Genomic DNA, 139,245 nt, shown 5'->3' on the forward strand with positions numbered 1-139,245 from the left:
AGTCTCGTAAGCGAAGTGGATAACTGTGGTAAATCTGGAGCTAATACATGCATTGAGTTTGAGTTCGACTGGGGCGGTACACCTGTCAAGGTGTAACGCAGGTGTCCTAGGGTGACCTCAACGAGGATGGTATCTTTGAACGACTTGCGCCTAAGTCAGGCGAGCGAGAGAGTGCAGGGTCGCGACAGAAGCGTCGCAGCGGTGTCGAGAGCGGCAGAGCCAAAAAAATGATAAAGTACAAAGACGATGCTAATGAGCGAGCCGTTGTCTCGACTAATATGTAGTAGGCCCTCGATCGAGCGTCTGGCTTGAGCACTTTTTGGGCTAGCAGAACGGTCGCATTGTTATGTATACATGCAATAAGTTTAAGTTTGACTGGGGCGTACCATCTGACAAGGTGTAACGCAGGTGTCCTAAGGTGAGCTCAGCGAGGTTGGAAACCTCTGGTAGAGCAAAGAAGCGCGCCAGTCTGCCTGAGGGGGCCGAGCGCAGCAGTCGCAGCTATTTGGTTGTCCTGCCAGTAGTGATATGCTTGTCTCAAAGAGATAGTTTGATTGGGGCGGTACATCTGTCAAGGTGTAACGCAGGTGTCCTAAGGTGAGCTCAGCGAGGATGGAAACCTCGGGTAGAGCAAAGGAGCGCACCAGGCTACCTGAGGGGGCCGAGCGCAGCTGTCGCAGCTATTTGGTTGTCCTGCCAGTAGTGATATGCTTGTCTCAAAGAGTGAGTTTGACTGGGGCGTTACATCTGTCAAGGTGTAACGCAGGTGTCCTAAGGTGACCTCAACGAGGATGGTATCTTTGAACGACTTGCGCCTAAGTCAAGCGAGCGAGAGAGTGCAGCGTCGCGACAGAAGCGTCGCATTGGTGTCGAGAGCGGCAGAGCCATAAAAATGTTATAGTACAAAGACGATGCTAATGAGAGAGCCGTTTTGTCGACTAATATGTAGGAGGCGCTCGATCGAGCGTCTCGCTTGAGCACTTTTTGGGCTAGCAGAACGGTCGCATTGTTATGTATACATGCAATAAGTTTAAGTTTGACTGGGGCGGTACATCTGTCAAGGTGTAACGCAGGTGTCCTAAGGTGAGCTCAGCGAGAATGGAAACCTCGGGTACAGCAAAAGAGCGCGCCAGGCTGCCTGAGGGGCGATACATGCATTGAGTTTGAATTTGACTGGGGCGGTACATCTGTCAAGGTGTAATGCAGGTGTCCTAAGGTGAGCTCAGCTAGGATGGAAACCTCGGATAGAGCAAAGAGAAGTGCCACGCTGCCTGAGGGGGCCGAGCGCAGCAGTCGCAGCTATTTGGTTGTCCTGCCAGTAGTGATATGCTTGTCTCAAAGAGTGAGTTTGACTGGGGCGGTACATCTGTCAAGGTGTATTGCAGGTATCCTAAAGTGAGCTCAGCGAGGATGGAAACATCTGGTAGAGCAAAGGAGCGCACCAGGCTGCCTGAGGGGGCCGAGCGCAGCTGTCGCAGCTATTTGGTTGTCCTGCCAGTTTGTGATATGCTTGTCTCAAAGAGTGAGTTTGACTGGGGCGGTACATCTGTCAAGGTGTAACGCAGGTGTCCTAAGGTGAGCTCAGCGAGGATGGAAACCTCGGGTAGAGCAAAGGAGCGCGCCAGGTTGCCTGAGGGGGCCGAGCGCAGCTGTCGCAGCTATTTGGTTGTCCTGCCAGTAGTGATATGCTTGTCTCAAAGATTGAGTTTGACTGGGGCGGTACATCTGTCAAGGTGTAACGCAGGTGTCCTAAGGTGACCTCAACGAGGAGAGTGCAGCGTCGCGACAGAAGCGTCGCATCGGGGTCGAGAGCGGCAGAGCCAAAAATTGTTAAAGTACAAAGACGATGCTAATGAACGAGCCGTTGTCTCGACTAATATGTAGGAGGCGCTCGATCGAGCGTCTGGCTTGAGCAATTATTGGGCTAGTAGTACCGTCGCATTGTTATGTATACATGCAATAAGTTTAAGTTTGACTGGGGCCGTACATCTGTCAAGGTGTAACGCAGGTGTCCTATGGTGAGCTCAGCGAGGATGGAAACCTCTGGTAGAGCAAAGGAGTGCGCCAGGCTGCCTGAGGGGGCCGAGCGCAGCTGTCGCCGGAAGTGGAGCAATACATGCATTGAATTTGAGTTTGACTGGGGCGGTACATATGTCAAGGTGTAATGCAGGTGTCCTAAGGTGAGCTCAGCGAGGATGGAAACCTCGGATAGAGCAGAAAGAAGCGCCACGCTGCCTGAGGGGTCGAGCGCAGCTGTTGCAGCTAAATGGTTGTCCTGCCAGTAGTGATATGCTTGTCTCAAAGAGTGAGTTTGACTATGGCGGTACATCTGTCAAGGTGTAACGCAGGTGTCCTAAGGTGAGCTCAGCGAGGATGGAAACCTCGGGTAGAGCAAAGGAGTGCGCCAGGCTGCCTGAGGAGGCCGAGTGCAGCTGTCGCAGCTATTTGGTTGTCCCGCCAGTAGTGATATGCTTGTCTCAAAGAGTGAGTTTGACTGGGGCGGTACATCTGTCAAGGTGTAACGCAGGTGAGCTCTTTTTAAATCAGCCTTGGTTTATTAAGTCTCGTAAGCGAAGTGGATTAATCTGGTAAATCTATCGCTAATACATGCATTGAGTTTGAGTTTGACTGGGGCGGTACACCTGTCAAGTTGTAACGCAAGTGTACTAAGGTGAGCTCAGCGAGGATTGAAGCCATGAAATTGCAAGTACGAGTACTCTTAAAGCGAAACTGCAAATGGCTCTTTAAATCAGCCTTGGTTTATTAAGTCTCGTAAGCGAAGTGGATAACTGTGGTAAATCTGGATCTAATACATGCATTGAGTTTGAGTTCGACTGGGGCGGTACATCTGTCAAGGTGTAACGCAGATGTCCTAAGGTGACCTCAACGAGGATGGTATCTTTGAACGACTTGCGCCTAAGTCAGGCGAGCGAGAGAGTGCAGCGTCGCGACAGAAGCGTCGCATCGGTGTCGAGAGCGGCAGAGCCAAAAAAATGTTAAAGTACATATAATTGTAAATGTTAAAGTACAAAGCTAATGAGCGAGCCGTTGTCTCGACTAATATGTAGGAGGCGCTCGATCGAGCGTCTGGCTTGAGCACTTTTTGGGCTAGCAGAACGGTCGCATTGTTATGTATACATGCAATAAGTTTAAGTTTGACTGGGGCGGTACATCTGTCAAGGTGTAACGCAGGTGTCCTGAGGTGATCTCAGCGAGTATGGAAACCTCGGGTAGAGCAAAGGAGTGCGCCAGGCTGCCTGAGGGGGCCGAGCGCAGCTGTCGCCGGAAATGAAGCGATACATGCATTGAGTTTGAGTTTGACTGGGGCGGTACATCTGTCAAGGTGTAACGCAGGTGTCCTAAGGTGAGCTCAGCGAGGATGGAAACCTCGGGTAGAGCAAAGGAGTGCGCCAGGCTGCCTGAGGGGGCCGAGCGCAGCTGTCGCAGCTATTTGGTTGTCCCGCCAGTAGTGATATGCTTGTCTCAAAGAGTGAGTTTGACTGGGGCGGTACATCTGTCAAGGTGTAACGCAGGTGTCCTAAGGTGAGCTCAGCGAGGATGGAAGCCATGAAATTGCAAGTACGAGTACTCTTAAAACTGCAAATGGCAATTTAAATCAGCCTTGGTTTATTAAGTCTCGTAAGCGAAGTGGATAACTGTGGTAAATCTGGAGCTAATACATGCATTGAGTTTGAGTTTGACTGGGGCGGTACATCTGTCAAGGTGTAACGCAGGTGTCCTAAGGTGAGCTCAGCGAGGATGGAAACCTCGGGTAGAGCAAAGGAGCGCGGCAGGCTGCCTGAGGGGGCCGAGCACAGCTGTCGCAGCTATTTGGTTGTCCTGCCAGTACTGATATGCTTGTCTCAAAGAGTGAGTTTGACTGGGGCGGTACATCTGTCAAGGTGTAACGCAGGTGTCCTAAGGGGAGCTCAGCGAGGATGGAAACCTCGGGTAGAGCAAAGGAGCGAGCCAGGCTGCCTGAGGGGGCCGAGCACAGCTGTCACAGCCGTTGTCTCGATTAATATGTAAGAGGCGCTCGATCGAGCGAGGATGATATGCTTTTGTCTCAAAGAGTGAGTTTGACTGGGGCGGTACATCTGTCAAGGTGTAACGCAGGTGTCCTAAGGTGACCTCAACAAGGATGGTATCTTTGAACGACTTGCGCCTAAGTCAGGCGAGCGAGAGAGTGCAGCGTCGCGACAGAAGCGTCGCATTGGTGTCGAGAGCGGCAGAGCCAAAAAAATGTTGAAGTACAAAGACGATGCTAATGAGCGAGCCGTTGTCTCGACTAATATGTAAGAGGCGCTCGATCGAGCGTCTGGTTTGAGCACTTTTTGTGCTAGCAGAACGGTCGCATTGTTATGTATACATGCAATGAGTTTAAGTTTGACTGGGGCGGTACATCTGACAAGGTGTAACGCAGGTGTCCTAAGGTGAGCTCAGCGAGGTTGGAAACCTCGGGTAGAGAAAGGAGCACACCAGGCTGCCTGAGGGGGCCGAGCGCAGCTGTCGCAGCTATTTGGTTGTCCTGCCAGTAGTGATATGCTTGTCTCAAAGAGTGAGTTTGACTGGGGCGGTACATCTGTCAAGGTGTAACGCAGGTGTCCTAAGGTGAGCTCTTTTTAAATCAGCCTTGGTTTATTAAGTCTCGTAAGCGAAGTGGATAACTGTGGTAAATTTAGCGCTAATACATGCATTGAGTTTGAGTTTGACTGGGGCGGTACACCTGTGAAGTTGTAACGCAGGTGTCCTAAGGTGAGCTCAGCGAGGATGAAAACCTCGGGTAGAGCAAAGGAGTGCGCCAGGCTGCCTGAGGGGGCCGAGCGCAGCTGTCGCAGCTATTTGGTTGTCCCGCCAGTAGTGATATGCTTGTCTCAAAGAGTGAGTTTGACTGGGGCGGTACATCTGTCAAGGTGTAACGCAGGTGTCCTAAGGTGAGCTCAGCGAGGATGGAAGCCATGAAATTGCAAGTACGAGTACTCTTAAAGCAAAACTGCAAATGGCAATTTAAATCAGCCTTGGTTTATTAAGTCTCGTAAGCGAAGTGGATAACTGTGGTAAATCTGGATCTAATACATGCATTGAGTTTGAGTTCGACTGGGGCGGTACATCTGTCAAGGTGTAACGCAGGTGTCCTAAGGTGAGCTCAGCGAGAATGGAAACCTCGGGTAGAGCAAAAGATCGCGCCAGGCTCCCTGAGGGGCGATACATGCATTGAGTTTGAATTTGACTGGGGCGGTACATCTGTCAAGGTGTAATGCAGGTGTCCTAAGGTGAGCTCAGCTAGGATGGAAACCTCGGATAGAGCAAAGAGAAGTGCCACGCTGCCTGAGGGGGCCGAGCGCAGCAGTCGCAGCTATTTGGTTGTCCTGCCAGTAGTGATATGCTTGTCTCAAAGAGTGAGTTTGACTGGGGCGGTACATCTGTCAAGGTGTAACGCAGGTGTCCTAAGGTGAGCTCAGCGAGGATGGAAACATCGGGTAGAGCAAAGGAGCGCACCAGGCTGCCTGAGGGGGCCGAGCGCAGCTGTCGCAGCTATTTGGTTGTCCTGCCAGTAGTGATATGCTTGTCTCAAAGAGTGAGTTTGACTGGGGCTCTACATCTGTCAAGGTGTAACGCAGGTGTCCTAAGGTGAGCTCAGCGAGGATGGAAACCTCGGGTAGAGCAAAGGAGCGCGCCAGGTTGCCTGAGGGGGCCGAGCGCAGCTGTCGCAGCTATTTGGTTGTCCTGCCAGTAGTGATATGCTTGTCTCAAAGAGTGAGTTTGACTGGGGCGGTACATCTGTCAAGGTGTAACGCAGGTGTCCTAAGGTGACCTCAACGAGGATGGTATCTTTGAACGACTTGCGCCTAAGTCAGGCGAGCGAGAGAGTGCAGCGTCGCGACAGAAGCGTCGCATCGGGGTCGAGAGCGGCAGAGCCAAAAAGTGTTAAAGTACAAAGACGATGCTAATGAACGAGCCGTTGTCTCGACTAATATGTAGGAGGCGCTCGATCGAGCGTCTGGCTTGAGCACTTATTGGGCTAGTAGTACCGTCGCATTGTTATGTATACATGCAATAAGTTTAAGTTTGACTGGGGCGGTACATCTGTCAAGGTGTAACGCAGGTGTCCTATGGTGAGCTCAGCGAGGATGGAAACCTCGGGTAGAGCAAAGGAGTGCGCCAGGCTGCCTGAGGGGGCCGAGCGCAGCTGTCGCCGGAAGTGGAGCGATACATGCATTGAATTTGTGTTTGACTGTGGCGGTACATATGTCAAGGTGTAATGCAGGTGTCCTAAGGTGAGCTCAGCGAGGATGGAAACCTCGGATAGAGCAAAAAGAAGCGCCACGCTGCCTGAGGGGGCCGAGCGCAGCTGTCGCAGCTAAATGGTTGTCCTGCCAGTAGTGATATGCTTGTCTCAAAGAGTGAGTTTGACTATGGCGGTACATCTGTCAAGGTGTAACGCAGGTGTCCTAAGGTGAGCTCAGCGAGGATGGAAACCTCGGGTAGAGCAAAGGAGTGCGCCAGGCTGCCTGAGGAGACCGAGTGCAGCTGTCGCAGCTATTTGGTTGTCTCGCCAGTAGTGATATGCTTGTCTCAAAGAGTGAGTTTGACTGGGGCGGTACATCTGTCAAGGTGTAACGCAGGTGTCCTAGGGGGAGCTCAGCGAGGATGGAAACCTCGGGTAGAGCAAAGGAGCGAGCCAGGCTGCCTGAGGGGGCCGAGCACAGCTGTCACAGCCGTTGTCTCGACTAATATGTAAGAGGCGCTCGATCGAGCGTCTGGCTTGATCACTTTTTGGGCTAGCAGAACGGTCGCATTGTTATGTATACATGCAATAAGTTTAAGTTTGACTGGGGCGGTACATCTGTCAAGGTGTAACGCAGGTGTCCTGAGGTGATCTCAGCGAGGATGGAAACCTCGGGTAGAGCAAAGGAGTGCGCCAGGCTGCCTGAGGGGGCCGAGCGCAGCTGTCGCCGGAAATGGAGCGATACATGCATTGAGTTTGAGTTTGACTGGGGCGGTACATCTGTCAAGGTGTAACGCAGGTGTCCTAAGGTGAGCTCAGCGAGGATGGAAACCTCGGGTAGAGCAAAGGAGTGCGCCAGGCTGCCAGAGGGGGCCGAGCGCAGTTGTCGCAGCTATTTGGTTGTCCCGCCAGTAGTGATATGCTTGTCTCAAAGAGTGAGTTTGACTGGGGCGGTACATCTGTCAAGGTGTAACGCAGGTGTCCTAAGGTGAGCTCAGCGAGGATGGAAGCCATGAAATTGCAAGTACGAGTACTCTTAAAACTGCAAATGGCAATTTAAATCAGCCTTGGTTTATTAAGTCTCGTAAGCGAAGTGGATAACTGTGGTAAATCTGGAGCTAATACATGCTTTGAGTTTGAGTTTGACTGGGGCGGTACATCTGTCAAGGTGTAACGCAGGTGTCCTAAGGTGAGCTCAGCGAGGATGGAAACCTCGGGTAGAGCAAAGGAGCGCGGCAGGCTGCCTGAGGGGGCCGAGCACAGCTGTCGCAGCTATTTGGTTGTCCTGCCAGTACTGATATGCTTGTCTCAAAGAGTGAGTTTGACTGGGGCGGTACATCTGTCAAGGTGTAACGCAGGTGTCCTAAGGGGAGCTCAGCGAGGATGGAAACCTCGGGTAGAGCAAAGGAGCGAGCCAGGCTGCCTGAGGGGGCCGAGCACAGCTGTCACAGCCGTTGTCTCGACTAATATGTAAGAGGCGCTCGATCGAGCGAGGATGATATGCTTTTGTCTCAAAGAGTGAGTTTGACTGGGGCGGTACATCTGTCAAGGTGTAACGCAGGTGTCCTAAGGTGACCTCAACAAGGATGGTATCTTTGAACGACTTGCGCCTAAGTCAGGCGAGCAAGAGAGTGCAGCGTCGCGACAGAAGCGTCGCATTGGTGTCGAGAGCGGCAGAGCCAAAAAAATGATAAAGTACAAAGACGATGCTAATGAGCGAGCCGTTGTCTCGACTAATATGTAGTAGGCCCTCGATCGAGCGTCTGGCTTGAGCACTTTTTGGGCTAGCAGAACGGTCGCATTGTTATGTATACATGCAATAAGTTTAAGTTTGACTGGGGCGTTACATCTGACAAGGTGTAACGCAGGTGTCCTAAGGTGAGCTCAGCGAGGTTGGAAACCTCTGGTAGAGCAAAGAAGCGCGCCAGTCTGCCTGAGGGGGCCGAGCGCAGCAGTCGCAGCTATTTGGTTGTCCTGCCAGTAGTGATATGCTTGTCTCAAAGAGATAGTTTGATTGGGGCGGTACATCTGTCAAGGTGTAACGCAGGTGTCCTAAGGTGAGCTCAGCGAGGATGGAAACCTCGGGTAGAGCAAAGGAGCGCACCAGGCTACCTGAGGGGGCCGAGCGCAGCTGTCGCAGCTATTTGGTTGTCCTGCCAGTAGTGATATGCTTGTCTCAAAGAGTGAGTTTGACTGGGGCGGTACATCTGTCAAGGTGTAACGCAGGTGTCCTAAGGTGACCTCAACGAGGATGGTATCTTTGAACGACTTGCGCCTAAGTCAAGCGAGCGAGAGAGTGCAGCGTCGCGACAGAAGCGTCGCATTGGTGTCGAGAGCGGCAGAGCCATAAAAATGTTATAGTACAAAGACGATGCTAATGAGAGAGCCGTTTTGTCGACTAATATGTAGGAGGCGCTCGATCGAGCGTCTCGCTTGAGCACTTTTTGGGCTAGCAGAACGGTCGCATTGTTATGTATACATGCAATAAGTTTAAGTTTGACTGGGGCGGTACATCTGTCAAGGTGTAACGCAGGTGTCCTAAGGTGAGCTCAGCGAGAATGGAAACCTCGGGTAGAGCAAAAGAGCGCGCCAGGCTGCCTGAGGGGCGATACATGCATTGAGTTTGAATTTGACTGGGGCGGTACATCTGTCAAGGTGTAATGCAGGTGTCCTAAGGTGAGCTCAGCTAGGATGGAAACCTCGGATAGAGCAAAGAGAAGTGCCACGCTGCCTGAGGGGGCCGAGCGCAGCAGTCGCAGCTATTTGGTTGTCCTGCCAGTAGTGATATGCTTGTCTCAAAGAGTGAGTTTGACTGGGGCGGTACATCTGTCAAGGTGTATTGCAGGTATCCTAAGGTGAGCTCAGCGAGGATGGAAACATCTGGTAGAGCAAAGGAGCGCACCAGGCTGCCTGAGGGGGCCGAGCGCAGCTGTCGCAGCTATTTGGTTGTCCTGCCAGTAGTGATATGCTTGTCTCAAAGAGTGAGTTTGACTGGGGCGGTACATCTGTCAAGGTGTAACGCAGGTGTCCTAAGGTGAGCTCAGCGAGGATGGAAACCTCGGGTAGAGCAAAGGAGCGCGCCAGGTTGCCTGAGGGGGCCGAGCGCAGCTGTCGCAGCTATTTGGTTGTCCTGCCAGTAGTGATATGCTTGTCTCAAAGATTGAGTTTGACTGGGGCGGTACATCTGTCAAGGTGTAACGCAGGTGTCCTAAGGTGACCTCAACGAGGATGGTATCTTTGAACGACTTGCGCCTAAGTCAGGCGAGCGAGAGAGTGCAGCGTCGCGACAGAAGCGTCGCATCGGGGTCGAGAGCGGCAGAGCCAAAAATTGTTAAAGTACAAAGACGATGCTAATGAACGAGCCGTTGTCTCGACTAATATGTAGGAGGCGCTCGATCGAGCGTCTGGCTTGAGCAATTATTGGGCTAGTAGTACCGTCGCATTGTTATGTATACATGCAATAAGTTTAAGTTTGACTGGGGCCGTACATCTGTCAAGGTGTAACGCAGGTGTCCTATGGTGAGCTCAGCGAGGATGGAAACCTCTGGTAGAGCAAAGGAGTGCGCCAGGCTGCCTGAGGGGGCCGAGCGCAGCTGTCGCCGGAAGTGGAGCAATACATGCATTGAATTTGAGTTTGACTGGGGCGGTACATATGTCAAGGTGTAATGCAGGTGTCCTAAGGTGAGCTCAGCGAGGATGGAAACCTCGGATAGAGCAGAAAGAAGCGCCACGCTGCCTGAGGGGGCCGAGCGCAGCTGTTGCAGCTAAATGGTTGTCCTGCCAGTAGTGATATGCTTGTCTCAAAGAGTGAGTTTGACTATGGCGGTACATCTGTCAAGGTGTAACGCAGGTGTCCGAAGGTGAGCTCAGCGAGGATGGAAACCTCGGGTAGAGCAAAGGAGTGCGCCAGGCTGCCTGAGGAGGCCGAGTGCAGCTGTCGCAGCTATTTGGTTGTCCCGCCAGTAGTGATATGCTTGTCTCAAAGAGTGAGTTTGACTGGGGCGGTACATCTGTCAAGGTGTAACGCAGGTGTCCTCAGGTGAGCTCTTTTTAAATCAGCCTTGGTTTATTAAGTCTCGTAAGCGAAGTGGATTAATTTGGTAAATCTATCGCTAATACATGCATTGAGTTTGAGTTTGACTGGGGCGGTACACCTGTCAAGTTGTAACGCAAGTGTACTAAGGTGAGCTCAGCGAGGATGGAAGCCATGAAATTGCAAGTACGAGTACTCTTAAAGCGAAACTGCAAATGGCTCTTTAAATCAGCCTTGGTTTATTAAGTCTCGTAAGCGAAGTGGATAACTGTGGTAAATCTGGATCTAATACATGCATTGAGTTTGAGTTCGACTGGGGCGGTACATCTGTCAAGGTGTAACGCAGATGTCCTAAGGTGACCTCAACGAGGATGGTATCTTTGAACGACTTGCGCCTAAGTCAGGCGAGCGAGAGAGTGCAGCGTCGCGACAGAAGCGTCGCATCGGTGTCGAGAGCGGCAGAGCCAAAAAAATGTTAAAGTACATATAATTGTAAATGTTAAAGTACAAAGCTAATGAGCGAGCCGTTGTCTCGACTAATATGTAGGAGGCTCTCGATCGAGCGTCTGGCTTGAGCACTTTTTGGGCTAGCAGAACGGTCGCATTGTTATGTATACATGCAATAAGTTTAAGTTTGACTGGGGCGGTACATCTGTCAAGGTGTAACGCAGGTGTCCTGAGGTGATCTCAGCGAGTATGGAAACCTCGGGTAGAGCAAAGGAGCGCGCCAGGCTGCCTGAGGGGGCCGAGCGCAGCTGTCGCCGGAAATGAAGCGATACATGCATTGAGTTTGAGTTTAACTGGGGCGGTACATCTGTCAAGGTGTAACGCAGGTGTCCTAAGGTGAGCTCAGCGAGGATGGAAACCTCGGGTAGAGCAAAGGAGTGCGCCAGGCTGCCTGAGGGGGCCGAGCGCAGCTGTCGCAGCTATTTGGTTGTCCCGCCAGTAGTGATATGCTTGTCTCAAAGAGTGAGTTTGACTGGGGCGGTACATCTGTCAAGGTGTAACGCAGGTGTCCTAAGGTGAGCTCAGCGAGGATGGAAGCCATGAAATTGCAAGTACGAGTACTCTTAAAACTGCAAATGGCAATTTAAATCAGCCTTGGTTTATTAAGTCTCGTAAGCGAAGTGGATAACTGTGGTAAATCTGGAGCTAATACATGCATTGAGTTTGAGTTTGACTGGGGCGGTACATCTGTCAAGGTGTAACGCAGGTGTCCTAAGGTGAGCTCAGCGAGGATGGAAACCTCGGGTAGAGCAAAGGAGCGCGGCAGGCTGCCTGAGGGGGCCGAGCACAGCTGTCGCAGCTATTTGGTTGTCCTGCCAGTACTGATATGCTTGTCTCAAAGAGTGAGTTTGACTGGGGCGGTACATCTGTCAAGGTGTAACGCAGGTGTCCTAAGGGGAGCTCAGCGAGGATGGAAACCTCGGGTAGAGCAAAGGAGCGAGCCAGGCTGCCTGAGGGGGCCGAGCACAGCTGTCACAGCCGTTGTCTCGACTAATATGTAAGAGGCGCTCGATCGAGCGAGGATGATATGCTTTTGTCTCAAAGAGTGAGTTTGACTGGGGCGGTACATCTGTCAAGGTGTAACGCAGGTGTCCTAAGGTGACCTCAACAAGGATGGTATCTTTGAACGACTTGCGCCTAAGTCAGGCGAGCGAGAGAGTGCAGCGTCGCGACAGAAGCGTCGCATTGGTGTCGAGAGCGGCAGAGCCAAAAAAATGTTGAAGTACAAAGACGATGCTAATGAGCGAGCCGTTGTCTCGACTAATATGTAAGAGGCGCTCGATCGAGCGTCTGGTTTGAGCACTTTTTGTGCTAGCAGAACGGTCGCATTGTTATGTATACATGCAATGAGTTTAAGTTTGACTGGGGCGGTACATCTGACAAGGTGTAACGCAGGTGTCCTAAGGTGAGCTCAGCGAGGTTGGAAACCTCGGGTAGAGAAAGGAGCACACCAGGCTGCCTGAGGGGGCCGAGCGCAGCTGTCGCAGCTATTTGGTTGTCCTGCCAGTAGTGATATGCTTGTCTCAAAGAGTGAGTTTGACTGGGGCGGTACATCTGTCAAGGTGTAACGCAGGTGTCCTAAGGTGAGCTCTTTTTAAATCAGCCTTGGTTTATTAAGTCTCGTAAGCGAAGTGGATAACTGTGGTAAATTTAGCGCTAATACATGCATTGAGTTTGAGTTTGACTGGGGCGGTACACCTGTGAAGTTGTAACGCAGGTGTCCTAAGGTGAGCTCAGCGAGGATGAAAACCTCGGGTAGAGCAAAGGAGTGCGCCAGGCTGCCTGAGGGGGCCGAGCGCAGCTGTCGCAGCTATTTGGTTGTCCCGCCAGTAGTGATATGCTTGTCTCAAAGAGTGAGTTTGACTGGGGCGGTACATCTGTCAAGGTGTAACGCAGGTGTCCTAGGGTGAGCTCAGCGAGGATGGAAGCCATGAAATTGCAAGTACGAGTACTCTTAAAGCAAAACTGCAAATGGCAATTTAAATCAGCCTTGGTTTATTAAGTCTCGTAAGCGAAGTGGATAACTGTGGTAAATCTGGATCTAATACATGCATTGAGTTTGAGTTCGACTGGGGCGGTACATCTGTCAAGGTGTAACGCAGGTGTCCTAAGGTGAGCTCAGCGAGAATGGAAACCTCGGGTAGAGCAAAAGAGCGCGCCAGGCTCCCTGAGGGGCGATACATGCATTGAGTTTGAATTTTACTGGGGCGGTACATCTGTCAAGGTGTAATGCAGGTGTCCTAAGGTGAGCTCAGCTAGGATGGAAACCTCGGATAGAGCAAAGAGAAGTGCCACGCTGCCTGAGGGGGCCGAGCGCAGCAGTCGCAGCTATTTGGTTGTCCTGCCAGTAGTGATATGCTTGTCTCAAAGAGTGAGTTTGACTGGGGCGGTACATCTGTCAAGGTGTAACGCAGGTGTCCTAAGGTGAGCTCAGCGAGGATGGAAACATCGGGTAGAGCAAAGGAGCGCACCAGGCTGCCTGAGGGGGCCGAGCGCAGCTGTCGCAGCTATTTGGTTGTCCTGCCAGTAGTGATATGCTTGTCTCAAAGAGTGAGTTTGACTGGGGCTGTACATCTGTCAAGGTGTAACGCAGGTGTCCTAAGGTGAGCTCAGCGAGGATGGAAACCTCGGGTAGAGCAAAGGAGCGCGCCAGGTTGCCTGAGGGGGCCGAGCGCAGCTGTCGCAGCTATTTGGTTGTCCTGCCAGTAGTGATATGCTTGTCTCAAAGAGTGAGTTTGACTGGGGCGGTACATCTGTCAAGGTGTAACGCAGGTGTCCTAAGGTGACCTCAACGAGGATGGTATCTTTGAACGACTTGCGCCTAAGTCAGGCGAGCGAGAGTGTGCAGCGTCGCGACAGAAGCGTCGCATCGGGGTCGAGAGCGGCAGAGCCAAAAAGTGTTAAAGTACAAAGACGATGCTAATGAACGAGCCGTTGTCTCGACTAATATGTAGGAGGCGCTCGATCGAGCGTCTGGCTTGAGCACTTATTGGGCTAGTAGTACCGTCGCATTGTTATGTATACATGCAATAAGTTTAAGTTTGACTGGGGCGGTACATCTGTCAAGGTGTAACGCAGGTGTCCTATGGTGAGCTCAGCGAGGATGGAAACCTCGGGTAGAGCAAAGGAGTGCGCCAGGCTGCCTGAGGGGGCCGAGCGCAGCTGTCGCCGGAAGTGGAGCGATACATGCATTGAATTTGAGTTTGACTGTGGCGGTACATATGTCAAGGTGTAATGCAGGTGTCCTAAGGTGAGCTCAGCGAGGATGGAAACCTCGGATAGAGCAAAAAGAAGCGCCACGCTGCCTGAGGGGGCCGAGCGCAGCTGTCGCAGCTAAATGGTTGTCCTGCCAGTAGTGATATGCTTGTCTCAAAGAGTGAGTTTGACTATGGCGGTACATCTGTCAAGGTGTAACGCAGGTGTCCTAAGGTGAGCTCAGCGAGGATGGAAACCTCGGGTTGAGCAAAGGTGTGCGCCAGGCTGCCTGAGGAGACCGAGTGCAGCTGTCGCAGCTATTTGGTTGTCTCGCCAGTAGTGATATGCTTGTCTCAAAGAGTGAGTTTGACTGGGGCGGTACATCTGTCAAGGTGTAACGCAGGTGTCCTAGGGGGAGCTCAGCGAGGATGGAAACCTCGGGTAGAGCAAAGGAGCGAGCCAGGCTGCCTGAGGGGGCCGAGCACAGCTGTCACAGCCGTTGTCTCGACTAATATGTAAGAGGCGCTCGATCGAGCGTCTGGCTTGATCACTTTTTGGGCTAGCAGAACGGTCGCATTGTTATGTATACATGCAATAAGTTTAAGTTTGACTGGGGCGGTACATCTGTCAAGGTGTAACGCAGGTGTCCTGAGGTGATCTCAGCGAGGATGGAAACCTCGGGTAGAGCAAAGGAGTGCGCCAGGCTGCCTGAGGGGGCCGAGCGCAGCTGTCGCCGGAAATGGAGCGATACATGCATTGAGTTTGAGTTTGACTGGGGCGGTACATCTGTCAAGGTGTAACGCAGGTGTCCTAAGGTGAGCTCAGCGAGGATGGAAACCTCGGGTAGAGCAAAGGAGTGCGCCAGGCTGCCAGAGGGGGCCGAGCGCAGTTGTCGCAGCTATTTGGTTGTCCCGCCAGTAGTGATATGCTTGTCTCAAAGAGTGAGTTTGACTGGGGCGGTACATCTGTCAAGGTGTAACGCAGGTGTCCTAAGGTGAGCTCAGCGAGGATGGAAGCCATGAAATTGCAAGTACGAGTACTCTTAAAACTGCAAATGGCAATTTAAATCAGCCTTGGTTTATTAAGTCTCGTAAGCGAAGTGGATAACTGTGGTAAATCTGGAGCTAATACATGCATTGAGTTTGAGTTTGACTGGGGCGGTACATCTGTCAAGGTGTAACGCAGGTGTCCTAAGGTGAGCTCAGCGAGGATGGAAACCTCGGGTAGAGCAAAGGAGCGCGGCAGGCTGCCTGAGGGGGCCGAGCACAGCTGTCGCAGCTATTTGGTTGTCCTGCCAGTACTGATATGCTTGTCTCAAAGAGTGAGTTTGACTGGGGCGGTACATCTGTCAAGGTGTAACGCAGGTGTCCTAAGGGGAGCTCAGCGAGGATGGAAACCTCGGGTAGAGCAAAGGAGCGAGCCAGGCTGCCTGAGGGGGCCGAGCACAGCTGTCACAGCCGTTGTCTCGACTAATATGTAAGAGGCGCTCGATCGAGCGAGGATGATATGCTTTTGTCTCAAAGAGTGAGTTTGACTGGGGCGGTACATCTGTCAAGGTGTAACGCAGGTGTCCTAAGGTGACCTCAACAAGGATGGTATCTTTGAACGACTTGCGCCTAAGTCAGGCGAGCAAGAGAGTGCAGCGTCGCGACAGAAGCGTCGCATTGGTGTCGAGAGCGGCAGAGCCAAAAAAATGATAAAGTACAAAGACGATGCTAATGAGCCAGCCGTTGTCTCGACTAATATGTAGTAGGCCCTCGATCGAGCGTCTGGCTTGAGCACTTTTTGGGCTAGCAGAACGGTCGCATTGTTATGTATACATGCAATAAGTTTAAGTTTGACTGGGGCGTTACATCTGACAAGGTGTAACGCAGGTGTCCTAAGGTGAGCTCAGCGAGGTTGGAAACCTCTGGTAGAGCAAAGAAGCGCGCCAGTCTGCCTGAGGGGGCCGAGCGCAGCAGTCGCAGCTATTTGGTTGTCCTGCCAGTAGTGATATGCTTGTCTCAAAGAGATAGTTTGATTGGGGCGGTACATCTGTCAAGGTGTAACGCAGGTGTCCTAAGGTGAGCTCAGCGAGGATGGAAACCTCGGGTAGAGCAAAGGAGCGCACCAGGCTACCTGAGGGGGCCGAGCGCAGATGTCGCAGCTATTTGGTTGTCCTGCCAGTTGTGATATGCTTGTCTCAAAGAGTGAGTTTGACTGGGGCGGTACATCTGTCAAGGTGTAACGCAGGTGTCCTAAGGTGACCTCAACGAGGATGGTATCTTTGAACGACTTGCGCCTAAGTCAAGCGAGCGAGAGAGTGCAGCGTCGCGACAGAAGCGTCGCATTGGTGTCGAGAGCGGCAGAGCCATAAAAATGTTATAGTACAAAGACGATGCTAATGAGAGAGCCGTTTTGTCGACTAATATGTAGGAGGCGCTCGATCGAGCGTCTCGCTTGAGCAATTTTTGGGCTAGCAGAACGGTCGCATTGTTATGTATACATGCAATAAGTTTAAGTTTGACTGGGGCGGTACATCTGTCAAGGTGTAACGCAGGTGTCCTAAGGTGAGCTCAGCGAGAATGGAAACCTCGGGTAGAGCAAAAGAGCGCGCCTGGCTGCCTGAGGGGCGATACATGCATTGAGTTTGAATTTGACTGGGGCGGTACATCTGTCAAGGTGTAATGCAGGTGTCCTAAGGTGAGCTCAGCTAGGATGGAAACCTCGGATAGAGCAAAGAGAAGTGCCACGCTGCCTGAGGGGGCCGAGCGCAGCAGTCGCAGCTATTTGGTTGTCCTGCCAGTAGTGATATGCTTGTCTCAAAGAGTGAGTTTGACTGGGGCGGTACATCTGTCAAGGTGTATTGCAGGTATCCTAAGGTGAGCTCAGCGAGGATGGAAACATCTGGTAGAGCAAAGGAGCGCACCAGGCTGCCTGAGGGGGCCGAGCGCAGCTGTCGCAGCTATTTGGTTGTCCTGCCAGTAGTGATATGCTTGTCTCAAAGAGTGAGTTTGACTGGGGCGGTACATCTGTCAATGTGTAACGCAGGTGTCCTAAGGTGAGCTCAGCGAGGATGGAAACCTCGGGTAGAGCAAAGGAGCGCGCCAGGTTGCCTGAGGGGGCCGAGCGCAGCTGTCGCAGCTATTTGGTTGTCCTGCCAGTAGTGATATGCTTGTCTCAAAGATTGAGTTTGACTGGGGCGGTACATCTGTCAAGGTGTAACGCAGGTGTCCTAAGGTGACCTCAACGAGGATGGTATCTTTGAACGACTTGCGCCTAAGTCAGGCGAGCGAGAGAGTGCAGCGTCGCGACAGAAGCGTCGCATCGGGGTCGAGAGCGGCAGAGCCAAAAATTGTTAAAGTACAAAGACGATGCTAATGAACGAGCCGTTGTCTCGACTAATATGTAGGAGGCGCTCGATCGAGCGTCTGGCTTGAGCAATTATTGGGCTAGTAGTACCGTCGCATTGTTATGTATACATGCAATAAGTTTAAGTTTGACTGGGGCCGTACATCTGTCAAGGTGTAACGCAGGTGTCCTATGGTGAGCTCAGCGAGGATGGAAACCTCTGGTAGAGCAAAGGAGTGCGCCAGGCTGCCTGAGGGGGCCGAGCGCAGCTGTCGCCGGAAGTGGAGCAATACATGCATTGAATTTGAGTTTGACTGGGGCGGTACATATGTCAAGGTGTAATGCAGGTGTCCTAAGGTGAGCTCAGCGAGGATGGAAACCTCGGATAGAGCAGAAAGAAGCGCCACGCTGCCTGAGGGGGCCGAGCGCAGCTGTTGCAGCTAAATGGTTGTCCTGCCAGTAGTGATATGCTTGTCTCAAAGAGTGAGTTTGACTATGGCGGTACATCTGTCAAGGTGTAACGCAGGTGTCCGAAGGTGAGCTCAGCGAGGATGGAAACCTCGGGTAGAGCAAAGGAGTGCGCCAGGCTGCCTGAGGAGGCCGAGTGCAGCTGTCGCAGCTATTTGGTTGTCCCGCCAGTAGTGATATGCTTGTCTCAAAGAGTGAGTTTGACTGGGGCGGTACATCTGTCAAGGTGTAACGCAGGTGTCCTCAGGTGAGCTCTTTTTAAATCAGCCTTGGTTTATTAAGTCTCGTAAGCGAAGTGGATTAATCTGGTAAATCTATCGCTAATACATGCATTGAGTTTGAGTTTGACTGGGGCGGTACACCTGTCAAGTTGTAACGCAAGTGTACTAAGGTGAGCTCAGCGAGGATGGAAGCCATGAAATTGCAAGTACGAGTACTCTTAAAGCGAAACTGCAAATGGCTCTTTAAATCAGCCTTGGTTTATTAAGTCTCGTAAGCGAAGTGGATAACTGTGGTAAATCTGGATCTAATACATGCATTGAGTTTGAGTTCGACTGGGGCGGTACATCTGTCAAGGTGTAACGCAGATGTCCTAAGGTGACCTCAACGAGGATGGTATCTTTGAACGACTTGCGCCTAAGTCAGGCGAGCGAGAGAGTGCAGCGTCGCGACAGAAGCGTCGCATCGGTGTCGAGAGCGGCAGAGCCAAAAAAATGTTAAAGTACATATAATTGTAAATGTTAAAGTACAAAGCTAATGAGCGAGCCGTTGTCTCGACTAATATGTAGGAGGCGCTCGATCGAGCGTCTGGCTTGAGCACTTTTTGGGCTAGCAGAACGGTCGCATTGTTATGTATACATGCAATAAGTTTAGGTTTGACTGGGGCGGTACATCTGTCAAGGTGTAACGCAGGTGTCCTGAGGTGATCTCAGCGAGTATGGAAACCTCGGGTAGAGCAAAGGAGTGCGCCAGGCTGCCTGAGGGGGCCGAGCGCAGCTGTCGCCGGAAATGAAGCGATACATGCATTGAGTTTGAGTTTGACTGGGGCGGTACATCTGTCAAGGTGTAACGCAGGTGTCCTAAGGTGAGCTCAGCGAGGATGGAAACCTCGGGTAGAGCAAAGGAGTGCGCCAGGCTGCCTGAGGGGGCCGAGCGCAGCTGTCGCAGCTATTTGGTTGTCCCGCCAGTAGTGATATGCTTGTCTCAAAGAGTGAGTTTGACTGGGGCGGTACATCTGTCAAGGTGTAACGCAGGTGTCCTAAGGTGAGCTCAGCGAGGATGGAAGCCATGAAATTGCAAGTACGAGTACTCTTAAAACTGCAAATGGCAATTTAAATCAGCCTTGGTTTATTAAGTCTCGTAAGCGAAGTGGATAACTGTGGTAAATCTGGAGCTAATACATGCATTGAGTTTGAGTTTGACTGGGGCGGTACATCTGTCAAGGTGTAACGCAGGTGTCCTAAGGTGAGCTCAGCGAGGATGGAAACCTCGGGTAGAGCAAAGGAGCGCGGCAGGCTGCCTGAGGGGGCCGAGCACAGCTGTCGCAGCTATTTGGTTGTCCTGCCAGTACTGATATGCTTGTCTCAAAGAGTGAGTTTGACTGGGGCGGTACATCTGTCAAGGTGTAACGCAGGTGTCCTAAGGGGAGCTCAGCGAGGATGGAAACCTCGGGTAGAGCAAAGGAGCGAGCCAGGCTGCCTGAGGGGGCCGAGCACAGCTGTCACAGCCGTTGTCTCGACTAATATGTAAGAGGCGCTCGATCGAGCGAGGATGATATGCTTTTGTCTCAAAGAGTGAGTTTGACTGGGGCGGTACATCTGTCAAGGTGTAACGCAGGTGTCCTAAGGTGACCTCAACAAGGATGGTATCTTTGAACGACTTGCGCCTAAGTCAGGCGAGCGAGAGAGTGCAGCGTCGCGACAGAAGCGTCGCATTGGTGTCGAGAGCGGCAGAGCCAAAAAAATGTTGAAGTACAAAGACGATGCTAATGAGCGAGCCGTTGTCTCGACTAATATGTAAGAGGCGCTCGATCGAGCGTCTGGTTTGAGCACTTTTTGGGCTAGCAGAACGGTCGCATTGTTATGTATACATGCAATGAGTTTAAGTTTGACTGGGGCGGTACATCTGACAAGGTGTAACGCAGGTGTCCTAAGGTGAGCTCAGCGAGGTTGGAAACCTCGGGTAGAGAAAGGAGCGCACCAGGCTGCCTGAGGGGGCCGAGCGCAGCTGTCGCAGCTATTTGGTTGTCCTGCCAGTAGTGATATGCTTGTCTCAAAGAGTGAGTTTGACTGGGGCGGTACATCTGTCAAGGTGTAACGCAGGTGTCCTAAGGTGAGCTCAGCGAGGATGGAAACCTCGGGTAGAGCAAAGGAGCGCGGCAGGCTGCCTGAGGGGGCCGAGCACAGCTGTCGCAGCTATTTGGTTGTCCTGCCAGTACTGATATGCTTGTCTCAAAGAGTGAGTTTGACTGGGGCGGTACATCTGTCAAGGTGTAACGCAGGTGTCCTAAGGGGAGCTCAGCGAGGATGGAAACCTCGGGTAGAGCAAAGGAGCGCGCCAGGCTGCCTGAGGGGGCCGAGCACAGCTGTTGCAGCTATTTGGTTGTCCTGCCAGTGGTGATATGCTTGTCTCACAGAGTGAGTTTGACTGGGGCGGTACATCTGACAAGGTGTAACGCAGGTGTCCTAAGGTGAGCTCAGCGAGGTTGGAAACCTCGGGTAGAGCAAAGGAGCGCACCAGGCTGCCTGAGGGGGCCGGGCGCAGCTGTCGCAGCTATTTGGTTGTCCTGCCAGTAGTGATATGCTTGTTTCAAAGAGTGAGTTTGACTGGGGCGGTACATCTGTCAAGGTGTAACGCAGGTGTCCTAAAGTGAGCTCAGCGAGGATGGAAATCTCGGGTAGAGCAAAGGAGCGCGCCAGGCTGCCTGAGGGGGCCGAGCGCAGCTGTTGCAGCTATTTGGTTGTCCTGCCAGTAGGGATATGATTGTCTCAAAGAGTGAGTTTGACTGGGGCGGTACATCTGTCAAGGTGTAACGCAGGTGTCCTAAGGTGAGCTCAGCGAGGATGAAAACCTCGGGTAGAGCAAAGGAGCGCGCTAGACTGCCTGAGGGGGCCGAGCACAGCTGTCGCAGCTATTTGGTTGTCCTGCCAGTAGTGGTATGCTTGTCTCAAAGAGTGAGTTTGACTGGGGCGGTACATCTGTCAAGGTGTAACGCAGGTGTCCTAAGGTGAGCTCAGCGAGGATGGAAACCGCGGGTAGAGCAAAGGAGCGCGGCAGGCTGCCTGAGGGGGCCGAGCACAGCTGTCGCAGCTATTTGGTTGTCCTGCCAGTACTGATATGCTTGTCTCAAAGAGTGAGTTTGACTGGGGCGGTACATCTGTCAAGGTGTAACGCAGGTGTCCTAAGGTGAGCTCTTTTTAAATCAGCCTTGGTTTATTAAGTCTCGTAAGCGAAGTGAATAACTGTGGTAAATCTAGCGCTAATACATGCATTGAGATTGAGTTTGACTGGGGCGGTACACCTGTAAAGTTGTAACGCAGGTGTCCTAAGGTGAGCTCAGCGAGGATGGAAGCCATGCAATTGCAAGTACGAGTAACTCTTAAAGCGAAACTGCAAATGACTCAAATCAGCCTTGGTTTATTAAGTCTCGTAAGCGAAGTGGATAACTGTGGTAAATCTGGAGCTAATACATGCATTGAGTTTGACTGGGGCGGTACACCTGTCAAGTTGTAATGCAGGTGTCCTAAGGTGACTTCAACGAGGATGGTATCTTTGAACGACTTGCGCCTAAGTCAGGCCAGCGAGAGAGTGCAGCGTCGCGACAGAAGCGTCGCATCGGTGTCGAGATCGGCAGAGCCAAAAAATTTTAAAGTACAAAGACGATGCTAATGAGCGAGCCGTTGTCTCGACTAATATGTAGGAGGCGCTCGATCGAGCGTCTGACTTGAGCACTTTTTGGGCTAGCAGAACGGTCGCATTGTTATGTATACATGCAATAAGTTTAAGTTTGACTGGGGCGGTACATCTGACAAGGTGTAACGCAGGTGTCCTAAGGTGAGCTCAGCGAGGATGGTATCTTTGAACGACTTGCGCCTAAGTCAGGCCAGCGAGAGAGTGCAGCGTCGCGACAGAAGCGTCGCATCGGTGTCTAGAGCGGCAGAGCCAAAAAATGTTAAAGTACAAAGACGATGCTAATGAGCAACTGTTGTCTCGACTAATATGTAGGAGGCGCTCGATCGAGCGTCTGGCTTGAGCACTTTTTGGGCTAGCAGAACGGTCGCATTGTTATGTATACATGCAATAAGTTTAAGTTTGAATGGGGCGGTACATCTGACAAAGTGTAACGCAGGTGTCCTAAGGTGAGCTCAGCGAGGTTGGAAACCTCGGGTAGAGCAAAGGAGCGCGCCAGGCTGCTTGAGGGGGCCGAACGCAGCTGTCACCGGAAGTGGAGCGATACATGCATTGAGTTTGCGTTTGACTGGGGCGGTACATCTGTCAAGGTGTAACGCAGGTGTCCTAAGGTGAGCTCAGCGAGGATGGAAACCTCGGGTAGAGCAAAGGAGCGCGGCAGGCTGCCTGAGGGGGCCGAGCACAGCTGTCGCAGCTATTTGGTTGTCCTGCCAGTAGTGATATGCTTGTCTCAAAGAGTGAGTTTGACTGGGGCGGTACATCTGTCAAGGTGTAACGCAGGTGTCCTAAGGTGAGCTCAGCGAGGATGGAAACCTCGGGTAGAGCAAAGGAGCGCGGCAGGCTGCCTGAGGGGGCCGAGCACAGCTGTTGCAGCTATTTGGTTGTCCTGCCAGTGGTGATATGCTTGTCTCACAGAGTGAGTTTGACTGGGGCGGTACATCTGACAAGGTGTAACGCAGGTGTCCTAAGGTGAGCTCAGCGAGGATGGAAACCTCGGATAGAGCAAAGGAGCGCACCAGGCTGCCTGAGGGGGCCGGGCGCAGCTGTCGCAGCTATTTGGTTGTCCTGCCAGTGGTGATATGCTTGTCTCAAAGAGTGAGTTTGACTGGGGCGGTACATCTGTCAAGGTGTAACGCAGGTGTCTTATTGTGAGCTCAGCGAGGATGGAAATCTCGGGTAGAGCAAAAGAGCGCGCCAGGCTGCCTGAGGGGGCCGAGCGCAGCTGTCGCAGCTATTTGGTTGTCCTGCCAGTAGTGATATGCTTGTCTCAAAGAGTGAGTTTGACTGGGGCGATACATCTGTCAAGGTGTAACGCAGGTGTCCTAAGGTGAGCTCTTTTTAAATCAGCCTTGGTTTATTAAGTCTCGTAAGCGAAGTGAATAACTGTGGTAAATCTAGCGCTAATACATGCATTGAGATTGAGTTTGACTGGGGCGGTACACCTGTAAAGTTGTAACGCAGGTGTCCTAAGGTGAGCTCAGCGAGGATGGAAGCCATGCAATTGCAAGTACGAGTAACTCTTAAAGCGAAACTGCAAATGACTCAAATCAGCCTTGGTTTATTAAGTCTCGTAAGCGAAGTGGATAACTGTGGTAAATCTGGAGCTAATACATGCATTGAGTTTGACTGGGGCGGTACACCTGTCAAGTTGTAATGCAGCTGTCCTAAGGTGACTTCAACGAGGATGGTATCTTTGAACGACTTGCGCCTAAGTCAGGCCAGCGAGAGAGTGCAGCGTCGCGACAGAAGCGTCGCATCGGTGTCGAGATCGGCAGAGCCAAAAAATGTTAAAGTACAAAGACGATGCTAATGAGCGAGCCGTTGTCTCGACTAATATGTAGGAGGCGCTCGATCGAGCGTCTGGCTTGAGCACTTTTTAGGCTAGCAGAACGGTCGCATTGTTATGTATACATGCAATAAGTTTAAGTTTGACTTGGGCGGTACATCTGACAAGGTGTAACGCAGGTGTCCTAAGGTGAGCTCAGCGAGGATGGTATCTTTGAACGACTTGCGCCTAAGTCAGGCCAGCGAGAGAGTGCAGCGTCGCGACAGAAGCGTCGCATCGGTGTCGAGAGCGGCAGAGCCAAAAAATGTTAAAGTACAAAGACGATGCTAATGAGCAACTGTTGTCTCGACTAATATGTAGGAGGCGCTCGATCGAGCGTCTGGCTTGAGCACTTTTTGGGCTAGCAGAACGGTCGCATTGTTATGTATACATGCAATAAGTTTAAGTTTGACTGGGGCGGTACATCTGACAAAGTGTAACGCAGGTGTCCTAAGGTGAGCTCAGCGAGGTTGGAAACCTCGGGTAGAGCAAAGGAGCGCGCCAGGCTGCTTGAGGGGGCCGAACGCAGCTGTCACCGGAAGTGGAGCGATACATGCATTGAGTTTGCGTTTGACTGGGGCGGTACATCTGTCAAGGTGTAACGCAGGTGTCCTAAGGTGAGCTCAGCGAGGATGGAAACCTCGGGTAGAGCAAAGGAGCGCGGCAGGCTGCCTGAGGGGGCCGAGCACAGCTGTCGCAGCTATTTGGTTGTCCTGCCAGTAGTGATATGCTTGTCTCAAAGAGTGAGTTTGACTGGGGCGGTACATCTGTCAAGGTGTAACGCAGGTGTCCTAAGGTGAGCTCAGCGAGGATGGAAACCTCGGGTAGAGCAAAGGAGCGCGGCAGGCTGCCTGAGGGGGCCGAGCACAGCTGTTGCAGCTATTTGGTTGTCCTGCCAGTGGTGATATGCTTGTCTCACAGAGTGAGTTTGACTGGGGCGGTACATCTGACATGGTGTAACGCAGGTGTCCTAAGGTGAGCTCAGCGAGGATGGAAACCTCGGATAGAGCAAAGGAGCGCACCAGGCTGCCTGAGGGGGCCGGGCGCAGCTGTCGCAGCTATTTGGTTGTCCTGCCAGTGGTGATATGCTTGTCTCAAAGAGTGAGTTTGACTGGGGCGGTACATCTGTCAAGGTGTAACGCAGGTGTCTTAATGTGAGCTCAGCGAGGATGGAAATCTCGGGTAGAGCAAAAGAGCGCGCCAGGCTGCCTGAGGGGGCCGAGCGCAGCTGTCGCAGCTATTTGGTTGTCCTGCCAATAGTGATATGCTTGTCTCAAAGAGTGAGTTTGACTGGGGCGGTACATCTGTCAAGGTGTAACGCAGGTGTCCTAAGGTGAGCTCTTTTTAAATCAGCCTTGGTTTATTAAGTCTCGTAAGCGAAGTGAATAACTGTGGTAAATCTAGCGCTAATACATGCATTGAGATTGAGTTTGACTGGGGCGGTACACCTGTAAAGTTGTAACGCAGGTGTCCTAAGGTGAGCTCAGCGAGGATGGAAGCCATGCAATTGCAAGTACGAGTAACTCTTAAAGCGAAACTGCAAATGACTCAAATCAGCCTTGGTTTATTAAGTCTCGTAAGCGAAGTGGATAACTGTGGTAAATCTGGAGCTAATACATGCATTGAGTTTGGTTGGGGCGGTACACCTGTCAAGTTGTAATGCAGGTGTCCTAAGGTGAGCTCAGCGAGGATGTAAACCTCGGGTAGAGCAAAGAGAAGCGCCACGCTGCCTGAGGGGGCCCAGCGCAGCTGTAGCCGCGAAGTGGAGCGATACATGCATTGAGTTTGAGTTTGACTGGGGCGGTACATATGTCAAGGTGTAATGCAGGTGTCCTAAGGTGAGCTCAGCGAGGACGGAAACCTCGCGTAGAGCAAAAGGGCAAAAACTCACTTGATTTGGATTTTCAGTATGAATACAGACCGCGAAAACGTGGCCTATCGATCCCTTTGAGTTTGCGTGTTTCAAGCAAGGGGTGTCAGAAAAGTTACCACAGGGATAACTGGCTTGTGGCAGCCAAGCGTTCATAGCGACGTTGCTTTTTGATCCTTTGATGTCGACTTGCGCCTAAGTCGTGGCGAGCAGCCTGCGCGAAGGCGAGGTGCTAAATCATTTGCAGACGACCTAGTTAAAGATCGGGGTGTCGTACCCACTAGAGCAGTTTCTCACTGCGATGTGTTGAAAATCATCCTACAGATCTACGATTTTTCCTTTTGGGACTTGCTTTTTTTTCGACTCGCCCAACCGTGGTGTCGGACTTGTCTTTTTTTTTCCACGCCAGACTTGTCCTATTTTTTTTTTACCGAACCGGGTGGGGCACGTCGGCGGCGTCTTCGTGGTGTCGGACTTATCTTCACCACGCCGAGCGGGGCCGACGTGTCATTTCGCAATCCGAAAGGAGGGAGCGGCCGCCACCCATTGGCTAGCGCCCCGATTTGAAATCTTCCACGTGATTGGCCGTTACTCATTCATACGGGGCGGTACATCTGTCAAGGTGTAACGCAGGTGTCCTAAGGTGAGCTCAGCGAGGATGGAAACCTCGGGTAGAGCATAGGAGTGCGCCAGGCTGCCTGAGGAAGCCGAGCGCAGCTCTCGCAGCTATTTGGTTGTCCTGCCAGTAGTGATATGCTTGTCTCAAATAGTGAGTTTGACTGGGGCGGTACATCTGTCAAGGTGTAACGCAGGTGTCCTCAGGTGAGCTCAGCGAGGATGGAAACCTCGGGTAGAGCAAAGGAGCGCGGCAGGCTGCCTGAGGGGGCCGAGCACAGCTGTCGCAGCTATTTGGTTGTCCTGCCAGTTCTGATATGCTTGTCTCAAAGAGTGAGTTTGACTGGGGCGGTACATCTGTCAAGGTGTAACGCAGGTGTCCTAAGGGGAGCTCAGCGAGGATGGAAACCTCGGGTAGAGCAAAGGAGTGGGCCAGGCTGCCTGAGGGGGCCGAGCACAGCTGTTGCAGCTATTTGGTTGTCCTGCCAGTGGTGATATGCTTGTCTCACAGAGTGAGTTTGACTGGGGCGGTACATCTGACAAGGTGTAACGCAGGTGTCCTAAGGTGAGCTCAGCGAGGTTGGAAACCTCGGGTAAAGCAAAGGAGCGCACCAGGCTGCCTGAGGGGGCCGGGCGCAGCTGTCGCAGCTATTTGGTTGTCCTGCCAGTAGTGATATGCTTGTCTCAAAAAGTGAGTTTGACTGGGGCGGTACATCTGTCAAGGTGTAACGCAGGTGTCCTAAGGTGAGCTCAGCGTGAATGGAAATCTCGGGTAGAGCAAAGGAGCGCGCCAGGCTGCTTGAGGGGGCCGAACGCAGCTGTCGCCGGAAGTGGAGCAATACATGCATTGAGTTTGAGTTTGACTGGGGCGGTAAATCTGTCAAGGTGTAACGCAGGTGTCCTAAGGTGAGCTCAGCGAGGATGGAAACCTCGGGTAGAGCAAAGGAGCGAAGCAGGCTGCCTGAGGGGGCCGAGCATAGCTGTCGCAGCTATTTGGTTGTCCTGCCAGTACTGATATGCTTGTCTCAAAGAGTGAGTTTGACTGGGGCGGTACATCTGTCAAGGTGTAACGCAGGTGTCCTAAGGGGAGCTCAGCGAGGATGGAAACCTCGGGTAGAGCAAAGGAGCGCGCCAGGCTGCCTGAGGGGGCCGAGCACAGCTGTTGCAGCTATTTGGTTGTCCTGCCAGTGGTGATATGCTTGTCTCACATAGTGAGTTTGACTGGGGCGGTACATCTGACAAGGTGTACCGCAGGTGTCCTAAGGTGAGCTCAGCGAGGATGGAAATCTCGGGCAGAGCAAAGGAGCGCGCCAGGCTGCCTGAGGGGGCCGAGCACAGCTGTCGCAGCTATTTGGTTGTCCTGCCAGTAGTGATATGCTTGTCTCAAAGAGTGAGTTTGACTGGGGCGGTACATCTGTCAAGGTGTAACGCAGGTGTCCTAAGGGGAGCTCAGCGAGGATGGAAACCTCGGGTAGAGCAAAGGAGCGCGCCAGGCTGCCTGAGGGGGCCGAGCACAGCTGTTGCAGCTATTTGGTTGTCCTGCCAGTGGTGATATGCTTGTCTCACATAGTGAGTTTGACTGGGGCGGTACATCTGACAAGGTGTACCGCAGGTGTCCTAAGGTGAGCTCAGCGAGGATGGAAATCTCGGGCAGAGCAAAGGAGCGCGGCAGGCTGCCTGAGGGGGCCGAGCACAGCTGTCGCAGCTATTTGGTTGTCCTGCCAGTAGTGATATGCTTGTCTCAAAGAGTGAGTTTGACTGGGGCGGTACATCTGTCAAGGTGTAACGCAGGTGTCCTAAGGTGAGCTCAGCGAGGATGGAAACCTCGGGTAGAGCAAAGGAGCGCGGCAGGCTGCCTGAGGGGGCCGAGCACAGCTGTTGCAGCTATTTGGTTGTCCTGCCAGTGGTGATATGCTTGTCTCACAGAGTGAGTTTGACTGGGGCGGTACATCTGACATGGTGTAACGCAGGTGTCCTAAGGTGAGCTCAGCGAGGATGGAAACCTCGGATAGAGCAAAGGAGCGCACCAGGCTGCCTGAGGGGGCCGGGCGCAGCTGTCGCAGCTATTTGGTTGTCCTGCCAGTGGTGATATGCTTGTCTCAAAGAGTGAGTTTGACTGGGGCGGTACATCTGTCAAGGTGTAACGCAGGTGTCTTAATGTGAGCTCAGCGAGGATGGAAATCTCGGGTAGAGCAAAAGAGCGCGCCAGGCTGCCTGAGGGGGCCGAGCGCAGCTGTCGCAGCTATTTGGTTGTCCTGCCAATAGTGATATGCTTGTCTCAAAGAGTGAGTTTGACTGGGGCGGTACATCTGTCAAGGTGTAACGCAGGTGTCCTAAGGTGAGCTCTTTTTAAATCAGCCTTGGTTTATTAAGTCTCGTAAGCGAAGTGAATAACTGTGGTAAATCTAGCGCTAATACATGCATTGAGATTGAGTTTGACTGGGGCGGTACACCTGTAAAGTTGTAACGCAGGTGTCCTAAGGTGAGCTCAGCGAGGATGGAAGCCATGCAATTGCAAGTACGAGTAACTCTTAAAGCGAAACTGCAAATGACTCAAATCAGCCTTGGTTTATTAAGTCTCGTAAGCGAAGTGGATAACTGTGGTAAATCTGGAGCTAATACATGCATTGAGTTTGGTTGGGGCGGTACACCTGTCAAGTTGTAATGCAGGTGTCCTAAGGTGAGCTCAGCGAGGATGTAAACCTCGGGTAGAGCAAAGAGAAGCGCCACGCTGCCTGAGGGGGCCCAGCGCAGCTGTAGCCGCGAAGTGGAGCGATACATGCATTGAGTTTGAGTTTGACTGGGGCGGTACATATGTCAAGGTGTAATGCAGGTGTCCTAAGGTGAGCTCAGCGAGGACGGAAACCTCGCGTAGAGCAAAAGGGCAAAAACTCACTTGATTTGGATTTTCAGTATGAATACAGACCGCGAAAACGTGGCCTATCGATCCCTTTGAGTTTGCGTGTTTCAAGCAAGGGGTGTCAGAAAAGTTACCACAGGGATAACTGGCTTGTGGCAGCCAAGCGTTCATAGCGACGTTGCTTTTTGATCCTTTGATGTCGACTTGCGCCTAAGTCGTGGCGAGCAGCCTGCGCGAAGGCGAGGTGCTAAATCATTTGCAGACGACCTAGTTAAAGATCGGGGTGTCGTACCCACTAGAGCAGTTTCTCACTGCGATGTGTTGAAAATCATCCTACAGATCTACGATTTTTCCTTTTGGGACTTGCTTTTTTTTCGACTCGCCCAACCGTGGTGTCGGACTTGTCTTTTTTTTTCCACGCCAGACTTGTCCTATTTTTTTTTTACCGAACCGGGTGGGGCACGTCGGCGGCGTCTTCGTGGTGTCGGACTTATCTTCACCACGCCGAGCGGGGCCGACGTGTCATTTCGCAATCCGAAAGGAGGGAGCGGCCGCCACCAATTGGCTAGCGCCCCGATTTGAAATCTTCCACGTGATTGGCCGTTACTCATTCATACGGGGCGGTACATCTGTCAAGGTGTAACGCAGGTGTCCTAAGGTGAGCTCAGCGAGGATGGAAACCTCGGGTAGAGCATAGGAGTGCGCCAGGCTGCCTGAGGAAGCCGAGCGCAGCTCTCGCAGCTATTTGGTTGTCCTGCCAGTAGTGATATGCTTGTCTCAAATAGTGAGTTTGACTGGGGCGGTACATCTGTCAAGGTGTAACGCAGGTGTCCTCAGGTGAGCTCAGCGAGGATGGAAACCTCGGGTAGAGCAAAGGAGCGCGGCAGGCTGCCTGAGGGGGCCGAGCACAGCTGTCGCAGCTATTTGGTTGTCCTGCCAGTTCTGATATGCTTGTCTCAAAGAGTGAGTTTGACTGGGGCGGTACATCTGTCAAGGTGTAACGCAGGTGTCCTAAGGGGAGCTCAGCGAGGATGGAAACCTCGGGTAGAGCAAAGGAGTGGGCCAGGCTGCCTGAGGGGGCCGAGCACAGCTGTTGCAGCTATTTGGTTGTCCTGCCAGTGGTGATATGCTTGTCTCACAGAGTGAGTTTGACTGGGGCGGTACATCTGACAAGGTGTAACGCAGGTGTCCTAAGGTGAGCTCAGCGAGGTTGGAAACCTCGGGTAAAGCAAAGGAGCGCACCAGGCTGCCTGAGGGGGCCGGGCGCAGCTGTCGCAGCTATTTGGTTGTCCTGCCAGTAGTGATATGCTTGTCTCAAAAAGTGAGTTTGACTGGGGCGGTACATCTGTCAAGGTGTAACGCAGGTGTCCTAAGGTGAGCTCAGCGTGAATGGAAATCTCGGGTAGAGCAAAGGAGCGCGCCAGGCTGCTTGAGGGGGCCGAACGCAGCTGTCGCCGGAAGTGGAGCAATACATGCATTGAGTTTGAGTTTGACTGGGGCGGTAAATCTGTCAAGGTGTAACGCAGGTGTCCTAAGGTGAGCTCAGCGAGGATGGAAACCTCGGGTAGAGCAAAGGAGCGAAGCAGGCTGCCTGAGGGGGCCGAGCATAGCTGTCGCAGCTATTTGGTTGTCCTGCCAGTACTGATATGCTTGTCTCAAAGAGTGAGTTTGACTGGGGCGGTACATCTGTCAAGGTGTAACGCAGGTGTCCTAAGGGGAGCTCAGCGAGGATGGAAACCTCGGGTAGAGCAAAGGAGCGCGCCAGGCTGCCTGAGGGGGCCGAGCACAGCTGTTGCAGCTATTTGGTTGTCCTGCCAGTGGTGATATGCTTGTCTCACATAGTGAGTTTGACTGGGGCGGTACATCTGACAAGGTGTACCGCAGGTGTCCTAAGGTGAGCTCAGCGAGGATGGAAATCTCGGGCAGAGCAAAGGAGCGCGCCAGGCTGCCTGAGGGGGCCGAGCGCAGCTGTCTCAGCTATTTGGTTGTCCTGCCAGTAGTGATATGCTTGTCTCAAAGAGTGAGTTTGACTGGGGCGGTACATCTGTCAAGGTGTAACGCAGGTGTCCTAAGGTGAGCTCAGCGAGGATGGAAACCTCGGGTAGAGCAAAGGAGCGCGCCAGACTGCCTGAGGGGGCCGAGCACAGCTGTCGCAGCTATTTGGTTGTCCTGCCAGTAGTGATATGCTTGTCTCAAAGAGTGAGTTTGACTGGGGCGGTACATCTGTCAAGGTGTAACGCAGGTGTCCTAAGGTGACTTCAACGAGGATGGTATCTTTGAACGACTTGCGCCTAAGTCAGGCCAGCGAGTGAGTGCAGCGTCGCGACAGATGCGTCGCATCGATGTCGAGAGCGGCAGAGCCAAAAAATGTTAAAGTACAAAGACGATGCTAATGAGCGAGCCGTTGTCTCGACTAATATGTAGGAGGCGCTCGATCGAGCGTCTGGCTTGAGCACTTTTTGGGCTAGCAGAACGGTCGCATTGTTATGTATACATGCAATAAGTTTAAGTTTGACTGGGGCGGAACATCTGACAAAGTGTAACGCAGGTGTCCTAAGGTGAGCTCAGCGAGGTTGGAAACCTCGGGTAGAGCAAAGGAGCGCGCCAGGCTGCTTGAGGGGGCCGAACGCAGCTGTCGCCGGAAGTGGAGCGATACATGCATTGAGTTTGAGTTTGACTGGGACGGTACATCTGTCAAGGTGTAACGCAGAAGTCCTAAGGTGAGCTCAGCGAGGATGGAAACCTCGGGTAGAGCATAGGAGCGCGCCAGGCTGCCTGAGGAAGCCGAATGCAGCTGTCGCAGCTATTTGGTTGTCCTGCCAGTAGTGATATGCTTGTCTCAAAGAGTGAGTTTGACTGGGGCGGTACATCTGTCAAGGTGTAACGCAGGTGTCCTAAGGTGAGCTCAGCGAGGATGGAAACCTCGGGTAGAGCAAAGGAGCGCGCCAGGCTGCTTGAGGGGGCCGAACGCAGCTGTCGCAGCTATTTGGTTGTCCTGCCAGTAGTGATATGCTTGTCTCAAAGAGTGAGTTTGACTGGGGCGGTACATCTGTCAAGGTGTAACGCAGGTGTCCTAAGGTGAGCTCTTTTTAAATCAGCCTTGGTTTATTAAGTCTCGTAAGCGAAGTGGATAACTGTGGTAAATTCAGCGCTAATACATGCATTGAGATTGAGTTTGACTGGGGCGGTACACCTGTAAAGTTGTAACGCAGGTGTCCTAAGGTGAGCTCAGCGAGGATGGAAGCCATGCAATTGCAAGTACGAGTAACTCTTAAAGCGAAACTGCAAATGACTCAAATCAGCCTTGGTTTATTAAGTCTCGTAAGCGAAGTGGATAACTGTGGTAAATCTGGAGCTAATACATGCATTGAGTTTGACTGGGGCGGTACACCTGTCAAGTTGTAATGCAGGTGTCCTAAGGTGAGCTCAGCGAGGATGGAAACCTGGGGTAGAGCAAAGGAGCGCACCAGGCTGCCTGAGGGGGCCGAGCGCAGCTGTCGCAGCTATTTGGTTGTCCTGCCAGTAGTGATATGCTTGTCTCAAAGAGTGAATTTGACTGGGGCGGTACATCTGTCAAGGTGTAACGCAGGTGTCATAAGGTGAGCTCAGCGAGGATGGAAACCTCGGGTAGAGCAAAGGAGCGCGCCAGGCTGCCTGAGGGGGCCGACCGCAGCTGTCGCAGCTATTTGGTTGACCTGCCAGTAGTGATATGCTTGTCTCAAAGAGTGAGTTTGACTGGGGCGGTACATCTGTCAAGGTGTAACGCAGGTGTCCTAAGGTGAGCTCAGCGAGGATGGAAACCTCGGGTAGAGCAAAGGAGCGCGCCAGGCTGCTTGAGGGGGCCGAACGCAGCTGTCGCAGCTATTTGGTTGTCCTGCCAGTAGTGATATGCTTGTCTCAAAGAGTGAGTTTGACTGGGGCGGTACATCTGTCAAGGTGTAACGCAGGTGTCCTAAGGTGAGCTCTTTTTAAATCAGCCTTGGTTTATTAAGTCTCGTAAGCGAAGTGGATAACTGTGGTAAATTCAGCGCTAATACATGCATTGAGATTGAGTTTGACTGGGGCGGTACACCTGTAAAGTTGTAACGCAGGTGTCCTAAGGTGAGCTCAGCGAGGATGGAAGCCATGCAATTGCAAGTACGAGTAACTCTTAAAGCGAAACTGCAAATGACTCAAATCAGCCTTGGTTTATTAAGTCTCGTAAGCGAAGTGGATAACTGTGGTAAATCTGGAGCTAATACATGCATTGAGTTTGACTGGGGCGGTACACCTGTCAAGTTGTAATGCAGGTGTCCTAAGGTGAGCTCAGCGAGGATGGAAACCTGGGGTAGAGCAAAGGAGCGCACCAGGCTGCCTGAGGGGGCCGAGCGCAGCTGTCGCAGCTATTTGGTTGTCCTGCCAGTAGTGATATGCTTGTCTCAAAGAGTGAGTTTGACTGGGGCGGTACATCTGTCAAGGTGTAACGCAGGTGTCATAAGGTGAGCTCAGCGAGGATGGAAACCTTGGGTAGAGCAAAGGAGCGCGCCAGGCTGCCTGAGGGGGCCGACCGCAGCTGTCGCAGCTATTTGGTTGACCTGCCAGTAGTGATATGCTTGTCTCAAAGAGTGAGTTTGACTGGGGCGGTACATCTGTCAAGGTGTAACGCAGGTGTCCTAAGATGACCTCAACGAGGATGGAAACTTCGGGTAGAGCATAGGAGCGCGCCAGGCTGCCTGAGGAAGCCGAGCGCAGCTGTCGCAGCTATTTGGTTGTCCTGCCAGTACTGATATGCTTGTCTCAAAGAGTGAGTTTGACTTGGGCGGTACATCTGTCAAGGTGTAACGCAGGTGTCCTAAGGGGAGCTCAGCGAGGATGGAAACCTCGGGTAGAGCAAAGGAGCGCGCCAGGCTGCCTGAGGGGGCCGAGCACAGCTGTTGCAGCTATTTCGTTGTCCTGCCAGTGGTGATATGCTTGTCTCACAGAGTGAGTTTGACTGGGGCGGTACATCTGACAAGGTGTAACGCAGGTGTCCTAAGGTGACCTCAACGAGGATGGAAACCTCGGGTAGAGCATAGGAGCGCGCCAGGCTGCCTGAGGAAGCCGAGCGCAGCTGTCGCAGCTATTTGGTTGTCCTGCCAGTACTGATATGCTTGTCTCAAAGAGTGAGTTTGACTGGGGCGGTACATCTGTCAAGGTGTAACGCAGGTGTCCTAAGGTGAGCTCAGCGAGGATGGAAACCTCGGGTAGAGCAAAGGAGCGCGCCAGACTGCCTGAGGGGGCCGAGCACAGCTGTCGCAGCTATTTGGTTGTCCTGCCAGTAGTGATATGCTTGTCTCAAAGAGTGAGTTTGACTGGGGCGGTACATCTGTCAAGGTGTAACGCAGGTGTCATAAGGTGAGCTCAGCGAGGATGGAAACCTTGGGTAGAGCAAAGGAGCGCGCCAGGCTGCCTGAGGGGGCCGACCGCAGCTGTCGCAGCTATTTGGTTGACCTGCCAGTAGTGATATGCTTGTCTCAAAGAGTGAGTTTGACTGGGGCGGTACATCTGTCAAGGTGTAACGCAGGTGTCCTAAGATGACCTCAACGAGGATGGAAACTTCGGGTAGAGCATAGGAGCGCGCCAGGCTGCCTGAGGAAGCCGAGCGCAGCTGTCGCAGCTATTTGGTTGTCCTGCCAGTACTGATATGCTTGTCTCAAAGAGTGAGTTTGACTTGGGCGGTACATCTGTCAAGGTGTAACGCAGGTGTCCTAAGGGGAGCTCAGCGAGGATGGAAACCTCGGGTAGAGCAAAGGAGCGCGCCAGGCTGCCTGAGGGGGCCGAGCACAGCTGTTGCAGCTATTTCGTTGTCCTGCCAGTGGTGATATGCTTGTCTCACAGAGTGAGTTTGACTGGGGCGGTACATCTGACAAGGTGTAACGCAGGTGTCCTAAGGTTACCTCAACGAGGATGGAAACCTCGGGTAGAGCATAGGAGCGCGCCAGGCTGCCTGAGGAAGCCGAGCGCAGCTGTCGCAGCTATTTGGTTGTCCTGCCAGTACTGATATGCTTGTCTCAAAGAGTGAGTTTGACTGGGGCGGTACATCTGTCAAGGTGTAACGCAGGTGTCCTAAGGTGAGCTCAGCGAGGATGGAAACCTCGGGTAGAGCAAAGGAGCGCGCCAGACTGCCTGAGGGGGCCGAGCACAGCTGTCGCAGCTATTTGGTTGTCCTGCCAGTAGTGATATGCTTGTCTCAAAGAGTGAGTTTGACTGGGGCGGTACATCTGTCAAGGTGTAACGCAGGTGTCCTAAGGTGACTTCAACGAGGATGGTATCTTTGAACGACTTGCGCCTAAGTCAGGCCAGCGAGAGAGTGCAGCGTCGCGACAGAAGCGTCGCATCGGTGTCGAGAGCGGCAGAGCCAAAAAATGTTAAAGTACAAAGACGATGCTAATGAGCGAGCCGTTGTCTCGACTAATATGTAGGAGGCGCTCGATCGAGCGTCTGGCTTGAGCACTTTTTGGGCTAGCAGAACGGTCGCATTGTTATGTATACATGCAATAAGTTTAAGTTTGACTGGGGCGGTATATCTGACAAAGTGTAACGCAGGTGTCCTAAGGTGAGCTCAGCGAGGTTGGAAACCTCGGGTAGAGCAAAGGAGCGCGCCAGGCTGCTTGAGGGGGCCGAACGCAGCTGTCGCCGGAAGTGGAGCGATACATGCATTGAGTTTGCGTTTGACTGGGGCGGTACATCTGTCAAGGTGTAACGCAGGTGTCCTAAAGTGAGCTCAGCGAGGATGGAAACCTCGGGTAGAGCAAAGGAGCGCGCCAGGCTGCCTGAGGGGGCCGAGCACAGCTGTCGCAGCTATTTTGTTGTCCTGCCAGTAGTGATATGCTTGTCTCAAAGAGTGAGTTTGACTGGGGCGGTACATCTGTCAAGGTGTAACGCAGGTGTCCTAAGGTGACCTCAACGAGGATGGTATCTTTGAACGACTTGCGCCTAAGTCAGGCCAGCGAGAGAGTGCAGCGTCGCGACAGAAGCGTCGCATCGGTGTCGAGAGCGGCAGAGCCAAAAAAATGTTTAAGTACAAAGACGATGCTAATGAGCAAGTAGTGATATGCTTGTCTCAAAGAGTGAGTTTGACTGGGGCGGTACATCTGTCAAGGTGTAACGCAGGTGTCCTAAGATGACCTCAACGAGGATGGTATCTTTGAACGACTTGCGCCTAAGTCAGGCGAGCGAGAGAGTGCAGTGTCGCGACAGAAGCGTCGCATCGGTGTCGAGAGCGGCAGAGCCAAAAAAATGTTAAAGTACAAAGACGATGCTAATGAGCGAGCCGTTGTCTCGACTAATATGTAGTAGGCGCTCGATCGAGCGTCTGGCTTGAGCACTTTTTGGGCTAGCAGAACGGTCGCATTGTTATGTATACATGCAATAAGTTTAAGTTTGACTGGGGCGGTACATCTGTCAAGGTGTAACGCAGGTGTCCTAAGGTGAGCTCAGCGAGGATGGAAACCTCGGGTAGAGCAAAGGAGTGCGCCAGGCTGCCTGAGGGGGCCGAGCGCAGCTGTCGCAGCTATTTGGTTGTCCTGCCAGTAGTGATATGCTTGTCTCAAAGAGTGAGTTTGACTGGGGCGGTACATCTGTCAAGGTGTAACGCAGGTGTCCTAAGGTGAGCTCTTTTTAAATCAGCCTTGGTTTATTAAGTCTCGTAAGCGAAGTGGATAACTGTGGTAAATTCAGCGCTAATACATGCATTGAGATTGAGTTTGACTGGGGCGGTACACCTGTAAAGTTGTAACGCAGGTGTCCTAAGGTGAGCTCAGCGAGGATGGAAGCCATGCAATTGCAAGTACGAGTAACTCTTAAAGCGAAACTGCAAATGACTCAAATCAGCCTTGGTTTATTAAGTCTCGTAAGCGAAATGGATAACTGTGGTATATCTGGAGCTAATACATGCATTGAGTTTGACTGGGGCGGTACACCTGTTAAGTTGTAATGCAGGTGTCCTAAGGTGAGCTCAGCGAGGATGGAAACCAGGGGTAGATCAAAGGAGCGCACCAGGCTGCCTGAGGGGGCCGAGCGCAGCTGTCGCAGCTATTTGGTTGTCCTGCCAGTAGTGATATGCTTGTCTCAAAGAGTGAGTTTGACTGGGGCGGTACATCTGTCAAGGTGTAACGCAGGTGTCATAAGGTGAGCTCAGCGAGGATGGAAACCTCGGGTAGAGCAAAGGAGCGCGCCAGGCTGCCTGAGGGGGCCGACCGCAGCTGTCGCAGCTATTTGGTTGACCTGCCAGTAGTGATATGCTTGTCTCAAAGAGTGAGTTTGACTGGGGCGGTACATCTGTCAAGGTGTAACGCAGGTGTCCTAAGATGACCTCAACGAGGATGGAAACCTCGGGTAGAGCATAGGAGCGCGCCAGGCTGCCTGAGGAAGCCGAGCGCAGCTGTCGCAGCTATTTGGTTGTCCTGCCAGTACTGATATGCTTGTCTCAAAGAGTGAGTTTGACTGGGGCGGTACATCTGTCAAGGTGTAACGCAGGTGTCCTAAGGAGAGCTCAGCGAGGATGGAAACCTCGGGTAGAGCAAAGGAGCGCGCCAGGCTGCCTGAGGGGGCCGAGCACAGCTATTGCAGCTATTTCGTTGTCCTGCCAGTGGTGATATGCTTGTCTCACAGAGTGAGTTTGACTGGGGCGGTACATCTGACAAGGTGTAACGCAGGTGTCCTAAGGTGACCTCAACGAGGATGGAAACCTCGGGTAGAGCATAGGAGCGCGCCAGGCTGCCTGAGGAAGCCGAGCGCAGCTGTCGAAGCTATTTGGTTGTCCTGCCAGTGGTGATATGCTTGTCTCACATAGTGAGTTTGACTGGGGCGGTACATCTGACAAGGTGTAACGCAGGTGTCCTAAGGTGACCTCAACGAGGATGGAAACCTCGGGTAGAGCAAAGGAGCGCACCCGGCTGCCTGAGGGGGCCGGGCGCAGCTGTCGCAGCTATTTGGTTGTCCTGCCAGTAGTGATATGCTTGTCTCAAAGAGTGAGTTTGACTGGGGCGCTACATCTGTCAAGGTGTAACGCAGGTGTCCTAAGGTGAGCTCAGCGAGGATGGAAATCTCGGGTAGAGCAAAGGAGCGCGGCAGGCTGCCTGAGGGGGCCGAGCACAGCTGTCGCAGCTATTTGGTTGTCCTGCCAGTACTGATATGCTTGTCTCAAAGAGTGAGTTTGACTGGGGCGGTACATCTGTCAAGGTGTAACGCAGGTGTCCTAAGGGGAGCTCAGCGAGGATGGAAACCTCGGGTAGAGCAAAGGAGCGCGCCAGGCTGCCTGAGGGGGCCGAGCACAGCTGTTGCAGCTATTTTGTTGTCCTGCCAGTGGTGATATGCTTGTCTCACAGAGTGAGTTTGACTGGGGCGGTACATCTGACAAGGTGTAACGCAGGTGTCCTAAGGTGAGCTCAGCGAGGTTGGAAACCTCGGGTAGAGCAAATGAGCGCACCAGGCTGCCTGAGGGGGCCGGGTGCTGCTATCGCAGCTATTTGGTTGTCCTGCCAGTAGTGATATGCTTGTCTCAAAGAGTGAGTTTGACTGGGGCGGTACATCTGTCAAGGTGTAACGCAGGTGTCCTAAGGTGAGCTCAGCGAGGATGGAAATCTCGGGTAGAGCAAAGGAGCGCGCCAGACTGCCTGAGGGGGCCGAGCACAGCTGTCGCAGCTATTTGGTTGTCCTGCCAGTAGTGATATGCTTGTCTCAAAGAGTGAGTTTGACTGGGGCGGTACATCTGTCAAGGTGTAACGCAGGTGTCTTAATGTGAGCTCAGCGAGGATGGAAATCTCGGGTAGAGCAAAGGAGCGCGCCAGGCTGCCTGAGGGGGCCGAGCGCAGCTGTCGCAGCTATTTGGTTGTCCTGCCAGTAGTGATATGCTTGTCTCAAAGAGTGAGTTTGACTGGGGCGGTACATCTGTCAAGGTGTAACGCAGGTGTCCTAAGGTGAGCTCTTTTTAAATCAGCCTTGGTTTATTAAGTCTCGTAAGCGAAGTGAATAACTGTGGTAAATCTAGCGCTAATACATGCATTGAGATTGAGTTTGACTGGGGCGGTACACCTGTAAAGTTGTAAAGCAGGTGTCCTAAGGTGAGCTCAGCGAGGATGGAAGCCATGCAATTGCAAGTACGAGTAACTCTTAAAGCGAAACTGCAAATGACTCAAATCAGCCTTGGTTTATTAAGTCTCGTAAGCGAAGTGGATAACTGTGGTAAATCTGGAGCTAATACATGCATTGAGTTTGACTGGGGCGGTACACCTGTCAAGTTGTAATGCAGGTGTCCTAAGGTGAGCTCAGCGAGGATGGAAACCTCGGGTAGAGCAAAGAAGCGCGCCAGGCTGCCTGAGGGGGCCCAGCGCAGCTGTCGCCGGAAGTGGAGCAATACATGCATTGAATTTGAGTTTGACTGGGGTGGTACATATGTCAAGGTGTAATGCAGGTGTCCTAAGGTGAGCTCAGCGAGCATGGAAACCTCGGGTAGAGCAAAGAGAAGCGCCACGCTGCCTGAGGGGGCCGAGCGCAGCTGTAGCCGCGAAGTGGAGCGATACATGCATTGAGTTTGAGTTTGACTGGGGCGGTACATATGTCAAGGTGTAATGCAGGTGTCCTAAGGGGAGCTCAGCGAGGATGGAAACCTCGGGTAGAGCAAAGAGAAGCGCCACGCTGCCTGAGGGGGCCGAGCGCAGCTGTAGCCGCGAAGTGGAGCGATACATGCATTGAGTTTGAGTTTGACTGGGGCGGTACATATGTCAAGGTGTAATGCAGGTGTCCTAAGGTGAGCTCAGCGAGGACGGAAACCTCGCGTAGAGCAAAAGGGCAAAAACTCACTTGATTTGGATTTTCAGTATGAATACAGACCGCGAAAGCGTGGCCTATCGATCCCTTTGAGTTTGCGTGTTTCAAGCAAGGGGTGTCAGAAAAGTTACCACAGGGATAACTGGCTTGTGGCAGCCAAGCGTTCATAGCGACGTTGCTTTTTGATCCTTCGATGTCGACTTGCGCCTAAGTCGTGGCGAGCAGCCTGCGCGAAGGCGAGGTGCTAAATCATTAGCAGACGACCTAGTTAAAGATCGGGGTGTCGTACCCACTAGAGCAGTTTCTCACTGCGATGTGTTGAAAATCATCCTACAGATCTACGATTTTTCCTTTTGGGACTTGCTTTTTTTTCGACTCGCCCAACCGTGGTGTCGGACTTGTCTTTTTTTTTCCACGCCAGACTTGTCCTATTTTTTTTTTAACCGAACCGGGTGGGGCACGTCGGCGGCGTCATCGTGGTGTCGGACTTATCTTCACCACGCCGAGCGGGGCCGACGTGTCATTTCGCAATCCGAAAGGAGGGAGCGGCCGCCACCCATTGGCTAGCGCCCCGATTTGAAATCTTCCACGTGATTGGCCGTTACTCATTCATACGGGGCGGTACATCTGTCAAGGTGTAACGCAGGTGTCCTAAGGTGAGCTCAGCGAGGTTGGAAACCTCGGGTATAGCAAAGGAGCGCGGCAGGCTGCCTGAGGGGGCCGAGCACAGCTGTCGCAGCTATTTGGTTGTCCTGCCAGTTCTGATATGCTTGTCTCACAGAGTGAGTTTGACTGGGGCGGTACATCTGACAAGATGTAACGCAGGTGTCCTAAGGTGAGCTCAGCGAGGTTGGAAACCTCGGGTAGAGCAAAGGAGCGCACTAGGCTGCCTGAGGGGGCCGGGCGCAGCTGTCGCAGCTATTTGGTTGTCCTGCCAGTAGTGATATGCTTGTCTCAAAGAGTGAGTTTGACTGGGGCGGTACATCTGTCAAGGTGTAACGCAGGTGTCCTAAGGGGAGCTCAGCGAGGATGGAAACCTCGGGTAGAGCAAAGGAGTGGGCCAGGCTGCCTGAGGGGGCCGAGCACAGCTGTTGCAGCTATTTGGTTGTCCTGCCAGTGGTGATATGCTTGTCTCACAGAGTGAGTTTGACTGGGGCGGTACATCTGACAAGGTGTAACGCAGGTGTCCTAAGGTGAGCTCAGCGAGGTTGGAAACCTCGGGTAGAGCAAAGGAGCGCACCAGGCTGCCTGAGGGGGCCGGGCGCAGCTGTCGCAGCTATTTGGTTGTCCTGCCAGTAGTGATATGCTTGTCTCAAAGAGTGAGTTTGACTGGGGCGGTACATCTGTCAAGGTGTAACGCAGGTGTCCTAAGGTGAGCTCAGCGAGGATGGAAATTTCTGGTAGAGCAAAGGAGCGCGCCAGGCTGCCTGAGGGGCCGAGCGCAGCTGTCGCAGCTATTTGGTTGTCCTGCCAGTAGTGATATGCTTGTCTCAAAGAGTGAGTTTGACTGGGGCGGTACATCTGTCAAGGTGTAACGCAGGTGTTCTAAAGTGAGCTCAGCGAGGATGGAAACCTCGGGTAGAGCAAAGGAGCGCGCCAGGCTGCCTGAGGGGCCCGAGCACAGCTGTCGCAGCTATTTGGTTGTCCTGCCAGTAGTGATATGCTTGTCTCAAAGAGTGAGTTTGACTGGGGCGGTACATCTGTCAAGGTGTAACGCAGGTGTCCTAAGGTGACCTCAACGAGGATGGTATCTTTGAACGACTTGCGCCTAAGTCAGGCCAGCGAGAGAGTGCAGCGTCGCGACAGAAGCGTCGTATCGGTGTCGAGAGCGGCAGAGCCAAAAAAATGTTTAAGTACAAAGACGATGCTAATGAGCAAGTAGTGATATGCTTGTCTCAAAGAGTGAGTTTGACTGGGGCGGTACATCTGTCAAGGTGTAACGCAGGTGTCCTAAGATGACCTCAACGAGGATGGTATCTTTGAACGACTTGCGCCTAAGTCAGGCGAGCGAGAGAGTGCAGTGTCGCGACAGAAGCGTCGCATCGGTGTCGAGAGCGCAGAGCCAAAAAAATGTTAAAGTACAAAGACGATGCTAATGAGCGAGCCGTTGTCTCGACTAATATGTAGTAGGCGCTCGATCGAGCGTCTGGCTTGAGCACTTTTTGGGCTAGCAGAACGGTCGCATTGTTATGTATACATGCAATAAGTTTAAGTTTGACTGGGGCGGTACATCTGTCAAGGTGTAACGCAGGTGTCCTAAGGTGAGCTCAGCGAGGATGGAAACCTCGGGTAGAGCAAAGGAGTGCGCCAGGCTGCCTGAGGGGGCCGAGCGCAGCTGTCGCAGCTATTTGGTTGTCCTGCCAGTAGTGATATGCTTGTCTCAAAGAGTGAGTTTGACTGGGGCGGTACATCTGTCAAGGTGTAACACAGGTGTCCTAAGGTGAGCTCTTTTTAAATCAGCCTTGGTTTATTAAGTCTCGTAAGCGAAGTGGATAACTGTGGTAAATTCAGCGCTAATACATGCATTGAGATTGAGTTTGACTGGGGCGGTACACCTGTAAAGTTGTAACGCAGGTGTCCTAAGGTGAGCTCAGCGAGGATGGAAGCCATGCAATTGCAAGTACGAGTAACTCTTAAAGCGAAACTGCAAATGACTCAAATCAGCCTTGGTTTATTAAGTCTCGTAAGCGAAGTGGATAACTGTGGTAAATCTGGAGCTAATACATGCATTGAGTTTGACTGGGGCGGTACACCTGTCAAGTTGTAATGCAGGTGTCCTAAGGTGAGCTCAGCGAGGATGGAAACCTGGGGTAGAGCAAAGGAGCGCACCAGGCTGCCTGAGGGGGCCGAGCGCAGCTGCCGCAGCTATTCGGTTGTCCTGCCAGTAGTGATATGCTTGTCTCAAAGAGTGAGTTTGACTGGGGCGGTACATCTGTCAAGGTGTAACGCAGGTGTCATAAGGTGAGCTCAGCGAGGATGGAAACCTCGGGTAGAGCAAAGGAGCGCGCCAGGCTGCATGAGGGGGCCGACCGCAGCTGTCGCAGCTATTTGGTTGACCTGCCAGTAGTGATATGCTTGTCTCAAAGAGTGAGTTTGACTGGGGCGGTACATCTGTCAAGGTGTAACGCAGGTGTCCTAAGATGACCTCAACGAGGATGGAAACCTCGGGTAGAGCATAGGAGCGCGCCAGGCTGCTGAGGAAGCCGAGCGCAGCTGTCGCAGCTATTTGGTTGTCCTGCCAGTACTGATATGCTTGTCTCAAAGAGTGAGTTTGACTGGGGCGGTACATCTGTCAAGGTGTACCGCAGGTGTCCTAAGGGGAGCTCAGCGAGGATGGAAACCTCGGGTAGAGCAAAGGAGCGCGCCAGGCTGCCTGAGGGGGCCGAGCACAACTGTTGCAGCTATTTCGTTGTCCTGCCAGTGGTGATATGCTTGTCTCACAGAGTGAGTTTGACTGGGGTGGTACATCTGACAAGGTGTAACGCAGGTGTCCTAAGGTGACCTCAACGAGGATGGAAACCTCGGGTAGAGCATAGGAGCGCGCCAGGCTGCCTGAGGAAGCCGAGCGCAGCTGTCGCAGCTATTTGGTTGTCCTGCCAGTACTGATATGCTTGTCTCAAAGAGTGAGTTTGACTGGGGCGGTACATCTGTCAAGGTGTAACGCAGGTGTCCTAAGGTGAGCTCAGCGAGGATGGAAACCTCGGGTAGAGCAAAGGAGCGCGCCAGACTGCCTGAGGGGGCCGAGCACAGCTGTCGCAGCTATTTGGTTGTCCTGTCAGTAGTGATATGCTTGTCTCAAAGAGTGAGTTTGACTGGGGCGGTACATCTGTCAAGGTGTAACGCAGGTGTCCTAAGGTGACTTCAACGAGGATGGTATCTTTGAACGACTTGCGCCTAAGTCAGGCCAGCGAGAGAGTGCAGCGTCGCGACAGAAGCGTCGCATCGGTGTCGAGAGCGGCAGAGTCAAAAAATGTTAAAGTACAAAGACGATGCTAATGAGCGAGCCGTTGTCTCGACTAATATGTAGGAGGCGCTAGATCGAGCGTCTGGCTTGAGCACTTTTTGGGCTAGCAGAACGGTCGCATTGTTATGTATACATGCAATAAGTTTAAGTTTGACTGGGGCGGTACATCTGACAAAGTGTAACGCAGGTGTCCTAAGGTGAGCTCAGCGAGGTTGGAAACCTCGGGTAGAGCAAAGGAGCGCGCCAGGCTGCTTGAGGGGGCCGAACGCAGCTGTCGCCGGAAGTGGAGCGATACATGCATTGAGTTTGAGTTTGACTGGGGCGGTACCTCTGTCAAGGTGTAACGCAGGTGTCCTAAGGTGAGCTCAGCGAGGATGGAAACCTCGGGTAGAGCAAAGGAGCGCGGCAGGCTGCCTGAGGGGGCCGAGCACAGCTGTCGCAGCTATTTGGTTGTCCTGCCAGTACTGATATGCTTGTCTCACAGAGTGAGTTTGACTGGGGCGGTACATCTGTCAAGGTGTAACGCAGGTGTCCTAAGGGGAGCTCAGCGAGGATGGAAACCTCGGGTAGAGCAAAGGAGCGCGCCAGGCTGCCTGAGGGGGCCGAGCACAGCTGTTGCAGCTATTTGGTTGTCCTGCCAGTGGTGATATGCTTGTCTCACAGAGTGAGTTTGACTGGGGCGGTACATCTGACAAGGTGTAACGCAGGTGTCCTAAGTTGAGCTCAGCGAGGTTGGAAACCTCGGGTAGAGCAAAGGAGCGCACCAGGCTGCCTGAGGGGGCCGGGCGCAGCTGTCGCAGCTATTTGGTTGTCCTGCCAGTAGTGATATGCTTGTCTCAAAGAGTGAGTTTGACTGGGGCGGTACATCTGTCAAGGTGTAACGCAGGTGTCCTAAGGTGAGGTCAGCGAGGATGGAAATCTCGGGTAGAGCAAAGGAGCGCGCCAGACTGCCTGAGGGGGCCGAGCACAGCTGTCGCAGCTATTTGGTTGTCCTGCCAGTAGTGATATGCTTGTCTCAAAGAGTGAGTTTGACTGGGGCGGTACATCTGTCAAGGTGTAACGCAGGTGTCCTAAGGTGAGCTCTTTTTAAATCAGCCTTGGTTTATTAAGTCTCGTAAGCGAAGTGGATAACTGTGGTAAATTTAGCGCTAATACATGCATTGAGTTTGAGTTTGACTGGGGCGGTACATCTGTCAAGGTGTAACGCAGGTGTCCTAAGGTGAGCTCAGCGAGGATGGAAACCTCGGGTAGAGCAAAGGAGCGCGCCAGGCTGCCTGGGGGGGCCGTGCGCATCTGTCGCAGCTATTTGGTTGTCCTGCCAGTACTGATATGCTTGTCTCAAAGAGTGAGTTTGACTGGGGCGGTACATCTGTCAAGGTGTAACGCAGGTGTCCTAAGGTGAGCTCTTTTTAAATCAGCCTTGGTTTATTAAGTCTCGTAAGCGAAGTGGATAACTGTGGTAAATCTAGCGCTAATACATGCATTGAGATTGAGTTTGACTGGGGCGGTACACCTGTAAAGTTGTAACGCAGGTGTCCTAAGGTGAGCTCAGCGAGGATCGAAGCCATGCAATTGCAAGTACGAGTAACTCTTAAAGCGAAACTGCAAATGCCTCAAATCAGCCTTGGTTTATTAAGTCTCGTAAGCGAAGTGGATAACTGTGGTAAATCTGGAGCTAATACATGCATTGAGTTTGACTGGGGCGGTACACCTGTCAAGTTGTAATGCAGGTGTCCTAAGGTGAGCTCAGCAAGGATGGAAACCTCGGGTAGAGCAAAGAAGCGCGCCAGGCTGCCTGAGGGGGCCCAGCGCAGCTGTCGCCGGAAGTTGAGCAATACATGCATTGAATTTGAGTTTGACTGGGGCGGTACATATGTCAAGGTGTAATGCAGGTGTCCTAAGGTGAGCTCAGCGAGGATGGAAACCTCGGGTAGAGCAAAGAGAAGCGCCACGCTGCCTGAGGGGGCCGAGCGCAGCTGTAGCCGCGAAGTGGAGCGATACATGCATTGAGTTTGAGTTTGACTGAGGACGGTACATATGTCAAGGTGTAATGCAGGTGTCCTAAGGTGAGCTCAGCGAGGTTGGAAACCTCGGGTAGAGCAAAGGAGCGCGCCAGACTGCCTGAGGGGGCCGAGCACAGCTGTCGCATCTATTTGGTTGTCCTGCCAGTAGTGATATGCTTGTCTCAAAGAGTGAGTTTGACTGGGGCGGTACATCTGTCAAGGTGTAACGCAGGTGTCCTAGAGGTTGGAAACCTCGGGTAGAGCAAAGGAGCGCACTAGGCTGCCTGAGGGGGCCGGGCGCAGCTGTCGCAGCTATTTGGTTGTCCTGCCAGTAGTGATATGCTTGTCTCAAAGAGTGAGTTTGACTGGGGCGGTACATCTGTCAAGGTGTAACGCAGGTGTCCTAAGGTGAGCTCAGCGAGGATGGAAATCTCGGGTAGAGCAAAGGAGCGCGCCAGGCTGCCTGAGGGGGCCGAGCGCAGCTGTCGCAGCTATTTGGTTGTCCTGCCAGTACTGATATGCTTGTCTCAAAGAGTGAGTTTGACTGGGGCGGTATATCTGTCAAGGTGTAACGCAGGTGTCCTAAGGTGAGCTCAGCGAGGATGGAAACCTCGGGTAGAGCAAAGGAGCGCGCCAGACTGCCTGAGGGGGCCGAGCACAGCTGTCGCAGCTATTTGGTTGTCCTGCCAGTAGTGATATGCTTGTCTCAAAGAGTGAGTTTGACTGGGGCAGTACATCTGTCAAGGTGTAACGCAGGTGTCCTAAGGTGAGCTCAGCGAGGGTGGAAACCTCGGGTAGAGCATAGGAGCGCGCCAGCGCAGCTGTCGCAGCTATTTGGTTGTCCTGCCAGTAGTGATATGCTTGTCTCAAAGAGTGAGTTTGACTGGGGCGGTACATCTGTCAAGGTGTAACGCAGATGTCCTAAGGTGAGCTCAGCGAGGATGAAAACCTCGGGTAGAGCAAAGGAGCGCGGCAGGCTGCCTGAGGGGGCCGAGCACAGCTGTCGCAGCTATTTTGTTGTCCTGCCAGTACTGATATGCTTGTCTCAAAGAGTGAGTTTGACTGGGGCGGTACATCTGTCAAGGTGTAACGCAGGTGTCCTAAGGGGAGCTCAGCGAGGATGGAAACCTCGGGTAGAGCAAAGGAGCGCGCCAGGCTGCCTGAAGGGGCCGAGCACAGCTGTTGCAGCTATTTGGTTGTCCTGCCAGTGGTGATGTGCTTGTCTCACAGAGTGAGTTTGACTGGGGCGGTAAATCTGACAAGGTGTAACGCAGGTGTCCTAAGGTGAGCTCAGCGAGGATGGTATCTTTGAACGACTTGCGCCTAAGTCAGGCCAGCGACAGAAGCGTCGCATCGGTGTCGAGAGCGGCAGAGCCAAAAAATGTTAAAGTACAAAGACGATGCTAATGAGCGAGCCGTTGTCTCGACTAATATGTAGGAGGCGCTCGATCGAGCGTCTGGCTTGAGCACTTTTTGGGCTAGCAGAACGGTCGCATTGTTATGTATACATGCAATAAGTTTAAGTTTGACTGGGGCGGTACATCTGACAAAGTTTAACGCAGGTGTCCTAAGGTGAGCTCAGCGAGGTTGGAAACCTCGGGTAGAGCAAAGGAGCGCGCCAGGCTGCTTGAGGGGGCCGAACGCAGCTGTCGCCGGAAGTGGAGCGATACATGCATTGAGTTTGAGTTTGACTGGGGCGGTACATCTGTCAAGGTGTAACGCAGGTGTCCTAAGGTGAGCTCAGCGAGGATGGAAACCTCGGGTAGAGCATAGGAGCGCGCCAGGCTGCCTGAGGAAGCCGAGCGCAGCTGTCGCAGCTATTTGGTTGTCCTGCCAGTAGTGATATGCTTGTCTCAAAGAACATCTGTCAAGGTGTAACGCAGGTGTCCTAAGGTGAGCTCAGCGAGGATGGAAACGTCGGGTAGAGCAAAGGAGCGCGGCAGGCTGCCTGAGGGGGCCGAGCACAGCTGTCGCAGCTGTTTGGTTGTCCTGCCAGTACCGATATGCTGGTCTCAAAGAGTGAGTTTGACTGGGGCGGTACATCTGTCAAGGTGTAACGCAGGTGTCCTAAGGGGAGCTCAGCGAGGATGGAAACCTCGGGTAGAGCAAAGGAGCGCGCCAGGCTGCCTGAGGGGGCCGAGCACAGCTGTTGCAGCTATTTGGTTGTCCTGCCAGTGGTGATATGCTTGTCTCACAGAGTGAGTTTGACTGGGGCGGTACATCTGACAAGGTGTAACGCAGGTGTCCTAAGGTGAGCTCAGCGAGGTTGGAAACCTCGGGTAGAGCAAAGGAGCGCACCAGGCTGCCTGTGGGGGCCGGGCGCAGCTGTCGAAGCTATTTGGTTGTCCTGCCATTAGTGATATGCTTGTCTCAAAGAGTGAGTTTGACTGGGGCGCTACATCTGTCAAGGTGTAACGCAGGTGTCCTAAGGTGAGCTCAGCGAGGATGGAAATCTCGGGTAGAGCAAAGGAGCGCGCCAGGCTGCCTGAGGGGGCCGAGCGCAGATGTCGCAGCTATTTGGTTGTCCTGCCAGTAGTGATATGCTTGTCTCAAAGAGTGAGTTTGACTGGGGCGGTACATCTGTCAAGGTGTAACGCAGGTGTCCTAAGGTGAGCTCAGCGAGAATGGAAACCTCGGGTAGAGCAAAGGAGCGCGCCAGACTGCCTGAGGGGGCCGAGCACAGCTGTCGCAGCTATTTGGTTGTCCTGCCAGTAGTGATATGCTTGTCTCAAAGAGTGAGTTTGACTGGGGCGGTACATCTGTCAAGGTGTAACGCAGGTGTCCTAAGGTGACTTCAACGAGGATGGTATCTTTGAACGACTTGCGCCTAAGTCAGGCCAGCGAGAGAGTGCAGTGTCGCGACAGAAGCGTCGCATCGGTGTCGAGAGCGGCAGAGTCAAAAAATGTTAAAGTACAAAGACGATGCTATTGAGCGAGCCGTTGTCTCGACTAATATGTAGGAGGCGCTCGATCGAGCGTCTGGCTTGAGCACTTTTTGGGCTAGCAGAACGGTCGCATTGTTATGTATACATGCAATAAGTTTAAGTTTGACTGGGGCGGTACATCTGACAAAGTGTAACGCAGGTGTCCTAAGGTGAGCTCAGCGAGGTTGGAAACCTCGGGTAGAGCAAAGGAGCGCGCCAGGCTGCTTGAGGAGGCCGAACGCAGCTGTCGCCGGAAGTGGAGCGATACATGCATTGAGTTTGAGTTTGACTGGGGCGGTACATCTGTCAAGGTGTAACGCAGGTGTCCTAAGGTGAGCTCAGCGAGGATGGAAATCTCGGGTAGAGCAAAGGAGCGCGCCAGGCTGCCTGAGGGGGCCGAGCTCAGCTGTCGCAGCTATTTGGTTGTCCTGCCAGTAGTGATATGCTTGTCTCAAAGAGTGAGTTTGACTGGGGCGGTACATCTGTCAAGTTGTAACGCAGGTGTCCTAAGGTGAGCTCTTTTTAAATCAGCCTTGGTTTATTAAGTCTCGTAAGCGAAGTGAATAACTGTGGTAAATCTAGCGCTAATATATGCATTGAGATTGAGTTTGACTGGGGCGGTACACCTGTAAAGTTGTAACGCAGGTGTCCTAAGGTGAGCTCAGCGAGGATGGAAGCCATGCAATTGCAAGTACGAGTAACTCTTGAAGCGAAACTGCAAATGACTCAAATCAGCCTTGGTTTATTAAGTCTCGTAAGCGAAGTGGATAACTGTGGTAAATCTGGAGCTAATACATGCATTGAGTTTGACTGGGGCGGTACACCTGTCAAGTTGTAATGCAGGTGTCCTAAGGTGAGCTCAGCGAGGATGGAAACCTCGGGTAGAGCAAAGAAGCGCGCGAGGCTGCCTGAGGGGGCCCAGCGCAGCTGTCGCCGGAAGTGGAGCAATACATGCATTGAATTTGAGTTTGACTGGGGTGGTACATATGTCAAGGTGTAATGCAGGTGTCCTAAGGTGAGCTCAGCGAGGATGGAAACCTCGGGTAGAGCAAAGAGAAGCGCCACGCTGCCTGAGGGGGCCGAATGCAGCTGTAGCCGCGAAGTGGAGCGATACATGCATTGAGTTTGAGTTTGACTGGGGCGGTACATATGTCAAGGTGTAATGCAGGTGTCCTAAGGTGAGCTCAGCGAGGATGGAAACCTCGGGTAGAGCAAAGGAGTGCGCCAGGCTGCCTGAGGGGGCCGAGCGCAGCTGTCGCAGCTATTTGGTTGTCCTGCCAGTAGTGATATGCTTGTCTCAAAGAGTGAGTTTGACTGGGGCGGTACATCTGTCAAGGTGTAACGCAGGTGTCCTAAGGTGAGCTCTTTTTAAATCAGCCTTGGTTTATTAAGTCTCGTAAGCGAAGTGGATAACTGTGGTAAATTCAGCGCTAATACATGCATTGAGATTGAGTTTGACTGGGGCGGTACACCTGTAAAGTTGTAACGCAGGTGTCCTAAGGTGAGCTCAGCGAGGATGGAAGCCATGCAATTGCAAGTACGAGTAACTCTTAAAGCGAAACTGTAAATGACTCAAATAAGCCTTGGTTTATTAAGTCTCGTAAGCGAAGTGGATAACTGTGGTAAATCTGGAGCTAATACATGCATTGAGTTTGACTGGGGCGGTACACCTGTCAAGTTGTAATGCAGGTGTCCTAAGGTGAGCTCAGCGAGGATGGAAACCTCGGGTAGAGCAAAGGAGCGCACCAGGCTGCCTGAGGGGGCCGAGCTCAGCTGTCGCAGCTATTTGGTTGTCCTGCCAGTAGTGATATGCTTGTCTCAAAGAGTGAGTTTGACTGGGGCGGTACATCTGTCAAGGTGTAACGCAGGTGTCATAAGGTGAGCTCAGCGAGGATGGAAACCTCGGGTAGAGCAAAGGAGCGCGCCAGGCTGCCTGAGGGGGCCGACCGCAGCTGTCGCAGCTATTTGGTTGACCTGCCAGTAGTGATATGCTTGTCTCAAAGAGTGAGTTTGACTGGGGCGGTACATCTGTCAAGGTGTAACGCAGGTGTCCTAAGATGACCTCAACGAGGATGGAAACCTCGGGTAGAGCATAGGAGCGCGCCAGGCTGCCTGAGGAAGCCGAGCGCAGCTGTCGCAGCTATTTGGTTGTCCTGCCAGTACTGATATGCTTGTCTCAAAGAGTGAGTTTGACTGGGGCGGTACATCTGTCAAGGTGTAACGCAGGTGTCCTAAGGGGAGCTCAGCGAGGATGGAAACCTCGGGTAGAGCAAAGGAGCGCGCCAGGCTGCCTGAGGGGGCCGAGCACAGCTGTTGCAGCTATTTCGATGTCCTGCCAGTGGTGATATGCTTGACTCACAGAGTGAGTTTGACTGGGGCGGTACATCTGACAAGGTGTAACGCAGGTGTCCTAAGGTGACCTCAACGAGGATGGAAACATCGGGTAGAGCATAGGAGCGCGCCCGGCTGCCTGAGGAAGCCGAGCGCAGCTGTCGCAGCTATTTGGTTGTCCTGCCAGTACTGATATGCTTGTCTCAAAGAGTGAGTTTGACTGGGGCGGTACATCTGTCAAGGTGTAACGCAGGTGTCCTAAGGTGAGCTCAGCGAGGATGGAAACCTCGGGTAGAGCAAAGGAGCGCGCCAGACTGCCTGAGGGGGCCGAGCACAGCTGTCGCAGCTATTTGGTTGTCCTGCCAGTAGTGATATGCTTGTCTCAAAGAGTGAGTTTGACTGGGGCGGTACATCTGTCAAGGTGTAACGCAGGTGTCCTAAGGTGACTTCAACGAGGATGGTATCTTTGAACGACTTGCGCCTAAGTCAGGCCAGCGAGAGAGTGCAGCGTCGCGACAGAAGCGTCGCATCGGTGTCGAGAGCGGCAGAGCCAAAAAATGTTAAAGTACAAAGACGATGCTAATGAGCGAGCCGTTGTCTCGACTAATATGTAGGAGGCGCTCGATCGAGCGTCTGGCTTGAGCACTTTTTGGGCTAGCAGAACGGTCGCATTGTTATGTATACATGCAATAAGTTTAAGTTTGACTGGGGCGGTACATCTGACAAAGTGTAACGCAGGTGTCCTAAGGTGAGCTCAGCGAGGTTGGAAACCTCGGGTAGAGCAAAGGAGCGCGCCAGGCTGCTTGAGGGGGCCGAACGCAGCTGTCGCCGGAAGTGGAGCGATACATGCACTGAGTTTGAGTTTGACTGGGGCGGTACATCTGTCAAGGTGTAACGCAGGTGTCGTAAGGTGAGCTCAGCGAGGATGGAAACCTCGGGTAGAGCATAGGAGCGCGCCAGGCTGCCTGAGGAAGCCGAACGCAGCTGTCGCAGCTATTTGGTTGTCCTGCCAGTAGTGATATGCTTGTCTCACAGAGTGAGTTTGACTGGGGCGGTACATCTGTCAAGGTGTAACGCAGGTGTCCTAAGGGGAGCTCAGCGAGGATGGAAACCTCGGGTAGAGCAAAGGAGCGCGCCAGGCTGCCTGAGGGGGCCGAGCACAGCTGTTGCAGCTATTTGGTTGTCCTGCCAGTGGTGATATGCTTGTCTCACAGAGTGAGTTTGACTGGGGCGGTACATCTGACAAGGTGTAACGCAGGTGTCCTAAGGTGAGCTCAGCGAGGTTGGAAACCTCGGGTAGAGCAAAGGAGCGCACCAGGCTGCCTGAGGGGGCCGGGCGCAGCTGTCGCAGCTATTTGGTTGTCCTGCCAGTAGTGATATGCTTGTCTCAAAGAGTGAGTTAGACTGGGGCGGTACATCTGTCAAGGTGTAACGCAGGTGTCCTAAGGTGAGCTCAGCAAGGATGGAAATCTCGGGTAGAGCAAAAGAGCGCGCCAGACTGCCTGAGGGGGCCGAGCACAGCTGTCGCAGCTATTTGGTTGTCCTGCCAGTAGTGATATGCTTGTCTCAAAGAGTGAGTTTGACTGGGGCGGTACATCTGTCAAGGTGTAACGCAGGTGTCCTAAGGTGACTTCAACGAGGATGGTATCTTTGAACGACTTGCGCCTAAGTCAGGCCAGCGAGAGAGTGCAGCGTCGCGACAGAAGCGTCGCATCGGTGTCGAGATCGGCAGAGCCAAAAAATGTTAAAGTACAAAGACGATGCTAATGAGCGAGCCGTTGTCTCGACTAATATGTAGGAGGCGCTCGATCGAGCGTCTGGCTTGAGCACTTTTTGGGCTAGCAGAACGGTCGCATTGTTATGTATACATGCAATAAGTTTAAGTTTGACTGGGGCGGTACATCTGACAAAGTGTAACGCAGGTGTCCTAAGGTGAGCTCAGCGAGGTTGGAAACCTCGGGTAGAGCAAAGGAGCGCGCCAGGCTGCTTGAGGGGGCCGAACGCAGCTGTCGCCGGAAGTGGAGCGATACATGCACTGAGTTTGAGTTTGACTGGGGCGGTACATCTGTCAAGGTGTAACGCAGGTGTCGTAAGGTGAGCTCAGCGAGGATGGAAACCTCGGGTAGAGCATAGGAGCGCGCCAGGCTGCCTGAGGAAGCCGAACGCAGCTGTCGCAGCTATTTGGTTGTCCTGCCAGTAGTGATATGCTTGTCTCACAGAGTGAGTTTGACTGGGGCGGTACATCTGTCAAGGTGTAACGCAGGTGTCCTAAGGGGAGCTCAGCGAGGATGGAAACCTCGGGTAGAGCAAAGGAGCGCGCCAGGCTGCCTGAGGGGGCCGAGCACAGCTGTTGCAGCTATTTGGTTGTCCTGCCAGTGGTGATATGCTTGTCTCACAGAGTGAGTTTGACTGGGGCGGTACATCTGACAAGGTGTAACGCAGGTGTCCTAAGGTGAGCTCAGCGAGGTTGGAAACCTCGGGTAGAGCAAAGGAGCGCACCAGGCTGCCTGAGGGGGCCGGGCGCAGCTGTCGCAGCTATTTGGTTGTCCTGCCAGTAGTGATATGCTTGTCTCAAAGAGTGAGTTAGACTGGGGCGGTACATCTGTCAAGGTGTAACGCAGGTGTCCTAAGGTGAGCTCAGCAAGGATGGAAATCTCGGGTAGAGCAAAAGAGCGCGCCAGACTGCCTGAGGGGGCCGAGCACAGCTGTCGCAGCTATTTGGTTGTCCTGCCAGTAGTGATATGCTTGTCTCAAAGAGTGAGTTTGACTGGGGCGGTACATCTGTCAAGGTGTAACGCAGGTGTCCTAAGGTGACTTCAACGAGGATGGTATCTTTGAACGACTTGCGCCTAAGTCAGGCCAGCGAGAGAGTGCAGCGTCGCGACAGAAGCGTCGCATCGGTGTCGAGATCGGCAGAGCCAAAAAATGTTAAAGTACAAAGACGATGCTAATGAGCGAGCCGTTGTCTCGACTAATATGTAGGAGGCGCTCGATCGAGCGTCTGGCTTGAGCACTTTTTGGGCTAGCAGAACGGTCGCATTGTTATGTATACATGCAATAAGTTTAAGTTTGACTGGGGCGGTACATCTGACAAAGTGTAACGCAGGTGTCCTAAGGTGAGCTCAGCGAGGTTGGAAACCTCGGGTAGAGCAAAGGAGCGCGCCAGGCTGCTTGAGAGGGCCGAACGCAGCTGTCGCCGGAAGTGGAGCGATACATGCATTGAGTTTGAGTTTGACTGGGGCGGTACATCTGTCAAGGTGTAACGCAGGTGTCCTAAGGTGAGCTCAGCGAGGATGGAAACCTCGGGTAGAGCATAGGAGCGCGCCAGGCTGCCTGAGGGGGCCGGGCGCAGCTGTCGCAGCTATTTGGTTGTCCTGCCAGTAGTGATATGCTTGTCTCAAAGAGTGAGTTTGACTGGGGCGGTACATCTGTCAAGGTGTAACGCAGGTGTCCTAAGGTGACTTCAACGAGGATGATATCTTTGAACGACTTGCGCCTAAGTCAGGCCAGCGAGAGAGTGCAGCGTCGCGACAGAAGCGTCGCATCGGTGTCGAGATCGGCAGAGCCAAAAAATGTTAAAGTACAAAGACGATGCTAATGAGCGAGCCGTTGTCTCGACTAATATGTAGGAGGCGCTCGATCGAGCGTCTGGCTTGAGCACTTTTTGGGCTAGCAGAACGGTCGCATTGTTATGTATACATGCAATAAGTTTAAGTTTGACTGTGGCGGTACATCTGACAAAGTGTAACGCAGGTGTCCTAAGGTGAGCTCAGCGAGGTTAGAAACCTCGGGTAGAGCAAAGGAGCGCGCCAGGCTGCTTGAGGGGGCCGAACGCAGCTGTCGCCGGAAGTGGAGCGATACATGCATTGAGTTTGAGTTTGACTGGGGCGGTACATCTGTCAAGGTGTAACGCAGGTGTCCTAAGGTGAGCTCAGCGAGGATGGAAACCTCGGGTAGAGCATAGGAGCGCGCCAGGCTGCCTGAGGGGGCCGGGCGCAGCTGTCGCAGCTATTTGGTTGTCCTGCCAGTAGTGATATGCTTGTCTCAAAGAGTGAGTTTGACTGGGGCGGTACATCTGTCAAGGTGTAACGCAGGTGTCCTAAGGTGAGCTCAGCGAGGATGGAAATCTCGGGTAGAGCAAAGGAGCGCGCCAGACTTCCTGAGGGGGCCGGGCGCAGCTGTCGCAGCTATTTGGTTGTCCTGCCAGTAGTGATATGCTTGTCTCAAAGAGTGAGTTTGACTGGGGCGGTACATCTGACAAGGTGTAACGCAGGTGTCCTAAGGTGAGCTCAGCGAGGATGGTATCTTTGAACGACTTGCGCCTAAGTCAGGCCAGCGAGAGAGTGCAGCGTCGCGACAGAAGCGTCGCATCGGTGTCGAGAGCGGCAGAGCCAAAAAATGTTAAAGTACAAAGACGATGCTAATGAGCGAGCCGTTGTCTCGACTAATATGTAGGAGGCGCTCGATTGAGCGTCTGGCTTGAGCACTTTTTGGGCTAGCAGAACGGTCGCATTGTTATGTATACATGCAATAAGTTTAAGTTTGACTGGGGCGGTACATCTGACAAAGTGTAACGCAGGTGTCCTAAGGTGAGTAGTGATATGCTTGTCTCAAAGAGTGAGTTTGACTGGGGCGGTACATCTGTCAAGGTGTAACGCAGGTGTCCTAAGGTGACTTCAACGAGGATGGTATCTTTGAACGACTTGCGCCTAAGTCAGGCCAGCGAGAGAGTGCAGCGTCGCGACAGAAGCGTCGCATCGGTGTCGAGATCGGCAGAGCCAAAAAATGTTAAAGTACAAAGACGATGCTAATGAGCGAGCCGTTGTCTCGACTAATATGTAGGAGGCGCTCGATCGAGCGTCTGGCTTGAGCACTTTTTGGGCTAGCAGAACGGTCGCATTGTTATGTATACATGCAATAAGTTTAAGTTTGACTGGGGCGGTACATCTGACAAAGTGTAACGCAGGTGTCCTAAGGTGAGCTCAGCGAGGTTGGAAACCTCGGGTAGAGCAAAGGAGCGCGCCAGGCTGCTTGAGGGGACCGAACGCAGCTGTCGCCGGAAGTGGAGCGATACATGCATTGAGTTTGAGTTTGACTGGGGCGGTACATCTGTCAAGGTGTAACGCAGGTGTCCTAAGATGAGCTCAGCGAGGATGGAAACCTCGGGTAGAGCATAGGAGCGCGCCAGGCTGCCTGAGGGGGCCGGGCGCAGCTGTCGCAGCTATTTGGTTGTCCTGCCAGTAGTGATATGCTTGTCTCAAAGAGTGAGTTTGACTGGGGCGGTACATCTGTCAAGGTGTAACGCAGGTGTCCTAAGGTGAGCTCAGCGAGGATGGAAATCTCGGGTAGAGCAAAGGAGCGCGCCAGACTGCCTGAGGGGGTCGGGCGCAGCTGTCGCAGCTATTTGGTTGTCCTGCCAGTAGTGATATGCTTGTCTCAAAGAGTGAGTTTGACTGGGGCGGTACATCTGACAAGGTGTAACGCAGGTGTCCTAAGGTGAGCTCAGCGAGGATGGTATCTTTGAACGACTTGCGCCTAAGTCAGGCCAGCGAGAGAGTGCAGCGTCGCGACAGAAGCGTCGCATCGGTGTCGAGATCGGCTAAGCCAAAAAATGTTAAAGTACAAAGACGATGCTAATGAGCGAGCCGTTGTCTCGACTAATATGTAGGAGGCGCTCGATCGAGCGTCTGGCTTGAGCACTTTTTGGGCTAGCAGAACGGTCGCATTGTTATGTATACATGCAATAAGTTTAAGTTTGACTGGGGCGGTACATCTGACAAAGTGTAACGCAGGTGTCCTAAGGTGAGCTCAGCGAGGTTGGAAACCTTGGGTAGAGCAAAGGAGCGCGCCAGGCTGCTTGAGGGGGCCGAACGCAGCTGTCGCCGGAAGTGGAGCGATACATGCATTGAGTTTGAGTTTGACTGGGGCGGTACATCTGTCAAGGTGTAACGCAGGTGTCCTAAGGTGAGCTCAGCGAGAATGGAAATCTCGGGTAGAGCAAAGGAGCGCGCCAGACTGCCTGAGGGGGCCGAGCACAGCTGTCGCAGCTATTTGGTTGTCCTGCCAGTACTGATATGCTTGTCTCAAAGAGTGAGTTTGACTGGGGCGGTACATCTGTCAAGGTGTAACGCAGGTGTCCTAAGGGGAGCTCAGCGAGGATGGAAACCTCGGGTAGAGCAAAGGAGCGCGCCAGGCTGCCTGAGGGGGCCGAGCACAGCTGTTGCAGCTATTTGGTTGTCCTGCCAGTGGTGATATGCTTGTCTCACAGAGTGAGTTTGACTGGGGCGGTACATCTGACAAGGTGTAACGCAGGTGTCCTAAGGTGAGCTCAGCGAGGATGGTATCTTTGAACGACTTGCGCCTAAGTCAGGCCAGCGAGAGAGTGCAGCGTCGCGACAGAAGCGTCACATCGGTGTCGAGAGCGGCAGAGCCAAAAAATGTTAAAGTACAAAGACGATGCTAATGAGCAACTGTTGTCTCGACTAATATGTAGGAGGCGCTCGATCGAGCGTCTGGCTTGAGCACTTTTTGGGCTAGCAGAACGGTCGCATTGTTATGTATACATGCAATAAGTTTAAGTTTGACTGGGGCGGTACATCTGACAAAGTGTAACGCAGGTGTCCTAAGGTGAGCTCAGCGAGGTTGGAAACCTCGGGTAGAGCAAAGGAGCGCGCCAGGCTGCTTGAGGGGGCCGAACGCAGCTGTCGCCGGAAGTGGAGCGATACATGCATTGAGTTTGAGTTTGACTGGGGCGGTACATCTGTCAAGGTGTAACGCAGGTGTCCTAAGGTGAGCTCAGCGAGGATGGAAACCTCGGGTAGAGCAAAGGAGCGCGGCAGGCTGCCTGAGGGGGCCGAGCACAGCTGTCGCAGCTATTTGGTTGTCCTGCCAGTAGTGATATGCTTGTCTCAAAGAGTGAGTTTGACTGGGGCGGTACATCTGTCAAGGTGTAACGCAGGTGTCCTAAGGTGAGCTCAGCGAGGATGGAAACTTCGGGTAGAGCAAAGGAGCGCGGCAGGCTGCCTGAGGGGGCCGAGCACAGCTGTCGCAGCTATTTGGTTGTCCTGCCAGTACTGATATGCTTGTCTCAAAGATTGAGTTTGACTGGGGCGGTACATCTGTCAAGGTGTAACGCAGGTGTCCTAAGGGGAGCTCAGCGAGGATGGAAACCTCGGGTAGAGCAAAGGAGCGCGCCAGGCTGCTTGACGGGGCCGAACGCAGCTGTCGCCGGAAGTTGAGCGATACATGCATTGAGTTTGAGTTTGACTGGGGCGGTACATCTGTCAAGGTGTAACGCAGGTGTCCTAAGGTGAGCTCAGCGAGGATGGAAACCTCGGGTAGAGCATAGGAGCGCGCCAGGCTGCCTGAGGAAGCCGAACGCAGCTGTCGCAGCTATTTGGTTGTCCTGCCAGTAGTGATATGCTTGTCTCAAAGAACATCTGTCAAGGTGTAACGCAGGTGTCCTAAGGTGAGCTCAGCGAGGATGGAAACCTCGGGTAGAGCAAAGGAGCGCGGCAGGCTGCCTGAGGGGGCCGAGCACAGCTGTCGCAGCTATTTGGTTGTCCTGCCAGTACTGATATGCTTGTCTCAAAGAGTGAGTTTGACTGGGGCGGTACATCTGTCAAGGTGTAACGCAGGTGTCCTAAGGGGAGCTCAGCGAGGATGGAAACCTCGGGTAGAGCAAAGGAGCGCGCCAGGCTGCCTGAGGGGGCCGAGCACAGCTGTTGCAGCTATTTGGTTGTCCTGCCAGTGGTGATATGTTTGTCTCACAGAGTGAGTTTGACTGGGGCGGTACATCTGACAAGGTGTAACGCAGGTGTCCTAAGGTGAGATCAGCGAGGTTGGAAACCTCTGGTAGAGCAAAGGAACGCACCAGGCTGCCTGAGGAGGCCGGGCGCAGCTGTCGCAGCTATTTGGTTGTCCTGCCAGTAGTGATATGCTTGTCTCAAAGAGTGAGTTTGACTGGGGCGGTACATCTGTCAAGGTGTAACGCAGGTGTCCTAAGGTGAGCTCAGCGAGGATGGAAATCTCGGGTAGAGCAAAGGAGCGCGCCAGGCTGCCTGAGGGGGCCGAGCGCAGCTGTTGCAGCTATTTGGTTGTCCTGCCAGTAGTGATATGCTTGTCTCAAAGAGTGAGTTTGACTGGGGCGGTACATCTGTCAAGGTGTAACGCAGGTGTCCTAAGGTGAGCTCAGCGAGGATGGAAACCTCGGGTAGAGCAAAGGAGCGCGCCAGGCTGCTTGAGGGGGCCGAACGCAGCTGTCGCCGGAAGTGGAGCAATACATGCATTGAGTTTGAGTTTGACTGGGGCGGTACATCTGTCAAGGTGTAACGCAGGTGTCCTAAGGTGAGCTCAGCGAGGATGGAAACCTCGGGTAGAGCATAGGAGCGCGCCAGGCTGCCTGAGGAAGCCGAGCGCAGCTGTCGCAGCTATTTGGTTGTCCTGCCAGTAGTGATATGCTTGTCTCAATGAGTGAGTTTGACTGGGGCGGTACATCTGTCAAGGTGTAACGCAGGTGTCCTAAGGTGAGCTCAGCGAGGATGGAAACCTCGGGTAGAGCAAAGGAGCGCGGCAGGCTGCCTGAGGGGGCCGAGCACAGCTGTCGCAGCTATTTGGTTGTCCTGCCAGTACTGATATGCTTGTCTCAAAGAGTGAGTTTGACTGGGGCGGTACATCTGTCAAGGTGTAACGCAGGTGTCCTAAGGGGAGCTCAGCGAGGATGGAAACCTCGGGTAGAGCAAAGGAGCGCGCCAGGCTGCCTGAGGGGGCCGAGCACAGATGTTGCAGCTATTTGGTTGTCCTGCCAGTGGTGATATGCTTGTCTCACAGAGTGAGTTTGACTGGGGCGGTACATCTGACAAGGTGTAACGCAGGTGTCCTAAGGTGAGATCAGCGAGGTTGGAAACCTCGGGTAGAGCAAAGGAGCGCACCAGGCTGCCTGAGGGGGCCGGGCGCAGCTGTCGCAGCTATTTGGTTGTCCTGCCAGTAGTGATATGCTTGTCTCAAAGAGTGAGTTTGACTGGGGCGGTACATCTGTCAAGGTGTAACGCAGGTGTCCTAAGGTGAGCTCTTTTTAAATCAGCCTTGGTTTATTAAGTCTCGTAAGCGAAGTGGATAACTGTGGTAAATTTAGCGCTAATACATGCATTGAGTTTGAGTTTGACTGGGGCGGTACACCTGTAAAGTTGTAACGCAGGTGTCCTAAGGTGAGCTCTGCGAGGATGGAAGCCATGCAATTGCACGTACGAGTAACTCATAAAGCGAAACTGCAAATGACTCAAATCTGAGCGGGCCGAGCATAGCTGTTGCAGCTATTTGGTTGTCCTGCCAGTGGTGATATGCTTGTCTCACAGAGTGAGTTTGACTGGGGCGGTACATCTGACAAGGTGTAACGCAGGTGTCCTAAGGTGAGCTCAGCGAGGTTGGAAACCTCGGGTAGAGCAAAGGAGCGCACCAGGCTGCCTGAGAGGGCCGGGCGCAGCTGTCGCAGCTATTTGGTTGTCCTGCCAGTAGTGATATGCTTGTCTCAAAGAGTGAGTTTGACTGGGGCGGTACATCTGTCAAGGTGTAACGCAGGTGTCCTAAGGTGAGCTCAGCGAGGATGGAAATCTCGGGTAGAGCAAAGGAGCGCGCCAGGCTGCCTGAGGGGCCGAGCGCAGCTGTCGCAGCTATTTGGTTGTCCTGCCAGTAGTGATATGCTTGTCTCAAAGAGTGAGTTTGACTGGGGCGGTACATCTGTCAAGGTGTAACGCAGGTGTCCTAAGGTGAGCTCAGCGAGGTTGGAAACCTCGGGTAGAGCAAAGAAGCGCACCAGGCTGCCTGAGGGGGCCGGGCGCAGCTGTCGCAGCTATTTGGTTGTCCTGCCAGTAGTGATATGCTTGTCTCAAAGAGTGAGTTTGACTGGGGCGGTACATCTGTCAAGGTGTAACGCAGGTGTCCTAAGGTGAGCTCAGCGAGGATGGAAATCTCGGGTAGAGCAAATGAGCGCACCAGGCTGCCTGAGGGGGCCGAGCGCAGCTGTCGCAGCTATTTGGTTGTCCTGCCAGTAGTGATATGCTTGTCTCAAAGAGTGAGTTTGACTGGGCGGTACATCTGTCAAGGTGTAACGCAGGTGTCCTAAGGTGAGCTCAGCGAGGTTGGAAACCTCGGGTAGAGCAAAGAAGCGCACCAGGCTGCCTGAGGGGGCCGGGCGCAGCTGTCGCAGCTATTTGGTTGTCCTGCCAGTAGTGATATGCTTGTCTCAAAGAGTGAGTTTGACTGGGGCGGTACATCTGTCAAGGTGTAACGCAGGTGTCCTAAGGTGAGCTCAGCGAGGATGGAAATCTCGGGTAGAGCAAATGAGCGCACCAGGCTGCCTGAGGGGGCCGAGCGCAGCTGTCGCAGCTATTTGGTTGTCCTGCCAGTAGTGATATGCTTGTCTCAAAGAGTGAGTTTGACTGGGGCGGTACATCTGTCAAGGTGTAACGCAGGTGTCCTAAGGTGACTTCAACGAGGATGGTATCTTTGAACGACTTGCGCCTAAGTCAGGCCAGCGAGAGAGTGCAGCGTCGCGACAGAAGCGTCGCATCGGTGTCGAGAGCGGCAGAGCCAAAAAATGTTAAAGTACAAAGACGATGCTAATGAGCGAGCCGTTGTCTCGACTAATATGTAGGAGGCGCTCGATCGAGCGTCTGGCTTGAGCACTTTTTGGGCTAGCAGAACGGTCGCATTGTTATGTATACATGCAATAAGTTTAAGTTTGACTGGGGCGGTACATCTGACAAAGTGTAACGCAGGTGTCCTAAGGTGAGCTCAGCGAGGTTGGAAACCTCGGGTAGAGCAAAGGAGCGCGCCAGGCTGCTTGAGGGGGCTGAACGCAGATGTCGCCGGAAGTGAAGCAATACATGCATTGAGTTTGAGTTTGACTGGGGCGGTACATCTGTCAAGGTGTAACGCAGGTGTCCTAAGGTGAGCTCAGCGAGGATGGAAACCTCGGGTAGAGCAAAGGAGCGCACCAGGCTGCCTGAGGGGGCCGGGCGCAGCTGTCGCAGCTATTTGGTTGTCCTGCCAGTAGTGATATGCTTGTCTCAAAGAGTGAGTTTGACTGGGGCGGTACATCTGTCAAGGTGTAACGCAGGTGTCCAAAGGTGAGCTCAGCGAGGATGGAAATCTCGGGTAGAGCAAAGGAGCGCGCCAGGCTGCCTGAGGGGGCCGAGCGCAGCTGTCGCAGCTATTTGGTTGTCCTGCCAGTAGTGATATGCTTGTCTCAAAGAGTGAGTTTGACTGGGCGGTACATCTGTCAAGGTGTAACGCAGGTGTCCTAAGGTGAGCTCAGCGAGGTTGGAAACCTCGGGTAGAGCAAAGGAGCGCACCAGGCTGCCTGAGGGGGCCGGGCGCAGCTGTCGCAGCTATTTGGTTGTCCTGCCAGTAGTGATATGCTTGTCTCAAAGAGTGAGTTTGACTGGGGCGGTACATCTGTCAAGGTGTAACGCAGGTGTCCTAAGGTGAGCTCAGCGAGGATGGAAATCTCGGGTAGAGCAAAGGAGCGCGCCAGGCTGCCTGAGGGGGCCGAGCGCAGCTGTCGCAGCTATTTGGTTGTCCTGCCAGTAGTGATATGCTTGTCTCAAAGAGTGAGTTTGACTGGGGCGGTACATCTGTCAAGGTGTAACGCAAGTGTCCTAAGGTGAGCTCAGCGAGGATGGAAACCTCGGGTAGAGCAAAGGAGCGCGCCAGACTGCCTGAGGGGGCCGAGCACAGCTGTCGCAGCTATTTGGTTGTCTTGCCAGTAGTGATATGCTTGTCTCAAAGAGTGAGTTTGACTGGGGCGGTACATCTGTCAAGGTGTAACGCAGGTCCTAAGGTGACTTCAACGAGGATGGTATCTTTGAACGACTTGCGCCTAAGTCAGGCCAGCGAGAGAGTGCAGCGTCGCGACAGAAGCGTCGCATCGGTGTCGAGAGCGGCAGAGCCAAAAAATGTTAAAGTACAAAGACGATGCTAATGAGCGAGCCGTTGTCTCGACTAATATGTAGGAGGCGCTCGATCGAGCGTCTGGCTTGAGCACTTTTTGGGCTAGCAGAACGGTCGCATTGTTATGTATACATGCAATAAGTTTAAGTTTGACTGGGGCGGTACATCTGACAAAGTGTAACGCAGGTGTCCTAAGGTGAGCTCAGCGAGGTTGGAAACCTCGGGTAGAGCAAAGGAGCGCGCCAGGCTGCTTGAGGGGTCCGAACGCAGCTGTCGCCGGAAGTGGAGCAATACATGCATTGAGTTTGAGTTTGACTGGGGCGGTACATCTGTCAAGGTGTAACGCAGGTGTCCTAAGGTGAGCTCAGCGAGGATGGAAACCTCGGGTAGAGCATAGGAGCGCGCCAGGCTGCCTGAGGAAGCCGAGCGCAGCTGTCGCAGCTATTTGGTTGTCCTGCCAGTAGTGATATGCTTGTCTCAAAGAGTGAGTTTGACTGGGGCGGTACATCTGTCAAGGTGTAACGCAGGTGTCCTAAGGTGAGCTCAGCGAGGATGGAAATCTCGGGTAGAGCAAAGGAGCGCGGCAGGCTGCCTGAGGGGGCCGAGCACAGCTGTCGCAGCTATTTGGTTGTCCTGCCAGTACTGATATGCTTGTCTCAAAGAGTGAGTTTGACTGGGGCGGTACATCTGTCAAGGTGTAACGCAGGTGTCCTAAGGGGAGCTCAGCGAGGATGGAAACCTCGGGTAGAGCAAAGGAGCGCGCCAGGCTGCCTGAGGGGGCCGAGCACAGCTGTTGTATCTATTTGGTTGTCCTGCCAGTGGTGATATGCTTGTCTCACAGAGTGAGTTTGACTGGGGCGGTACATCTGACAAGGTGTAACGCAGGTGTCCTAAGGTGAGCTCAGCGAGGATGGTATCTTTGAACGACTTGCGCCTAAGTCAGGCCAGCGAGAGAGTGCAGCGTCACGACAGAAGCGTCGCATCGGTGTCGAGAGCGGCAGAGTTAAAAAATGTTAAAGTACAAAGACGATGCTAATGAGCGAGCCGTTGTCTCGACTAATATGTAGGAGGCGCTCGATCGAGCGTCTGGCTTGAGCACTTTTTGGGCTAGCAGAACGGTCGCATTGTTATGTATACATGCAATAAGTTTAAGTTTGACTGGGGCGGTACATCTGACAAAGTGTAACGCAGGTGTCCTAAGGTGAGCTCAGCGAGGTTGGAAACCTTGGGTAGAGCAAAGGAGCGCGCCAGGCTGCTTGAGGGGGCCGAACGCAGCTGTCGCAGCTATTTGGTTGTCCTGCCAGTAGTGATATGCTTGTCTCAAAGAGTGAGTTTGACTGGGGCGGTACATCTGTCAAGGTGTAACGCAGGTGTCCTAAGGTGAGCTCAGCGAGGATGGAAATCTCGGGTAGAGCAAAGGAGCGCGCCAGGCTGCCTGAGGGGCCGAGCGCAGCTGTCGCAGCTATTTGGTTGTCCTGCCAGTAGTGATATGCTTGTCTCAAAGAGTGAGTTTGACTGGGGCGGTACATCTGTCAAGGTGTAACGCAGGTGTCCTAAGGTGAGCTCAGCGAGGTTGGAAACCTCGGGTAGAGCAAAGGAGCGCACCAGGCTGCCTGAGGGGGCCGGGCGCAGCTGTCGCAGCTAGTTGGTTGTCCTGCCAGTAGTGATATGCTTGTCTCAAAGAGTGAGTTTGACTGGGGCGGTACATCTGTCAAGGTGTAACGCAGGTGTCCTAAGGTGAGCTCAGCGAGGATGGAAATCTCGGGTAGAGCAAAGGAGCGCGCCAGGCTGCCTGAGGGGGCCGAGCGCAGCTGTCACAGCTATTTGGTTGTCCTGCCAGTAGTGATATGCTTGTCTCAAAGAGTGAGTTTGACTGGGGCGGTACATCTGTCAAGGTGTAACGCAGGTGTCCTAAGGTGAGCTCAGCGAGGATGGGGACCTCGGGTAGAGCAAAGGAGCGCGCCAGACTGCCTGAGGGGGCCGAGCACAGCTGTCGCAGCTATTTGGTTGTCCTGCCAGTAGTGATATGCTTGTCTCAAAGAGTGAGTTTGACTGGGGCGGTACATCTGTCAAGTTGTAACGCAGGTGTCCTAAGGTGACTTCAACGAGGATGGTATCTTTGAACGACTTGCGCCTAAGTCAGGCCAGCGAGAGAGTGCAGCGTCGAGACAGAAGCGTCGCATCGGTGTCGAGAGCGGCAGAGCCAAAAAATGTTAAAGTACAAAGACGATGCTAATGAGCGAGCCGTTGTCTTGACTAATATGTAGGAGGCGCTCGATCGAGCGTCTGGCTTGAGCACTTTTTGGGCTAGCAGAACGGTCGCATTGTTATGTATACATGCAATAAGTTTAAGTTTGACTGGGGCGGTACATCTGACAAAGTGTAACGCAGGTGTCCTAAGGTGAGCTCAGCGAGGTTGGAAACCTCGGGTAGAGCAAAAGGAGCGCGCCAGGCTGCTTGAGGGGGCCGAACGCAGCTGTCGCCGGAAGTGGAGCGATACATGCATTGAGTTTCAGTTTGACTGGGGCGGTACATCTGTCAAGGTGTAACGCAGGTGTCCTAAGGTGAGCTCAACGAGGATGGAAACCTCGGGTAGAGCATAGGAGCGCGCCAGGCTGCCTGAGGAAGCCGAGCGCAGCTGTCGCAGCTATTTGGTTGTCCTGCCAGTAGTGATATGCTTGACTCAAAGAGTGAGTTTGACTGGGGCGGTACATCTGTCAAGGTGTAACGCAGGTGTCCTAAGGTGAGCTCAGCGAGGATGGAAATCTCGGGTAGAGCAAAGGAGCGCGCCAGGCTGCCTGAGGGGGCCGAGCGCAGCTGTCGCAGCTATTTGGTTGTCCTGCCAGTAGTGATATGCTTGACTCAAAGAGTGAGTTTGACTGGGGCGGTACATCTGTCAAGGTGTAACGCAGGTGTCCTAAGGTGAGCTCAGCGAGGATGGAAACCTCGGGTAGAGCAAAGGAGCGCGCCAGACTGCCTGAGGGGGCCGAGCACAGCTGTCGCAGCTATTTGGTTGTCCTGCCAGTAGTGATATGCTTGTCTCAAAGAGTGAGTTTGACTGGGGCGGTACATCTGTCAAGGTGTAACGCAGGTGTCCTAAGGTGACTTCAACGAGGATGGTATCTTTGAACGACTTGCGCCTAAGTCAGGCCAGCGAGAGAGTGCAGCGTCGCGACAGAAGCGTCGCATCGGTGTCGAGAGCGGCAGAGCCAAAAAATGTTAAAGTACAAAGACGATGCTAATGAGCGAGCCGTTGTCTCGACTAATATGTAGGAGGCGCTCGATCGAGCGTCTGGCTTGAGCACTTTTTGGGCTAGCAGAACGGTCGCATTGTTATGTATACATGCAATAAGTTTAAGTTTGACTGGGGCGGTACATCTGACAAAGTGTAACGCAGGTGTCCTAAGGTGAGCTCAGCGAGGTTGGAAACCTCGGGTAGAGCAAAGGAGCGCGCCAGGCTGCTTGAGGGGGCTGAACGCAGATGTCGCCGGAAGTGAAGCAATACATGCATTGAGTTTGAGTTTGACTGGGGCGGTACATCTGTCAAGGTGTAACGCAGGTGTCCTAAGGTGAGCTCAGCGAGGATGGAAACCTCGGGTAGAGCAAAGGAGCGCACCAGGCTGCTTGAGGGGGCCGAACGCAGCTGTCGCCGGAAGTGGAGCGATACATGCATTGAGTTTCAGTTTGACTGGGGCGGTACATCTGTCAAGGTGTAACGCAGGTGTCCTAAGGTGAGCTCAGCGAGGATGGAAACCTCGGGTAGAGCATAGGAGCGCACCAGGCTGCCTGAGGAAGCCGAGCGCAGCTGTCGCAGCTATTTGGTTGTCCTGCCAGTAGTGATATGCTTGTCTCAAAGAGTGAGTTTGACTGGGGCGGTACATCTGTCAAGGTGTAACGCAGGTGTCCTAAGGTGAGCTCAGCGAGGATGGAAATCTCGGGTAGAGCAAAGGAGCGCGCCAGGCTGCCTGAAGGGGCCGAGCGCAGCTGTCGCAGCTATTTGGTTGTCCTGCCAGTAGTGATATGCTTGTCTCAAAGAGTGAGTTTGACTGGGGCGGTACATCTGTCAAGGTGTAACGCAGGTGTCCTAAGGGGAGCTCAGCGAGGATGGAAACCTCTGGTAGAGCAAAGGAGCGCTCCAGGCTGCCTGAGGGGGCCGAGCACAGCTGTTGCAGCTATTTGGTTGTCCTGCCAGTGGTGATATGTTTGTCTCACAGAGTGAGTTTGACTGGGGCGGTACATCTGACAAGGTGTAACGCAGGTGTCCTAAGGTGAGATCAGCGAGGTTGGAAACCTCGGGTAGAGCAAAGGAGCGCACCAGGCTGCCTGAGGGGGCCGGGCGCAGCTGTCGCAGCTATTTGGTTGTCCTGCCAGTAGTGATATGCTTGTCTCAAAGAGTGAGTTTGACTGGGGCGGTACATCTGTCAAGGTGTAACGCAGGTGTCCTAAGGTGAGCTCTTTTTAAATCAGCCTTGGTTTATTAAGTCTCGTAAGCGAAGTGGATAACTGTGGTAAATTTAGCGCTAATACATGCATTGAGTTTGAGTTTGACTGGGGCGGTACACCTGTAAAGTTGTAACGCAGGTGTCCTAAGGTGAGCTCTGCGAGGATGGAAGCCATGCAATTGCAAGTACGAGTAACTCATAAAGCGAAACTGCAAATGACTCAAATCTGAGCGGGCCGAGCATAGCTGTTGCAGCTATTTGGTTGTCCTGCCAGTGGTGATATGCTTGTCTCACAGAGTGAGTTTGACTGGGGCGGTACATCTGACAAGGTGTAACGCAGGTGTCCTAAGGTGAGCTCAGCGAGGTTGGAAACCTCGGGTAGAGCAAAGGAGCGCACCAGGCTGCCTGAGGGGGCCGGGCGCAGCTGTCGCAGCTATTTGGTTGTCCTGCCAGTAGTGATATGCTTGTCTCAAAGAGTGAGTTTGACTGGGGCGGTACATCTGTCAAGGTGTAACGCAGGTGTCCTAAGGTGAGCTCAGCGAGGATGGAAATCTCGGGTAGAGCAAAGGAGCGCGCCAGGCTGCCTGAGGGGGCCGAGCGCAGCTGTCGCAGCTATTTGGTTGTCCTGCCAGTAGTGATATGCTTGTCTCAAAGAGTGAGTTTGACTGGGGCGGTACATCTGTCAAGGTGTAACGCAGGTGTCCTAAGGTGAGCTCAGCGAGGATGGAAACCTCGGGTAGAGCAAAGGAGCGCGCCAGACTGCCTGAGGGGGCCGAGCACAGCTGTCGCAGCTATTTGGTTGTCCTGCCAGTAGTGATATGCTTGTCTCAAAGAGTGAGTTTGACTGGGGCGGTACATCTGTCAAGGTGTAACGCAGGTGTCCTAAGGTGAGCTCAGCGAGGATGGAAATCTCGGGTAGAGCAAAGGAGCGCACCAGGCTGCCTGAGGGGGCCGAGCGCAGCTGTCGCAGCTATTTGGTTGTCCTGCCAGTAGTGATATGCTTGTCTCAAAGAGTGAGTTTGACTGGGCGGTACATCTGTCAAGGTGTAACGCAGGTGTCCTAAGGTGAGCTCAGCGAGGTTGGAAACCTCGGGTAGAGCAAAGGAGCGCACCAGGCTGCCTGAGGGGGCCGGGCGCAGCTGTCGCAGCTATTTGGTTGTCCTGCCAGTAGTGATATGCTTGTCACAAAGAGTGAGTTTGACTGGGGCGGTACATCTGTCAAGGTGTAACGCAGGTGTCCTAAGGGGAGCTCAGCGAGGATGGAAACCTCTGGTAGAGCAAAGGAGCGCTCCAGGCTGCCTGAGGGGGCCGAGCACAGCTGTTGCAGCTATTTGGTTGTCCTGCCAGTGGTGATATGTTTGTCTCACAGAGTGAGTTTGACTGGGGCGGTACATCTGACAAGGTGTAACGCAGGTGTCCTAAGGTGAGATCAGCGAGGTTGGAAACCTCGGGTAGAGCAAAGGAGCGCACCAGGCTGCCTGAGGGGGCCGGGCGCAGCTGTCGCAGCTATTTGGTTGTCCTGCCAGTAGTGATATGCTTGTCTCAAAGAGTGAGTTTGACTGGGGCGGTACATCTGTCAAGGTGTAACGCAGGTGTCCTAAGGTGAGCTCTTTTTAAATCAGCCTTGGTTTATTAAGTCTCGTAAGCGAAGTGGATAACTGTGGTAAATTTAGCGCTAATACATGCATTGAGTTTGAGTTTGACTGGGGCGGTACACCTGTAAAGTTGTAACGCAGGTGTCCTAAGGTGAGCTCTGCGAGGATGGAAGCCATGCAATTGCAAGTACGAGTAACTCATAAAGCGAAACTGCAAATGACTCAAATCTGAGCGGGCCGAGCATAGCTGTTGCAGCTATTTGGTTGTCCTGCCAGTGGTGATATGCTTGTCTCACAGAGTGAGTTTGACTGGGGCGGTACATCTGACAAGGTGTAACGCAGGTGTCCTAAGGTGAGCTCAGCGAGGTTGGAAACCTCGGGTAGAGCAAAGGAGCGCACCAGGCTGCCTGAGGGGGCCGGGCGCAGCTGTCGCAGCTATTTGGTTGTCCTGCCAGTAGTGATATGCTTGTCTCAAAGAGTGAGTTTGACTGGGGCGGTACATCTGTCAAGGTGTAACGCAGGTGTCCTAAGGTGAGCTCAGCGAGGATGGAAATCTCGGGTAGAGCAAAGGAGCGCGCCAGGCTGCCTGAGGGGGCCGAGCGCAGCTGTCGCAGCTATTTGGTTGTCCTGCCAGTAGTGATATGCTTGTCTCAAAGAGTGAGTTTGACTGGGGCGGTACATCTGTCAAGGTGTAACGCAGGTGTCCTAAGGTGAGCTCAGCGAGGATGGAAACCTCGGGTAGAGCAAAGGAGCGCGCCAGACTGCCTGAGGGGGCCGAGCACAGCTGTCGCAGCTATTTGGTTGTCCTGCCAGTAGTGATATGCTTGTCTCAAAGAGTGAGTTTGACTGGGGCGGTACATCTGTCAAGGTGTAACGCAGGTGTCCTAAGGTGAGCTCAGCGAGGATGGAAATCTCGGGTAGAGCAAAGGAGCGCACCAGGCTGCCTGAGGGGGCCGAGCGCAGCTGTCGCAGCTATTTGGTTGTCCTGCCAGTAGTGATATGCTTGTCTCAAAGAGTGAGTTTGACTGGGCGGTACATCTGTCAAGGTGTAACGCAGGTGTCCTAAGGTGAGCTCAGCGAGGTTGGAAACCTCGGGTAGAGCAAAGGAGCGCACCAGGCTGCCTGAGGGGGCCGGGCGCAGCTGTCGCAGCTATTTGGTTGTCCTGCCAGTAGTGATATGCTTGTCTCAAAGAGTGAGTTTGACTGGGGCGGTACATCTGTCAAGGTGTAACGCAGGTGTCCTAAGGTGAGCTCAGCGAGGATGGAAATCTCGGGTAGAGCAAAGGAGCGCGCCAGGCTGCCTGAGGGGGTCGAGCGCAGCTGTCGCAGCTATTTGGTTGTCCTGCCAGTAGTGATATGCTTGTCTCAAAGAGTGAGTTTGACTGGGGCGGTACATCTGTCAAGGTGTAACGCAGGTGTCCTAAGGTGAGCTCAGCGAGGATGGAAACCTCGGGTAGAGCAAAGGAGCGCGCCAGACTGCCTGAGGGGGCCGAGCACAGCTGTCGCAGCTATTTGGTTGTCCTGCCAGTAGTGATATGCTTGTCTCAAAGAGTGAGTTTGACTGGGGCGGTACATCTGTCAAGGTGTAACGCAGGTGTCCTAAGGTGACTTCAACGAGGATGGTATCTTTGAACGACTTGCGCCTAAGTCAGGCCAGCGAGAGAGTGCAGCGTCGCGACAGAAGCGTCGCATCGGTGTCGAGAGCGGCAGAGCCAAAAAATGTTAAAGTACAAAGACGATGCTAATGAGCGAGCCGTTGTCTCGACTAATATGTAGGAGGCGCTCGATCGAGCGTCTGGCTTGAGCACTTTTTGGGCTAGCAGAACGGTCGCATTGTTATGTATACATGCAATAAGTTTAAGTTTGACTGGGGCGGTACATCTGACAAAGTGTAACGCAGGTGTCCTAAGGTGAGCTCAGCGAGGTTGGAAACCTCGGGTAGAGCAAAGGAGCGCGCCAGGCTGCTTGAGGGGGCTGAACGCAGATGTCGCCGGAAGTGAAGCAATACATGCATTGAGTTTGAGTTTGACTGGGGCGGTACATCTGTCAAGGTGTAACGCAGGTGTCCTAAGGTGAGCTCAGCGAGGATGGAAACCTCGGGTAGAGCAAAGGAGCGCACCAGGCTGCCTGAGGGGGCCGAGCGCAGCTGTCGCAGCTATTTGGTTGTCCTGCCAGTAGTGATATGCTTGTCTCAAAGAGTGAGTTTGACTGGGCGGTACATCTGTCAAGGTGTAACGCAGGTGTCCTAAGGTGAGCTCAGCGAGGTTGGAAACCTCGGGTAGAGCAAAGGAGCGCACCAGGCTGCCTGAGGGGGCCGGGCGCAGCTGTCGCAGCTATTTGGTTGTCCTGCCAGTAGTGATATGCTTGTCTCAAAGAGTGAGTTTGACTGGGGCGGTACATCTGTCAAGGTGTAACGCAGGTGTCCTAAGGTGAGCTCAGCGAGGATGGAAATCTCGGGTAGAGCAAAGGAGCGCGCCAGGCTGCCTGAGGGGGCCGAGCGCAGCTGTCGCAGCTATTTGGTTGTCCTGCCAGTAGTGATATGCTTGTCTCAAAGAGTGAGTTTGACTGGGGCGGTACATCTGTCAAGGTGTAACGCAGGTGTCCTAAGGTGAGCTCAGCGAGGATGGAAACCTCGGGTAGAGCAAAGGAGCGCGCCAGACTGCCTGAGGGGGCCGAGCACAGCTGTCGCAGCTATTTGGTTGTCCTGCCAGTAGTGATATGCTTGTCTCAAAGAGTGAGTTTGACTGGGGCGGTACATCTGTCAAGGTGTAACGCAGGTGTCCTAAGGTGAGCTCAGCGAGGATGGAAATCTCGGGTAGAGCAAAGGAGCGCACCAGGCTGCCTGAGGGGGCCGAGCGCAGCTGTCGCAGCTATTTGGTTGTCCTGCCAGTAGTGATATGCTTGTCTCAAAGAGTGAGTTTGACTGGGCGGTACATCTGTCAAGGTGTAACGCAGGTGTCCTAAGGTGAGCTCAGCGAGGTTGGAAACCTCGGGTAGAGCAAAGGAGCGCACCAGGCTGCCTGAGGGGGCCGGGCGCAGCTGTCGCAGCTATTTGGTTGTCCTGCCAGTAGTGATATGCTTGTCTCAAAGAGTGAGTTTGACTGGGGCGGTACATCTGTCAAGGTGTAACGCAGGTGTCCTAAGGTGAGCTCAGCGAGGATGGAAATCTCGGGTAGAGCAAAGGAGCGCGCCAGGCTGCCTGAGGGGGCCGAGCGCAGCTGTCGCAGCTATTTGGTTGTCCTGCCAGTAGTGATATGCTTGTCTCAAAGAGTGAGTTTGACTGGGGCGGTACATCTGTCAAGGTGTAACGCAGGTGTCCTAAGGTGAGCTCAGCGAGGATGGAAACCTCGGGTAGAGCAAAGGAGCGCGCCAGACTGCCTGAGGGGGCCGAGCACAGCTGTCGCAGCTATTTGGTTGTCCTGCCAGTAGTGATATGCTTGTCTCAAAGAGTGAGTTTGACTGGGGCGGTACATCTGTCAAGGTGTAACGCAGGTGTCCTAAGGTGACTTCAACGAGGATGGTATCTTTGAACGACTTGCGCCTAAGTCAGGCCAGCGAGAGAGTGCAGCGTCGCGACAGAAGCGTCGCATCGGTGTCGAGAGCGGCAGAGCCAAAAAATGTTAAAGTACAAAGACGATGCTAATGAGCGAGCCGTTGTCTCGACTAATATGTAGGAGGCGCTCGATCGAGCGTCTGGCTTGAGCACTTTTTGGGCTAGCAGAACGGTCGCATTGTTATGTATACATGCAATAAGTTTAAGTTTGACTGGGGCGGTACATCTGACAAAGTGTAACGCAGGTGTCCTAAGGTGAGCTCAGCGAGGTTGGAAACCTCGGGTAGAGCAAAGGAGCGCGCCAGGCTGCTTGAGGGGGCTGAACGCAGATGTCGCCGGAAGTGAAGCAATACATGCATTGAGTTTGAGTTTGACTGGGGCGGTACATCTGTCAAGGTGTAACGCAGGTGTCCTAAGGTGAGCTCAGCGAGGATGGAAACCTCGGGTAGAGCAAAGGAGCGCACCAGGCTGCTTGAGGGGGCCGAACGCAGCTGTCGCCGGAAGTGGAGCGATACATGCATTGAGTTTCAGTTTGACTGGGGCGGTACATCTGTCAAGGTGTAACGCAGGTGTCCTAAGGTGAGCTCAGCGAGGATGGAAACCTCGGGTAGAGCATAGGAGCGCGCCAGGCTGCCTGAGGAAGCCGAGCGCAGCTGTCGCAGCTATTTGGTTGTCCTGCCAGTAGTGATATGCTTGTCTCAAAGAGTGAGTTTGACTGGGGCGGTACATCTGTCAAGGTGTAACGCAGGTGTCCTAAGGTGAGCTCAGCGAGGATGGAAATCTCGGGTAGAGCAAAGGAGCGCGCCAGGCTGCCTGAGGGGCCGAGCGCAGCTGTCGCAGCTATTTGGTTGTCCTGCCAGTAGTGATATGCTTGTCTCAAAGAGTGAGTTTGACTGGGGCGGTACATCTGTCAAGGTGTAACGCAGGTGTCCTAAGGTGAGCTCAGCGAGGTTGGAAACCTCGGGTAGAGCAAAGGAGCGCACCAGGCTGCCTGAGGGGGCCGGGCGCAGCTGTCGCAGCTATTTGGTTGTCCTGCCAGTAGTGATATGCTTGTCTCAAAGAGTGAGTTTGACTGGGGCGGTACATCTGTCAAGGTGTAACGCAGGTGTCCTAAGGTGAGCTCAGCGAGGATGGAAATCTCGGGTAGAGCAAAGGAGCGCACCAGGCTGCCTGAGGGGGCCGAGCGCAGCTGTCGCAGCTATTTGGTTGTCCTGCCAGTAGTGATATGCTTGTCTCAAAGAGTGAGTTTGACTGGGCGGTACATCTGTCAAGGTGTAACGCAGGTGTCCTAAGGTGAGCTCAGCGAGGTTGGAAACCTCGGGTAGAGCAAAGGAGCGCACCAGGCTGCCTGAGGGGGCCGGGCGCAGCTGTCGCAGCTATTTGGTTGTCCTGCCAGTAGTGATATGCTTGTCTCAAAGAGTGAGTTTGACTGGGGCGGTACATCTGTCAAGGTGTAACGCAGGTGTCCTAAGGTGAGCTCAGCGAGGATGGAAATCTCGGGTAGAGCAAAGGAGCGCGCCAGGCTGCCTGAGGGGGCCGAGCGCAGCTGTCGCAGCTATTTGGTTGTCCTGCCAGTAGTGATATGCTTGTCTCAAAGAGTGAGTTTGACTGGGGCGGTACATCTGTCAAGGTGTAACGCAGGTGTCCTAAGGTGAGCTCTTTTTAAATCAGCCTTGGTTTATTAAGTCTCGTAAGCGAAGTGGATAACTGTGGTAAATCTAGCGCTAATACATGCATTGAGATTGAGTTTGACTGGGGCGGTACAACTGTAAAGTTCTAACGCAGGTGTCCTAAGGTGAGCTCTGCGAGGATGGAAGCCATGCAATTGCAAGTACGAGTAACTCATAAAGCGAAACTGCAAATGACTCAAATCAGCCTTGGTTTATTAAGTCTCGTAAGCGAAGTGGATAACTGTGGTAAATCTGGAGCTAATACATGCATTGAGTTTGACTGGGGCGGTACACCTGTCGAGTTGTAATGCAGGTGTCCTAAGGTGAGCTCAGCGAGGATGGAAACCTCGGGTAGAGCAAAGAAGCGCGCCAGGCTGCCTGAGGGGGCCCAGCGCAGCTGTCGCCGGAAGTGGAGCAATACATGCATTGAATTTGAGTTTGACTGGGGTGGTACATATGTCAAGGTGTAATGCAGGTGTCCTAAGGTGAGCTCAGCGAGCATGGAAACCTCGGGTAGAGCAAAGAGAAGCGCTACGCTGCCTGAGGGGGCCGAGCTCAGCTGTAGCCGCGAAGTGGAGCTATACATGCATTGAGTTTGAGTTTGACTGGGGCGGTACATATGTCAAGGTGTAATGCAGGTGTCCTAAGGTGAGCTCAGCGAGGACGGAAACCTCGCGTAGAGCAAAAGGGCAAAAACGCACTTGATTTGGATTTTCAGTATGAATACAGACCGCGAAAGCGTGGCCTATCGATCCCTTTGAGTTTGCGTGTTTCAAGCAAGGGGTGTCAGAAAAGTTACCACAGGGATAACTGGCTTGTGGCAGCCAAGCGTTCATAGCGACGTTGCTTTTTGATCCTTCGATGTCGACTTGCGCCTAAGTCGTGGCGAGCAGCCTGCGCGAAGGCGAGGTGCTAAATCATTTGCAGACGACCTAGTTAAAGATCGGGGTGTCGTAACCACTAGAGCAGTTTCTCACTGCGATGTGTTGAAAATCATCCTACAGATCTACGATTTTTCCTTTTGGGACTTGCTTTTTTTTCGACTCGCCCAACCGTGGTGTCGGACTTGTCTTTTTTTTTCCACGCCAGACTTGTCCTATTTTTTTTTTACCGAGCTGGGTGGGGCACGTCGGCGGCGTCATCGTGGTGTCGGACTTATCTTCACCACGCCGAGCGGGGCCGACGTGTCATTTCGCAATCCGAAAGGAGGGAGCGGCCGCCACCCATTAGCTAGCGCCCCGATTTGAAATCTTCCACGTGATTGGCCGTTACTCATTCATACGGGGCGGTACATCTGTCAAGGTGTAACGCAGGTGTCCTATGGTGAGCTCAGCGAGGATGGAAACCTCGGGTAGAGCATAGGAGCGCGCCAGGCTGCCTGAGGAAACCGAGCGCAGCTGTCGCAGCTATTTGGTTGTCCTGCCAGTAGTGATATGCTTGTCTCAAAGAGTGAGTTTGACTGGGGCGGTACATCTGTCAAGGTGTAACGCAGGTGTCCTCAGGTGAGCTCAGCGAGGATGGAAACCTCGGGTAGAGCAAAGGAGCGCGGCAGGCTGCCTGAGGGGGCCGAGCACAGCTGTCGCAGCTATTCGGTTGTCCTGCCAGTACTGATATGCTTGTCTCAAAGAGTGAGTTTGACTGGGGCGGTACATCTGTCAAGGTGTAACGCAGGTGTCCTAAGGGGAGCTCAGCGAGGATGGAAACCTCGGGTAGAGCAAAGGAGTGCGCCAGGCTGTCTGAGGGGGCCGAGCACAGCTGTTGCAGCTATTTGGTTGTCCTGCCAGTGGTGATATGCTTGTCTCACAGAGTGAGTTTGACTGGGGCGGTACATCTGACAAGGTCTAACGCAGGTGTCCTAAGGTGAGCTCAGCGAGGTTGGAAACCTCGGGTAGAGCAAAGGAGCGCACCAGGCTGCCTGAGGGGGCCGGGCGCAGCTGTCGCAGCTATTTGGTTGTCCTGCCAGTAGTGATATGCTTGTCTCAAAGAGTGAGTTTGACTGGGGCGGTACATCTGTCAAGGTGTAACGCAGGTGTCCTAAGGTGAGCTCAGCGAGGATGGAAATCTCGGGTAGAGCAAAGGAGCGCGCCAGGCTGCCTGAGGGGCCGAGCGCAGCTGTCGCAGCTATTTGGTTGTCCTGTCAGTAGTGATATGCTTGTCTCAAAGAGTGAGTTTGACTGGGGCGGTACATCTATCAAGGTGTAACGCAGGTGTCCTGAGGTGAGCTCAGCGAGGTTGGAAACCTCGGGTAGAGCAAAGGAGCGCACCAGGCTGCCTGAGGGGGCCGGGCGCAGCTGTCGCAGCTATTTGGTTGTCCTGCCAGTAGTGATATGCTTGTCTCAAAGAGTGAGTTTGACTGGGGCGGTACATCTGTCAAGGTGTAACGCAGGTGTCCTAAGGTGAGCTCAGCGAGGATGGAAATATCGGGTAGAGCAAAGGAGCGCGGCAGGCTGCCTGAGGGGGCCGAGCGCAGCTGTTGCAGCTATTTGGTTGTCCTGCCAGTGGTGATATGCTTGTCTCACAGAGTGAGTTTGACTGGGGCGGTACATCTGACAAGGTGTAACGCAGGTGTCCTAAGGTGAGCTCAGCGAGGTTGGAAACCTCGGGTAGAGCAAAGGAGCGCACCAGGCTGCCTGAGGGGGCCGGGCGCAGCTGTCGCAGCTATTTGGTTGTCCTGCCAGTAGTGATATGCTTGTCTCAAAGAGTGAGTTTGACTGGGGCGGTACATCTGTCAAGGTGTAACGCAGGTGTCCTAAGGTGAGCTCAGCGAGGATGGAAATCTCGGGTAGAGCAAAGGAGCGCGCCAGGCTGTCTGAGGGGGCCGTGCGCAGCTGTCGCAGCTATTTGGTTGTCCTGCCAGTAGTGATATGCTTGTCTCAAAGAGTGAGTTTGACTGGGGCGGTACATCTGTCAAGGTGTAACGCAGGTGTCCTAAGGTGAGCTCAGCGAGGATGAAAATCTCGGGTAGAGCAAAGGAGCGCGCCAGGCTGCCTGAAGGGGCCGAACGCAGCTGTCGCAGCTATTTGGTTGTCCTGCCAGTAGTGATATGCTTGTCTCAAAGAGTGAGTTTGACTGGGGCGGTACATCTGTCAAGATGTAACGCAGGTGTCCTAAGGGGAGCTCAGCGAGGATGGAAACCTCGGGTAGAGCAAAGGAGCGCGCCAGGCTGCCTGAGGGGGCCGAGCACAGCTGTTGCATCTATTTGGTTGTCCTGCCAGTGGTGATATGTTTGTCTCACAGAGTGAGTTTGACTGGGGCGGTACATCTGACAAGGTGTAACGCAGGTGTCCTAAGGTGAGCTCTTTTTAAATCAGCCTTGGTTTATTAAGTCTCGTAAGCGAAGTGGATAACTGTGGTAAATTTAGTGCTAATACATGCATTGAGTTTGAGTTTGACTGGGGCGGTACATCTGTCAAGGTGTAACGCAGGTGTCCTAAGGTGAGCTCAGCGAGGATGGAAACCTCGGGTAGAGCAAAGGAGCGCGCCAGGCTGTCTGAGGGGGCCGTGCGCAGCTGTCGCAGCTATTTGGTTGTCCTGCCAGTAGTGATATGCTTGTCTCAAAGGGTGAGTTTGACTGGGGCGGTACATCTGTCAAGGTGTAACGCAGGTGTCCTAAGGTGACTTCAACGAGGATGGTATCTTTGAACGACTTGCGCCTAAGTCAGGCCAGCGAGAGAGTGCAGCGTCGCGACAGAAGCGACGCATCGATGTCGAGATCGGCAGAGCCAAAAAATGTTAAAGTACATAGACGATGCTAATGAGCGAGCCGTTGTCTTGACTAATATGTAGGAGGCGCTCGATCGAGCGTCTGGCTTGAGCACTTTTTGGGCTAGCAGAACGGTCGCATTGTTATGTATACATGCAATAAGTTTAAGTTTGACTGGGGCGGTACATCTGACAAAGTGTAACGCAGGTGTCCTAAGGTGAGCTCAGCGAGGTTGGAAACCTCGGGTAGAGCAAAGGAGCGCGCCAGGCTGCTTGAGGGGGCCGAACGCAGCTGTCGCCGGAAGTGGAGCGATACATGCATTGAGTTTGAGTTTGACTGGGGCGGTACATCTGTCAAGGTGTAACGCAGGTGTCCTAAGGTGAGCTCAGCGAGGATGGAAACCTCGGGTAGAGCATAGGAGCGCGCCAGGCTGCCTGAGGAAGCCGAGCGCAGCTGTCGCAGCTATTTGGTTGTCCTGCCAGTAGTGATATGCTTGTCTCAAAGAGTGAGTTTGACTGGGGCGGTACATCTGTCAAGGTGTAACGCAGGTGTCCTAAGGTGAGCTCAGCGAGGATGGAAACCTCGGGTAGAGCAAAGGAGCGCGCCAGACTGCCTGAGGGGGCCGAGCACAGCTGTCGCAGCTATTTGGTTGTCCTGCCAGTAGTGATATGCTTGTCTCAAAGAGTGAGTTTGACTGGGGCGGTACATCTGTCAAGGTGTAACGCAGGTGTCCTAAGGTGACTTCAACGAGGATGGTATCTTTGAACGACTTGCGCCTAAGTCAGGCCAGCGAGAGAGTGCAGCGTCACGACAGAAGCGTCGCATCGGTGTCGAGAGCGGCAGAGTTAAAAAATGTTAAAGTACAAAGACGATGCTAATGAGCGAGCCGTTGTCTCGACTAATATGTAGGAGGCGCTCGATCGAGCGTCTGGCTTGAGCACTTTTTGGGCTAGCAGAACGGTCGCATTTTTATGTATACATGCAATAAGTTTAAGTTTGACTGGGGCGGTACATCTGACAAAGTGTAACGCAGGTGTCCTAAGGTGAGCTCAGCGAGGTTGGAAACCTCGGGTAGAGCAAAGGAGCGCGCCAGGCTGCTTGAGGGGGCCGAACGCAGCTGTCGCATCTATTTGGTTGTCCTGCCAGTAGTGATATGCTTGTCTCAAAGAGTGAGTTTGACTGGGGCGGTACATCTGTCATGGTGTAACGCAGGTGTCCTAAGGTGAGCTCAGCGAGGATGGAAATCTCGGGTAGAGCAAAGGAGCGCGCCAGGCTGCCTGAGGGGCCGAGCGCAGCTGTCGCAGCTATTTGGTTGTCCTGCCAGTAGTGATATGCTTGTCTCAAAGAGTGAGTTTGACTGGGGCGGTACATCTGTCAAGGTGTAACGCAGGTGTCCTAAGGTGAGCTCAGCGAGGTTGGAAACCTCGGGTAGAGCAAAGGAGCGCACCAGGCTGCCTGAGGGGGCCGGGCGCAGCTGTCGCAGCTATTTGGTTGTCCTGCCAGTAGTGATATGCTTGTCTCAAAGAGTGAGTTTGACTGGGGCGGTACATCTGTCAAGGTGTAACGAAGGTGTCCTAAGGTGAGCTCAGCGAGGTTGGAAACCTCGGGTAGAGCAAAGGAGCGCGCCAGGCTGCTTGAGGGGGCCGAACGCAGCTGTCGCCGGAAGTGGAGCGATACATGCATTGAGTTTGAGTTTGACTGGGGCGGTACATCTGTCAAGGTGTAACGCAGGTGTCCTAAGGAGAGCTCAGCGAGGATGGAAACCTCGGGTAGAGCATAGGAGCGCGCCAGGCTGCCTGAGGAAGCCGAGCGCAGCTGTCGCAGCTATTTGGTTGTCCTGCCAGTAGTGATATGCTTGTCTCAAAGAGTGAGTTTGACTGGGGCGGTACATCTGTCAAGGTGTAACGCAGGTGTCCTAAGGTGAGCTCAGCGAGGATGGAAACCTCGGGTAGAGCAAAGGAGCGCGCCAGACTGCCTGAGGGGGCCGAGCACAGCTGTCGCAGCTATTTGGTTGTCCTGCCAGTAGTGATATGCTTGTCTCAAAGAGTGAGTTTGACTGGGGCGGTACATCTGTCAAGGTGTAACGCAGGTGTCCTAAGGTGACTTCAACGAGGATGGTATCTTTGAACGACTTGCGCCTAAGTCAGGCCAGCGAGAGAGTGCAGCGTCGCGACAGAAGCGTAGCATCGGTGTCGGGAGCGGCAGAGCCAAAAAATGTTAAAGTACAAAGACGATGCTAATGAGCGAGCCGTTGTCTCGACTAATATGTAGGAGGCGCTCGATCGAGCGTCTGGCTTGAGCACTTTTTGGGCTAGCAGAACGGTCGCATTGTTATGTATACATGCAATAAGTTTAAGTTTGACTGGGGCGGTACATCTGACAAAGTGTAACGCAGGTGTCCTAAGGTGAGCTCAGCGAGGTTGGAAACCTCGGGTAGAGCAAAGGAGCGCGCCAGGCTGCTTGAGGGGGCCGAACGCAGCTGTCGCCGGAAGTGGAGCAATACATGCATTGAGTTTGAGTTTGACTGGGGCGGTACATCTGTCAAGGTGTAACGCAGGTGTCCTAAGGTGAGCTCAGCGAGGATGGAAACCTCGGGTAGAGCATAGGAGCGCGCCAGGCTGCCTGAGGAAGCCGAGCGCAGCTGTCGCAGCTATTTGGTTGTCCTGCCAGTAGTGATATGCTTGTCTCAAAGAGTGAGTTTGATGGGGCGGTACATCTGTCAAGGTGTAACGAAGGTGTCCTAAGGTGAGCTCAGCGAGGATGGAAATCTCGGGTAGAGCAAAGGAGCGCGGCAGGCTGCCTGAGGGGGCCGAGCACAGCTGTCGCAGCTATTTGGTTGTCCTGCCAGTACTGATATGCTTGTCTCAAAGAGTGAGTTTGACTGGGGCGGTACATCTGTCAAGGTGTAACGCAGGTGTCCTAAGGGGAGCTCAGCGAGGATGGAAACCTCGGGTAGAGCAAAGGAGCGCGCCAGGCTGCCTGAGGGGGCCGAGCACAGCTGTTGCAGCTATTTGGTTGTCCTGCCAGTGGTGATATGCTTGTCTCACAGAGTGAGTTTGACTGGGGCGGTACATCTGACAAGGTGTAACGCAGGTGTCCTAAGGTGAGCTCAGCGAGGATGGTATCTTTGAACGACTTGCGCCTAAGTCAGGCCAGCGAGAGAGTGCAGCGTCACGACAGAAGCGTCGCATCGGTGTCGAGAGCGGCAGAGTTAAAAAATGTTAAAGTACAAAGACGATGCTAATGAGCGAGCCGTTGTCTCGACTAATATGTAGGAGGCGCTCGATCGAGCGTCTGGCTTGAGCACTTTTTGGGCTAGCAGAACGGTCGCATTGTTATGTATACATGCAATAAGTTTAAGTTTGACTGGGGCGGTACATCTGACAAAGTGTAACGCAGGTGTCCTAAGGTGAGCTCAGCGAGGTTGGAAACCTCGGGTAGAGCAAAGGAGCGCGCCAGGCTGCTTGAGGGGGCCGAACGCAGCTGTCGCAGCTATTTGGTTGTCCTGCCAGTAGTGATATGCTTGTCTCAAAGAGTGAGTTTGACTGGGGCGGTACATCTGTCATGGTGTAACGCAGGTGTCCTAAGGTGAGCTCAGCGAGGATGGAAATCTCGGGTAGAGCAAAGGAGCGCGCCAGGCTGCCTGAGGGGCCGAGCGCAGCTGTCGCAGCTATTTGGTTGTCCTGCCAGTAGTGATATGCTTGTCTCAAAGAGTGAGTTTGACTGGGGCGGTACATCTGTCAAGGTGTAACGCAGGTGTCCTAAGGTGAGCTCAGCGAGGTTGGAAACCTCGGGTAGAGCAAAGGAGCGCACCAGGCTGCCTGAGGGGGCCGGGCGCAGCTGTCGCAGCTATTTGGTTGTCCTGCCAGTACTGATATGCTTGTCTCAAAGAGTGAGTTTGACTGGGGCGGTACATCTGTCAAGGTGTAACGCAGGTGTCCTAAGGGGAGCTCAGCGAGGATGGAAACCTCGGGTAGAGCAAAGGAGCGCGCCAGGCTGCCTGAGGGGGCCGAGCACAGCTGTTGCAGCTATTTGGTTGTCCTGCCAGTGGTGATATGCTTGTCTCACAGAGTGAGTTTGACTGGGGCGGTACATCTGACAAGGTGTAACGCAGGTGTCCTAAGGTGAGCTCAGCGAGGATGGTATCTTTGAACGACTTGCGCCTAAGTCAGGCCAGCGAGAGAGTGCAGCGTCACGACAGAAGCGTCGCATCGGTGTCGAGAGCGGCAGAGTTAAAAAATGTTAAAGTACAAAGACGATGCTAATGAGCGAGCCGTTGTCTCGACTAATATGTAGGAGGCGCTCGATCGAGCGTCTGGCTTGAGCACTTTTTGGGCTAGCAGAACGGTCGCATTGTTATGTATACATGCAATAAGTTTAAGTTTGACTGGGGCGGTACATCTGACAAAGTGTAACGCAGGTGTCCTAAGGTGAGCTCAGCGAGGTTGGAAACCTCGGGTAGAGCAAAGGAGCGCGCCAGGCTGCTTGAGGGGGCCGAACGCAGCTGTCGCAGCTATTTGGTTGTCCTGCCAGTAGTGATATGCTTGTCTCAAAGAGTGAGTTTGACTGGGGCGGTACATCTGTCATGGTGTAACGCAGGTGTCCTAAGGTGAGCTCAGCGAGGATGGAAATCTCGGGTAGAGCAAAGGAGCGCGCCAGGCTGCCTGAGGGGCCGAGCGCAGCTGTCGCAGCTATTTGGTTGTCCTGCCAGTAGTGATATGCTTGTCTCAAAGAGTGAGTTTGACTGGGGCGGTACATCTGTCAAGGTGTAACGCAGGTGTCCTAAGGTGAGCTCAGCGAGGTTGGAAACCTCGGGTAGAGCAAAGGAGCGCACCAGGCTGCCTGAGGGGGCCGGGCGCAGCTGTCGCAGCTATTTGGTTGTCCTGCCAGTAGTGATATGCTTGTCTCAAAGAGTGAGTTTGACTGGGGCGGTACATCTGTCAAGGTGTAACGCAGGTGTCCTAAGGTGAGCTCAGCGAGGATGGAAATCTCGGGTAGAGCAAAGGAGCGCGCCAGGCTGCCTGAGGGGGCCGAGCGCAGCTGTCGCAGCTATTTGGTTGTCCTGCCAGTAGTGATATGCTTGTATCAAAGAGTGAGTTTGACTGGGGCGGTACATCTGTCAAGGTGTAACGCAGGTGTCCCAAGGTGAGCTCAGCGAGGATGGAAACCTCGGGTAGAGCAAAGGAGCGCGCCAGACTGCCTGAGGGGGCCGAGCACAGCTGTCGCAGCTATTTGGTTGTCCTGCCAGTAGTGATATGCTTGTCTCAAAGAGTGAGTTTGACTGGGGCGGTACATCTGTCAAGGTGTAACGCAGGTGTCCTAAGGTGACTTCAACGATGATGGTATCTTTGAACGACTTGCGCCTAAGTCAGGCCAGCGAGAGAGTGCAGCGTCGAGACAGAAGCGTCGCATCGGTGTCGAGAGCGGCAGAGCCAAAAAATGTTAAAGTACAAAGACGATGCTAATGAGCGAGCCGTTGTCTCGACTAATATGTAGGAGGCGCTCGATCGAGCGTCTGGCTTGAGCACTTTTTGGGCTAGCAGAACGGTCGCATTGTTATGTATACATGCAATAAGTTTAAGTTTGACTGGGGCGGTACATTTGACAAAGTGTAACGCAGGTGTCCTAAGGTGAGCTCAGCGAGGATGGAAACCTCGGGTAGAGCAAAGGAGCGCGCCAGGCTGCTTGAGGGGGCCGAACGCAGCTGTCGCCGGAAGTGGAGCAATACATGCATTGAGTTTGAGTTTGACTGGGGCGGTACATCTGTCAAGGTGTAACGCAGGTGTCCTAAGGTGGGCTCAGCGAGGATGGAAACCTCGGGTAGAGCATAGGAGCGCGCCAGGCTGCCTGAGGAAGCCGAGCGCAGCTGTCGCAGCTATTTGGTTGTCCTGCCAGTAGTGATATGCTTGTCTCAAAGAGTGAGTTTGACTGGGGCGGTACATCTGTCAAGGTGTAACGCAGGTGTCCTAAGGTGAGCTCAGCGAGGATGGAAACCTCGGGTAGAGCAAAGGAGCGCGGCAGGCTGCCTGAGGGGGCCGAGCACAGCTGTCGCAGCTATTTGGTTGTCCTGCCAGTACTGATATGCTTGTCTCAAAGAGTGAGTTTGACTGGGGCGGTACATCTGTCAAGGTGTAACGCAGGTGTCCTAAGGGGAGCTCAGCGTGGATGGAAACCTCGGGTAGAGCAAAGGAGCGCGCCAGGCTGCCTGAGGGGGCCGAGCACAGATGTTGCAGCTATTTGGTTGTCCTGCCAGTGGTGATATGCTTGTCTCACAGAGTGAGTTTGACTGGGGCGGTACATCTGACAAGGTGTAACGCAGGTGTCCTAAGGTGAGCTCAGCGAGGATGGTATCTTTGAACGACTTGCGCCTAAGTCAGGCCAGCGAGAGAGTGCAGCGTCACGACAGAAGCGTCGCATCGGTGTCGAGAGCGGCAGAGTTAAAAAATGTTAAAGTACAAAGACGATGCTAATGAGCGAGCCGTTGTCTCGACTAATATGTAGGAGGCGCTCGATCGAGCGTCTGGCTTGAGCACTTTTTGGGCTAGCAGAACGGTCGCATTGTTATGTATACATGCAATAAGTTTGACTGGGGTGGTACATCTGACAAAGTGTAACGCAGGTGTCCTAAGGTGAGCTCAGCGAGGTTGGAAACCTCGGGTAGAGCAAAGGAGCGCGCCAGGCTGCTTGTGGGGGCCGAACGCAGCTGTCGCCGGAAGTGGAGCGATACATGCATTGAGTTTGAGTTTGACTGGGGCGGTACATCTGTCAAGGTGTAACGCAGGTGTCCTAAGGTGAGCTCAGCGAGGATGGAAACCTCGGGTAGATCATAGGAGCGCGCCAGGCTGCCTGAGGAAGCCGAGCGCAGCTGTGGCATCTATTTGGTTGTCCTGCCAGTAGTGATATGCTTGTCTCAAAGAGTGAGTTTGACTGGGGCGGTACATCTGTCAAGGTGTAACGCAGGTGTCCTAAGGTGAGCTCTTTTTAAATCAGCCTTGGTTTATTAAGTCTCGTAAGCGAAGTGGATAACTGTGGTAAATCTAGCGCTAATACATGCATTGAGATTGAGTTTGACTGGGGCGGTACAACTGTAAAGTTGTAACGCAGGTGTCCTAAGGTGAGCTCTGCGAGGATGGAAGCCATGCAATTGCAAGTACGAGTAACTCATAAAGCGAAACTGCAAATGACTCAAATCAGCCTTGGTTTATTAAGTCTCGTAAGCGAAGTGGATAACTGTGGTAAATCTGGAGCTAATACATGCATTGAGTTTGACTGGGGCGGTACACCTGTCGAGTTGTAATGCAGGTGTCCTAAGGTGAGCTCAGCGAGGATGGAAACCTCGGGTAGAGCAAAGAAGCGCGCCAGGCTGCCTGAGGGGGCCCAGCGCAGCTGTCGCCGGAAGTGGAGCAATACATGCATTGAATTTGAGTTTGACTGGGGTGGTACATATGTCAAGGTGTAATGCAGGTGTCCTAAGGTGAGCTCAGCGAGCATGGAAACCTCGGGTAGAGCAAAGAGAAGCGCCACGCTGCCTGAGGGGGCCGAGCTCAGCTGTAGCCGCGAAGTGGAGCGATACATGCATTGAGTTTGAGTTTGACTGGGGCGGTACATATGTCAAGGTGTAATGCAGGTGTCCTAAGGTGAGCTCAGCGAGGACGGAAACCTCGCGTAGAGCAAAAGGGCAAAAACTCACTTGATTTGGATTTTCAGTATGAATACAGACCGCGAAAGCGTGGCCTATCGATCCCTTTGAGTTTGCGTGTTTCAAGCAAGGGGTGTCAGAAAAGTTACCACAGGGATAACTGGCTTGTGGCAGCCAAGCGTTCATAGCGACGTTGCTTTTTGATCCTTCGATGTCGTCTTGCGCCTAAGTCGTGGCGAGCAGCCTGCGCGAAGGCGAGGTGCTAAATCATTTGCAGACGACCTAGTTAAAGATCGGGGTGTCGTACCCACTAGAGCAGTTTCTCACTGCGATGTGTTGAAAATCATCCTACAGATCTACGATTTTTCCTTTTGGGACTTGCTTTTTTTTCGACTCGCCCAACCGTGGTGTCGGACTTGTCTTTTTTTTTCCACGCCAGACTTGTCCTATTTTTTTTTTACCGAGCCGGGTGGGGCACGTCGGCGGCGTCATCGTGGTGTCGGACTTATCTTCACCACGCCGAGCGGGGCCGACGTGTCATTTCGCAATCCGAAAGGAGGGAGCGGCCGCCACCCATTGGCTAGCGCCCCGATTTGAAATCTTCCACGTGATTGGCCGTTACTCATTCATACGGGGCGGTACATCTGTCAAGGTGTAACGCAGGTGTCCTAAGGTGAGCTCAGCGAGGATGGAAACCTCGGGTAGAGCATAGGAGCGCGCCAGGCTGCCTGAGGAAGCCGAGCGCAGCTGTCGCAGCTATTTGGTTGTCCTGCCAGTAGTGATATGCTTGTCTCAAAGAGTGAGTTTGACTGGGGCGGTACATCTGTCAAGGTGTAACGCAGGTGTCCTAAGGGGAGCTCAGCGAGGATGGAAACCTCGGGTAGAGCAAAGGAGTGCGCCAGGCTGCCTGAGGGGGCCGAGCACAGCTGTTGCAGCTATTTGGTTGTCCTGCCAGTGGTGATATGCTTGTCTCACAGAGTGAGTTTGACTGGGGCGGTACATCTGACAAGGTCTAACGCAGGTGTCCTAAGGTGAGCTCAGCGAGGTTGGAAACCTCGGGTAGAGCAAAGGAGCGCACCAGGCTGCCTGAGGGGGCCGGGCGCAGCTGTCGCAGCTATTTGGTTGTCCTGCCAGTAGTGATATGCTTGTCTCAAAGAGTGAGTTTGACTGGGGCGGTACATCTGTCAAGGTGTAACGCAGGTGTCCTAAGGTGAGCTCAGCGAGGATGGAAATCTCGGGTAGAGCAAAGAAGCGCGCCAGGCTGCCTGAGGGGCCGAGCGCAGCTGTCGCAGCTATTTGGTTGTCCTGCCAGTAGTGATATGCTTGTCTCAAAGAGTGAGTTTGACTGGGGCGGTACATCTGTCAAGGTGTAACGCAGGTGTCCTAAGGTGAGCTCAGCGAGGTTGGAAACCTCGGGTAGAGCAAAGGAGCGCACCAGGCTGCCTGAGGGGGCCGGGCGCAGCTGTCGCAGCTATTTGGTTGTCCTGCCAGTAGTGATATGCTTGTCTCAAAGAGTGAGTTTGACTGGGGCGGTACATCTGTCAAGGTGTAACGCAGGTGTCCTAAGGTGAGCTCAGCGAGGATGGAAATCTCGGGTAGAGCAAAGGAGCGCGCCAGGCTGCCTGAGGGGGCCGGGCGCAGCTGTCGCAGCTATTTGGTTGTCCTGCCAGTAGTGATATGCTTGTCTCAAAGAGTGAGTTTGACTGGGGCGGTACATCTGTCAAGGTGTAACGCAGGTGTCCTAAGGTGAGCTCAGCGAGGTTGGAAACCTCGGGTAGAGCAAAGGAGCGCACCAGGCTGCCTGAGGGGGCCGGGCGCAGCTGTCGCAGCTATTTGGTTGTCCTGCCAGTAGTGATATGCTTGTCTCACAGAGTGAGTTTGACTGGGGCGGTACATCTGACAAGGTGTAACGCAGGTGTCCTAAGGTGAGCTCAGCGAGGATGGTATCTTTGAACGACTTGCGCCTAAGTCAGGCCAGCGAGAGAGTGCAGCGTCACGACAGAAGCGTCGCATCGGTGTCGAGAGCGGCAGAGTTAAAAAATGTTAAAGTACAAAGACGATGCTAATGAGCGAGCCGTTGTCTCGACTAATATGTAGGAGGCGCTCGATCGAGCGTCTGGCTTGAGCACTTTTTGGGCTAGCAGAACGGTCGCATTGTTATGTATACATGCAATAAGTTTAAGTTTGACTGGGGCGGTACATCTGACAAAGTGTAACGCAGGTGTCCTAAGGTGAGCTCAGCGAGGTTGGAAACCTCGGGTAGAGCAAAGGAGCGCGCCAGGCTGCTTGAGGGGGCCGAACGCAGCTGTCGCAGCTATTTGGTTGTCCTGCCAGTAGTGATATGCTTGTCTCAAAGAGTGAGTTTGACTGGGGCGGTACATCTGTCAAGGTGTAACGCAGGTGTCCTAAGGGGAGCTCAGCGAGGATGGAAACCTCGGGTAGAGCAAAGGAGCGCGCCAGGCTGCCTGAGGGGGCCGAGCACAGCTGTTGCAGCTATTTGGTTGTCCTGCCAGTGGTGATATGCTTGTCTCACAGAGTGAGTTTGACTGGGGCGGTACATCTGACAAGGTGTAACGCAGGTGTCCTAAGGTGAGCTCAGCGAGGATGGTATCTTTGAACGACTTGCGCCTAAGTCAGGCCAGCGAGAGAGTGCAGCGTCACGACAGAAGCGTCGCATCGGTGTCGAGAGCGGCAGAGTTAAAAAATGTTAAAGTACAAAGACGATGCTAATGAGCGAGCCGTTGTCTCGACTAATATGTAGGAGGCGCTCGATCGAGCGTCTGGCTTGAGCACTTTTTGGGCTAGCAGAACGGTCGCATTTTTATGTATACATGCAATAAGTTTAAGTTTGACTGGGGCGGTACATCTGACAAAGTGTAACGCAGGTGTCCTAAGGTGAGCTCAGCGAGGTTGGAAACCTCGGGTAGAGCAAAGGAGCGCGCCAGGCTGCTTGAGGGGGCCGAACGCAGCTGTCGCATCTATTTGGTTGTCCTGCCAGTAGTGATATGCTTGTCTCAAAGAGTGAGTTTGACTGGGGCGGTACATCTGTCATGGTGTAACGCAGGTGTCCTAAGGTGAGCTCAGCGAGGATGGAAATCTCGGGTAGAGCAAAGGAGCGCGCCAGGCTGCCTGAGGGGCCGAGCGCAGCTGTCGCAGCTATTTGATTGTCCTGCCAGTAGTGATATGCTTGTCTCAAAGAGTGAGTTTGACTGGGGCGGTACATCTGTCAAGGTGTAACGCAGGTGTCCTAAGGTGAGCTCAGCGAGGTTGGAAACCTCGGGTAGAGCAAAGGAGCGCACCAGGCTGCCTGAGGGGGCCGAGCACAGCTGTTGCAGCTATTTGGTTGTCCTGCCAGTGGTGATATGCTTGTCTCACAGAGTGAGTTTGACTGGGGCGGTACATCTGACAAGGTGTAACGCAGGTGTCCTAAGGTGAGCTCAGCGAGGATGGTATCTTTGAACGACTTGCGCCTAAGTCAGGCCAGCGAGAGAGTGCAGCGTCACGACAGAAGCGTCGCATCGGTGTCGAGAGCGGCAGAGTTAAAAAATGTTAAAGTACAAAGACGATGCTAATGAGCGAGCCGTTGTCTCGACTAATATGTAGGAGGCGCTCGATCGAGCGTCTGGCTTGAGCACTTTTTGGGCTAGCAGAACGGTCGCATTGTTATGTATACATGCAATAAGTTTAAGTTTGACTGGGGCGGTACATCTGACAAAGTGTAACGCAGGTGTCCTAAGGTGAGCTCAGCGAGGTTGGAAACCTCGGGTAGAGCAAAGGAGCGCGCCAGGCTGCTTGAGGGGGCCGAACGCAGCTGTCGCAGCTATTTGGTTGTCCTGCCAGTAGTGATATGCTTGTCTCAAAGAGTGAGTTTGACTGGGGCGGTACATCTGTCATGGTGTAACGCAGGTGTCCTAAGGTGAGCTCAGCGAGGATGGAAATCTCGGGTAGAGCAAAGGAGCGCGCCAGGCTGCCTGAGGGGCCGAGCGCAGCTGTCGCAGCTATTTGGTTGTCCTGCCAGTAGTGATATGCTTGTCTCAAAGAGTGAGTTTGACTGGGGCGGTACATCTGTCAAGGTGTAACGCAGGTGTCCTAAGGTGAGCTCAGCGAGGTTGGAAACCTCGGGTAGAGCAAAGGAGCGCACCAGGCTGCCTGAGGGGGCCGGGCGCAGCTGTCGCAGCTATTTGGTTGTACTGCCAGTAGTGATATGCTTGTCTCAAAGAGTGAGTTTGACTGGGGCGGTACATCTGTCAAGGTGTAACGCAGGTGTCCTAAGGTGAGCTCAGCGAGGATGGAAATCTCGGGTAGAGCAAAGGAGCGCGCCAGGCTGCCTGAGGGGGCCGAGCGCAGCTGTCGCAGCTATTTGGTTGTCCTGCCAGTAGTGATATGCTTGTCTCAAAGAGTGAGTTTGACTGGGGCGGTACATCTGTCAAGATGTAACGCAGGTGTCCCAAGGTGAGCTCAGCGAGGATGGAAACCTCGGGTAGAGCAAAGGAGCGCGCCAGGCTGCCTGAGGAAGCCGAGCGCAGCTGTCGCAGCTATTTGGTTGTCCTGCCAGTAGTGATATGCTTGTCTCAAAGAGTGAGTTTGACTGGGGCGGTACATCTGTCAAGGTGTAACGCAGGTGTCCTAAGGTGAGCTCAGCGAGGATGGAAATCTCGGGTAGAGCAAAGGAGCGCGGCAGGCTGCCTGAGGGGGCCGAGCACAGCTGTCGCAGCTATTTGGTTGTCCTGCCAGTACTGATATGCTTGTCTCAAAGAGTGAGTTTGACTGGGGCGGTACATCTGTCAAGGTGTAACGCAGGTGTCCTAAGGGGAGCTCAGCGAGGATGGAAACCTCGGGTAGAGCAAAGGAGCGCGCCAGGCTGCCTGAGGGGGCCGAGCACAGCTGTTGCAGCTATTTGGTTGTCCTGCCAGTAGTGATATGCTTGTCTCAAAGAGTGAGTTTGACTGGGGCGGTACATCTGTCATGGTGTAACGCAGGTGTCCTAAGGTGAGCTCAGCGAGGATGGAAATCTCGGGAAGAGCAAAGGAGCGCGCCAGGCTGCCTGAGGAGCCGAGCGCAGCTGTCGCAGCTATTTGGTTGTCCTGCCAGTAGTGATATGCTTGTCTCAAAGAGTGAGTTTGACTGGGGCGGTACATCTGTCAAGGTGTAACGCAGGTGTCCTAAGGTGAGCTCAGCGAGGTTGGAAACCTCGGGTAGAGCAAAGGAGCGCACCAGGCTGCCTGAGGGGGCCGGGCGCAGCTGTCGCAGCTATTTGGTTGTCCTGCCAGTAGTGATATGCTTGTCTCAAAGAGTGAGTTTGACTGGGGCGGTACATCTGTCAAGGTGTAACGCAGGTGTCCTAAGGGGAGCTCAGCGAGGATGGAAACCTCGGGTAGAGCAAAGGAGCGCGCCAGGCTGCCTGAGGGGGCCGAGCACAGCTGTTGCAGCTATTTGGTTGTCCTGCCAGTGGTGATATGCTTGTCTCACAGAGTGAGTTTGACTGGGGCGGTACATCTGACAAGGTGTAACGCAGGTGTCCTAAGGTGAGCTCAGCGAGGATGGTATCTTTGAACGACTTGCGCCTAAGTCAGGCCAGCGAGAGAGTGCAGCGTCACGACAGAAGCGTCGCATCGGTGTCGAGAGCGGCAGAGTTAAAAAATGTTAAAGTACAAAGACGATGCTAATGAGCGAGCCGTTGTCTCGACTAATATGTAGGAGGCGCTCGATCGAGCGTCTGGCTTGAGCACTTTTTGGGCTAGCAGAACGGTCGCATTGTTATGTATACATGCAATAAGTTTAAGTTTGACTGGGGCGGTACATCTGACAAAGTGTAACGCAGGTGTCCTAAGGTGAGCTCAGCGAGGTTGGAAACCTCGGGTAGAGCAAAGGAGCGCGCCAGGCTGCTTGAGGGGGCCGAACGCAGCTGTCGCAGCTATTTGGTTGTCCTGCCAGTAGTGATATGCTTGTCTCAAAGAGTGAGTTTGACTGGGGCGGTACATCTGTCATGGTGTAACGCAGGTGTCCTAAGGTGAGCTCAGCGAGGATGGAAATCTCGGGTAGAGCAAAGGAGCGCGCCAGGCTGCCTGAGGGGCCGAGCGCAGCTGTCGCAGCTATTTGGTTGTCCTGCCAGTAGTGATATGCTTGTCTCAAAGAGTGAGTTTGACTGGGGCGGTACATCTGTCAAGGTGTAACGCAGGTGTCCTAAGGTGAGCTCAGCGAGGTTGGAAACCTCGGGTAGAGCAAAGGAGCGCACCAGGCTGCCTGAGGGGGCCGGGCGCAGCTGTCGCAGCTATTTGGTTGTCCTGCCAGTAGTGATATGCTTGTCTCAAAGAGTGAGTTTGACTGGGGCGGTACATCTGTCAAGGTGTAACGCAGGTGTCCTAAGGTGAGCTCAGCGAGGATGGAAATCTCGGGTAGAGCAAAGGAGCGCGCCAGGCTGCCTGAGGGGGCCGAGCGCAGCTGTCGCAGCTATTTGGTTGTCCTGCCAGTAGTGATATGCTTGTCTCAAAGAGTGAGTTTGACTGGGGCGGTACATCTGTCAAGATGTAACGCAGGTGTCCCAAGGTGAGCTCAGCGAGGATGGAAACCTCGGGTAGAGCAAAGGAGCGCGCCAGGCTGCCTGAGGAAGCCGAGCGCAGCTGTCGCAGCTATTTGGTTGTCCTGCCAGTAGTGATATGCTTGTCTCAAAGAGTGAGTTTGACTGGGGCGGTACATCTGTCAAGGTGTAACGCAGGTGTCCTAAGGTGAGCTCAGCGAGGATGGAAATCTCGGGTAGAGCAAAGGAGCGCGGCAGGCTGCCTGAGGGGGCCGAGCACAGCTGTCGCAGCTATTTGGTTGTCCTGCCAGTACTGATATGCTTGTCTCAAAGAGTGAGTTTGACTGGGGCGGTACATCTGTCAAGGTGTAACGCAGGTGTCCTAAGGGGAGCTCAGCGAGGATGGAAACCTCGGGTAGAGCAAAGGAGCGCGCCAGGCTGCCTGAGGGGGCCGAGCACAGCTGTTGCAGCTATTTGGTTGTCCTGCCAGTGGTGATATGCTTGTCTCACAGAGTGAGTTTGACTGAGGCGGTACATCTGACAAGGTGTAACGCAGGTGTCCTAAGGTGAGCTCAGCGAGGATGGTATCTTTGAACGACTTGCGCCTAAGTCAGGCCAGCGAGAGAGTGCAGCGTCACGACAGAAGCGTCGCATCGGTGTCGAGAGCGGCAGAGTTAAAAAATGTTAAAGTACAAAGACGATGCTAATGAGCGAGCCGTTGTCTCGACTAATATGTAGGAGGCGCTCGATCGAGCGTCTGGCTTGAGCACTTTTTGGGCTAGCAGAACGGTCGCATTGTTATGTATACATGCAATAAGTTTAAGTTTGACTGGGGCGGTACATCTGTCAAGGTGTAACGCAGGTGTCCTAAGGTGAGCTCAGCGAGGATGGAAATCTCGGGTAGAGCAAAGGAGCGCGCCAGGCTGCCTGAGGGGCCGAGCGCAGCTGTCGCAGCTATTTGGTTGTCCTGCCAGTAGTGATATGCTTGTCTCAAAGAGTGAGTTTGACTGGGGCGGTACATCTGTCAAGGTGTAACGCAGGTGTCCTGAGGTGAGCTCAGCGAGGTTGGAAACCTCGGGTAGAGCAAAGGAGCGCACCAGGCTGCCTGAGGGGGCCGGGCGCAGCTGTCGCAGCTATTTGGTTGTCCTGCCAGTAGTGATATGCTTGTCTCAAAGAGTGAGTTTGACTGGGGCGGTACATCTGTCAAGGTGTAACGCAGGTGTCCTAAGGTGAGCTCAGCGAGGATGGAAATCTCGGGTAGAGCAAAGGAGCGCGCCAGGCTGTCTGAGGGGGCCGTGCGCAGCTGTCGCAGCTATTTGGTTGTCCTGCCAGTAGTGATATGCTTGTCTCAAAGAGTGAGTTTGACTGGGGCGGTACATCTGTCAAGGTGTAACGCAGGTGTCCTAAGGTGAGCTCAGCGAGGATGAAAATCTCGGGTAGAGCAAAGGATCGCGCCAGGCTGCCTGAAGGGGCCGAGCGCAGCTGTCGCAGCTATTTGGTTGTCCTGCCAGTAGTGATATGCTTGTCTCAAAGAGTGAGTTTGACTGGGGCGGTACATCTGTCAAGATGTAACGCAGGTGTCCTAAGGGGAGCTCAGCGAGGATGGAAACCTCGGGTAGAGCAAAGGAGCGCGCCAGGCTGCCTGAGGGGGCCGAGCACAGCTGTTGCATCTATTTGGTTGTCCTGCCAGTGGTGATATGTTTGTCTCACAGAGTGAGTTTGACTGGGGCGGTACATCTGACAAGGTGTAACGCAGGTGTCCTAAGGTGAGATCAGCGAGGTTGGAAACCTCGGGTAGAGCAAAGGAGCGCACCAGGCTGCCTGAGGGGGCCGGGCGCAGCTGTCGCAGCTATTTGGTTGTCCTGCCAGTAGTGATATGCTTGTCTCAAAGAGTGAGTTTGACTGGGGCGGTACATCTGTCAAGGTGTAACGCAGGTGTCCTAAGGTGAGCTCTTTTTAAATCAGCCTTGGTTTATTAAGTCTCGTAAGCGAAGTGGATAACTGTGGTAAATTTAGTGCTAATACATGCATTGAGTTTGAGTTTGACTGGGGCGGTACATCTGTCAAGGTGTAACGCAGGTGTCCTAAGGTGAGCTCAGCGAGGATGGAAACCTCGGGTAGAGCAAAGGAGCGCGCCAGGCTGTCTGAGGGGGCCGTGCGCAGCTGTCGCAGCTATTTGGTTGTCCTGCCAGTAGTGATATGCTTGTCTCAAAGGGTGAGTTTGACTGGGGCGGTACATCTGTCAAGGTGTAACGCAGGTGTCCTAAGGTGACTTCAACGAGGATGGTATCTTTGAACGACTTGCGCCTAAGTCAGGCCAGCGAGAGAGTGCAGCGTCGCGACAGAAGCGACGCATCGATGTCGAGATCGGCAGAGCCAAAAAATGTTAAAGTACATAGACGATGCTAATGAGCGAGCCGTTGTCTTGACTAATATGTAGGAGGCGCTCGATCGAGCGTCTGGCTTGAGCACTTTTTGGGCTAGCAGAACGGTCGCATTGTTATGTATACATGCAATAAGTTTAAGTTTGACTGGGGCGGTACATCTGACAAAGTGTAACGCAGGTGTCCTAAGGTGAGCTCAGCGAGGTTGGAAACCTCGGGTAGAGCAAAGGAGCGCGCCAGGCTGCTTGAGGGGGCCGAACGCAGCTGTCGCCGGAAGTGGAGCGATACATGCATTGAGTTTGAGTTTGACTGGGGCGGTACATCTGTCAAGGTGTAACGCAGGTGTCCTAAGGTGAGCTCAGCGAGGATGGAAACCTCGGGTAGAGCATAGGAGCGCGCCAGGCTGCCTGAGGAAGCCGAGCGCAGCTGTCGCAGCTATTTGGTTGTCCTGCCAGTAGTGATATGCTTGTCTCAAAGAGTGAGTTTGACTGGGGCGGTACATCTGTCAAGGTGTAACGTAGGTGTCCTAAGGTGAGCTCAGCGAGGATGGAAACCTCGGGTAGAGCAAAGGAGCGCGCCAGACTGCCTGAGGGGGCCGAGCACAGCTGTCGCAGCTATTTGGTTGTCCTGCCAGTAGTGATATGCTTGTCTCAAAGAGTGAGTTTGACTGGGGCGGTACATCTGTCAAGGTGTAACGCAGGTGTCCTAAGGTGACTTCAACGAGGATGGTATCTTTGAACGACTTGCGCCTAAGTCAGGCCAGCGAGAGAGTGCAGCGTCGCGACAGAAGCGTCGCATCGGTGTCGAGAGCGGCAGAGCCAAAAAATGTTAAAGTACAAAGACGATGCTAATGAGCGAGCCGTTGTCTCGACTAATATGTAGGAGGCGCTCGATCGAGCGTCTGGCTTGAGCACTTTTTGGGCTAGCAGAACGGTCGCATTGTTATGTATACATGCAATAAGTTTAAGTTTGACTGGGGCGGTACATCTGACAAAGTGTAACGCAGGTGTCCTAAGGTGAGCTCAGCGAGTTTGGAAACCTCGGGTAGAGCAAAGGAGCGCGCCAGGCTGCTTGAGGGGGCCGAACGCAGCTGTCGCCGGAAGTGGAGCAATACATGCATTGAGTTTGAGTTTGACTGGGGCGGTACATCTGTCAAGGTGTAACGCAGGTGTCCTAAGGTGAGCTCAGCGAGGATGGAAACCTCGGGTAGAGCATAGGAGCGCGCCAGGCTGCCTGAGGAAGCCGAGCGCAGCTGTCGCAGCTATTTGGTTGTCCTGCCAGTAGTGATATGCTTGTCTCAAAGAGTGAGTTTGACTGGGGCGGTACATCTGTCAAGGTGTAACGAAGGTGTCCTAAGGTGAGCTCAGCGAGGATGGAAATCTCGGGTAGAGCAAAGGAGCGCGGCAGGCTGCCTGAGGGGGCCGAGCACAGCTGTCGCAGCTATTTGGTTGTCCTGCCAGTACTGATATGCTTGTCTCAAAGAGTGAGTTTGACTGGGGCGGTACATCTGTCAAGGTGTAACGCAGGTGTCCTAAGGGGAGCTCAGCGAGGATGGAAACCTCGGGTAGAGCAAAGGAGCGCGCCAGGCTGCCTGAGGGGGCCGAGCACAGCTGTTGCAGCTATTTGGTTGTCCTGCCAGTGGTGATATGCTTGTCTCACAGAGTGAGTTTGACTGGGGCGGTACATCTGACAAGGTGTAACGCAGGTGTCCTAAGGTGAGCTCAGCGAGGATGGTATCTTTGAACGACTTGCACCTAAGTCAGGCCAGCGAGAGAGTGCAGCGTCACGACAGAAGCGTCGCATCGGTGTCGAGAGCGGCAGAGTTAAAAAATGTTAAAGTACAAAGACGATGCTAATGAGCGAGCCGTTGTCTCGACTAATATGTAGGAGGCGCTCGATCGAGCGTCTGGCTTGAGCACTTTTTGGGCTAGCAGAACGGTCGCATTGTTATGTATACATGCAATAAGTTTAAGTTTGACTGGCGCGGTACATCTGACAAAGTGTAACGCAGGTGTCCTAAGGTGAGCTCAGCGAGGTTGGAAACCTCGGGTAGAGCAAAGGAGCGCGCCAGGCTGCTTGAGGGGGCCGAACGCAGCTGTCGCAGCTATTTGGTTGTCCTGCCAGTAGTGATATGCTTGTCTCAAAGAGTGAGTTTGACTGGGGCGGTACATCTGTCATGGTGTAACGCAGGTGTCCTAAGGTGAGCTTAGCGAGGATGGAAATCTCGGGTAGAGCAAAGGAGCGCGCCAGGCTGCCTGAGGGGCCGAGCGCAGCTGTCGCAGCTATTTGGTTGTCCTGCCAGTAGTGATATGCTTGTCTCAAAGAGTGAGTTTGACTGGGGCGGTACATCTGTCAAGGTGTAACGCAGGTGTCCTAAGGTGAGCTCAGCGAGGTTGGAAACCTCGGGTAGAGCAAAGGAGCGCACCAGGCTGCCTGAGGGGGCCGGGCGCAGCTGTCGCAGCTATTTGGTTGTCCTGCCAGTAGTGATATGCTTGTCTCAAAGAGTGAGTTTGACTGGGGCGGTACATCTGTCAAGGTGTAACGCAGGTGTCCTAAGGTGAGCTCAGCGAGGATGGAAATCTCGGGTAGAGCAAAGGAGCGCGCCAGGCTGCCTGAGGGGGCCGAGCGCAGCTGTCGCAGCTATTTGGTTGTCCTGCCAGTAGTGATATGCTTGTCTCAAAGAGTGAGTTTGACTGGGGCGGTACATCTGTCAAGGTGTAACGCAGGTGTCCCAAGGTGAGCTCAGCGAGGATGGAAACCTCGGGTAGAGCAAAGGAGCGCGCCAGGCTGCCTGAGGAAGCCGAGCGCAGCTGTCGCAGCTATTTGGTTGTCCTGCCAGTAGTGATATGCTTGTCTCAAAGAGTGAGTTTGACTGGGGCGGTACATCTGTCAAGGTGTAACGCAGGTGTCCTAAGGTGAGCTCAGCGAGGATGGAAATCTCGGGTAGAGCAAAGGAGCGCGCCAGGCTGCCTGAGGGGGCCGGGCGCAGCTGTCGCAGCTATTTGGTTGTCCTGCCAGTAGTGATATGCTTGTCTCAAAGAGTGAGTTTGACTGGGGCGGTACATCTGTCAAGGTGTAACGCAGGTGTCCTAAGGTGAGCTCAGCGAGGTTGGAAACCTCGGGTAGAGCAAAGGAGCGCACCAGGCTGCCTGAGGGGGCCGGGCGCAGCTGTCGCAGCTATTTGGTTGTCCTGCCAGTAGTGATATGCTTGTCTCACAGAGTGAGTTTGACTGGGGCGGTACATCTGACAAGGTGTAACGCAGGTGTCCTAAGGTGAGCTCAGCGAGGATGGTATCTTTGAACGACTTGCGCCTAAGTCAGGCCAGCGAGAGAGTGCAGCGTCACGACAGAAGCGTCGCATCGGTGTCGAGAGCGGCAGAGTTAAAAAATGTTAAAGTACAAAGACGATGCTAATGAGCGAGCCGTTGTCTCGACTAATATGTAGGAGGCGCTCGATCGAGCGTCTGGCTTGAGCACTTTTTGGGCTAGCAGAACGGTCGCATTGTTATGTATACATGCAATAAGTTTAAGTTTGACTGGGGCGGTACATCTGACAAAGTGTAACGCAGGTGTCCTAAGGTGAGCTCAGCGAGGTTGGAAACCTCGGGTAGAGCAAAGGAGCGCGCCAGGCTGCTTGAGGGGGCCGAACGCAGCTGTCGCAGCTATTTGGTTGTCCTGCCAGTAGTGATATGCTTGTCTCAAAGAGTGAGTTTGACTGGGGCGGTACATCTGTCAAGGTGTAACGCAGGTGTCCTAAGGTGAGCTCAGCGAGGATTGAAATCTCGGGTAGAGCAAAGGAGCGCGCCAGGCTGCCTGAGGGGCCGAGCGCAGCTGTCGCAGCTATTTGGTTGTCCTGCCAGTAGTGATATGCTTGTCTCAAAGAGTGAGTTTGACTGGGGCGGTACATCTGTCAAGGTGTAACGCAGGTGTCCTAAGGTGAGCTCAGCGAGGTTGGAAAACTCGGGTAGAGCAAAGGAGCGCACCAGGCTGCCTGAGGGGGCCGGGCGCAGCTGTCGCAGCTATTTGGTTGTCCTGCCAGTAGTGATATGCTTGTCTCAAAGAGTGGGTTTGACTGGGGCGGTACATCTGTCAAGGTGTAACGCAGGTGTCCTAAGGTGAGCTCAGCGAGGATGGAAACCTCGGGTAGAGCAAAGGAGCGCGGCAGGCTGCCTGAGGGGGCCGAGCACAGCTGTCGCAGCTATTTGGTTGTCCTGCCAGTACTGATATGCTTGTCTCAAAGAGTGAGTTTGACTGGGGCGGTACATCTGTCAAGGTGTAACGCAGGTGTCCTAAGGGGAGCTCAGCGAGGATGGAAACCTCGGGTAGAGCAAAGGAGCGCGCCAGGCTGTCTGAGGGGGCCGTGCGCAGCTGTCGCAGCTATTTGGTTGTCCTGCCAGTAGTGATATGCTTGTCTCAAAGGGTGAGTTTGACTGGGGCGGTACATCTGTCAAGGTGTAACGCAGGTGTCCTAAGGTGACTTCAACGAGGATGGTATCTTTGAACGACTTGCGCCTAAGTCAGGCCAGCGAGAGAGTGCAGCGTCGCGACAGAAGCGACGCATCGATGTCGAGATCGGCAGAGCCAAAAAATGTTAAAGTACAAAGACGATGCTAATGAGCGAGCCGTTGTCTTGACTAATATGTAGGAGGCGCTCGATCGAGCGTCTGGCTTGAGCACTTTTTGGGCTAGCAGAACGGTCGCATTGTTATGTATACATGCAATAAGTTTAAGTTTGACTGGGGCGGTACATCTGACAAAGTGTAACGCAGGTGTCCTAAGGTGAGCTCAGCGAGGTTGGAAACCTCCTGTAGAGCAAAGGAGCGCGCCAGGCTGCTTGAGGGGGCCGAACGCAGCTGTCGCCGGAAGTGGAGCGATACATGCATTGAGTTTGAGTTTGACTGGGGCGGTACATCTGTCAAGGTGTAACGCAGGTGTCCTAAGGTGAGCTCAGCGAGGATGGAAACCTCGGGTAGAGCATAGGAGCGCGCCAGGCTGCCTGAGGAAGCCGAGCGCAGCTGTCGCAGCTATTTGGTTGTCCTGCCAGTAGTGATATGCTTGTCTCAAAGAGTGAGTTTGACTGGGGCGGTACATCTGTCAAGGTGTAACGCAGGTGTCCTAAGGTGAGCTCAGCGAGGATGGAAATCTCGGGTAGAGCAAAGGAGCGCGCCAGGCTGCCTGAAGGGGCCGAGCGCAGCTGTCGCAGCTATTTGGTTGTCCTGCCAGTAGTGATATGCTTGTCTCAAAGAGTGAGTTTGACTGGGGCGGTACATCTGTCAAGGTGTAACGCAGGTGTCCTAAGGGGAGCTCAGCGAGGATGGAAACCTCGGGTAGAGCAAAGGAGCGCGCCAGGCTGCCTGAGGGGGCCGAGCACAGCTGTTGCTGCTATTTGGTTGTCCTGCCAGTGGTGATATGTTTGTCTCACAGAGTGAGTTTGACTGGGGCGGTACATCTGACAAGGTGTAACGCAGGTGTCCTAAGGTGAGATCAGCGAGGTTGGAAACCTCGGGTAGAGCAAAGGAGCGCACCAGGCTGCCTGAGGGGGCCGGGCGCAGCTGTCGCAGCTATTTGGTTGTCCTGCCAGTAGTGATATGCTTGTCTCAAAGAGTGAGTTTGACTGGGGCGGTACATCTGTCAAGGTGTAACGCAGGTGTCCTAAGGTGAGCTCTTTTTAAATCAGCCTTGGTTTATTAAGTCTCGTAAGCGAAGTGGATAACTGTGGTAAATTTAGCGCTAATACATGCATTGAGTTTGAGTTTGACTGGGGCGGTACACCTGTAAAGTTGTAACGCAGGTGTCCTAAGGTGAGCTCTGCGAGGATGGAAGCCATGCAATTGCAAGTACGAGTAACTCATAAAGCGAAACTGCAAATGACTCAAATCTGAGGGGGCCGAGCACAGCTGTTGCAGCTATTTGGTTGTCCTGCCAGTGGTGATATGCTTGTCTCACAGAGTGAGTTTGACTGGGGCGGTACATCTGACAAGGTGTAACGCAGGTGTCCTAAGGTGAGCTCAGCGAGGTTGGAAACCTCGGATAGAGCAAAGGAGCGCACCAGGCTGCCTGAGGGGCCGAGCGCAGCTGTCGCAGCTATTTGGTTGTCCTGCCAGTAGTGATATGCTTGTCTCAAAGAGTGAGTTTGACTGGGGCGGTACATCTGTCAAGGTGTAACGCAGGTGTCCTAAGGTGAGCTCAGCAAGGTTGGAAACCTCGGGTAGAGCAAAGGAGCGCACCAGGCTGCCTGAGGGGGCCGGGCGCAGCTGTCGCAGCTATTTGGTTGTCCTGCCAGTAGTGATATGCTTGTCTCAAAGAGTGAGTTTGACTGGGGCGGTACATCTGTCAAGGTGTAACGCAGGTGTCCTAAGGTGAGCTCAGCGAGGATGGAAATCTCGGGTAGAGCAAAGGAGCGCGCCAGGCTGCCTGAGGGGGCCGAGCGCAGCTGTCGCAGCTATTTGGTTGTCCTGCCAGTAGTGATATGCTTGTCTCAAAGAGTGAGTTTGACTGGGGCGGTACATCTGTCAAGGTGTAACGCAGGTGTCCTAAGGTGAGCTCAGCGAGGATGGAAACCTCGGGTAGAGCAAAGGAGCGCGCCAGACTGCCTGAGGGGGCCCAGCGCAGCTGTCGCCGGAAGTGGAGCAATACATGCATTGAATTTGAGTTTGACTGGGGTGGTACATATGTCAAGGTGTAATGCAGGTGTCCTAAGGTGAGCTCAGCGAGCATGGAAACCTCGGGTAGAGCAAAGAAAAGCGCCACGCTGCCTGAGGGGGCCGAGCTCAGCTGTAGCCGCGAAGTGGAGCGATACATGCATTGAGTTTGAGTTTGACTGGGGCGGTACATATGTCAAGGTGTAATGCAGGTGTCCTAAGGTGAGCTCAGCGAGGACGGAAACCTCGCGTAGAGCAAAAGGGCAAAAACTCACTTGATTTGGATTTTCAGTATGAATACAGACCGCGAAAGCGTGGCCTATCGATCCCTTTGAGTTTGCGTGTTTCAAGCAAAGGGGGTCAGAAAAGTTACCACAGGGATAACTGGCTTGTGGCAGCCAAGCGTTCATAGCGACGTTGCTTTTTGATCCTTCGATGTCGACTTGCGCCTAAGTCGTGGCGAGCAGCCTGCGCGAAGGCGAGGTGCTAAATCATTTGCAGACGACCTAGTTAAAGATCGGGGTGTCGTACCCACTAGAGCAGTTTCTCACTGCGATGTGTTGAAAATCATTCTACAGATCTACGATTTTTCCTTTTGGGACTTGCTTTTTTTTCGACTCGCCCAACCGTGGTGTCGGACTTGTCTTTTTTTTTCCACGCCAGACTTGTCCTATTTTTTTTTTACCGAGCTGGGTGGGGCACGTCGGCGGCGTCATCGTGGTGTCGGACTTATCTTCACCACGCCGAGCGGGGCCGACGTGTCATTTCGCAATCCGAAAGGAGGGAGCGGCCGCCACCCATTGGCTAGCGCCCCGATTTGAAATCTTCCACGTGATTGGCCGTTACTCATTCATACGGGGCGGTACATCTGTCAAGGTGTAACGCAGGTGTCCTAAGGTGAGCTCAGCGAGGATGGAAACCTCGGGTAGAGCATAGGAGCGCGCCAGGCTGCCTGAGGAAGCCGAGCGCAGCTGTCGCAGCTATTTGGTTGTCCTGCCAGTAGTGATATGCTTGTCTCAAAGAGTGAGTTTGACTGGGGCGGTACATCTGTCAAGGTGTAACGCAGGTGTCCTCAGGTGAGCTCAGCGAGGATGGAAACCTCGGGTAGAGCAAAGGAGCGCGGCAGGCTGCCTGAGGGGGCCGAGCACAGCTGTCGCAGCTATTCGGTTGTCCTGCCAGTACTGATATGCTTGTCTCAAAGAGTGAGTTTGACTGGGGCGGTACATCTGTCAAGGTGTAACGCAGGTGTCCTAAGGGGAGCTCAGCGAGGATGGAAACCTCGGGTAGAGCAAAGGAGTGCGCCAGGCTGCCTGAGGGGGCCGAGCACAGCTGTTGCAGCTATTTGGTTGTCCTGCCAGTGGTGATATGCTTGTCTCACAGAGTGAGTTTGACTGGGGCGGTACATCTGACAAGGTGTAACGCAGGTGTCCTAAGGTGAGCTCAGCGAGGTTGGAAACCTCGGGTAGAGCAAAGGAGCGCACCAGGCTGCCTGAGGGGGCCGGGCGCAGCTGTCGCAGCTATTTGGTTGTCCTGCCAGTAGTGATATGCTTGTCTCAAAGAGTGAGTTTGACTGGGGCGGTACATCTGTCAAGGTGTAACGCAGGTGTCCTAAGGTGAGCTCAGCGAGGATGGAAATCTCGGGTAGAGCAAAGGAGCGCGCCAGGCTGCCTGAGGGGCCGAGCGCAGCTGTCGCAGCTATTTGGTTGTCCTGCCAGTAGTGATATGCTTGTCTCAATGAGTGAGTTTGACTGGGGCGGTACATCTGTCAAGGTGTAACGCAGGTGTCCTAAGGTGAGCTCAGCGAGGTTGGAAACCTCGGGTAGAGCAAAGGAGCGCACCAGGCTGCCTGAGGGGGCCGGGCGCAGCTGTCGCAGCTATTTGGTTGTCCTGCCAGTAGTGATATGCTTGTCTCAAAGAGTGAGTTTGACTGGGGCGGTACATCTGTCAAGGTGTAACGCAGGTGTCCTAAGGTGAGCTCAGCGAGGATGGAAATCTCGGGTAGAGCAAAGGAGCGCGGCAGGCTGCCTGAGGGGGCCGAGCGCAGCTGTTGCAGCTATTTGGTTGTCCTGCCAGTGGTGATATGCTTGTCTCACAGAGTGAGTTTGACTGGGGCGGTACATCTGACAAGGTGTAACGCAGGTGTCCTAAGGTGAGCTCAGCGAGGTTGGAAACCTCGGGTAGAGCAATAGAGCGCACCAGGCTGCCTGAGGGGGCCGGGCGCAGCTGTCGCAGCTATTTGGTTGTCCTGCCAGTAGTGATATGCTTGTCTCAAAGAGTGAGTTTGACTGGGGCGGTACATCTGTCAAGGTGTAACGCAGGTGTCCTAAGGTGAGCTCAGCGAGGATGGAAATCTCGGGTAGAGCAAAGGAGCGCGCCAGGCTGTCTGAGGGGGCCGTGCGCAGCTGTCGCAGCTATTTGGTTTTCCTGCCAGTAGTGATATGCTTGTCTCAAAGAGTGAGTTTGACTGGGGCGGTACATCTGTCAAGGTGTAACGCAGGTGTCCTAAGGTGAGCTCAGCGAGGATGAAAATCTCGGGTAGAGCAAAGGAGCGCGCCAGGCTGCCTGAAGGGGCCAAGCGCAGCTGTCGCAGCTATTTGGTTGTCCTGCCAGTAGTGATATGCTTGTCTCAAAGAGTGAGTTTGACTGGGGCGGTACATCTGTCAAGATGTAACGCAGGTGTCCTAAGGTGACTTCAACGAGGATGGTATCTTTGAACGACTTGCGCCTAAGTCAGGCCAGCGAGAGAGTGCAGCGTCGCGACAGAAGCGACGCATCGATGTCGAGATCGGCAGAGCCAAAAAATGTACAAAGACGATGCTAATGAGCGAGCCGTTGTCTTGATTAATATGTAGGAGGCGCTCGATCGAGCGTCTGGCTTGAGCACTTTTTGGGCTAGCAGAACGGTCGCATTGTTATGTATACATGCAATAAGTTTAAGTTTGACTGGGGCGGTACATCTGACAAAGTGTAACGCAGGTGTCCTAAGGTGAGCTCAGCGAGGTTGGAAACCTCGGGTAGAGCAAAAGGAGCGCGCCAGGCTGCTTGAGGGGGCCGAACGCAGCTGTCGCCGGAAGTGGAGCGATACATGCATTGAGTTTCAGTTTGACTGGGGCGGTACATCTGTCAAGGTGTAACGCAGGTGTCCTAAGGTGAGCTCAGCGAGGATGGAAACCTCGGGTAGAGCATAGGAGCGCGCCAGGCTGCCTGAGGAAGCCGAGCGCAGCTGTCGCAGCTATTTGGTTGTCCTGCCAGTAGTGATATGCTTGTCTCAAAGAGTGAGTTTGACTGGGGCGGTACATCTGTCAAGGTGTAACGCAGGTGTCCTAAGGTGAGCTCAGCGAGGATGGAAATCTCGGGTAGAGCAAAGGAGCGCGCCAGGCTGCCTGTAGGGGCCGAGCGCAGCTGTCGCAGCTATTTGGTTGTCCTGCCAGTAGTGATATGCTTGTCTCAAAGAGTGAGTTTGACTGGGGCGGTACATCTGTCAAGGTGTAACGCAGGTGTCCTAAGGGAAGGTCAGCGAGGATGGAAACCTCTGGTAGAGCAAAGGAGCGCTCCAGGCTGCCTGAGGGGGCCGAGCACAGCTGTTGCAGCTATTTGGTTGTCCTGCCAGTGGTGATATGTTTGTCTCACAGAGTGAGTTTGACTGGGGCGGTACATCTGACAAGGTGTAACGCAGGTGTCCTAAGGTGAGATCAGCGAGGTTGGAAACCTCGGGTAGAGCAAAGGAGCGCACCAGGCTGCCTGAGGGGGCCGGGCGCAGCTGTCGCAGCTATTTGGTTGTCCTGCCAGTAGTGATATGCTTGTCTCAAAGAGTGAGTTTGACTGGGGCGGTACATCTGTCAAGGTGTAACGCAGGTGTCCTAAGGTGAGCTCTTTTTAAATCAGCCTTGGTTTATTAAGTCTCGTAAGCGAAGTGGATAACTGTGGTAAATTTAGCGCTAATACATGCATTGAGTTTGAGTTTGACTGGGGCGGTACACCTGTAAAGTTGTAACGCAGGTGTCCTAAGGTGAGCTCTGCGAGGATGGAAGCCATGCAATTGCAAGTACGAGTAACTCATAAAGCGAAACTGCAAATGACTCAAATCTGAGCGGGCCGAGCATAGCTGTTGCAGCTATTTGGTTGTCCTGCCAGTGGTGATATGCTTGTCTCACAGAGTGAGTTTAACTGGGGCGGTACATCTGACAAGGTGTAACGCAGGTGTCCTAAGGTGAGCTCAGCGAGGTTGGAAACCTCGGGTAGAGCAAAGGAGCGCACCAGGCTGCCTGAGGGGGCCGGGCGCAGCTGTCGCAGCTATTTGGTTGTCCTGCCAGTAGTGATATGCTTGTCTCAAAGAGTGAGTTTGACTGGGGCGGTACATCTGTCAAGGTGTAACGCAGGTGTCCTAAGGTGAGCTCAGCGAGGATGGAAATCTCGGGTAGAGCAAAGGAGCGCGCCAGGCTGCCTGAGGGGCCGAGCGCAGCTGTCGCAGCTAATTGGTTGTCCTGCCAGTAGTGATATGCTTGTCTCAAAGAGTGAGTTTGACTGGGGCGGTACATCTGTCAAGGTGTAACGCAGGTGTCCTAAGGTGAGCTCAGCGAGGTTGGAAACCTCGGGTAGAGCAAAGGAGCGCACCAGGCTGCCTGAGGGGGCCGGGTGCAGCTGTCGCAGCTATTTGGTTGTCCTGCCAGTAGTGATATGCTTGTCTCAAAGAGTGAGTTTGACTGGGGCGGTACATCTGTCAAGGTGTAACGCAGGTGTCCTAAGGTGAGCTCAGCGAGGATGGAAATCTCGGGTAGAGCAAAGGAGCGCACCAGGCTGCCTGAGGGGGCCGAGCGCAACTGTCGCAGCTATTTGGTTGTCCTGCCAGTAGTGATATGCTTGTCTCAAAGAGTGAGTTTGACTGGGCGGTACATCTGTCAAGGTGTAACGCAGGTGTCCTAAGGTGAGCTCAGCGAGGTTGGAAACCTCGGGTAGAGCAAAGGAGCGCACCAGGCTGCCTGAGGGGGCCGGGCGCAGCTGTCGCAGCTATTTGGTTGTCCTGCCAGTAGTGATATGCTTGTCTCAAAGAGTGAGTTTGACTGGGGCGGTAGATCTGTCAAGGTGTAACGCAGGTGTCCTAAGGTGAGCTCAGCGAGGATGGAAATCTCGGGTAGAGCAAAGGAGCGCGCCAGGCTGCCTGAGGGGGCCGAGCGCAGCTGTCGCAGCTATTTGGTTGTCCTGCCAGTAGTGATATGCTTGTCTCAAAGAGTGAGTTTGACTGGGGCGGTACATCTGTCAAGGTGTAACGCAGGTGTCCTAAGGTGACTTCAACGAGGATGGTATCTTTGAACGACTTGCGCCTAAGTCAGGCCAGCGAGAGAGTGCAGCGTCGCGACAGAAGCGTCGCATCGGTGTCGAGAGCGGCAGAGCCAAAAAATGTTAAAGTACAAAGACGATGCTAATGAGCGAGCCGTTGTCTCGACTAATATGTAGGAGGCGCTCGATCGAGCGTCTGGCTTGAGCACTTTTTGGGCTAGCAGAACGGTCGCATTGTTATGTATACATGCAATAAGTTTAAGTTTGACTGGGGCGGTACATCTGACAAATTGTAACGCAGGTGTCCTAAGGTGAGCTCAGCGAGGTTGGAAACCTCGGGTAGAGCAAAGGAGCGCGCCAGGCTGCTTGAGGGGGCTGAACGCAGATGTCGCCGGAAGTGGAGCAATACATGCATTGAGTTTGAGTTTGACTGGGGCGGTACATCTGTCAAGGTGTAACGCAGGTGTCCTAAGGTGAGCTCAGCGAGGATGGAAACCTCGGGTAGAGCAAAGGAGCGCACCAGGCTGCCTGAGGGGGCCGGGCGCAGCTGTCGCAGCTATTTGGTTGTCCTGCCAGTAGTGATATGCTTGTCTCAAAGAGTGAGTTTGACTGGGGCGGTACATCTGTCAAGGTGTAACGCAGGTGTCCTAAGGTGAGCTCAGCGAGGATGGAAATCTCGGGTAGAGCAAAGGAGCGCGCCAGGCTGCCTGAGGGGGCCGAGCGCAGCTGTCGCAGCTATTTGGTTGTCCTGCCAGTAGTGATATGCTTGTCTCAAAGAGTGAGTTTGACTGGGCGGTACATCTGTCAAGGTGTAACGCAGGTGTCCTAAGGTGAGCTCAGCGAGGTTGGAAACCTCGGGTAGAGCAAAGGAGCGCACCAGGCTGCCTGAGGGGGCCGGGCGCAGCTGTCGCAGCTATTTGGTTGTCCTGCCAGTAGTGATATGCTTGTCTCAAAGAGTGAGTTTGACTGGGGCGGTACATCTGTCAAGGTGTAACGCAGGTGTCCTAAGGTGAGCTCAGCGAGGATGGAAATCTCGGGTAGAGCTAAGGAGCGCGCCAGGCTGCCTGAGGGGGCCGAGCGCAGCTGTCGCAGCTATTTGGTTGTCCTGCCAGTAGTGATATGCTTGTCTCAAAGAATGAGTTTGACTGGGGCGGTACATCTGTCAAGGTGTAACGCAGGTGTCCTAAGGTGAGCTCAGCGAGGATGGAAACCTCGGGTAGAGCAAAGGAGCGCGCCAGACTGCCTGAGGGGGCCGAGCACAGCTGTCGCAGCTATTTGGTTGTCTTGCCAGTAGTGATATGCTTGTCTCAAAGAGTGAGTTTGACTGGGGCGGTACATCTGTCAAGGTGTAACGCAGGTCCTAAGGTGACTTCAACGAGGATGGTATCTTTGAACGACTTGCGCCTAAGTCAGGCCAGCGAGAGAGTGCAGCGTCGCGACAGAAGCGTCGCATCGGTGTCGAGAGCGGCAGAGCCAAAAAATGTTAAAGTACAAAGACGATGCTAATGAGCGAGCCGTTGTCTCGACTAATATGTAGGAGGCGCTCGATCGAGCGACTGGCTTGAGCACTTTTTGGGCTAGCAGAACGGTCGCATTGTTATGTATACATGCAATAAGTTTAAGTTTGACTGGGGCGGTACATCTGACAAAGTGTAACGCAGGTGTCCTAAGGTGAGCTCAGCGAGGTTGGAAACCTCGGGTAGAGCAAAGGAGCGCGCCAGGCTGCTTGAGGGGTCCGAACGCAGCTGTCGCCGGAAGTGGAGCAATACATGCATTGAGTTTGAGTTTGACTGGGGCGGTACATCTGTCAAGGTGTAACGCAGGTGTCCTAAGGTGAGCTCAGCGAGGATGGAAACCTCGGGTAGAGCATAGGAGCGCGCCAGGCTGCCTGAGGAAGCCGAGCGCAGCTGTCGCAGCTATTGGGTTGTCCTGCCAGTAGTGATATGCTTGTCTCAAAGAGTGAGTTTGACTGGGGCGGTACATCTGTCAAGGTGTAACGCAGGTGTCCTAAGGTGAGCTCAGCGAGGATGGAAATCTCGGGTAGAGCAAAGAAGCGCGGCAGGCTGCCTGAGGGGGCCGAGCACAGCTGTCGCAGCTTTTTGGTTGTCCTGCCAGTACTGATATGCTTGTCTCAAAGAGTGAGTTTGACTGGGGCGGTACATCTGTCAAGGTGTAACGCAGGTGTCCTAAGGGGAGCTCAGCGAGGATGGAAACCTCGGGTAGAGCAAAGGAGCGCGCCAGGCTGCCTGAGGGGGCCGAGCACAGCTGTTGCAGCTATTTGGTTGTCCTGCCAGTGGTGATATGCTTGTCTCACAGAGTGAGTTTGACTGGGGCGGTACATCTGACAAGGTGTAACGCAGGTGTCCTAAGGTGAGCTCAGCGAGGATGGTATCTTTGAACGACTTGCGCCTAAGTCAGGCCAGCGAGAGAGTGCAGCGTCACGACAGAAGCGTCGCATCGGTGTCGAGAGCGGCAGAGTTAAAAAATGTTAAAGTACAAAGACGATGCTAATGAGCGAGCCGTTGTCTCGACTAATATGTAGGAGGCGCTCGATCGAGCGTCTGGCTTGAGCACTTTTTGGGCTAGCAGAACGGTCGCATTGTTATGTATACATGCAATAAGTTTAAGTTTGACTGGGGCGGTACATCTGACAAAGTGTAACGCAGGTGTCCTAAGGTGAGCTCAGCGAGGTTGGAAACCTCGGGTAGAGCAAAGGAGCGCGCCAGGCTGCTTGTGGGGGCCGAACGCAGCTGTCGCCGGAAGTGGAGCGATACATGCATTGAGTTTGAGTTTGACTGGGGCGGTACATCTGTCAAGGTGTAACGCAGGTGTCCTAAGGTGAGCTCAGCGAGGATGGAAACCTCGGGTAGAGCATAGGAGCGCGCCAGGCTGCCTGAGGAAGCCGAGCGCAGCTGTGGCATCTATTTGGTTGTCCTGCCAGTAGTGATATGCTTGTCTCAAAGAGTGAGTTTGACTGGGGCGGTACATCTGTCAAGGTGTAACGCAGGTGTCCTAAGGTGAGCTCTTTTTAAATCAGCCTTGGTTTATTAAGTCTCGTAAGCGAAGTGGATAACTGTGGTAAATCTAGCGCTAATACATGCATTGAGATTGAGTTTGACTGGGGCGGTACAACTGTAAAGTTGTAACGCAGGTGTCCTAAGGTGAGCTCTGCGAGGATGGAAGCCATGCAATTGCAAGTACGAGTAACTCATAAAGCGAAACTGCAAATGACTCAAATCAGCCTTGGTTTATTAAGTCTCGTAAGCGAAGTGGATAACTGTGGTAAATCTGGAGCTAATACATGCATTGAGTTTGACTGGGGCGGTACACCTGTCGAGTTGTAATGCAGGTGTCCTAAGGTGAGCTCAGCGAGGATGGAAACCTCGGGTAGAGCAAAGGAGCGCACCAGGCTGCCTGAGGGGGCCGAGCGCAGCTGTCGCAGCTATTTGGTTGTCCTGCCAGTAGTGATATGCTTGTCTCAAAGAGTGAGTTTGACTGGGCGGTACATCTGTCAAGGTGTAACGCAGGTGTCCTAAGGTGAGCTCAGCGAGGTTGGAAACCTCGGGTAGAGCAAAGGAGCGCACCAGGCTGCCTGAGGGGGCCGGGCGCAGCTGTCGCAGCTATTTGGTTGTCCTGCCAGTAGTGATATGCTTGTCTCAAAGAGTGAGTTTGACTGGGGCGGTACATCTGTCAAGGTGTAACGCAGGTGTCCTAAGGTGAGCTCAGCGAGGATGGAAATCTCGGGTAGAGCAAAGGAGCGCGCCAGGCTGCCTGAGGGGGCCGAGCGCAGCTGTCGCAGCTATTTGGTTGTCCTGCCAGTAGTGATATGCTTGTCTCAAAGAGTGAGTTTGACTGGGGCGGTACATCTGTCAAGGTGTAACGCAGGTGTCCTAAGGTGAGCTCAGCGAAGATGGAAACCTCGGGTAGAGCAAAGGAGCGCGCCAGACTGCCTGAGGGGGCCGAGCACAGCTGTCGCAGCTATTTGGTTGTCCTGCCAGTAGTGATATGCTTGTCTCAAAGAGTGAGTTTGACTGGGGCGGTACATCTGTCAAGGTGTAACGCAGGTGTCCTAAGGTGACTTCAACGAGGATGGTATCTTTGAACGACTTGCGCCTAAGTCAGGCCAGCGAGAGAGTGCAGCGTCGCGACAGAAGCGTCGCATCGGTGTCGAGAGCGGCAGAGCCAAAAAATGTTAAAGTACAAAGACGATGCTAATGAGCGAGCCGTTGTCTCGACTAATATGTAGGAGGCGCTCGATCGAGCGTCTGGCTTGAGCACTTTTTGGGCTAGCAGAACGGTCGCATTGTTATGTATACATGCAATAAGTTTAAGTTTGACTGGGGCGGTACATCTGACAAAGTGTAACGCAGGTGTCCTAAGGTGAGCTCAGCGAGGTTGGAAACCTCGGGTAGAGCAAAGGAGCGCGCCAGGCTGCTTGAGGGGGCTGAACGCAGATGTCGCCGGAAGTGGAGGAATACATGCATTGAGTTTGAGTTTGACTGGGGCGGTACATCTGTCAAGGTGTAACGCAGGTGTCCTAAGGTGAGCTCAGCGAGGATGGAAACCTCGGGTAGAGCAAAGGAGCGCACCAGGCTGCCTGAGGGGGCCGGGCGCAGCTGTCGCAGCTATTTGGTTGTCCTGCCAGTAGTGATATGCTTGTCTCAAAGAGTGAGTTTGACTGGGGCGGTACATCTGTCAAGGTGTAACGCAGGTGTCCTAAGGTGAGCTCAGCGAGGATGGAAATCTCGGGTAGAGCAAAGGAGCGCGGCAGGCTGCCTGAGGGGGCCGAGCGCAGCTGTCGCAGCTATTTGGTTGTCCTGCCAGTAGTGATATGCTTGTCTCAAAGAGTGAGTTTGACTGGGCGGTACATCTGTCAAGGTGTAACGCAGGTGTCCTAAGGTGAGCTCAGCGAGGTTGGAAACCTCGGGTAGAGCAAAGGAGCGCACCAGGCTGCCTGAGGGGGCCGGGCGCAGCTGTCGCAGCTATTTGGTTGTCCTGCCAGTAGTGATATGCTTGTCTCAAAGAGTGAGTTTGACTGGGGCGGTACATCTGTCAAGGTGTAACGCAGGTGTCCTAAGGTGAGCTCAGCGAGGATGGAAATCTCGGGTAGAGCTAAGGAGCGCGCCAGGCTGCCTGAGGGGGCCGAGCGCAGCTGTCGCAGCTATTTGGTTGTCCTGCCAGTAGTGATATGCTTGTCTCAAAGAGTGAGTTTGACTGGGGCGGTACATCTGTCAAGGTGTAACGCAGGTGTCCTAAGGTGAGCTCAGCGAGGATGGAAACCTCGGGTAGAGCAAAGGAGCGCGCCAGACTGCCTGAGGGGGCCGAGCACAGCTGTCGCAGCTATTTGGTTGTCTTGCCAGTAGTGATATGCTTGTCTCAAAGAGTGAGTTTGACTGGGGCGGTACATCTGTCAAGGTGTAACGCAGGTCCTAAGGTGACTTCAACGAGGATGGTATCTTTGAACGACTTGCGCCTAAGTCAGGCCAGCGAGAGAGTGCAGCGTCGCGACAGAAGCGTCGCATCGGTGTCGAGAGCGGCAGAGCCAAAAAATGTTAAAGTACAAAGACGATGCTAATGAGCGAGCCGTTGTCTCGACTAATATGTAGGAGGCGCTCGATCGAGCGACTGGCTTGAGCACTTTTTGGGCTAGCAGAACGGTCGCATTGTTATGTATACATGCAATAAGTTTAAGTTTGACTGGGGCGGTACATCTGACAAAGTGTAACGCAGGTGTCCTAAGGTGAGCTCAGCGAGGTTGGAAACCTCGGGTAGAGCAAAGGAGCGCGCCAGGCTGCTTGAGGGGTCCGAACGCAGCTGTCGCCGGAAGTGGAGCAATACATGCATTGAGTTTGAGTTTGACTGGGGCGGTACATCTGTCAAGGTGTAACGCAGGTGTCCTAAGGTGAGCTCAGCGAGGATGGAAACCTCGGGTAGAGCATAGGAGCGCGCCAGGCTGCCTGAGGAAGCCGAGCGCAGCTGTCGCAGCTATTTGGTTGTCCTGCCAGTAGTGATATGCTTGTCTCAAAGAGTGAGTTTGACTGGGGCGGTACATCTGTCAAGGTGTAACGCAGGTGTCCGAAGGTGAGCTCAGCGAGGATGGAAATCTCGGGTAGAGCAAAGGAGCGCGGCAGGCTGCCTGAGGGGGCCGAGCACAGCTGTCGCAGCTATTTGGTTGTCCTGCCAGTACTGATATGCTTGTCTCAAAGAGTGAGTTTGACTGGGGCGGTACATCTGTCAAGGTGTAACGCAGGTGTCCTAAGGGGAGCTCAGCGAGGATGGAAACCTCGGGTAGAGCAAAGGAGCGCGCCAGGCTGCCTGAGGGGGCCGAGCACAGCTGTTGCAGCTATTTGGTTGTCCTGCCAGTGGTGATATGCTTGTCTCACAGAGTGAGTTTGACTGGGGCGGTACATCTGACAAGGTGTAACGCAGGTGTCCTAAGGTGAGCTCAGCGAGGATGGTATCTTTGAACGACTTGCGCCTAAGTCAGGCCAGCGAGAGAGTGCAGCGTCACGACAGAAGCGTCGCATCGGTGTCGAGAGCGGCAGAGTTTAAAAATGTTAAAGTACAAAGACGATGCTAATGAGCGAGCCGTTGTCTCGACTAATATGTAGGAGGCGCTCGATCGAGCGTCTGGCTTGAGCACTTTTTGGGCTAGCAGAACGGTCGCATTGTTATGTATACATGCAATAAGTTTAAGTTTGACTGGGGCGGTACATCTGACAAAGTGTAACGCAGGTGTCCTAAGGTGAGCTCAGCGAGGTTGGAAACCTCGGGTAGAGCAAAGGAGCGCGCCAGGCTGCTTGTGGGGGCCGAACGCAGCTGTCGCCGGAAGTGGAGCGATACATGCATTGAGTTTGAGTTTGACTGGGGCGGTACATCTGTCAAGGTGTAACGCAGGTGTCCTAAGGTGAGCTCAGCGAGGATGGAAACCTCGGGTAGAGCATAGGAGCGCGCCAGGCTGCCTGAGGAAGCCGAGCGCAGCTGTGGCATCTATTTGGTTGTCCTGCCAGTAGTGATATGCTTGTCTCAAAGAGTGAGTTTGACTGGGGCGGTACATCTGTCAAGGTGTAACGCAGGTGTCCTAAGGTGAGCTCTTTTTAAATCAGCCTTGGTTTATTAAGTCTCGTAAGCGAAGTGGATAACTGTGGTAAATCTAGCGCTAATACATGCATTGAGATTGAGTTTGACTGGGGCGGTACAACTGTAAAGTTGTAACGCAGGTGTCCTAAGGTGAGCTCTGCGAGGATGGAAGCCATGCAATTGCAAGTACGAGTAACTCATAAAGCGAAACTGCAAATGACTCAAATCAGCCTTGGTTTATTAAGTCTCGTAAGCGAAGTGGATAACTGTGGTAAATCTGGAGCTAATACATGCATTGAGTTTGACTGGGGCGGTACACCTGTCGAGTTGTAATGCAGGTGTCCTAAGGTGAGCTCAGCGAGGATGGAAACCTCGGGTAGAGCAAAGAAGCGCGCCAGGCTGCCTGAGGGGGCCCAGCGCAGCTGTTGCAGCTATTTGGTTGTCCTGCCAGTGGTGATATGCTTGTCTCACAGAGTGAGTTTGACTGGGGCGGTACATCTGACAAGGTGTAACGCAGGTGTCCTAAGGTGAGCTCAGCGAGGTTGGAAACCTCGGGTAGAGCAAAGGAGCGCACCAGGCTGCCTGAGGGGGCCGGGCGCAGCTGTCGCAGCTATTTGGTTGTCCTGCCAGTAGTGATATGCTTGTCTCAAAGAGTGAGTTTGACTGGGGCGGTACATCTGTCAAGGTGTAACGCAGGTGTCCTAAAGTGAGCTCAGCGAGGATGGAAATCTCGGGTAGAGCAAAGGAGCGCGCCAGGCTGTCTGAGGGGGCCGTGCGCAGCTGTCGCAGCTATTTGGTTGTCCTGCCAGTAGTGATATGCTTGTCTCAAAGAGTGAGTTTGACTGGGGCGGTACATCTGTCAAGGTGTAACGCAGGTGTCCTAAGGTGAGCTCAGCGAGGATGAAAATCTCGGGTAGAGCAAAGGAGCGCGCCAGGCTGCCTGAAGGGGCCGAGCGCAGCTGTCGCAGCTATTTGGTTGTCCTGCCAGTAGTGATATGCTTGTCTCAAAGAGTGAGTTTGACTGGGGCGGTACATCTGTCAAGATGTAACGCAGGTGTCCTAAGGGGAGCTCAGCTCGGGTAGAGCAAAGGAGCGCGCCAGGCTGCCTGAGGGGGCCGAGCACAGCTGTTGCAGCTATTTGGTTGTCCTGCCAGTGGTGATATGTTTGTCTCACAGAGTGAGTTTGACTGGGGCGGTACATCTGACAAGGTGTAACGAAGGTGTCCTAAGGTGAGATCAGCGAGGTTGGAAACCTCGGGTAGAGCAAAGGAGCGCACCAGGCTGCCTGAGGGGGCCGGGCGCAGCTGTCGCAGCTATTTGGTTGTCCTGCCAGTAGTGATATGCTTGTCTCAAAGAGTGAGTTTGACTGGGGCGGTACATCTGTCAAGGTGTAACGCAGGTGTCCTAAGGTGAGCTCTTTTTAAATCAGCCTTTGTTTATTAAGTCTCGTAAGCAAAGTGGATAACTGTGGTAAATTTAGCGCTAATACATGCATTGAGTTTGAGTTTGACTGGGGCGGTACATCTGTCAAGGTGTAACGCAGGTGACCTAAGGTGAGCTCAGCGAGGATGGAAACCTCGGGTAGAGCAAAGGAGCGCGCCAGGCTGTCTGAGGGGGCCGTGCGCAGCTGTCGCAGCTATTTGGTTGTCCTGCCAGTAGTGATATGCTTGTCTCAAAGGGTGAGTTTGACTGGGGCGGTACATCTGTCAAGGTGTAACGCAGGTGTCCTAAGGTGACTTCAACTAGGATGGTATCTTTGAATGACTTGCGCCTAAGTCAGGCCAGCGAGAGAGTGCAGCGTCGCGACAGAAGCGACGCATCGATGTCGAGATCGGCAGAGCCAAAAAATGTTAAAGTACAAAGACGATGCTAATGAGCGAGCCGTTGTCTTGACTAATATGTAGGAGGCGCTCGATCGAGCGTCTGGCTTGAGCACTTTTTGGGCTAGCAGAACGGTCGCATTGTTATGTATACATGCAATAAGTTTAAGTTTGACTGGGGCGGTACATCTGACAAAGTGTAACGCAGGTGTCCTAAGGTGAGCTCAGCGAGGTTGGAAACCTCGGGTAGAGCAAAGGAGCGCGCCAGGCTGCTTGAGGGGGCCGAACGCAGCTGTCGCCGGAAGTGGAGCGATACATGCATTGAGTTTGAGTTTGACTGGGGCGGTACATCTGTCAAGGTGTAACGCAGGTGTCCTAAGGTGAGCTCAGCGAGGATGGAAACCTCGGGTAGAGCATAGGAGCGCGCCAGGCTGCCTGAGGAAGCCGAGCGCAGCTGTCGCAGCTATTTGGTTGTCCTGCCAGTAGTGATATGCTTGTCTCAAAGAGTGAGTTTGACTGGGGCGGTACATCTGTCAAGGTGTAACGCAGGTGTCCTAAGGTGAGCTCAGCGAGGATGGAAATCTCGGGTAGAGCAAAGGAGCGCGGCAGGCTGCCTGAGGGGGCCGAGCACAGCTGTCGCAGCTATTTGGTTGTCCTGCCAGTACTGATATGCTTGTCTCAAAGAGTGAGTTTGACTGGGGCGGTACATCTGTCAAGGTGTAACGCAGGTGTCCTAAGGGGAGCTCAGCGAGGATGGAAACCTCGGGTAGAGCAAAGGAGCGCGCCAGGCTGCCTGAGGGGGCCGAGCACAGCTGTTGCAGCTATTTGGTTGTCCTGCCAGTGGTGATATGCTTGTCTCACAGAGTGAGTTTGACTGGGGCGGTACATCTGACAAGGTGTAACGCAGGTGTCCTAAGGTGAGCTCAGCGAGGATGGTATCTTTGAACGACTTGCGCCTAAGTCAGGCCAGCGAGAGAGTGCAGCGTCACGACAGAAGCGTCGCATCGGTGTCGAGAGCGGCAGAGTTAAAAAATGTTAAAGTACAAAGACGATGCTAATGAGCGAGCCGTTGTCTCGACTAATATGTAGGAGGCGCTCGATCGAGCGTCTGGCTTGAGCACTTTTTGGGCTAGCAGAACGGTCGCATTGTTATGTATACATGCAATAAATTTAAGTTTGACTGGGGCGGTACATCTGACAAAGTGTAACGCAGGTGTCCTAAGGTGAGCTCAGCGAGGTTGGAAACCTCGGGTAGAGCAAAGGAGCGCGCCAGGCTGCTTGAGGGGGCCGAACGCAGCTGTCGCAGCTATTTGGTTGTCCTGCCAGTAGTGATCTGCTTGTCTCAAAGAGTGAGTTTGACTGGGGCGGTACATCTGTCAAGGTGTAACGCAGGTGTCCTAAGGTGAGCTCAGCGAGGATGGAAATCTCGGGTAGAGCAAAGGAGCGCGCCAGGCTGCCTGAGGGGCCGAGCGCAGCTGTCGCAGCTATTTGGTTGTCCTGCCAGTAGTGATATGCTTGTCTCAAAGAGTGAGTTTGACTGGGGCGGTACATCTGTCAAGGTGTAACGCAGGTGTCCTAAGGTGAGCTCAGCGAGGTTGGAAACCTCGGGTAGAGCAAAGGAGCGCACCAGGCTGCCTGAGGGGGCCGGGCGCAGCTGTCGCAGCTATTTGGTTGTCCTGCCAGTAGTGATATGCTTGTCTCAAAGAGTGAGTTTGACTGGGGCGGTACATCTGTCAAGGTGTAACGCAGGTGTCCTAAGGTGAGCTCAGCGAGGATGGAAATCTCGGGTAGAGCAAAGGAGCGCGCCAGGCTGCCTGAGGGGGCCGAGCGCATCTGTCGCAGCTATTTGGTTGTCCTGCCAGTAGTGATATGCTTGTCTCAAAGAGTGAGTTTGACTGGGCGGTACATCTGTCAAGGTGTAACGCAGGTGTCCTAAGGTAAGCTCAGCGAGGTTGGAAACCTCGGGTAGAGCAAAGGAGCGCACCAGGCTGCCTGAGGGGGCCGGGCGCAGCTGTCGCAGCTATTTGGTTGTCCTGCCAGTAGTGATATGCTTGTCTCAAAGAGTGAGTTTGACTGGGGCGGTACATCTGTCAAGGTGTAACGCAGGTGTCCTAAGGTGAGCTCAGCGAGGATGGAAATCTCGGGTAGAGCAAAGGAGCGCGCCAGGCTGCCTGAGGGGGCCGAGCGCAGCTGTCGCAGCTATTTGGTTGTCCTGCCAGTAGTGATATGCTTGTCTCAAAGAGTGAGTTTGACTGGGGCGGTACATCTGTCAAGGTGTAACGCAGGTGTCCTAAGGTGAGCTCAGCGAGGATGGAAACCTCGGGTAGAGCAAAGGAGCGCGCCAGACTGCCTGAGGTGGCCGAGCACAGCTGTCGCAGCTATTTGGTTGTCCTGCCAGTAGTGATATGCTTGTCTCAAAGAGTGAGTTTGACTGGGGCGGTACATCTGTCAAGGTGTAACGCAGGTGTCCTAAGGTGACTTCAACGAGGATGGTATCTTTGAACGACTTGCGCCTAAGTCAGGCCAGCGAGAGAGTGCAGCGTCGCGACAGAAGCGTCGCATCGGTGTCGAGAGCGGCAGAGCCAAAAAATGTTAAAGTACAAAGACGATGCTAATGAGCGAGCCGTTGTCTCGACTAATATGTAGGAGGCGCTCGATCGAGCGTCTGGCTTGAGCACTTTTTGGGCTAGCAGAACGGTCGCATTGTTATGTATACATGCAATAAGTTTAAGTTTGACTGGGGCGGTACATCTGACAAAGTGTAACGCAGGTGTCCTAAGGTGAGCTCAGCGAGTTTGGAAACCTCGGGTAGAGCAAAGGAGCGCGCCAGGCTGCTTGAGGGGGCCGAACGCAGCTGTCGCCGGAAGTGGAGCAATACATGCATTGAGTTTGAGTTTGACTGGGGCGGTACATCTGTCAAGGTGTAACGCAGGTGTCCTAAGGTGAGCTCAGCGAGGATGGAAACCTCGGGTAGAGCATAGGAGCGCGCCAGGCTGCCTGAGGAAGCCGAGCGCAGCTGTCGAAGCTATTTGGTTGTCCTGCCAGTAGTGATATGCTTGTCTCAAAGAGTGAGTTTGACTGGGGCGGTACATCTGTCAAGGTGTAACGCAGGTGTCCTAAGGTGAGCTCAGCGAGGATGGAAATCTCGGGTAGAGCAAAGGAGCGCGCCAGGCTGCCTGAGGGGGCCGAGCACAGCTGTTGCAGCTATTTGGTTGTCCTGCCAGTGGTGATATGCTTGTCTCACAGAGTGAGTTTGACTGGGGCGGTACATCTGACAAGGTGTAACGCAGGTGTCCTAAGGTGAGCTCAGCGAGGATGGTATCTTTGAACGACTTGCGCCTAAGTCAGGCCAGCGAGAGAGTGCAGCGTCACGACAGAAGCGTCGCATCGGTGTCGAGAGCGGCAGAGTTAAAAAATGTTAAAGTACAAAGACGATGCTAATGAGCGAGCCGTTGTCTCGACTAATATGTAGGAGGCGCTCGATCGAGCGTCTGGCTTGAGCACTTTTTGGGCTAGCAGAACGGTCGCATTGTTATGTATACATGCAATAAGTTTAAGTTTGACTGGGGCGGTACATCTGACAAAGTGTAACGCAGGTGTCCTAAGGTGAGCTCAGCGAGGTTGGAAACCTCGGGTAGAGCAAAGGAGCGCGCCAGGCTGCTTGAGGGGGCCGAACGCAGCTGTCGCAGCTATTTGGTTGTCCTGCCAGTAGTGATATGCTTGTCTCAAAGAGTGAGTTTGACTGGGGCGGTACATCTGTCAAGGTGTAACGCAGGTGTCCTAAGGTGAGCTCAGCGAGGATGGAAATCTCGGGTAGAGCAAAGGAGCGCGCCAGGCTGCCTGAGGGGCCGAGCGCAGCTGTCGCAGCTATTTGGTTGTCCTGCCAGTAGTGATATGCTTGTCTCAAAGAGTGAGTTTGACTGGGGCGGTACATCTGTCAAGGTGTAACGCAGGTGTCCTAAGGTGAGCTCAGCGAGGTTGGAAACCTCGGGTAGAGCAAAGGAGCGCACCAGGCTGCCTGAGGGGGCCGGGCGCAGCTGTCGCAGCTATTTGGTTGTCCTGCCAGTAGTGATATGCTTGTCTCAAAGAGTGAGTTTGACTGGGGCGGTACATCTGTCAAGGTGTAACGCAGGTGTCCTAAGGTGGGCTCAGCGAGGATGGAAATCTCGGGTAGAGCAAAGGAGCGCGCCAGGCTGCCTGAGGGGGCCGAGCGCAGCTGTCGCAGCTATTTGGTTGTCCTGCCAGTAGTGATATGCTTGTCTCAAAGAGTGAGTTTGACTGGGCGGTACATCTGTCAAGGTGTAACGCAGGTGTCCTAAGGTGAGCTCAGCGAGGTTGGAAACCTCGGGTAGAGCAAAGGAGCGCACCAGGTTGCCTGAGGGGGCCGGGCGCAGCTGTCGCAGCTATTTGGTTGTCCTGCCAGTAGTGATATGCTTGTCTCAAAGAGTGAGTTTGACTGGGGCGGTACATCTGTCAAGGTGTAACGCAGGTGTCCTAAGGTGAGCTCAGCGAGGATGGAAACCTCGGGTAGAGCATAGGAGCGCGCCAGGCTGCCTGAGGAAGCCGAGCGCAGCTGTCGCAGCTATTTGGTTGTCCTGCCAGTAGTGATATGCTTGTCTCAAAGAGTGAGTTTGACTGGGGCGGTACATCTGTCAAGGTGTAACGCAGGTGTCCTAAGGTGAGCTCAGCGAGGATGGAAACCTCGGGTAGAGCAAAGGAGCGCGGCAGGCTGCCTGAGGGGGCCGAGCACAGCTGTCGCAGCTATTTGGTTGTCCTGCCAGTACTGATATGCTTGTCTCAAAGAGTGAGTTTGACTGGGGCGGTACATCTGTCAAGGTGTAACGCAGGTGTCCTAAGGGGAGCTCAGCGAGGATGGAAACCTCGGGTAGAGCAAAGGAGCGCGCCAGGCTGCCTGAGGGGGCCGAGCACAGATGTTGCAGCTATTTGGTTGTCCTGCCAGTGGTGATATGCTTGTCTCACAGAGTGAGTTTGACTGGGGCGGTACATCTGACAAGGTGTAACGCAGGTGTCCTAAGGTGAGCTCAGCGAGGATGGTATCTTTGAACGACTTGCGCCTAAGTCAGGCCAGCGAGGGAGTGCAGCGTCACGACAGAAGCGTCGCATCGGTGTCGAGAGCGGCAGAGTTAAAAAATGTTAAAGTACAAAGACGATGCTAATGAGCGAGCCGTTGTCTCGACTAATATGTAGGAGGCGCTCGATCGAGCGTCTGGCTTGAGCACTTTTTGGGCTAGCAGAACGGTCGCATTGTTATGTATACATGCAATAAGTTTAAGTTTGACTGGGGCGGTACATCTGACAAAGTGTAACGCAGGTGTCCTAAGGTGAGCTCAGCAAGGATGGAAACCTCGGGTAGAGCATAGGAGCGCGCCAGGCTGCCTGAGGAAGCCGAGCGCAGCTGTGGCATCTATTTGGTTGTCCTGCCAGTAGTGATATGCTTGTCTCAAAGAGTGAGTTTGACTGGGGCGGTACATCTGTCAAGGTGTAACGCAGGTGTCCTAAGGTGAGCTCTTTTTAAATCAGCCTTGGTTTATTAAGTCTCGTAAGCGAAGTGGATAACTGTGGTAAATCTAGCGCTAATACATGCATTGAGATTGAGTTTGACTGGGGCGGTACAACTGTAAAGTTGTAACGCAGGTGTCCTAAGGTGAGCTCTGCGAGAGAGTAGAGCAAAGGAGGGTAGAGCAAAGGAGCGCGCCAGGCTGCTTGTGGGGGCCGAACGCAGCTGTCGCCGGAAGTGGAGCGATACATGCATTGAGTTTGAGTTTGACTGGGGCGGTACATCTGTCAAGGTGTAACGCAGGTGTCCTAAGGTGAGCTCAGCGAGGATGGAAATCTCGGGTAGAGCAAAGGAGCGCACCAGGCTGCCTGAGGGGGCCGGCCGCAGCTGTCGCAGCTATTTGGTTGTCCTGCCAGTAGTGATATGCTTGTCTCAAAGAGTGAGTTTGACTGGGGCGGTACATCTGTCAAGGTGTAACGCAGGTGTCCTAAGGTGAGCTCTTTTTAAATCAGCCTTGGTTTATTAAGTCTCGTAAGCGAAGTGGATAACTGTGGTAAATCTAGCGCTAATACATGCATTGAGATTGAGTTTGACTGGGGCGGTACAACTGTAAAGTTGTAACGCAGGTGTCCTAAGGTGAGCTCTGCGAGAGAGTAGAGCAAAGGAGGGTAGAGCAAAGGAGCGCGCCAGGCTGCTTGTGGGGGCCGAACGCAGCTGTCGCCGGAAGTGGAGCGATACATGCATTGAGTTTGAGTTTGACTGGGGCGGTACATCTGTCAAGGTGTAACGCAGGTGTCCTAAGGTGAGCTCAGCGAGGATGGAAACCTCGGGTAGAGCATAGGAGCGCGCCAGGCTGCCTGAGGAAGCCGAGCGCAGCTGTGGCATCTATTTGGTTGTCCTGCCAGTAGTGATATGCTTGTCTCAAAGAGTGAGTTTGACTGGGGCGGTACATCTGTCAAGGTGTAACGCAGGTGTCCTAAGGTGAGCTCTTTTTAAATCAGCCTTGGTTTATTAAGTCTCGTAAGCGAAGTGGATAACTGTGGTAAATCTAGCGCTAATACATGCATTGAGATTGAGTTTGACTGGGGCGGTACAACTGTAAAGTTGTAACGCAGGTGTCCTAAGGTGAGCTCTGCGAGGATGGAAGCCATGCAATTGCAAGTACGAGTAACTCATAAAGCGAAACTGCAAATGACTCAAATCAGCCTTGGTTTATTAAGTCTCGTAAGCGAAGTGGATAACTGTGGTAAATCTGGAGCTAATACATGCATTGAGTTTGACTGGGGCGGTACACCTGTCGAGTTGTAATGCAGGTGTCCTAAGGTGAGCTCAGCGAGGATGGAAACCTCGGGTAGAGCAAAGAAGCGCGCCAGGCTGCCTGAGGGGGCCCAGCGCAGCTGTCGCCGGAAGTGGAGCGATACATGCATTGAGTTTGAGTTTGACTGGGGCGGTACATATGTCAAGGTGTAATGCAGGTGTCCTAAGGTGAGCTCAGCGAGGACGGAAACCTCGCGTAGAGCAAAAGGGCAAAAACTCACTTGATTTGGATTTTCAGTATGAATACAGACCGCGAAAGCGTGGCCTATCGATCCCTTTGAGTTTGCGTGTTTCAAGCAAGGGGTGTCAGAAAAGTTACCACAGGGATAACTGGCTTGTGGCAGCCAAGCGTTCATAGCGACGTTGCTTTTTGATCCTTCGATGTCGACTTGCGCCTAAGTCGTGGCGAGCAGCCTGCGCGAAGGCGAGGTGCTAAATCATTTGCAGACGACCTAGTTAAAGATCGGGGTGTCGTACCCACTAGAGCAGTTTCTCACTGCGATGTGTTGAAAATCATCCTACAGATCTACGATTTTTCCTTTTGGGACTTGCTTTTTTTTTCGACTCGCCCAACCGTGGTGTCGGACTTGTCTTTTTTTTTCCACGCCAGACTTGTCCTATTTTTTTTTACCGAGCTGGGTGGGGCACGTCGGCGGCGTCATCGTGGTGTCGGACTTATCTTCACCACGCCGAGCGGGGCCGACGTGTCATTTCGCAATCCGAAAGGAGGGAGCGGCCGCCACCCATTGGCTAGCGCCCCGATTTGAAATCTTCCACGTGATTGGCCGTTACTCATTCATACGGGGCGGTACATCTGTCAAGGTGTAACGCAGGTGTCCTATGGTGAGCTCAGCGAGGATGGAAACCTCGGGTAGAGCATAGGAGCGCGCCAGGCTGCCTGAGGAAGCCGAGCGCAGCTGTCGCAGCTATTTGGTTGTCCTGCCAGTAGTGATATGCTTGTCTCAAAGAGTGAGTTTGACTGGGGCGGTACATCTGTCAAGGTGTAACGCAGGTGTCCTCAGGTGAGCTCAGCGAGGATGGAAACCTCGGGTAGAGCAAAGGAGCGCGGCAGGCTGCCTGAGGGGGCCGAGCACAGCTGTCGCAGCTATTCGGTTGTCCTGCCAGTACTGATATGCTTGTCTCAAAGAGTGAGTTTGACTGGGGCGGTACATCTGTCAAGGTGTAACGCAGGTGTCCTAAGGGGAGCTCAGCGAGGATGGAAACCTCGGGTAGAGCAAAGGAGTGCGCCAGGCTGCCTGAGGGGGCCGAGCACAGCTGTTGCAGCTATTTGGTTGTCCTGCCAGTGGTGATATGCTTGTCTCACAGAGTGAGTTTGACTGGGGCGGTACATCTGACAAGGTCTAACGCAGGTGTCCTAAGGTGAGCTCAGCGAGGTTGGAAACCTCGGGTAGAGCAAAGGAGCGCACCAGGCTGCCTGAGGGGGCCGGGCGCAGCTGTCGCAGCTATTTGGTTGTCCTGCCAGTAGTGATATGCTTGTCTCAAAGAGTGAGTTTGACTGGGGCGGTACATCTGTCAAGGTGTAACGCAGGTGTCCTAAGGTGAGCTCAGCGAGGATGGAAATCTCGGGTAGAGCAAAGGAGCGCGCCAGGCTGCCTGAGGGGCCGAGCGCAGCTGTCGCAGCTATTTGGTTGTCCTGCCAGTAGTGATATGCTTGTCTCAAAGAGTGAGTTTGACTGGGGCGGTACATCTGTCAAGGTGTAACGCAGGTGTCCTGAGGTGAGCTCAGCGAGGTTGGAAACCTCGGGTAGAGCAAAGGAGCGCGGCAGGCTGCCTGAGGGGGCCGAGCGCAGCTGTTGCAGCTATTTGGTTGTCCTGCCAGTGGTGATATGCTTGTCTCACAGAGTGAGTTTGACTGGGGCGGTACATCTGACAAGGTGTAACGCAGGTGTCCTAAGGTGAGCTCAGCGAGGTTGGAAACCTCGGGTAGAGCAAAGGAGCGCACCAGGCTGCCTGAGGGGGCCGGGCGCAGCTGTCGCAGCTATTTGGTTGTCCTGCCAGTAGTGATATGCTTGTCTCAAAGAGTGAGTTTGACTGGGGCGGTACATCTGTCAAGGTGTAACGCAGGTGTCCTAAGGTGAGCTCAGCGAGGATGGAAATCTCGGGTAGAGCAAAGGAGCGCGCCAGGCTGTCTGAGGGGGCCGTGCGCAGCTGTCGCAGCTATTTGGTTGTCCTGCCAGTAGTGATATGCTTGTCTCAAAGAGTGAGTTTGACTGGGGCGGTACATCTGTCAAGGTGTAACGCAGGTGTCCTAAGGTGAGCTCAGCGAGGATGAAAATCTCGGGTAGAGCAAAGGAGCGCGCCAGGCTGCCTGAAGGGGCCGAGCGCAGCTGTCGCAGCTATTTGGTTGTCCTGCCAGTAGTGATATGCTTGTCTCAAAGAGTGAGTTTGACTGGGGCGGTACATCTGTCAAGATGTAACGCAGGTGTCCTAAGGGGAGCTCAGCGAGGATGGAAACCTCGGGTAGAGCAAAGGAGCGCGCCAGGCTGCCTGAGGGGGTCGAGCACAGCTGTTGCATCTATTTGGTTGTCCTGCCAGTGGTGATATGTTTGTCTCACAGAGTGAGTTTGACTGGGGCGGTACATCTGACAAGGTGTAACGCAGGTGTCCTAAGGTGAGATCAGCGAGGTTGGAAACCTCGGGTAGAGCAAAGGAGCGCACCAGGCTGCCTGAGGGGGCCGGGCGCAGCTGTCGCAGCTATTTGGTTGTCCTGCCAGTAGTGATATGCTTGTCTCAAAGAGTGAGTTTGACTGGGGCGGTACATCTGTCAAGGTGTAACGCAGGTGTCCTAAGGTGAGCTCTTTTTAAATCAGCCTTGGTTTATTAAGTCTCGTAAGCGAAGTGGATAACTGTGGTAAATTTAGTGCTAATACATGCATTGAGTTTGAGTTTGACTGGGGCGGTACATCTGTCAAGGTGTAACGCAGGTGTCCTAAGGTGAGCTCAGCGAGGATGGAAACCTCGGGTAGAGCAAAGGAGCGCGCCAGGTTGTCTGAGGGGGCCGTGCGCAGCTGTCGCAGCTATTTGGTTGTCCTGCCAGTAGTGATATGCTTGTCTCAAAGGGTGAGTTTGACTGGGGCGGTACATCTGTCAAGGTGTAACGCAGGTGTCCTAAGGTGACTTCAACGAGGATGGTATCTTTGAACGACTTGCGCCTAAGTCAGGCCAGCGAGAGAGTGCAGCGTCGCGACAGAAGCGACGCATCGATGTCGAGATCGGCAGAGCCAAAAAATGTTAAAGTACATAGACGATGCTAATGAGCGAGCCGTTGTCTTGACTAATATGTAGGAGGCGCTCGATCGAGCGTCTGGCTTGAGCACTTTTTGGGCTAGCAGAACGGTCGCATTGTTATGTATACATGCAATAAGTTTAAGTTTGACTGGGGCGGTACATCTGACAAAGTGTAACGCAGGTGTCCTAAGGTGAGCTCAGCGAGGTTGGAAACCTCGGGTAGAGCAAAGGAGCGCGCCAGGCTGCTTGAGGGGGCCGAACGCAGCTGTCGCCGGAAGTGGAGCGATACATGCATTGAGTTTGAGTTTGACTGGGGCGGTACATCTGTCAAGGTGTAACGCAGGTGTCCTAAGGTGAGCTCAGCGAGGATGGAAACCTCGGGTAGAGCATAGGAGCGCGCCAGGCTGCCTGAGGAAGCCGAGCGCAGCTGTCGCAGCTATTTGGTTGTCCTGCCAGTAGTGATATGCTTGTCTCAAAGAGTGAGTTTGACTGGGGCGGTACATCTGTCAAGGTGTAACGCAGGTGTCCTAAGGTGAGCTCAGCGAGGATGGAAACCTCGGGTAGAGCAAAGGAGCGCGCCAGACTGCCTGAGGGGGCCGAGCACAGCTGTCGCAGCTATTTGGTTGTCCTGCCAGTAGTGATATGCTTGTCTCAAAGAGTGAGTTTGACTGGGGCGGTACATCTGTCAAGGTGTAACGCAGGTGTCCTAAGGTGACTTCAACGAGGATGGTATCTTTGAACGACTTGCGCCTAAGTCAGGCCAGCGAGAGAGTGCAGCGTCGCGACAGAAGCGTCGCATCGGTGTCGAGAGCGGCAGAGCCAAAAAATGTTAAAGTACAAAGACGATGCTAATGAGCGAGCCGTTGTCTCGACTAATATGTAGGAGGCGCTCGATCGAGCGTCTGGCTTGAGCACTTTTTGGGCTAGCAGAACGGTCGCATTGTTATGTATACATGCAATAAGTTTAAGTTTGACTGGGGCGGTACATCTGACAAAGTGTAACGCAGGTGTCCTAAGGTGAGCTCAGCGAGGTTGGAAACCTCGGGTAGAGCAAAGGAGCGCGCCAGGCTGCTTGAGGGGGCCGAACGCAGCTGTCGCCGGAAGTGGAGCAATACATGCATTGAGTTTGAGTTTGACTGGGGCGGTACATCTGTCAAGGTGTAACGCAGGTGTCCTAAGGTGAGCTCAGCGAGGATGGAAACCTCGGGTAGAGCATAGGAGCGCGCCAGGCTGCCTGAGGAAGCCGAGCGCAGCTGTCGCAGCTATTTGGTTGTCCTGCCAGTAGTGATATGCTTGTCTCAAAGAGTGAGTTTGACTGGGGCGGTACATCTGTCAAGGTGTAACGCAGGTGTCCTAAGGTGAGCTCAGCGAGGATGGAAATCTCGGGTAGAGCAAAGGAGCGCGGCAGGCTGCCTGAGGGGGCCGAGCACAGCTGTCGCAGCTATTTGGTTGTCCTGCCAGTACTGATATGCTTGTCTCAAAGAGTGAGTTTGACTGGGGCGGTACATCTGTCAAGGTGTAACGCAGGTGTCCTAAGGGGAGCTCAGCGAGGATGGAAACCTCGGGTAGAGCAAAGGAGCGCGCCAGGCTGCCTGAGGGGGCCGAGCACAGCTGTTGCAGCTATTTGGTTGTCCTGCCAGTGGTGATATGCTTGTCTCACAGAGTGAGTTTGACTGGGGCGGTACATCTGACAAGGTGTAACGCAGGTGTCCTAAGGTGAGCTCAGCGAGGATGGTATCTTTGAACGACTTGCGCCTAAGTCAGGCCAGCGAGAGAGTGCAGCGTCACGACAGAAGCGTCGCATCGGTGTCGAGAGCGGCAGAGTTAAAAAATGTTAAAGTACAAAGACGATGCTAATGAGCGAGCCGTTGTCTCGACTAATATGTAGGAGGCGCTCGATCGAGCGTCTGGCTTGAGCACTTTTTGGGCTAGCAGAACGGTCGCATTGTTATGTATACATGCAATAAGTTTAAGTTTGACTGGGGCGGTACATCTGACAAAGTGTAACGCAGGTGTCCTAAGGTGAGCTCAGCGAGGTTGGAAACCTCGGGTAGAGCAAAGGAGCGCGCCAGGCTGCTTGAGGGGGCCGAACGCAGCTGTCGCAGCTATTTGGTTGTCCTGCCAGTAGTGATATGCTTGTCTCAAAGAGTGAGTTTGACTGGGGCGGTACATCTGTCATGGTGTAACGCAGATTTCCTAAGGTGAGCTCAGCGAGGATGGAAATCTCGGGTAGAGCAAAGGAGCGCGCCAGGCTGCCTGAGGGGCCGAGCGCAGCTGTCGCAGCTATTTGGTTGTCCTGCCAGTAGTGATATGCTTGTTTCAAAGAGTGAGTTTGACTGGGGCGGTACATCTGTCAAGGTGTAACGCAGGTGTCCTAAGGTGAGCTCAGCGAGGTTGGAAACCTCGGGTAGAGCAAAGGAGCGCACCAGGCTGCCTGAGGGGGCCGGGCGCAGCTGTCGCAGGTATTTGGTTGTCCTGCCAGTAGTGATATGCTTGTCTCAAAGAGTGAGTTTGACTGGGGCGGTACATCTGTCAAGGTGTAACGCAGGTGTCCTAAGGTGAGCTCAGCGAGGATGGAAATCTCGGGTAGAGCAAAGGAGCGCGCCAGGCTGCCTGAGGGGGCCGAGCGCAGCTGTCGCAGCTATTTGGTTGTCCTGCCAGTAGTGATATGCTTGTCTCAAAGAGTGAGTTTGACTGGGGCGGTACATCTGTCAAGGTGTAACGCAGGTGTCCCAAGGTGAGCTCAGCGAGGATGGAAACCTCGGGTAGAGCAAAGGAGCGCGCCAGGCTGCCTGAGGAAGCCGAGCGCAGCTGTCGCAGCTATTTGGTTGTCCTGCCAGTAGTGATATGCTTGTCTCAAAGAGTGAGTTTGACTGGGGCGGTACATCTGTCAAGGTGTAACGCAGGTGTCCTAAGGTGAGCTCAGCGAGGATGGAAATCTCGGGTAGAGCAAAGGAGCGCGGCAGGCTGCCTGAGGTGGCCGAGCACAGCTGTCGCAGCTATTTGGTTGTCCTGCCAGTACTGATATGCTTGTCTCAAAGAGTGAGTTTGACTGGGGCGGTACATCTGTCAAGGTGTAACGCAGGTGTCCTAAGGGGAGCTCAGCGAGGATGGAAACCTCGGGTAGAGCAAAGGAGCGCGCCAGGCTGCCTGAGGGGGCCGAGCACAGCTGTTGCAGCTATTTGGTTGTCCTGCCAGTGGTGATATGCTTGTCTCACAGAGTGAGTTTGACTGGGGCGGTACATCTGACAAGGTGTAACGCAGGTGTCCTAAGGTGAGCTCAGCGAGGATGGTATCTTTGAACGACTTGCGCCTAAGTCAGGCCAGCGAGAGAGTGCAGCGTCACGACAGAAGCGTCGCATCGGTGTCGAGAGCGGCAGAGTTAAAAAATGTTAAAGTACAAAGACGATGCTAATGAGCGAGCCGTTGTCTCGACTAATATGTAGGAGGCGCTCGATCGAGCAACTGGCTTGAGCACTTTTTGGGCTAGCAGAACGGTCGCATTGTTATGTATACATGCAATAAGTTTAAGTTTGACTGGGGCGGTACATCTGACAAAGTGTAACGCAGGTGTCCTAAGGTGAGCTCAGCGAGGTTGGAAACCTCGGGTAGAGCAAAGGAGCGCGCCAGGCTGCTTGAGGGGGCCGAACGCAGCTGTCGCAGCTATTTGGTTGTCCTGCCAGTAGTGATATGCTTGTCTCAAAGAGTGAGTTTGACTGGGGCGGTACATCTGTCATGGTGTAACGCAGGTGTCCTAAGGTGAGCTCAGCGAGGATGGAAATCTCGGGTAGAGCAAAGGAGCGCGCCAGGCTGCCTGAGGGGCCGAGCGCAGCTGTCGCAACTATTTGGTTGTCCTGCCAGTAGTGATATGCTTGTCTCAAAGAGTGAGTTTGACTGGGGCGGTACATCTGTCAAGGTGTAACGCAGGTGTCCTAAGGTGAGCTCAGCGAGGTTGGAAACCTCGGGTAGAGCAAAGGAGCGCACCAGGCTGCCTGAGGGGGCCGGGCGCAGCTGTCGCAGCTATTTGGTTGTCCTGCCAGTAGTGATATGCTTGTCTCAAAGAGTGAGTTTGACTGGGGCGGTACATCTGTCAAGGTGTAACGCAGGTGTCCTAAGGGGAGCTCAGCGAGGATGGAAACCTCGGGTAGAGCAAAGGAGCGCGCCAGGCTGCCTGAGGGGGCCGAGCACAGCTGTTGCAGCTATTTGGTTGTCCTGCCAGTGGTGATATGCTTGTCTCACAGAGTGAGTTTGACTGGGGCGGTACATCTGACAAGGTGTAACGCAGGTGTCCTAAGGTGAGCTCAGCGAGGATGGTATCTTTGAACGACTTGCGCCTAAGTCAGGCCAGCGAGAGAGTGCAGCGTCACGACAGAAGCGTCGCATCGGTGTCGAGAGCGGCAGAGTTAAAAAATGTTAAAGTACAAAGACGATGCTAATGAGCGAGCCGTTGTCTCGACTAATATGTAGGAGGCGCTCGATCGAGCGTCTGGCTTGAGCACTTTTTGGGCTAGCAGAACGGTCGCATTGTTATGTATACATGCAATAAGTTTAAGTTTGACTGGGGCGGTACATCTGACAAAGTGTAACGCAGGTGTCCTAAGGTGAGCTCAGCGAGGTTGGAAACCTCGGGTAGAGCAAAGGAGCGCGCCAGGCTGCTTGTGGGGGCCGAACGCAGCTGTCGCCGGAAGTGGAGCGATACATGCATTGAGTTTGAGTTTGACTGGGGCTGTACATCTGTCAAGGTGTAACGCAGGTGTCCTAAGGTGAGCTCAGCGAGGATGGAAACCTCGGGTAGATCATAGGAGCGCGCCAGGCTGCCTGAGGAAGCCGAGCGCAGCTGTGGCATCTATTTGGTTGTCCTGCCAGTAGTGATATGCTTGTCTCAAAGAGTGAGTTTGACTGGGGCGGTACATCTGTCAAGGTGTAACGCAGGTGTCCTAAGGTGAGCTCTTTTTAAATCAGCCTTGGTTTATTAAGTCTCGTAAGCGAAGTGGATAATTGTGGTAAATCTAGCGCTAATACATGCATTGAGATTGAGTTTGACTGGGGCGGTACAACTGTAAAGTTGTAACGCAGGTGTCCTAAGGTGAGCTCTGCGAGGATGGAAGCCATGCAATTGCAAGTACGAGTAACTCATAAAGCGAAACTGCAAATGACTCAAATCAGCCTTGGTTTATTAAGTCTCGTAAGCGAAGTGGATAACTGTGGTAAATCTGGAGCTAATACATGCATTGAGTTTGACTGGGGCGGTACACCTGTCGAGTTGTAATGCAGGTGTCCTAAGGTGAGCTCAGCGAGGATGGAAACCTCGGGTAGAGCAAAGAAGCGCGCCAGGCTGCCTGAGGGGGCCCAGCGCAGCTGTCGCCGGAAGTGGAGCAATACATGCATTGAATTTGAGTTTGACTGGGGTGGTACATATGTCAAGGTGTAATGCAGGTGTCCTAAGGTGAGCTCAGCGAGCATGGAAACCTCGGGTAGAGCAAAAAGAAGCGCCACGCTGCCTGAGGGGGCCGAGCTCAGCTGTAGCCGCGAAGTGGAGCGATACATGCATTGAGTTTGAGTTTGACTGGGGCGGTACATATGTCAAGGTGTAATGCAGGTGTCCTAAGGTGAGCTCAGCGAGGACGGAAACCTCGCGTAGAGCAAAAGGGCAAAAACTCACTTGATTTGGATTTTCAGTATGAATACAGACCGCGAAAGCGTGGCCTATCGATCCCTTTGAGTTTGCGTGTTTCAAGCAAGGGGTGTCAGAAAAGTTACCACAGGGATAACTGGCTTGTGGCAGCCAAGCGTTCATAGCGACGTTGCTTTTTGATCCTTCGATGTCGACTTGCGCCTAAGTCGTGGCGAGCAGCCTGCGCGAAGGCGAGGTGCTAAATCATTTGCAGACGACCTAGTTAAAGATCGGGGTGTCGTACCCACTAGAGCAGTTTCTCACTGCGATGTGTTGAAAATCATCCTACAGATCTACGATTTTTCCTTTTGGGACTTGCTTTTTTTTCGACTCGCCCAACCGTGGTGTCGGACTTGTCTTTTTTTTTCCACGCCAGACTTGTCCTATTTTTTTTTTACCGAGCCGGGTGGGGCACGTCGGCGGCGTCATCGTGGTGTCGGACTTATCTTCACCACGCCGAGCGGGGCCGACGTGTCATTTCGCAATCCGAAAGGAGGGAGCGGCCGCCATCCATTGGCTAGCGCCCCGATTTGAAATCTTCCACGTGATTGGCCGTTACTCATTCATACGGGGCGGTACATCTGTCAAGGTGTAACGCAGGTGTCCTAAGGTGAGCTCAGCGAGGATGGAAACCTCGGGTAGAGCATAGGAGCGCGCCAGGCTGCCTGAGGAAGCCGAGCGCAGCTGTCGCAGCTATTTGGTTGTCCTGCCAGTAGTGATATGCTTGTCTCAAAGAGTGAGTTTGACTGGGGCGGTACATCTGTCAAGGTGTAACGCAGGTGTCCTAAGGGGAGCTCAGCGAGGATGGAAACCTCGGGTAGAGCAAAGGAGTGCGCCAGGCTGCCTGAGGGGGCCGAGCACAGCTGTTGCAGCTATTTGGTTGTCCTGCCAGTAGTGATATGCTTGTCTCAAAGAGTGAGTTTGACTGGGGCGGTACATCTGTCAAGGTGTAACGCAGGTGTCCTAAGGGGAGCTCAGCGAGGATGGAAACCTCGGGTAGAGCAAAGGAGTGCGCCAGGCTGCCTGAGGGGGCCGAGCACAGCTGTTGCAGCTATTTGGTTGTCCTGCCAGTGGTGATATGCTTGTCTCAAAGAGTGAGTTTGACTGGGGCGGTACATCTGTCAAGGTGTAACGCAGGTGTCCTAAGGGGAGCTCAGCGAGGATGGAAACCTCGGGTAGAGCAAAGGAGCGCACCAGGTTGCCTGAGGGGGCCGGGCGCAGCTGTCGCAGCTATTTGGTTGTCCTGCCAGTAGTGATATGCTTGTCTCAAAGAGTGAGTTTGACTGGGGCGGTACATCTGTCAAGGTGTAACGCAGGTGTCCTAAGGTGAGCTCAGCGAGGATGGAAACCTCGGGTAGAGCATAGGAGCGCGCCAGGCTGCCTGAGGAAGCCGAGCGCAGCTGTCGCAGCTATTTGGTTGTCCTGCCAGTAGTGATATGCTTGTCTCAAAGAGTGAGTTTGACTGGGGCGGTACATCTGTCAAGGTGTAACGCAGGTGTCCTAAGGTGAGCTCAGCGAGGATGGAAACCTCGGGTAGAGCAAAGGAGCGCGGCAGGCTGCCTGAGGGGGCCGAGCACAGCTGTCGCAGCTATTTGGTTGTCCTGCCAGTACTGATATGCTTGTCTCAAAGAGTGAGTTTGACTGGGGCGGTACATCTGTCAAGGTGTAACGCAGGTGTCCTAAGGGGAGCTCAGCGAGGATGGAAACCTCGGGTAGAGCAAAGGAGCGCGCCAGGCTGCCTGAGGGGGCCGAGCACAGATGCTGCAGCTATTTGGTTGTCCTGCCAGTGGTGATATGCTTGTCTCACAGAGTGAGTTTGACTGGGGCGGTACATCTGACAAGGTGTAACGCAGGTGTCCTAAGGTGAGCTCAGCGAGGATGGTATCTTTGAACGACTTGCGCCTAAGTCAGGCCAGCGAGGGAGTGCAGCGTCACGACAGAAGCGTCGCATCGGTGTCGAGAGCGGCAGAGTTAAAAAATGTTAAAGTACAAAGACGATGCTAATGAGCGAGCCGTTGTCTCGACTAATATGTAGGAGGCGCTCGATCGAGCGTCTGGCTTGAGCACTTTTTGGTCTAGCAGAACGGTCGCATTGTTATGTATACATGCAAAAAGTTTAAGTTTGACTGGGGCGGTACATCTGACAAAGTGTAACGCAGGTGTCCTAAGGTGAGCTCAGCGAGGATGGAAACCTCGGGTAGAGCATAGGAGCGCGCCAGGCTGCCTGAGGAAGCCGAGCGCAGCTGTGGCATCTATTTGGTTGTCCTGCCAGTAGTGATATGCTTGTCTCAAAGAGTGAGTTTGACTGGGGCGGTACATCTGTCAAGGTGTAACGCAGGTGTCCTAAGGTGAGCTCTTTTTAAATCAGCCTTGGTTTATTAAGTCTCGTAAGCGAAGTGGATAACTGTGGTAAATCTAGCGCTAATACATGCATTGAGATTGAGTTTGACTGGGGCGGTACAACTGTAAAGTTGTAACGCAGGTGTCCTAAGGTGAGCTCTGCGAGAGAGTAGAGCAAAGGAGGGTAGAGCAAAGGAGCGCGCCAGGCTGCTTGTGGGGGCCGAACGCAGCTGTCGCCGGAAGTGGAGCGATACATGCATTGAGTTTGAGTTTGACTGGGGCGGTACATCTGTCAAGGTGTAACGCAGGTGTCCTAAGGTGAGCTCAGCGAGGATGGAAATCTCGGGTAGAGCAAAGGAGCGCACCAGGCTGCCTGAGGGGGCCGGCCGCAGCTGTCGCAGCTATTTGGTTGTCCTGCCAGTAGTGATATGCTTGTCTCAAAGAGTGAGTTTGACTGGGGCGGTACATCTGTCAAGGTGTAACGCAGGTGTCCTAAGGTGAGCTCTTTTTAAATCAGCCTTGGTTTATTAAGTCTCGTAAGCGAAGTGGATAACTGTGGTAAATCTAGCGCTAATACATGCATTGAGATTGAGTTTGACTGGGGCGGTACAACTGTAATGTTGTAACGCAGGTGTCCTAAGGTGAGCTCTGCGAGAGAGTAGAGCAAAGGAGGGTAGAGCAAAGGAGCGCGCCAGGCTGCTTGTGGGGGCCGAACGCAGCTGTCGCCGGAAGTGGAGCGATACATGCATTGAGTTTGAGTTTGACTGGGGCGGTACATCTGTCAAGGTGTAACGCAGGTGTCCTAAGGTGAGCTCAGCGAGGATGGAAACCTCGGGTAGAGCATAGGAGCGCGCCAGGCTGCCTGAGGAAGCCGAGCGCAGCTGTGGCATCTATTTGGTTGTCCTGCCAGTAGTGATATGCTTGTCTCAAAGAGTGAGTTTGACTGGGGCGGTACATCTGTCAAGGTGTAACGCAGGTGTCCTAAGGTGAGCTCTTTTTAAATCAGCCTTGGTTTATTAAGTCTCGTAAGCGAAGTGGATAACTGTGGTAAATCTAGCGCTAATACATGCATTGAGATTGAGTTTGACTGGGGCGGTACAACTGTAAAGTTGTAACGCAGGTGTCCTAAGGTGAGCTCTGCGAGGATGGAAGCCATGCAATTGCAAGTACGAGTAACTCATAAAGCGAAACTGCAAATGACTCAAATCAGCCTTGGTTTATTAAGTCTCGTAAGCGAAGTGGATAACTGTGGTAAATCTGGAGCTAATACATGCATTGAGTTTGACTGGGGCGGTACACCTGTCGAGTTGTAATGCAGGTGTCCTAAGTTGAGCTCAGCGAGGATGGAAACCTCGGGTAGAGCAAAGAAGCGCGCCAGGCTGCCTGAGGGGGCCCAGCGCAGCTGTCGCCGGAAGTGGAGCAATACATGCATTGAATTTGAGTTTGACTGGGGTGGTACATATGTCAAGGTGTAATGCAGGTGTCCTAAGGTGAGCTCAGCGAGCATGGAAACCTCGGGTAGAGCAAAGAGAAGCGCTACGCTGCCTGAGGGGGCCGAGCTCAGCTGTAGCCGCGAAGTGGAGCGATACATGCATTGAGTTTGAGTTTGACTGGGGCGGTACATATGTCAAGGTGTAATGCAGGTGTCCTAAGGTGAGCTCAGCGAGGACGGAAACCTCGCGTAGAGCAAAAGGGCAAAAACTCACTTGATTTGGATTTTCAGTATGAATACAGACCGCGAAAGCGTGGCCTATCGATCCCTTTGAGTTTGCGTGTTTCAAGCAAGGGGTGTCAGAAAAGTTACCACAGGGATAACTGGCTTGTGGCAGCCAAGCGTTCATAGCGACGTTGCTTTTTGATCCTTCGATGTCGACTTGCGCCTAAGTCGTGGCGAGCAGCCTGCGCGAAGGCGAGGTGCTAAATCATTTGCAGACGACCTAGTTAAAGATCGGGGTGTCGTACCCACTAGAGCAGTTTCTCACTGCGATGTGTTGAAAATCATCCTACAGATCTACGATTTTTCCTTTTGGGACTTGCTTTTTTTTCGACTCGCCCAACCGTGGTGTCGGACTTGTCTTTTTTTTTCCACGCCAGACTTGTCCTATTTTTTTTTTACCGAGCTGGGTGGGGCACGTCGGCGGCGTCATCGTGGTGTCGGACTTATCTTCACCACGCCGAGCGGGGCCGACGTGTCATTTCGCAATCCGAAAGGAGGGAGCGGCCGCCACCCATTGGCTAGCGCCCCGATTTGAAATCTTCCACGTGATTGGCCGTTACTCATTCATACGGGGCGGTACATCTGTCAAGGTGTAACGCAGGTGTCCTATGGTGAGCTCAGCGAGGATGGAAACCTCGGGTAGAGCATAGGAGCGCGCCAGGCTGCCTGAGGAAGCCGAGCGCAGCTGTCGCAGCTATTTGGTTGTCCTGCCAGTAGTGATATGCTTGTCTCAAAGAGTGAGTTTGACTGGGGCGGTACATCTGTCAAGGTGTAACGCAGGTGTCCTCAGGTGAGCTCAGCGAGGATGGAAACCTCGGGTAGAGCAAAGGAGCGCGGCAGGCTGCCTGAGGGGGCCGAGCACAGCTGTCGCAGCTATTCGGTTGTCCTGCCAGTACTGATATGCTTGTCTCAAAGAGTGAGTTTGACTGGGGCGGTACATCTGTCAAGGTGTAACGCAGGTGTCCTAAGGGGAGCTCAGCGAGGATGGAAACCTCGGGTAGAGCAAAGGAGTGCGCCAGGCTGCCTGAGGGGGCCGAGCACAGCTGTTGCAGCTATTTGGTTGTCCTGCCAGTGGTGATATGCTTGTCTCACAGAGTGAGTTTGACTGGGGCGGTACATCTGACAAGGTCTAACGCAGGTGTCCTAAGGTGAGCTCAGCGAGGTTGGAAACCTCGGGTAGAGCAAAGGAGCGCACCAGGCTGCCTGAGGGGGCCGGGCGCAGCTGTCGCAGCTATTTGGTTGTCCTGCCAGTAGTGATATGCTTGTCTCAAAGAGTGAGTTTGACTGGGGCGGTACATCTGTCAAGGTGTAACGCAGGTGTCCTAAGGTGAGCTCAGCGAGGATGGTATCTTTGAACGACTTGCGCCTAAGTCAGGCCAGCGAGGGAGTGCAGCGTCACGACAGAAGCGTCGCATCGGTGTCGAGAGCGGCAGAGTTAAAAAATGTTAAAGTACAAAGACGATGCTAATGAGCGAGCCGTTGTCTCGACTAATATGTAGGAGGCGCTCGATCGAGCGTCTGGCTTGAGCACTTTTTGGTCTAGCAGAACGGTCGCATTGTTATGTATACATGCAATAAGTTTAAGTTTGACTGGGGCGGTACATCTGACAAAGTGTAACGCAGGTGTCCTAAGGTGAGCTCAGCGAGGATGGAAACCTCGGGTAGAGCATAGGAGCGCGCCAGGCTGCCTGAGGAAGCCGAGCGCAGCTGTGGCATCTATTTGGTTGTCCTGCCAGTAGTGATATGCTTGTCTCAAAGAGTGAGTTTGACTGGGGCGGTACATCTGTCAAGGTGTAACGCAGGTGTCCTAAGGTGAGCTCTTTTTAAATCAGCCTTGGTTTATTAAGTCTCGTAAGCGAAGTGGATAACTGTGGTAAATCTAGCGCTAATACATGCATTGAGATTGAGTTTGACTGGGGCGGTACAACTGTAAAGTTGTAACGCAGGTGTCCTAAGGTGAGCTCTGCGAGAGAGTAGAGCAAAGGAGGGTAGAGCAAAGGAGCGCGCCAGGCTGCTTGTGGGGGCCGAACGCAGCTGTCGCCGGAAGTGGAGCGATACATGCATTGAGTTTGAGTTTGACTGGGGCGGTACATCTGTCAAGGTGTAACGCAGGTGTCCTAAGGTGAGCTCAGCGAGGATGGAAATCTCGGGTAGAGCAAAGGAGCGCACCAGGCTGCCTGAGGGGGCCGGCCGCAGCTGTCGCAGCTATTTGGTTGTCCTGCCAGTAGTGATATGCTTGTCTCAAAGAGTGAGTTTGACTGGGGCGGTACATCTGTCAAGGTGTAACGCAGGTGTCCTAAGGTGAGCTCTTTTTAAATCAGCCTTGGTTTATTAAGTCTCGTAAGCGAAGTGGATAACTGTGGTAAATCTAGCGCTAATACATGCATTGAGATTGAGTTTGACTGGGGCGGTACAACTGTAATGTTGTAACGCAGGTGTCCTAAGGTGAGCTCTGCGAGAGAGTAGAGCAAAGGAGGGTAGAGCAAAGGAGCGCGCCAGGCTGCTTGTGGGGGCCGAACGCAGCTGTCGCCGGAAGTGGAGCGATACATGCATTGAGTTTGAGTTTGACTGGGGCGGTACATCTGTCAAGGTGTAACGCAGGTGTCCTAAGGTGAGCTCAGCGAGGATGGAAACCTCGGGTAGAGCATAGGAGCGCGCCAGGCTGCCTGAGGAAGCCGAGCGCAGCTGTGGCATCTATTTGGTTGTCCTGCCAGTAGTGATATGCTTGTCTCAAAGAGTGAGTTTGACTGGGGCGGTACATCTGTCAAGGTGTAACGCAGGTGTCCTAAGGTGAGCTCTTTTTAAATCAGCCTTGGTTTATTAAGTCTCGTAAGCGAAGTGGATAACTGTGGTAAATCTAGCGCTAATACATGCATTGAGATTGAGTTTGACTGGGGCGGTACAACTGTAAAGTTGTAACGCAGGTGTCCTAAGGTGAGCTCTGCGAGGATGGAAGCCATGCAATTGCAAGTACGAGTAACTCATAAAGCGAAACTGCAAATGACTCAAATCAGCCTTGGTTTATTAAGTCTCGTAAGCGAAGTGGATAACTGTGGTAAATCTGGAGCTAATACATGCATTGAGTTTGACTGGGGCGGTACACCTGTCGAGTTGTAATGCAGGTGTCCTAAGGTGAGCTCAGCGAGGATGGAAACCTCGGGTAGAGCAAAGAAGCGCGCCAGGCTGCCTGAGGGGGCCCAGCGCAGCTGTCGCCGGAAGTGGAGCAATACATGCATTGAATTTGAGTTTGACTGGGGTGGTACATATGTCAAGGTGTAATGCAGGTGTCCTAAGGTGAGCTCAGCGAGCATGGAAACCTCGGGTAGAGCAAAGAGAAGCGCTACGCTGCCTGAGGGGGCCGAGCTCAGCTGTAGCCGCGAAGTGGAGCGATACATGCATTGAGTTTGAGTTTGACTGGGGCGGTACATATGTCAAGGTGTAATGCAGGTGTCCTAAGGTGAGCTCAGCGAGGACGGAAACCTCGCGTAGAGCAAAAGGGCAAAAACTCACTTGATTTGGATTTTCAGTATGAATACAGACCGCGAAAGCGTGGCCTATCGATCCCTTTGAGTTTGCGTGTTTCAAGCAAGGGGTGTCAGAAAAGTTACCACAGGGATAACTGGCTTGTGGCAGCCAAGCGTTCATAGCGACGTTGCTTTTTGATCCTTCGATGTCGACTTGCGCCTAAGTCGTGGCGAGCAGCCTGCGCGAAGGCGAGGTGCTAAATCATTTGCAGACGACCTAGTTAAAGATCGGGGTGTCGTACCCACTAGAGCAGTTTCTCACTGCGATGTGTTGAAAATCATCCTACAGATCTACGATTTTTCCTTTTGGGACTTGCTTTTTTTTCGACTCGCCCAACCGTGGTGTCGGACTTGTCTTTTTTTTTCCACGCCAGACTTGTCCTATTTTTTTTTTACCGAGCTGGGTGGGGCACGTCGGCGGCGTCATCGTGGTGTCGGACTTATCTTCACCACGCCGAGTGGGGCCGACGTGTCATTTCGCAATCCGAAAGGAGGGAGCGGCCGCCACCCATTGGCTAGCGCCCCGATTTGAAATCTTCCACGTGATTGGCCGTTACTCATTCATACGGGGCGGTACATCTGTCAAGGTGTAACGCAGGTGTCCTATGGTGAGCTCAGCGAGGATGGAAACCTCGGGTAGAGCATAGGAGCGCGCCAGGCTGCCTGAGGAAGCCGAGCGCAGCTGTCGCAGCTATTTGGTTGTCCTGCCAGTAGTGATATGCTTGTCTCAAAGAGTGAGTTTGACTGGGGCGGTACATCTGTCAAGGTGTAACGCAGGTGTCCTC

Source organism: Styela clava, chromosome 9, assembly GCF_964204865.1.
Source record: "Styela clava chromosome 9, kaStyClav1.hap1.2, whole genome shotgun sequence".
In the NCBI taxonomy this organism is placed as follows: Eukaryota; Metazoa; Chordata; class Ascidiacea; order Stolidobranchia; family Styelidae; genus Styela; species Styela clava.